The sequence below is a fragment of the Nyctereutes procyonoides genome, unplaced genomic scaffold (genome assembly GCF_905146905.1).
Source record: "Nyctereutes procyonoides isolate TBG_1078 unplaced genomic scaffold, NYPRO_anot_genome, whole genome shotgun sequence".
Classification (NCBI taxonomy): Eukaryota; Metazoa; Chordata; class Mammalia; order Carnivora; family Canidae; genus Nyctereutes; species Nyctereutes procyonoides.
Window position 1 is genome coordinate 102514 of NW_026575048.1, and position 141541 is coordinate 244054.

At 52.6% G+C, this 141541-nt stretch overlaps 2 protein-coding genes, 1 long non-coding RNA gene and 1 pseudogene across 5 annotated transcripts; 2 read left to right on the forward strand and 2 right to left on the reverse strand.

Moving 5' to 3' along the window:
- Positions 1-15807: 15807 nt before the first annotated feature.
- On the forward strand, positions 15808-16599 carry LOC129511151 (transcription initiation factor TFIID subunit 9-like; annotated as a pseudogene).
- A 43962-nt stretch (positions 16600-60561) lies between these two features.
- On the reverse strand, positions 60562-98992 carry SH3YL1 (SH3 and SYLF domain containing 1). The gene is made up of 10 exons (XM_055327469.1): positions 98940-98992; positions 85139-85249; positions 81478-81591; positions 78115-78179; positions 74787-74899; positions 73809-73937; positions 71931-72099; positions 71352-71430; positions 67528-67584; positions 60562-61998 (listed from the first exon to the last, which is right to left on the reverse strand). Coding segments are annotated over exons 1-10 (1029 nt in total). The 5' UTR covers positions 98941-98992; the 3' UTR covers positions 60562-61807.
- Positions 98993-99580: 588 nt separating this feature from the next.
- Positions 99581-112271, forward strand: ACP1 (acid phosphatase 1). Of its 2 annotated transcripts, none has more exons than XM_055327477.1 (6): positions 99581-99690; positions 104561-104634; positions 104722-104835; positions 110369-110430; positions 111960-112065; positions 112140-112271. In XM_055327477.1, exons 1-6 carry the CDS (start codon positions 99648-99650, stop codon positions 112215-112217), a joined length of 477 nt encoding a protein of 158 aa, XP_055183452.1. In that variant the 5' UTR covers positions 99581-99647; the 3' UTR covers positions 112218-112271. The 2 variants fall into 2 exon arrangements, with proteins under 2 accessions (XP_055183452.1, XP_055183453.1); XM_055327478.1 differs by lacking the exon at positions 104722-104835 and adding an exon at positions 104883-104996.
- A 2606-nt stretch (positions 112272-114877) lies between these two features.
- Positions 114878-120126, reverse strand: LOC129511083 (uncharacterized). 2 transcript variants are annotated; one of them, XR_008664749.1, is made up of 5 exons: positions 119991-120126; positions 118603-118656; positions 118445-118525; positions 116048-116113; positions 114878-115323 (listed from the first exon to the last, which is right to left on the reverse strand). It is a non-coding gene; the product is annotated as an uncharacterized LOC129511083 (long non-coding RNA). The 2 variants fall into 2 exon arrangements; XR_008664748.1 differs by lacking the exon at positions 119991-120126 and having other exon boundaries at positions 118603-118771.
- Between the last annotated feature and the right edge of the window lie 21415 nt (positions 120127-141541).

Consider the following 141541-nt stretch of genomic DNA (forward strand, 5'->3'; position numbering starts at 1 on the left):
ATTTGCTTTTCTTTTTTGGTTTATGCTGATTCCATCATAACTAAATATGTTTATTTAAAAATTTATTTTTAAATAAAATTTAAAAATAAAAAGTTCACTAAAATTTGAAAAAACAACAACAAAATACCTTTTCCTGACACACTTGTCTACTTTTAATCTTGTAGCTACTTTCCTCCGTATTTCACACACACACACCCCTGGGACCACGACTCTAGGGCTCTACTGTTCCATCATCCACACACTCGTGGAATTGGTGAAACCAAGACAACCAAGAAAATGGCCTCTGAGTATGAAGTAATGGTTTTCTTGCAAAGAAGCTACTTTATGCTCATGTTCCTCCTCTCGTTGGGGAGTCCTCGGCTACGTCCTCAAGGGGCTGGCACGGAATTCTCCCCCCAGGCTAACGGCCTCACTGTTCCTAGACTGAAGGAAAGAATATGATACCTGAGCAATTGCTGGAGTGGCTCAGAAGTTTCCAAACTTCTGAAATCCCAAGCTTGTGTTCACTACACCTTCCCTAAAATGTTGATTCATACGGTTGTTTAGGTGTAAGTTTTCATGGTTCACATAACCAGGAGGGAGCCCTACTGGCAACGAGGCCTGCATCTTCTCACCCATACTTTCTACCATCTTTAAAAAGAGGAAAGGAGAAAAAATGAGTGGAAATATCAGAAAGGGAGACAGAACATGAAAGACTCCTAACTCTGGGAAACGAACAAGGGGTGGTGGAAGGGGAGGAGGGTGGGGGGTGAGGGTGAATGGGTGACGGGCACGGAGGGGGGCACTTGACGGGATGAGCACTGGGTGTTATTCTGTATGTTGGCAAATTGAACACCAATAAAAAATAAATTTATATATATATATATGTAAAATAAATTTACAGAAAATATTAAAAAAATAAATAAACCCAAACATAAAAAAGAAAATAAATAAATATTTAATGCAATGCCTATCAAAAAGTATAATAAAAATAAAAATAAAATTCTGCTGTGAAATTAATTCACAACTGAGACGTGGCTTCAAGTTCTGAAGCATCTGGAGGAAGTCGGGCTGCTGGGAACAATTTCTACTCACTTCAAAGTAAATTGAGAATTGGGAAGAATATCTATTTCTGCCTCAGATACATTGATATTTTCTCTATTATTTACTCGTCCTGTTTGGAATTACAACATTCAGACTTGAATCAGAACTCTGATACTGTCTAGTTCATCATTCTCGAGTAGGCTGATGATGAATTAGCAATGAGTCCGTTTTTTGAAAAACAAATTCTTGATCTGGTTTTCTGATTGAGCATGTTGTCGAAAACACCCCTAAGAGATTCAAGTAAGCACCCGGGTTTGAGAGTTACCGACACAGGACAATCCTGCCCCTGGAGTCGGGAGACTGAGTCTTACAGTCGGTCAGCTCTGAAATCCAGAGGGGATGCACGGGCGGACGTACTGCGTGCTCGGCTGGTATTTAGGGCCAGCGTCTCCTGCCACTGTTCACTGGCCACCCTGTATCTCTCCTTATGGTTAGTGCCCATGGTTGATAAAAATCTCAAATACGTTTACATTTTGCAGCTAAGAAGTGGGAGAGTTGAATGAGCACCAAGATCTTCCAGCCATGACTGCAGTGCTGAGTGTCTCCTATACTTTGCTGACACCACTTTGCATACAAAGTTTTGTTTGCTTGCTACCTGATGCCTAGAACAAATCTTATCTGTACGTATCGAATATCTAAGTAATGTCTTTGCAAAGATGAACATTCTCTCACCTTTATCATTCCTAATAATTAAGTTTGTTTGTCCTGATTGGTGTGTCCTATAAAATGGAAGGTTAATGAGAAGAGGAAAAAAATACAACCACTGAAATGTAGTTCATTTGAGGAGAAATCAGTCGGGCATTATGGAGGCATGACTTATCACCAGAACAGAGAGCTGGCAGCTAAAGGTAAGATGAGCATACCAGCTGGTTTGCCCAGAAAGTCCTCTTTTGTATCTGTTGTCTAAGTGTAATTACCCGTATGGCCCCTTTCGCTCTCCAAAGTCTGCATGTTTGAACAATAAATTATTTGGACACATTTGTCGTAAGATATTTTGCATATTTCAAAATATTCAAGCATCATTGACAGGACTGGATGTAAAAGCTCTCCCAGCAGTCTGAGGGACAGGTGAGCCAGGCTGCCAGAGCTTCACCCCACTGATGCCAAGGCTCATTTGTTTTATTTTATTTTATTTTATTTTATTTTATTTTTTTAAAGATTTTATTTATTTATTCATGAGAACACGCAGAGAGGATTGAGAGAGAGAGGCAGAGACACAGGCAGAGGGAGAAGCAGGCTCCACGCAGGGAGCCAACGTGGGACTTGATCCCGGGTCCCCAGGATCACGCCCTGGGCCGAAGGCGGCGCTAAACCGCTGAGCCACTCAGGCTGGCCAAGGCTCATTTGGATAACAAGACTGAATAGTCAGGGGCTTCTCTGGGCTTCTTGCTCTATGTAAATTCCTCTAGAATCATGTGCTTGGTTGGAAAAGACCTTTCTCTGAAGCATGGAGGACTACTTTTCAGTAGAAAATTGGTGCAGTTCACTAAAGCTCTAGTCCCCAGCTGGAATCCCCAAAGAGTTCTTAAGTTGCATTCTTCCAAGATAGTAGCCTTATTTTGGCTTCTTGTGAGTACTCCACACGCATGGCTTCATTAACCCCGACGGTGACGCTTATGACTTAGGTACTCTTACTATCCTCATCTCATAAATGAGAAAATGAGAGTCAGAGAAGCAACTTGCCTGAAGTCACAGATCCGGTAAATGATAAATGCAGGATTTGAAGGGGAGGGGACGGAGAGAGAGAGGGAGAGAGAGGTGGGGTGAGGCAGGAAGAGAGACCGGAGGGAAAATCCGTAGGTCAGAGAAATTAGAGTTGAACACGCAAGCTTCAGGAAGAATAGCAATCGGGGCACAGATGGTGCAATCAACATACGTGCAATAATCATGTATTTGGTTTTCACTACACTTCATGAGCTCTCCTAGGTTCTCAGGCCGTGTCTGCTAAAGAAGACACAGTGTCCGCAGTCAAGGACAGTCAGCCAGGGAGGCAAGCACAGCCTAACTCAGGGAGTTAGGCGAAGGGTTAGTGCCAAGGAAGGGGCACTTACAAAACCGAGGTGGCAGTTGCAGAAGGGTTCCTAGGGGAGCCCCCAGCCCAGCAGGAGACAGAAGGAAGCACATTCAAGAAAGTAGGATCACCAGACTCCGGAGATGTGCCAAGGGCAGGCCCCTTAGGGAGCTGCAGGTGGGAAGGTGTGCAGAATCGAGGGTGGCGAGAGCAGCTTGGGTCCGGTGGGGGATGCCCGCCTCATGCCCATGTGTGGAATGTCCACGCTGAGGACACTGTTTGGCACGGAACACGGGAAATTTTGAGAAACGAATAGCTGAATGAATAAGTGGATACATGATGAGACCTGGTGTTCTAGTGTTGAGACATAATCTTCCAAAGGCAAAAGCATATAAACAGGTTAAAAAAAAATGGTCAGGGAAAGCCAAGGCCAATCTGAAGAATCCACATGGTCAGCGCCTGTGGGAGTGAGGCCGCATTTCTTTTTATTACTCCTCCATACCTCTGCCAGTTTTATCAAAACTCCTCTAAAATACCTGATAATAGAGAACGGGTTGGTGCTCTGCGGCATGTCCGTCCCCCACATGCGTGGACCTGGGCAGGTGCCCAAGCTCCTCTTCGCTCTCACAGGCGAGGTGAGAGGTCGGATTGTTCCGATGGAATGAGGGGTGCACTGAAAACTGCTCAGCCTAGTGCTTGCCACATAGTAGGGTATTTTTTAGTTTTAGCTGTGGATGGACATACTCTGCTTTCACCCAGTTACCATTATTTCAGTGAATAAGCTCAGAGAAAGCGCTCCAACCAAACGACGAGGAGTGTGTGTATTAGCCTCTCTCTACCCCCAGGCAATTGCTGCGTGCAGTTTCTGTGCGTTTATCTAGATTGTTGGTTATTTTGAAAAGCAGATATTTGCATGTGTTTGTTTTATTTTCTCTTTTAGTGCCCCCACTCGCTTCAAACTCAGTGGTAGTTGGAGAAGGAACATTTTGGAGACGTGTGACCACAACCTTGACCCCAGGACTTAATTCTAATACATTCAAAAACAAATCTAATTATTTAATGAATCTAAATGTTGAAAATATAAATGACACAGTGCCTCAGGATGGTCAGGGGTATTTTTAAACAGACCCATCACATCCTTGAAACTTCAGACGACCAGATAATCCCATCTCTTTTCTCAGGGAGGGGCATTGTCACGTCAACAATCCCTACTAACTAAATGGAAGCTCAAACAATTTTAGCTTATTTTTAGTAATTCAGATCCTGTGGATTGAGTCTGGGAAATCCAGTAACTTTTGGCCTGCGAGCTTCATAGGACTCTTTCCCCACCTCATTCGTGTGTAGAAATGCCATAATATGGGGAAAAGGAAACAGGTCATTCTCGATAATGAGTACTCCCCACCCTAGAACCTATAATGATCAAAATTAGAATTTTTATAGACATAACTGCAGAAAATGCATTCAAATTAAACAAATTTGCCATCTGGGTGGCAAATTAAATACTCATATGAAGTCAAACCAAAAATATTTACCACATAGCACCAGATGCAAAATTATGAGGCCTGAAGCCATCAGACTCAATGGTGTATTTTGAGGATATAATTAAAAATTATAAGTGAATCTATTAAGTTTTTACACCCTCTCAAGTGTCAACCACAATGTGTTTTTAATTCCATAAAGGAAGGGACGCCCGGGTGGCTCAGCGGTTTCGCGCCTGCCTTCGGCCCAGGGCGTGACCCCGGGGTCTCGGGATCGAGTCCCTTGTCGGGTTCCCGGCATGGAGCCTGCTTCTCCCTCTGCCTGGGTCTCTGCCTCTCTCTCTCTCTCTCTCTCTCTCTGTGTGTCTCTCATGAATAAGTAAATAAAATCTTAAAAAAAAATCCCACGAAGGAAGACAAAGATGAATAAAATGCACAAACTATTAATTTAATCGAGCGCGGGAAGGACGTGTTAGTCCAAGCGGTGAGCGGGCTGAGAAGAGCTAAATCCGGAGAAGCTGTCGCCCCTCCCTGACTGCTCCTGCTGCCAGTCGTTCGTGGTGGGAAGTGCCCGCCGTGTGCCCGTCGTCTGGGCAGTAGCCGCACACAAGGTCTTATTACCTTTACCACTTCTGAGAAGTAAATTCAAAAGCAACAGCTGCGGGGAAAGTACCCTGTTCTGCGTTCGGCTTCACGGCTGCAAGTCGGTAGACGGACACCGCGCTGCCTGAGGACACGGGCCCAGGTCGCCGGGCCAACTGGGTCAACCCGGGCACTCGGGGCTTGGGGTCGTCGGGCCTGCGTCGGGGGCTGAGCGAGAGCCGCGTGACAGTCTGAGCAGGCCCGACGGAGTGTGGAGACAGGTGCCTAGTGCAGCAAGGAAGAAAAAAATCTGAGCGACACGTGTTTGGAGAATAGGCAATTTCAGCACGAAATGGAGTGCATCGGAGCAGCAACGGAAAGGTGCGTGGAGGGCGCTGCCCCGCCACCAGCCCTACCGGGACCGCGCTGCGCAGCTGGGCACGGCCTTCAATGCCCCGCGCGGCCGGGCCTGCCCCACAGGCACCAGGAGCCGGGTGGGGCGCTCAGGGGCGGGCGGCCAGCAGGAGGCGCCGGCGAGGGTGCTGAGCTCAGGGTGGCCGCCCGGATCCGGGCCTGCAGGCGAGGCGGGACCCCGCGGGAGGGAGCCCAGGGCTGGGGGCATCGTCTCGGGCACCCGGGCACCAGCCCGCCGGCCTCCCCCGCCTCCTGCGCAGCCCTCGGGCCACGGTGGTCACGCTGTCCAGGCTGCGGCCGTGGATCCCAGCTCTGCCCGTCTTCCCTGCTGAGGACTTTGGGCCTCAGTTTCCCGTCTGCAGGGTGGGGATGATGGGAGCCCCGAGGCCAGGGGAAGTGAGGATGGAGGGGGGTCGGCGGAGCCTGCGCCGGGACACTGTGGGGCCGGCCCCAGAGCAGCCTCTGGCCTCCCCTGCATGGTGACAGCGACCGGCAGTGACATCGCGTTGCCTCACATCGGTGATGTCTTGCTGAGCACGCTGGACCCCCCTGCGGCCGGGCCACGCCGTATGTACAGTCACACCCTGAGAGCGAGCCCAGAGTCACACACGGGGGACACGGCAAGCTGTGCCCTGGCCTGTCGGGTATCGAGGCCCATCCTACGGGATGAAGGGAAGACAAGAAGCACTTCTGGGGGGGTCTCCACTGGGGGGTCCCTAGAGCTGTGACATACCAGACGGCCGCAGGCTGCCGTGACTTGCCGGGTACAGAGGAAGTTCTCGACTGAAATTAGATGGTGCCACGACTCCAGGGACAGGCGGTCAGCAAGAGGTGAGACTGTTCACCGGAGCATCGATGGGGAAGTCTCCCCACGGCCCCCGGTTAGCTGCTAGGCCTAGCGCGGGGGCAGGCCTCTGCGGAGAGCCCGGGAGGGCTGCGCCGCCCTGGGAACGACCGAGCGAGCCCGACACGCCTGGATCGCGGCCGGGCTTTGTGGCTCCCAATCAGGGGATTTGGAAAGGTCCCTGGCGCCCCTCCACTAGAGGAGAGGCGGATCACATTTTCCTCACGACGTTCTCTGCCCTGAAACGTCTACAGTTATTTGACGGGCGGGCCCCGAAGGCGCGTGCGAAGGTGGCCTCGAGGGCTCTGAGGACAAAGGCTCCAGGGTCGGAAGTCGGGGGAGCCGAGCGGGGCCTCTGCGCTCCCGCAAGCGTGGGCCCTGGTGGGTGTGGAGCGAGAGCAGTTTGCTCTGTTTGTGGTTCTGTGGTTCTCTAACCGCCCCAGATGTGAGCCGGCGGATCATCCACGTTAGTCACTGGGGTTCTGTCTAGTTCATCAGGCTCCTTATGTCCTCTGTTTTGCTAAAAATAAGTCTAAGCGCAAGGGCTCTTTCTTAAAGACGAATGTCGCGGTGCGTGCCTTCGGCGGCCGCTCCTCGGGGCCCACGCGTGACGGGTTCCCTGCAGCACGGCCTCCTGCCGGTGCGCGGTGAGCACGGCCACGCAGGAGGGAAGCACGCAAAATCCTGCAATCTCTGACGTCCGTGCTCCGGCTCCTTCCAGAACAAGAACTCCCTGACAGCTTGGTTACATCGCGTTTGGATGGGCGGGGACGGAGGGTGGGTGGGTTCCCACATTTAATACGATATTTTACAACAGAATAATAGTTTTTACAATCCTGATACTGGCATCAGTGATATCATATTTCCGGGGTGACTGGAAACGGCCCTCGCAACCTCGACCCACTGTGCTCGCTGCCCCCGGCTGCCGTCCAGTTGCTCGGCTCTGACAAGAGCCCCTACTTGCTCAAATCTCCTACGTGCTCGATGGGGTGCTCGGTGCTTACCCCTTTGTTTCTTCACAGCGACCCCACGTCATGGTGTTGTGATCCCCAGTCTGCTACCGAGGACACTGGGGTTTCGGTGAGCAGCGAGTTTTTCTCCAGGCCGGGTAGGCCGCGTTGGGATGCCTTCCTAGGTAGTGTGACTCCGAACCTTTGCACTTCCCCATGCGGTGCTCTAGGATTTAGGATTACCTGTTCAGGTCAGGGACACAAACAGCACGTGACAAAGTGTTCTCCTACGTAACACCTCGAATACTTTGGGAGCCAAAAAATATACATGCTTGAAATGTGAGATAAACAGAGGATGATAATGTATAAATAAGAACAGAAAAAAGTTAATTCTGAGGGGGTCGACATGCTGGGAGCTACAGCGGTCCATGAGGACCCCACAGACAAGAAACTCCTTGACGTCAGGTAGGATCCAGACCAGAAAGCGGACCAGCAGGTTCCTTGGGAGTGAAGAGGAGGAGGTGGGATCCGCCAGGGTGCCAAGCAAACACATTTGCCTCGATTCAGAAAGTTTGTGTTGAAAAGTGGGGCAAATTTGAATAATATTGGTCAAGAGTCACGAACTAGCCGCCTAAAGGCTGATTAGGACTCCTAGATGTTGTCACGGCCAACACGATATATATATACACGCGACTTTTAAATTCTGAATCTCTTTGAGCAGGATGGGCACCTTCCCCTGTGCCAGCGGCCCTTCTCTCCCTACGTCTGGGCAACTGATCCGTTTACCCGTCTGTACACCAGGCCAACCTTACCTGCCTTGGTGCTCGGGACATTTAATTTTGTGACATCTCACAGACAATCACAGCACATCCATTCAGCAGACTTGGATGCCAATGACACCAGTGTGAAAAGGTCATTTTGGGGGCAGCCCGGGTGGCTCAGCGCTGCCTTCAGCCCAGGGCCTGATCCTGGGGTCCCGGGATCGAGTCCCGCGTCGGGCTCCCTGCATGGAGCCTGCTTCTCCCTCTGCCTGGGTCTCTGCCTCTCTCTTTCTCTCTCTCTCTCTTTCTCTCTCTCTGTGTCTCTCACAAATAAATAAATAAAATCTTTTTTTAAAAAAAAAAGGTCATTTGGTCTAACTTCCAGGACACCTAAGAGCTGTAAAAATAACAAAAACAATAATCCCTTATATTTGCTTAATATTTACTATACATGAAATATTTTCACTTATTTTTTTTTAAATTTACAACATAAAAATTAAACCTTTCTTCTGGATACTTTTAAGTAATAGGAAGTTAGACTTAATGTGCATCTTTTTTCCTCTATACTTTGTTCTCTCTTTCTCTCTCTCTCTCTCTATAGACACACGCATATATGTTATATGTAACTAAGATCAAGAAAGTGAAAAAAAATCACATTCAGAGTAGATGACCCAATTCCAGATTGTTTTAAAAGATTTTATTTATTTATTCACGATAGACATAGAGAGAGGCAGAGACACAGGCAGAGGGAGAAGCAGGCTCCATGCCGGGAACCCGATGTGGGACTCGATCCCGGGACTCCAGGATCATGCCCTGGGCCAAAGGCAGGCGCTAAACCACTGAGCCTCCCAGGGATCCCCCAATTCCAGATTTTTGCTAAACACTCAATAAACATTTCTTGACTGATTGAATAAACGAGCACACAGGTAAATGAACAAATGGATGGATGGTCAGAAAGATGGTAGGGTTTTCGTCAGACTTTAAAGAAAGGACCTTTTTCCTGGAGAAGAAGATGAAATTCCAGGTTCAGAGGCAGCGTAAGCAAAGGCCTCAAGCCAGGAACCAAAAGCCTGTGAATATGCTCCGTGACCGACGTGAGGTTTACGGGCAGAGACTGCTGGTGAGCAGCGCAGAGTGACCGCTGGACGGACCGGAGACATCTAGGCACAAGCCTGGTGGACTGGGCCCTGGAGCATCAGCCTCGGGCCGGGATGGGGGTGACCCTAATGGTGTGGACACGATGGACAGGAAAAATACAGTGAAGGGAGGACGCCGAGAAGCACGGGACCAGCCCGGGCACAGGCGCAGGGGCGGTGACGAGGAAAGGAAAAGGCTTGACAGCTGTTTAAAGGAAATACGTAATAATACGTATTCCTCAGCCATTAGAAACGACAAATACCCACCATTTGCTTCTACGTGGATGGAACTGGAGGGTATTATGCTGAGTGAAGTAAGTCAATCGGAGAAGGACAAACAGTGTATGTTCTCATTCAGTTGGGGAATATGAATAATAGTGAAAGGGAATATAAGGGAAGGGAGAAGAAATGTGTGGGAAATATCAGAAAGGGAGACAGAACATAAAGACTCCTAACTCTGGGAAACGAACTAGGGGTGGTGGAAGGGGAGGAGGGCGGGGGGTGGGGGTGAATGGGTGACGGGCACGGAGGGGGGCACTTGACGGGATGAGCACGGGGTGTTATTCTATATGTTGACAAACTGAACACCAATGAAAAATAAACTTATTTAAAAAAAGAAATCAAAGGGAGGCATAGTTGCAATTTAGGGTTGAGATATGGAAGGGTTTCTGCGTGGTCTAGGCAATCCCATTATCTTTTTATTTATTTTTATTTTATTTTTATTTTATTTTTTATTTTTTTCCATTATCTTTTTAGCAGAGTGATTAATAAATGATATTGAACTATTCAGATAGTCGGCTATATGATGCTTAGATTTCAGCATGGCAGGGCAAAACTTTGCTGAAGATCGTTCGGAGATTCACCTAAACAGGTAAGTCTAATTCTGAAATCTATATTACTGCAATTTTCAGCGTTGGGTTTTGTATAAGTAGTGGTTTGCCATGGGGATTTAAAAAAATATACTAATGCTCAGGTCTTACCCTAAAATAACTGTATCAGAGTATCCGAGGAAGGGATCTGGCATTATTTTTTTTTTAAGTCTCCGGGATAATCCTAAATTGCAGCTGGTTTGAGAGCCATTGGTCTATACGTCACCCAAATTACTTTTCAAAGCAGTGAGAAGTAACCAGTCAAAATGTGATGTTCTGGCACAAATCTACTCCTTGCATTTTCTGTTTCTCTTCTTATTCTTGGGTTAGAAGAGCCTGGATGACTCTGTCGGTGCAGCGTCTGCCTTCCACTCAAGTCGTGGTCCCGGGGTCCTGGGATCAAGCCCCACTTGGGGCTCCCTGCTCAGCAAGGAGTCTGCTCCTCCACCTGCTCGTGCTCTCTCCCAATCTCTCTCTCTCTGTAATAAATAAATACAATATTTTTTAAAAAAGAATTAAATGTACTAAAATTTTATTAATCAGATTCTTAACATGTACTAGAGGATGACAAGAAGGACATAAATTATGAAACTTAATTTCTTTCCTACTATAGAGTTGCAAAGAAAGGGACATAGAAAGTGAAGCTACGTGTTCCACATTCATCGACACGTATAAGTAAGAATCTCTTATGAACCTTTTCAGAGAGTATGGGATAAGGGGAATAGGTTTATTTTTGAAATGAAATAAAGTAAAATCATGACATCTGCAGAGAACAAAAGAGTGGTGGAGACTTTCTTCTGGGGAAACTTTAAACCCATTTGAAAACTAACCCTAAGCATAAATCCCGAGCCAAGCAGAAGGAATATCATGGTAGCTCCTCATTTTGGTTGAAATCCAAAGCGGTTTGGCTCTGACCTTAAAAGGCAGACTTAGCTGGACTGTTCTTGACTCCTCCCACCACCCAGTCCTTGAAATTACAGAACAGATACAATAGAATGGGAATAAACTTGTGACACAATGACAAAGAGTGAACATTTAGAGAAATTTGGGAAAGACAGAAAGCAGATGGGATTTAATATTAAAAGAAATACAGTGTGAGCCAAGAACAACGAGCAAAATGGCCAGAGGCTGCTGCTTTCCTGGCAGGCTTACTCCTGGACTCAGGCAAAGGAGCGGGGAGCACAGGTGGTGGCGGGAACGGCCTCACAAACCCAATTCTGGTGAATTATGGAGAATGATAAAGATGACCAAACAAACTTAAGGTTACCCAGCTGGAATTATTCACAAAGAGGATCAACCCTTCTCTGGGGCCAGCGACAGACAAGGGCCGCCCCACAGTGGGAAGCCAGGGTGGGAAGAGGTCAGGACGAGGAAGGCCAGGCGAGGCTGAGGAGAGCCCGGGCTCCTCTGGCACCTGTTTCCCTCCGTCCTACACCTCTCGCCGAAGGGTCAGACTTCATCTTTGAAGTTACCTAGAGAGCCTTTCAATATTTATGGCAATGGGTCCTCACACCCGCCTGCTCTAATTTTTAGGCATTTACAAGAGAAACAAAATAATTTTCTTCACCTTGAGGGTCCGTTCTAATTCGCCATGAGGATAATTTACGGATAGCTGCTAGCGCTGCACGCTTGTAAAAGAGACACCTTAACTTACTAAAACCTTTACCTGTGGATACCTTGCAATGGAGCGAGCACGAGGCCAGGAATTCGGGACATTTGTTGTCCGCTGGCAGGTGGAGACTCGCTCAATCCTAAAGTCAGCCTGTTTTACAAAAGAAGCAACCTTCCACAAAACTAAAACAACTACACAAAACCCTGTCAACTTGGAGGGTAGGAGTTGGTTTTCCTTAAAAGCTAAGCTTTTCTCTGAAATGTTATGTGATAAATCAGAAGACCTTTCATTGTGGCCAAAATAAGCAGAGGCTTAGCAATGGCTCCCACCGGGGCTGGGAAGGCCAGACTCTGGCAGGCGTGTCTCCTGCCGCCTGACAAGAGGGCCCTGTGCCCCACCCCGGCTGCAGGTGGGTGCTCACCGGCCACAGGTTCACCAGCCTGGCTCAACCGGGTGCTGCCCGTTGAGCCCGGCGCACCAGGCCAGGTCCCGCTCATGCCCTGCCACCCTCGGCCCCCCCCCCGCCCCCCGGTGCTGCCCGGAGAGCGCTAGGGCGGGTCCTGCATGGATCCCTGGGGCCTTGGGGCTCCCGCACCCCACCCCGGAGGTCAGTGCGGCCAACCTGCGGGCTGTCCCGGGGCCCCTTGGCTTGGGGTGCAGACCCACCCGGCGGTTCACGTGTTGCCACGACGCTCGAGGGCCAGATCTGCAAGAACAGAGGCTTCCTAACGTGATGGGAACCAAAAGGCTGCTTACAGAGCAATGTTGTCAGCAGCCTAATGACGAACCACACTCTGGTTCCATTGCCCTGAAAGACAGAGCAGCGATAAAAATGTGGCCTTGTAAGAAGTTTATATTCTCTGGCTCACTAATTCCACTTCATAACATCCATCCAAATTGAATGATCCGGCTTGCTTGCACATACTTACGCGGAGATGTATACATAGCCCAAGGAGAGCAAAGAAGACATAAAGTCATCTTGAAGGCCCCAAAATCCAGCAGCGGCTTAAATAAATTATGCTCTTACTAAATGAGGTATGACTTAGCCAATAGATGGTGTTGGTATTTCTGATGTGTAGGAAGTGTTTATACGACGATGTGAAACGAGAGAGCGGGAGACTAGAGGAGCCTGGAAGACACCCTGCCAAGTGCTGCAGTAGTTCCCGTCCAGCTCTGCCTTGGGGATCAGTGCCGAAGAGGGGTCCCCGCCCCGGCCCATCTGGGTGGTCGCGGCAAAGGGGCTGACTCCTCCCCCTCCTTCGCTCTCCTCGGGGCCTCCGCAGATGGGATGATGCCCACTCCAGGCCTTTCCACGTAGTTCGCAGATCCAGTGCTGTCTCCTCACGGACACACCCAGGAGCGATGTTTAATCAGGCACTTCTTGGCCTCGTCAGCTTGATGTAAAATTAACCATCAGGTGTTATTAGTTATAGAAGCATTATCCAGATGTCCTATAAGAACAAATATGGAAATCAAACAATGGAAGTTCAATTTAAATCAGGAAAATTTGTAGAAATTAACCTAACACCCACTAAAAGACTCAGTGTTTTATTCCACGGTTGGGAATTATTTCAGTTGTGTGAAATGAGGAAGAAATAGGCCATGACAGTTAATTAGCCATAGAAAACACAAACTATAATCTATAGTAAATCCAGAAGTTGGGCAACTGTTTAGCTATTTTTTTCTATTGGCTCTTACACAAGAATGAGATTTTAACCGAGTATAACAACCAGAGTGAGACACAGAAGCAAGGCTGGCGCTGCAATGGAGTCAAGGCCGTGAGTCCCAGAGTAAGGATAAGAGACAGAAAGACCCCACACAGGCAAACACAGGACTCCAGTATATGCTGGTCCTGGTTGAAGAAGAAAAGTGCCACCTGCTTTTTACTTCCAGATCAATTTTTTTTTAATTTTTATTTACTTAGGATAGTCACAAAGAGAGAGAGAGAGAGGCAGAGACACAGGCAGAGGGAGAAGCAGGCTCCATGCACCGGGAGCCCGATGTGGGATTCGATCCCGGGTCTCCAGGATCGCGCCCTGGGCCAAAGGCAGGCGCCAAACCGCTGCGCCACCCAGGGATCCCCAGATCAATTTTTTTAAAGACTTTATTTATTTGAAAGAGAGAGAGCCCCGATGCAGGACTCGATCCCAGGACCCCGGGGAACAAGCCTCCAGGTGCCCTCTCTTCTAGATCAATTTTTAGTTGACTTTTCTGTCTTGAAAACTTTTTCCCTGGTGAATATACAATGGTGACCTTTTTGCTTATTATTATTATTATTATTATTATTATTATTCATGAGAGACAGAGAGAGAGAGAGAGAGGCAGAGACCCAGGCAGAGGGAGAAGCAGGCTCCATGCAGGGAGCCCGACACGGGACTCGATCCCAGGTGTCCAGGATCACGGCCTGGGCTGAAGGCAGCGCTAAACCACTGAGCCACCCGGGCTGCCCAAGCTTTTTGCTTTAATTTTGTTTCCTGGTTTTAATAAACCAACCTAATGGGAATCATACTAAGTTCTAGGGACACCAGTTTAAAAGGCAATCTGTCCTCGTCCCTATGCTGCGCCCATTACCATGTACACACAGAAATTTTATCGATTTAATTTGAGATGATCTTTGTCCCACCATGTGAAGCATAAAAAAAAAAAAAAGCAAGACTGTGGCTCTATCTTATCCAAGTGCAAATTCCATTCAAGCAATTTCAGACTGAACTCCGCACAGACATCGTGTCCCCGGACGGTGTGAGCGCAGGTGAGCAGACGGCCGCGTGTGCGTCAGGGCAGCGGCGGCTCTGGCACCCAGCTCTAGGTCTTACTGACGATGGGAGTTGACATGTCTTTAACTCCAGCGTCCCCAGTTTCCTTGATCCAGGGCGTGTGACACGTGTGGAGCTGCTGCACACGGTGAATGCTCTGCCGCGATCACACCTCCGTCGAGCCTGTGCCTCAGAGCCCTGGGTTTGAAAGATGACAACTGGCCTGGAGCACATGGAGCAGAAGTTCAAGTCAGGTCTTAGTTTACTTAAAACAAGCTAAAGTGGGTTTCAATTCCAGCTCCATTGCTCCAAACTAAGTTGCTTTCAAAAGCGTAAGCCCGCCCTCGTCTGTTAAAGAGGAGTAACAGGTAAACGGGTTACGATGAAGACAAAATGAGGTAATATTTGCCAGGAATGAAAAACAGGCCGGCATCTAGCATGCGCTGGCTTAGCTAGGGAACCCAACCCAGATGCTACCCTGGTTGCTGCATCGTGTAACTATTATCTACGAAGAGTGTGGGAAGAAATAGTTGTTTCTTGGCTACTGAACTTCACATTTTAAAGTAATAACATAAATATTTTAGACCTGGATAAAAAAAATGAGAATTTCTGTAAGCCCAGCAGCTTAAAAAAGCAGACACTTAAACAAATGGAATATCAACATCAATCTTATTCCTGAATTTAATCTTCACAGGAACTTTAAATGAATGCCAACGGGAGTAATGTCATACTGTGTTCCTAACATTTTAGTTCCTAAACCTCTCGCATACCGTTCTTTCAGAGAACCAACATAGGCGGCAAATCTCTCCCCTCCCCATTTTATGAATACGGACCCCAGAGCCTGCAGGTGTTCCCCTGCGTTCCCCCTGTGTCTCACCACGGCCATTAATCGATTTCCAGCCTCCTCTTTCACTGCATCATATCTCCAAAGTGCAAAACATGGATTCATACTTTTTTAGGCTTTCTGCCTTATGCAGTGATATTTGACATATTTGCTGCTTTCATTTGGAAGGTGCCATGCCTCCAAATGAGATGAATAAAATGGTGGTTATATTCAGCGCAGGTGCTCTATTTCAGTGTCTAGTTTCCAAAATAAATCTAGGTCTACCTGAATGTATGGTTTACAATTCATGAGGAATTAAAAATACTTATGAATAACCTAATGTTGTTTCCGAATATCCTGCTCACCAGTGCACCAGGGATTGGAAAAACCAGTCTAGACAAAGAACTTGCATCAGGATCAGGACTGAAATACATTCATGTGGGTGATTTAGCTCAAGAAGTCTGATCAACAGATATCATGGAGTCTGCAAGATGGCTTCTCCCGAGGACATGCCGAAAGATGCAAAGATGATGGCACAAATCCCGAAGGATGTGGGGATGACAAAATATGAGCCAAGAGTTATAAATCAGATGTTGGAGTTTGCCTTCCAATACGTGACCACAATTCTAGATGATGCAAAAATTTATTCAAGCCTTGCTAAGAAAGCTGCTGGTGATGCATATGATGTGTGGTTGGCCATTCAGTGTCGTGTTGATAAAAAAGACTTTTTACCTCTCCTCCCCCAAGAGATTTTTTTTATTAGATATTGCAAGGCAAAGGAATCAAACTCCTTTGCCATTAATCAAGCCATATTCAGGCCCCAGGTTGCCTCCTGATAGATATTGTTTGACGGCTCCAAACTATAGATTTAAGTCTTTGCAAAAAACGGCATCCACTTCTGCGGGAAGAATAACCGTTCCACGGTTAAGTGTTGGTTCAGTTACTAGCAGACCAAGTACTCCCACACTTGGTACACCAACCCCACAAACCACGTCTGTGTCAACTACAGTAGGGACTCCAATGTCCCTCACGGGGCAGAGATTTACGGTACAGATGCCTATTCACAGTCCCCAACTGTAAAAGCATCAATTCCTGCAACATCCACAGTTCAGAATGTTCTGATTAACTTGCAATTAATTGGCTCCAAAAACATTCTTATTACCATTAACATAGTGTCATCAGAAAATACTTCCAACAAATCATCAAATGCATTGAAAAGAAAACGAGAAGAAGAAGAAGGAGAAGAAGAAGACGACGACGATGTTGACTATGATAATCCGTAATCTAGTCTTGATGCTTCCAACATGTATACTTGGTCTTAAATCCATTGTACTGAGAGTAAACATGAATTTCCAAGCTGTGTTGTTAGAAAACCTAAATGGTCCTTAATGAGTAAATACGGTTATCCTTCCCTATTGAGATGTTAGCTTTTCTTTAATAGGACTAGTAATGGTTATTCATTAGCCTTTAAGTGTAAGAAATAAAATTGTCAGAAAAAATATTAATAACCAATATAAACACTCGTGTTTTATTTACTCATTTTTCTGCAAATGTTGGGAGTTTGATTTATTTCAGTGTAGTAAAAAATAGGATCCATGACCACTATCCCAACTATTTAGTGTTCTTCAGGCAGAAATAAGTTTTAAAGATAGTTTTCTTTAAGTTAAGAGATCCAGAGGGTCCCAATATACTAACTGTATCAAAAGCCAGTTACACATGTTTGTTCATTTGATATCGCAAACATAGCAGTCTTTGAGATTTACTTTCTCATTTTTTTTTCAATTTTTAAAACTGTGGTAAAATACACAAAACATAAAATTTACCATCTTGACCATTTTTAAGTGCTCGGGTCAGCAGCATGAAGCACATCCATGTCGTTGTGCATCCCTCACTGTCGTGTCTCCAGAACTCATCTTACAAAACCAAACTCCGTCCACATTAGCAGTGACTCACTGTGCCTCCCTCGCTCAGCCCCTGCCAACCCCATTATACTTTCTACCTCTATGGATTGAATTACTCTGTGTACCTCATATGTGTAAAATCATACATATTTGTCTTCTTGTGACTGGCTTATTTCACTGAGCATAGCATCCTCAAGGTTCATCAAGTTGTAGCAGGCATCAAGTTTTCTTCCTTCCTTTTAAAAAGATTTTATTTATTTATTCATGAGAATACACAGAGAGGAGAGAGAGAGAGGCAGAGACACAGGCAGAGGGAGAAGCAGGCTCCGTGCAGGGAGCCCGACGTGGGTCTCCATCCCGGGTCTCCAGGATCAGGCCCTGGGCTGAAGGTGGCGCTAAACCACTGAGCCACCCGGGCTGCCCTTAGGAGGCATCTTGTATTTAGATCTTTGATTTATTGAGTTAATTTCTGTAAATGGTGTTTCCTCACTGATTTTTTTTTTAATTTTTATTTATTTATGATAGTCACACACACACACACACACACAGAGAGAGAGAGAGAGAGAGAGAGAGAGAGAGAGAGAGGCAGAGACATAGGCAGAGGGAGAAGCAGGCTCCATGCACCAGGAGCCCGATGTGGGATTCGATCCTGGGTCTCCAGGATCGCGCCCTGGGCCAAAGGCAGGCGCCAAACCGCTGCGCCACCCAGGGATCCCTCCTCACTGATTTTTAAAGATTATTTGTGAGTCTGCAGTTGGGTGTGACTAGTGTGCACCTTATTGTATTTTTAACTCCAAATATTAAAAAAAGATTAATATTTTGAGCCAAATGAAGATTATAGTTTTGAATTCCTTTATCTAACTTTTAAAAGCACACTACACTCACCACAGACAATCCTTCCAAAGGAAAAGATATTTTTCAATCAAAATATTACATACCCACAGTGAAAAATCAAGGTTTATTGTGATGTGTAAGAGTCCTTGGCACCATCTTGGCATCATACCCACCGCCAGTTCCGGAGGCAACCACTTTCATCATTCTTAATAGTATACTCTGGTGTTCTTCTACTTCTTTTTACTCTTCTTGATTCATCAATATTACACATCACCTGTCGTTTTTTGCAGAGAGATGTACATGCATCCTGTTCTCCTTAAGTCTTCTCCATATTGTTGTTACGATTCTGTGGTGCCAATAATCCATGTTCATGTTACTACGACTGTTAATTTGTTCATTGTTGAACTACTCGGGGACTGCTGAGCCAGATGTAGTGTGATTGCATTTCCTTTCTCATAACACCAGTTGTTTTCCTTAATTAGTTTCTTAATTTTCATTACCATACATTTCTATTAAACTACGGTTTCTTTCACAAATGTTCCAACTGATCTATTTGCCCATCAAAGCATTTCTCAATGTTCAAAACCAGTTCTTAAGGTGTGTAAGTCCATTTTCTGCCTTCGAAGCCAACCAACTGTAGCCATCAAGTACCCGTAACAATTTTGCCTTTTGCTCCCGAAGGCTGATGGTACCTGGGACCTCCTTCCCCCCTTCTGGCATTGGACACTTGCGTGCTGAACCTCTTGTCTTGCTCTGTTGTGGCTCACTTCAACGTTTCCTGACATAAAACCTTCAATATCTTTCTATTAGAGCCTGGACGTTTAGAACTGGTTTTATTCTTTCTTCTCACTTGAAGTTTGTTATGGTGTGGATAATTAATCTAGGTAGAACATGATTTTTTATGCCATTTGGATGATTCTCCTATAAATTTATGTGGGCTTTTCCCCTCTTTCCTTTTTTTTCCTGTCTTTAAACTTTTAGGGTGATCTTATTTTGCCAGATATTCTTATAGTTAATGATAACATACCTTGGTGTTGCTTTCTTTTCTTTCATTACATCAGATAGTAAGACATGCCAATTTTGAAACTGCTGATTCTGGGAAATCGTATTTCTTTATTTATATTCCCTTTTCTGAATTCTAGTTGCCATTGCTGGATATTCTGGGTTAATTATCTAATTTCCTTATCTTTATGTTCACATTGTCCATTTCTTGGTGTCTGGGTTCTAACTTTTTAAAAAATTTATCATGTTTATTCTTTTAAGTTTTTATTTAAATCCCAGTTAATTAACATACAGTAGGGAGGGCACTTGCTATGATGAGCACTGGGTGCTGTATGGAAATGCTGAATCACTAGATTGTACACCAGAATCTAATACTACACTCTCATGTTTATTTCTTAGTCTATTTAGAAAATCAACTATGGTATTGAAATTTCCATGTGCCTGTTTTCTCCTTGTTTCTTTTAAAAAAAATTCTATTATTGTTTCACTGAGGGAATATACATTCTAATCTATCTGAAAAATTACAGAAATTTTTCCTTTCAATTTTTTCTTCTAATTTTTGTGCTTTTATTGTTATTTCTATGCTTGCTCCTTTGTTTTTATTTGGCTTTGTCTTCCAAGGTGAAGGCTTTCCTTAAAGCTGATACTTGGCATCCATTCTTATTTAATTGCATGGCTCTGACGACCTGATTGGAAACCCTGGCTGAAAATAAGAAGTCTGTTGATTAGTTTCATTCTAGTTGTGAAAAGGTAAATTATCTAAGGCAATCAGTAAAGGATTGATAGAGAATACAGTGCTTGAGCTGAAACCTAAGAGATGAATAGATAGTTTGCCAGGAGGCCAAGGTAATGAACAAAGGCAAAGCCATGTATCTCCAGAACTTAGCACGGTGCCTGGGCCCTAAGAAGCCTTCAATGACTATTTAATGAATGAATAAATATTATGGTGGCATGAAAGATCATGGTTTACTTAGGGAATTCTAAGAAATCTCCATTTTATTGTAATTCACATTGGTTGACAATAAATTCTCTTAGTGCTGTTTTCAAATTTTATTTTTAATTCTTCATTCTCAAGGATATTTTCATTGAATATAGTATTATAGGTTGACATTTTTCCTTTTAGAACCTTAAAGATGCTATCCCATGGTCTTCTAACCTACATAGTTTCTGATGAGCAGACTGTAGTTCTTTTGAATCATTGGTATGTTTATGTAATATGTTATTTGTTTCTGGTAGTTTTCAAGATTTCATCTTTATCTTTGATTTTCAGCAATTTACTATGATGTGCCTTGTCATGGCTCTCTTAGTATTTACCTCATCTGTGGTTTGCTGAGATTCTTGAATCTATGGATTTATCTTTCACCAAATTTGAGAAGCTTTCAGTTATTCATTCAAATATTATTGTTCATTCTATCTTCTGTCATTCTGGAACTTCAAACATGAATTTTAAGTTTTTTATTGCTCCACAGTGTATTCACAATTTTTTGCTTTTCTTCCCTTTATTTCTTCTTTAGATTGGATAATCTCTATTCATGTGTCTTCAAATTATCTGACTCTAATCCATCATTTCTATTCTGCTACTTAAGCATATCCATCCAGTGAATTTTTGTTTCATGTATTGTATATTTTAATTACAAAATTTCCATTTGGTTCTTGTTCATATTTTCTCCTTCTCCACTGAGATTTCCTATTTTTTATTCATATTGAGCTAAATTCCCTTTCCTGAGTATAGTCACAGTAGCTATTACAATCCCTATCATTCCAGCACCTTCATCACCTTGAGATTGACCTTTTCTTGGTTATCTTTTTCCTTAAGAATGGGTTCCTGGGGTGCCTGGGTGGCTCAGTGGTTGAGCATCTGCCTTTGGCTTAGGTCATGATCCCAGGGTCCTGGGATTGAGTTCCACATCAGGTTCTCCTGCTTTTCCCTCTACCTATGTCTCTGCCTCTCCCTCTGTGTCTCTTATGAATAAATAAATAAAATCTTAAAAAAAAAAGAATGGGTTCATTTTCCTAGTTATTCTTATATCGAGTAATTTTGGAGTGCATGCTGGGCATCATTATTACTATGCTCTGGAAATTAGATTCTGTTATAATCCAAACAGTGTTATGTTTATTTGTTTGTTTAATTTAGCAGGTTAACAATCTGATTTGACTCAAACAACAAACTCATCCCTAACTGCAGTGGGTGGTGACTCAGTTTCTTAGACTCACTGGCAAACCACATGGAACTGTCCTGCCCACACACACATTGTAGGCAAGCCAGAGCCTCAGGAGGAGTTTACAGTAGAACTAGGGCTTCTGTCTCTAACTCTTCTGGGTTCATCTTCACTTCCCAGTGGCTGTTGCCTAAGCCCTGTCTCAACTCAGAAAGTATTGAAAATGGTATCTGAAACTAATGGTATACTCTATATTGGCAAATTGAATGTAAATTTAAAAAAAGGAAAAGAAAGAAAGACAATGAGATTCTTTTTTTTTTTTATTGGAGTTCAATTTGCCAACATATAGTATAACACCCAGTGCTCATCCTGTCAAGTGCTCTCCTCAGTGCCTGTCACCCGACAATGAGATTCTTAATGAAGCTTTAGCCACTCTGCACCATACTATGTCCACATTTTGCATATAATCGTGAAAGTTCAAACAATTCCAATCAAATACAAAGAAAGAAAAGATCACCTAAAATCTCACCATTCAAAGGCATCCCCGTTAGTTTGGTGAACACTTTTACAGACATCTCTTGGCCTGTGTGTGTATATATGACACTTTACCCTAGAGCATTTATACTGAAAATATAGTTGAATATGCTTGAATATACTTTTTGCATTCAATAATACTTTACAAAAACTTTGTACATTAAGAAGTATATAATTTCTGAATATTGTTTTACATGGTTTCATTTTCTCTTTTTTAAGTACAGGGAAGAATGAAAAGGCAAAAACCATAAAAATGTACTCTCACTATACTTGATCTCTCATTCTTTTACTTATTTCACAAATACTCGTCAAGGACCCACTGTTTCCTGTTCATTGTTATGGTCACAAGGAATAGAGAAGGAGTCCTAAAGGGGAACTTCAGAGTAAAAACAACCAAATAAATAAATAATAATTTAATACAGTTGTCAGTGGTATGTAGAATGGCTACAAAATCCTCTTACATGATATTGCATTTTAGTGGCAGTTAAAGACCTTGTCAAGCTAATGAAGGTGTATCTGGGGCTTTATGGAAAAGCCACCACCCGAGAGCAGCAGCTCGTGTGCAAGTGTGCAGCCCACGGGGAGCAACAGTGAGATCTAGGAAGGACCCCAGCTCCCCAAGCTTCAGGATTAAGACAGCAGTGGCCCTCACAGATGTTGCTGCCTTGGAGTCCTCCCTCCAATGGAGTATTCAGAAAGGATAGTGAAAATTTTCCTTTCTACTTTTTCATCAATTTCAAAACAGTGATTCACCATTTTTAATATAATAGTTCTCCAAAATATGACTGGAGGTTTTGTACATTGTACTTAAAATTTGCAAGCAACTACACATCAACAGACTAAACTCTAAGTTCCAAAGTTTAAATCTGATTTTAACACATTTCCACATGGAACGGATGCTTAATAATCCAGTTGAATATCTGACTTTCCAGGAGCATAACCAATGACATTTTTCCTGCAGGAGCACATAGTCCCTCAAAGACTGAATGTGCAGCTATGTGGAAAAGTCACGTGGATGTGCTATAGATGCACGGATGCCTGTCAGAGGGAGCCCAGCTTCAATGCCACACAAGGAGAATTTCCCAGCAGTTAGACTCAACAGAGGCCATGAACTGCCTTCTCAGGCAGTGTGTTTCCTCCCCCTGGAATTGCCTTAGGAAACCCTGAGACGTGTGCGGTAAATGAGAAGCTCGCCATGGTGACCTAAACGAGTGCTGCACTGAGCTCCTTACATCTCACTGACCTTTGTTTCGAGGTGAAAGAAGAATCCATGTGACACTCGTGTTAGCACCTGATACACTGATGTTGATGGCACATCTCCCACTCTATGAAGATGCCCAAATGAAATTTCTTAGAGTTCTTGGTAAGTAAATGGAAAATATGTAATTCTGAATAAAAATCCACACATTTTAGAATGAACATTCAGGCTTTATAGTTCAGAGTTCTAATACTGGAATCTTCTCCAAAGTTTATGATTTACTTAAGCATAAAAATAAAATTAAAAACTTCTATTAAGAAAATGAAAAGACAAGCCATGGAATGGGAGAAAATATTTCCAAAACATATGTAAGAAAGGAAATATACCTAAAATATACAAAGAAGTATTAAAACAACAATAAGAAAACAGACAACTCAATTAAAACTGGGTAGACACCTAAACAGATGCTTTCAAGTTATGCAAAGGCCTGCAAATGAAAAATAAGCGCATGAAAAGCTACTCAACATCAGCTCTCACCAGGGGAATGCACATTAAAACAGCAATGAGAGAGCACCACACACTGTTTGAAGAGCCGAAATCCAGGATATGGACAACGCAGGTGCTGGCAGGGACGTGGGGCAGAGGAACCCTCCGTCATCGCTGCCGGGACTGAGGATGTGCAGCCACTGTGCAAGACAGCGTGGCCGTTTCTCACAACACTAAGATAGCTTCATCGTATGATCTAGCAATGGTGTTCATATTTAATCAATTGAGTGAAAAAGTTATGACCATGCAAAACTTTCAGACAAATATTTACAGGAGCTTTATTCATAATTTCTAAAAAAGTAGAAGCAAGGAAGGTGTCCATCAATAGGTGAATGGATAAACGAAGTGTGGTTCAGCCATACAGAGGGTGTCAGCTCACAACGTACGGCACTACGAGAAATAAGACAATCTGAGGAAGCCACATGCTCTATGACCCCAGCTATACTGCATCCTGGGAAAGCCAATACTCTGGAAACAGTGAAATGATTGGCGGTTGCCAAGGGCTTGTGGTCAAAACAAAAATTGCCTGCAATTCCTATTCAGCAGCAAACATGCACCTAGAGACGGCGGGGAAATTTATTCCATGGCCCACAGAAATACAGGAATTTAGTTCGATTATTTCATTGATGCTATTCTAAAACACACTCTACTGGCACAAGTTTTAAATCTGTTATTACAACTTTAAGTGCCCAGTGTTACAGATTAAATTATTGGAGAAGTTACCAATTCATAACTTTTGTGTGTGTGTGTGCTTTGCACATACCAGGAAAGAATAAAGCATCCTCTTTCCCATTCTCCAACCCATTTCCCAAAAGCCGAGATACATTTATGTAGATTAGGGCGTTGTGTTATACACACACACACACACAGGGATTTGGGGTTTATTATTTATTTATTTATTTATTTATTAAAATATTTTATTTATTTATTCATGATAGAGAGAGAGAGAGAGGCAGAGACACAGGCAGAGGGAGATGCAGGCTCCATGCCGGAAGCCCGACGTGAGACTCGATCCCGGGACCCCAGGGTCACGCCCTGGGCCAAAGGCAGGTGCCAAACCACTGAGCCACCAGGGATCCCCTGGGATTTGGGGTTTAAATGGGAAAAGAAAGAGCCTGTATGGCTCTGGCCAAGGTCCTTCCCGGGGAGATCTGGAATGAGCTCAGGCCTTGGTTTGGACTGTCTAACGGGGAGCAACCTGAAGGTCCTGGAGGGGTTTCCAGGAGAGTGCACGGCAGGGCTCCAGTGGGCCAAGGCCTTGTCAGACTCCGGGTTCCCCGGGTGACTCACCTGCCCCGGGAGCCTGACCTGACTGCGGGGTCCTGCCTCCACCTCGCGCTGTCCCTGTGCGGCTAGGCCCCGCCACCGCAGGGCGGCCTGCAACCGCGGGGCAGCCTGGGACATCGCAGTCCAGTGCCCCCAGCCTGGACCCTGCTCCCCGGACCCTCCCGAAGCCCCGGCACGGCAGCGATGCCCCACAGGCCTGCACGGGCCCGGGGCCCTCGGGGAGCAGCACCACTGTCCTTCACTCACAAACTGCAAGAAAACCAGGAAAGAGAGAATTCCCAAATCATGTTCTTCAAGACACAGTATCTTCACTTATATGGAGCAGAGGAGCCAATTTTGTCTCAAAGAAAGGCTCGGCGACACCTTAAGTACGACATTGAAGAGCAGTCGTGCTTCCTGCAGAGAAACCCTTTTATCGCAATTGGACCCGCACTTTCTGAGTGTGAGTAATGTCCCCCAAACCTGCACAGGATCTTCATAACAAAGCGGGGGTGAAATAATTCAGTATTCCCTTATCATCACTCTCAGGAAATTCAGGAAGCTAGTGCCTTAAGATGCTCATAATGTCGCAAACATTTGAGTTACTGAACATTTTTAAAGTTTTGCTACTAGAAGAAAAAAACCTTCCAGTTGATGAGAGACCAAGGGGCGCCGGGTGGTGCAGTCGGTGGAGCGTCCGACTCTGGGTTTCAGCCCAGGTGGTGGTGTCAGGGTCGTGGGATGGAGCCCCATGTTGGGCTGGGGGCTCTGCGGGGGATGGGGGTCTGTTGGGGGATCTGCTGGGGGGGATCTGCTGGGGACTGTCTCTGCCTCTGTCCCTCCCCCCTCTCACATTCTTACACACTCTCTCTCTCTGTCTAATAAATAAATCCAATTTTTAAAAAGTAAAGTAACGATAGATCAAATGCTCAAATTCCTCCCGTTGCAGGAAGCGTCTCTACCTCAGCGCGGCAGGACCGAGGAAGGAGGCCAGGGCCCTGGAGCGGCAGAGGAGACGAGGCCCGAATGCCGGGCGTGGGACGGCAGGACACCTGCCTACTTGGGAACAAAGACAACGACCTGAAGCCAGAGGGGCCAGGTAAAACCTGGACTGCAAACGGCGCCCCTGTGACCCCAGCGGGGCCCTGTGCCCTGGTGGGGGGAACACCTGCGAGCAAGCACCTGCCTTCCCGGGAGTCGGGAGGGGTTTCTCCCAGAGAAATGACGCAGGCCGTGGACTGCGCAGGACCTCGCTGTCCGGGAAGTCTCCAGCATGGCCAGCGACTCCCCATCAGATCACCCCAAAGAAAACCCCTGAACAATCCTTACTAATGATAACACACTCTGCTCTCCTTTTGAATGGGACTGTTAAATGTGAGCAGAAAATAAGGGATCAGCAGACATTTAAGGAAACTATCTCCTGGTGAAGAGGACGTGACCATAGGCCAGCAAATGGGATTTCTCTGGAGAAACGCAGCCCCCAGCAGAACAATCCAGTCCGCATGGGCGGGTCCCCTCACCCAGGCCTTCAGTCGCACGACTGCATCGCTGTCTAGATTTTTAGTTGGTAGGGAAAACCATATGGAATTGCCACTCTTATAGGAAAAAATAGTGTAATATTACCAATTTCACATGTTCAAAGTAACAACTTAAAAAAAATAGGTTGGAATTAACTCACTATCTAGAGCAGCAAGCAAGGAAGAAACAAGGAATGGAGGATTTTAAAATCATAAAATAGCAGGATCGGAGCTTTAAAGTCCACAAAACAGGCTGATATACAGGGTCTTATTTCACCCTTAAGCAACTCCGTAATTATAATTATCATTAATATACGTAAAAATTGAACTATTGAGAAATCCAAGTCCAAATAAATGCAGCTACTTGCTGGACCACAGCTTTCACTTGACAAGGGATCAGCGGCGGCAGGACCAGAGCTCCAGCTCACTGACCACGCCCTTGACCCTTGACTTCCACCCCCCGAAGGTAATCGGCCGAGAGGGATCCTAGGGTCCGAGACGCCGTAGGGACATTGTGGCATCAGGTGCAAGAGGAAAGCCTGTGACACGGGGGCTCGTGGTCAGGGAGCCAGAACCCGCACGAATCCACGTAACCAGAGGGCATCGTGTCGGCCGCAGACTCCCGACCTGACCCGGGGGAAACACTCAGGCGCTGATTCCAGGAAGGATAAACTTGAGATTTTCCAGACGCGAAGCAATTACGCCCTCACTTGGAAGGAAGGACCCAGGGAACTGCAAAGCGTGCGAGCTGAGGAACGAGAACGTATATGCCCACGTAGAAGTGCAGGAAAGTAAAGACTCTCGCCAGCTTTCTGGGGACTAGAGCAGCAACGTGCCACACCTACAGGTGCACACACCATGCACGTGGACACACGCCCAGCGCCAGCACGCATACGCGCACAGCCGCGTGAATACACGCACGCACACACGTGCACGTGCCCTCAGTGAGCCGTACAAGCAGGGTCGAAGAGGCGCCTGGGCAGCGGGGGGCACGCCCCGGGCAGGAGGGTGGCTGCCTCCCTGCCCTCCTGGCCTTGTGCACAGGGGAACCCACGACACCTAAGGCTGTGCTCCCCGAATCCGGCTCCGCTCCCTTTGGAGCCAGAGGACGTGCGGGGACGCCCAGGAGGGACTGTACCTTCACCTTCGAGGGCGGCCTCGGGGGCAGACAGAGAAGGCAAATGCAGGCAGTGGTGGGTGGGGTCGGCACCCCGAGGGCCCCGCAGCAGCCCTGCCGCACAGCCACCCCGAGCAGCCGAGGGCCAGGACGCCCCAGGCCTGCTGATGACCCAGAGCTGCGGCGCCGCCTGGAACGCCCCGGCCCACCGGGGAAGGGCAGGGACTCTGGGCCGGGCCTGGCAGCCAGCGCCCGCCTGGTCTCCCTGGAGCAGGTGGCTGGGCCCGACGCCCCGTCCTCGTCCCGGCGCCACCAGGGTGCTCGCCCTCCTGGGGCAGCGGAGCCACAGCCCGCGGGCAGGCCGGTCGGGCCCTCTGGGGTCGTGGGGCAGCCTCTGTCCCTCGGGCTGTGAGGCTACACGCGGGAGGGCCACGGAGGCTGGGTCCGACCCCACTGCGCCCAACCGCGCAGCGCTCATCCCGAGGGAATACAGATCTCTCTGCTCTTTCAAATGATCTCCTCGAAAACGTGCGAAAACAAGCAAGTTCAAACTCTGTGACTCCCCCCAAAAAACCATCCAATACTTGGATGTGACCTGGGGCCTGTGGGGTGACCGACGCCGGTGACGGCCAACGCGAGGCTCTCGTGCCCTCGACACCCCCCGAAGAGCAGCAGGGCAGGCTCCTGTCTGTTCTCTCCTAAGGCCCCGGGCATCGGCAGGTCGCCCCAGTCTGCTTGTTTCTTCTTTTGGAAAAAAGGAGGAGCCGTTCGCCGGATTCTAGATCCCGGGAAGATGGAGGGAAGCCAAGGGCAGAGGCCGCTAACCCAAGCGAGTCCTGGGGATTAGCGCGCATTATTTTTAGACACCACGACCTTGGCCCTACTGGCACCTTACACGAAGCCGAGCCTACCTGCCGACAGGCGCGGGGAGCACTGCCGGCCGAGTCCCCAGGGGCCGTTGCGGGGGAAGGCGGCGCCGGCGCCCCGGACGCCGCAGCGTGTAAGTTCACGGGGCACCGGTCTTTCCCTTAGAAATGTGTTTGGATTTTAAAGATTTTTGCTAGATTTTGTTCTGTAAGCTTTATGTGCTGCAAGGTCTTAATGAAAGATTTTTAAATGTTGAGTAAAACGCTCACCAGGCTAGTTTGTGATACATATAATAAACCTGTCATGGAATTTATTTTTTTTAAAAACAAGCTTCTTATACACATCGAGCATGAAACTTTTATTTAGAATTTAAGGTCATCTGGGGCTTAAGGTAATGTAAACAAAATTCTCCAAAATGCTAGGGCCCTTTTTTGGGGTGTTGCATTCCTACGAACCGTAATCAAGCCAGGTTTTGTCAGCTCTTGGAAACACCAATCCTTCTTGGCCTGGGAGCTCCAACGCCTCAGGCTACGCCACCTGCAGTTTCCATTACGAGGCATAAATTCCCAGATGCAGGGTTTTCTGGAAAAACAGACACACCTTCAACATCAACATTTTGATCTGACAAAGGCCTCAAATATTTTTCTTGCAGTAAAAGTTACAAAAAGATGGTCTTGAGTCAGAGGAGATACTTGTGGAGGATCTGGGTGCTCTGTGGCCTCGACGCCCGGAGAGCGGCCGGAGCAGGCCCGTCGTGAAGCAGCTGGACACCAGCGGGGGGGTTGGTTCCACCTGTGCTGGGCCCCGGGACGTGGGCCTGGGACTTAATATAGTGTTTCAGCAGCAGGTGCTGAGGGCAAAGGGCAGCGGCAGAAGGTTCTAGAAGCTCAGGCCACGTGCAATTCCCAACAGCAGCGCCACGGGTGGGTGAAGGGAGGCGCGATGTGGGAGCAGCAGGAACGGGATCCAGAGGGGCCGGCGTCGCTGAGCGTCGCTGCACACCTGCACCTGGCCCCATGCAGGGGCCAGGCCACGTTCCTGTTGCCTTCATGGACCCAAGAGCAGCCTCGACGCAGACAGAACCTAAGTCCTTCAGCCGGCCGGGCCTCATTCAAGAATTCCCTAAATGCTTTTAGAGTAAGGGGATACGTGGGAGGATTAGTAGGCGCAACCCCTGCAGAGACATCGGGCTGTGGGGCGGGGGCCCAAGTGGCCATCGCAGGGCAGCGCGCTCCGAGGGGGACGCCACCAGCCCGCATGTCCCAAGGCCGGGCCTGCTGGGCTCACACAGCAGGCTTGTCGTTACAGGTCAAGCTCAGGTCAACGACCCAGTAATGTAACCGAGGACGAGGCAACGAGGCAACGAGGGACCCTACGTGGTTTAGTTCTAGGAAGCTCCCATGGCTTGGGAACAGGAAAACAAGCAGAATGACACATCTCTCAAAGAAAATGCGCAAATTTACTGTTTCCAAATAGTCGCCATCCTTTCTCGGGGAAGAGAAGCTGCTCTGAGTGTGCTGCGTCTTGCAATTCTGCTGGCGCCCGATGCAGACTGTTCCAACGCAGATTAGGACTCCAGGTAAATTATTAATCAGTAAAAACGTGCCTCTAGTATAAATATCTGAAAGTGTTATTTGTTTTCATTTTGCTGCTTTTGGTAACATAAAGCGCAGATGATCAAGCTGACCTGGGATGGGTGGTGGCTCTGAGCTCCCCGAAAATTATTGGGTTTTATTAGAAGCTCGCGGGAGTTGGGGGGTCAGAACCACTGAGCTGAGGAGCCTGGGAGGCTCAGCTGCTGAAGCATCTGCCTTCCCGTGATCTCAGGGTCCTGGGGTCAAGTCCCGCATCAGGCCGGCTGCTCGGTGGGGAGTCTGCTTCTCCCTTCCCCCACCTCCCCACTTGCGCTCTATCTCTCTCAAATTAAAAAATAAAATACGTTTTTTTTTTTTTAAAAAAGAACTTCTTGAATGTTTCCTGTGGTAGCAGCAGCCTCGGGGACGGCCCCACAGGATGCTGCCTCCTGGGGCTCACGCCTTCCCTCAACGCCTCTCATTGCCTCTCATTACGTTGGGCTGAACCTAGTGACCTACTGCGATAAACAGAATGTGGCAAAGGTGAGGGCGAGCTCCTACCACGGAGGCTGCAGGAAGGCTCCGGCTCCTTCCTACGAGCTCCAGTTCTCTCGCCGGCTTGCTCTGATGGAGGCCAGTGCCAAGGCGTGAGCCGCCCGCTGGAGGGGCCTGTGTGGCAAGAAAAGGGGGGGACCTTGGGGGGGGGTTCTGCTGCTGAGCGCCTGCCTTCAGCCCAGGGCGTGACCCTGGGGGTCCTGGGATTGAGTCCCGCGTCGGGCTCCCTGCATGGAGCCTGCTTCTCCCTCTGCCTGGGTCTCTCTCTCTCTCTCTCTCTCTCTGTCTCTCATGAATCAACTTTCTTTAAAATAAAAAAAAAAAAGAAAGGTAAGAAGATTTTTAAAACTTACCATTTAAAGCTTACCATTGCCTGGTCCACAGTAGCAATAGTGATTAAGAAAAAAAAAAACCTGACTTGCATAAATAAAGAAAAATTGTACAAAAGTATCAGGCAGTGTTATTTTATAAATCGATTATTAGTTTTAGTTCGGAAAATCTAAAAGGTCTCTGGGAAACACAGGGATATTAACTATTCCAACTACTTCTTTGTTTCCTGGAGCCTTTTTTCTGAGCAAAAATATATTCACATTTATACCCATCCCCATATCAGCTGTACGCCTCTATGATTTTTTTTTGAAAACATATCCTACTGGGAATACATAATCTACTGACGTTAAACACATTTGTACAACTTTGTTCAACAGTTTGTTAATATATACCAGAAGTTTTAAAACATAACCTTTGGCTTAGTATTTTAGCAGTTTCTCTGCCCAAGCGTGGAGCTACAAGAAAATCCCAAACACAAAGTTGTACGTGACGGTGCTAAATAGAACAGCAAAAGCCTGGAAACAATCTATACGTATAACTACAAGAAATTATTTAAAAGTGGGTAAAACAGGGCAGCCCGGGGGGCTCAGCGGTTTGGTGCTGCCTTCAGCCCAGGGGGTGACCCTGGGTCCTGGGATCGAGTCCCGCGTGGGGCTCCCTGTGTGGAGCCTGCTTCTCCCTCTGCCTCTCTCTCTCCGTGTCTCTCTTTCTCTCTCCGTCTTTAATAAATAAATAAATAAATAAATAAATCTTTAAAAAAAGGTGGAAAAAACATGGGGAAATACTAAAATCTAAGAAGCAATGTATAAAATAGGAATGCCCACTGTAATGTCACATAAAGACTCGGAAGCAACACTATTTCCTTCTTAACGCTCTCACGCATTTCCACATCCACCTGTGAAGGGAACAGTCACGCGTCTACACGTGTGGGACCCAAGGAATCTAACAGAAATCCCCGACCCCTGGACAAGCAGAGCAGGACTAACCCCAATTTGTGCTGCACCCGCCCTCCCCTGTGTGACCCCCAAATGGCCCGCTGAGTGCTTAGGGCGCTCCCCCACCCTAGTCAAGCCGCCGAGCACACCCTTCCCGGAAACCGGCTCATACGGGAATGGGGACCCCTAACCGCCAGGGCTCCTCGGTGGTTTCTCGGACCCGCAATCTTGGGCGCAGCACACCCTGTACCGGGGGCATGTGCCGTCGAACCAGAGGAGTACGCAGCGCTCCGCCATCCTGCGGGAGAGCCGGCGATGTTTTCGATCTGATGTTTTCTTTAATAATTAAGACAATTAAGAAGACCTGCCATGTGTGTCAAAGAATTTTTGGAAACTGAAGACTTAATCAGCTAAGGGGGACACCAGGGAAAACTTAAAAAGAGTTTTTGTTGTCGTTTTTAAAGAATATGGTGTGTGTGTGCCAAAATTCAACAGCAATCACAGAGTTTATTTTCCTAAGAATATTTATAAGTGGTCTGGAGAGATGTTTTATTTTTATATTCCTAGGGTATAGTACTGATGTCAAATAGAATCGAAGTAATGCGAAGCCAGTTGTTTTACAGACAAGTCGTATCTCCCTGTTGGCTTCAAACCACTTGCTGATGAGATTTTTTTTAGGAAAGAACAAAGTTTGAGTTCCCCCACAATATCAGAATGCTCCCTCGGAGGCATTACTATCCTGTAGTGTAAGCAGTGGGGAGTCTTCAAAATGAGGACGGTCGGCTGTGTTTCTGCGTCCGTCTGTCTGTGTGTCTGTCTCCCCCTCGCAGGAAGCACAGCAGACCCCCGCTCCGGGGCGCAGCGTTGCCGGCTGAGAAGGGGAGCAGGACCCTCAGCGGCCTGGGCGCCATCCAGGGACACGGCGTCAGCACGAGGACCGCTGCCCCCAGCCGGGGTGTCCCGCTCCCCCCGCACCCCCAGAATACAGGCACGAGGCCGCGGGCAGCCCCGGGCCCTAGAAGGCTTCCGGTCAGAGTGTCAGCAGGGCTGAGCCCCAGAAGCCCTGAATTAAATGAAACCTCAAAACGAGGGGGATCCCTGGGGGGCTCCGCGGTTGAGCATCTGCCTTCAGCCCAGGGTGTCACCCCAGAGTCCTGGGATCGAGTCCCCCGTCCGGCTCCCTGCATGGAGCCTGCTCTTCCCTCTGCCTGGGTCTCTGCCCCCCACTCTGTGTCTATCATGAATAAATAAATAAAATTTTTATTTTATTTTTTTTTATAAATAAAAATTTTAAAAAAGAACGACACAATGAAAGATCAGCTCACACTCGTTAGGATGACGATCAGAAGATCAGACTAGAAAATACCAGGCGTCGTCAAGGCTGCAGAAATTAGAAGCATCTGCGCGGCCGGTGGGACTCTAAGTCGCCACAGCCACGGCGCAGGACGGAGGTTCCCGGGTCACGACAGAGAGAATCACCGTACGACCCCTCTCCCACCGCTGGTGTAGACACCAAGAATTGAAAGCAGGATCCCGGGACCCATCCGACTCCCACGTTCCCACTGCAACATTAGCCACAGTAGCCAAGAGGTGGAAACAACCCCAAGGTTCACTGGCAGGTGATAAAGAAGACGTAGTCTGAACACACAATGGAATACTGTTCAGCTTCAAAAAAAAAAAAAAGGCTATTGTGACACTTGTGACACACGTCACAACATAGATGGGCCTCAAGGGTCTTGGGGTGAGTGCAATGAGCCTGTCACAACAGGACACAGGCAGGTGATCCCACTCATGAGGTCCCTACAGCATCACCCACTAGAGACCCTGGCGGTCCGGCCGAGGGGCTCTCAGCTGCGGGGCCCCGGGATGCAGGCGGCCCCTCGCTCCTCGCTCCCGAAGCGCTTCCCTGGTAACCCCAAGGCTCTGCAACTGCTGCAAATAAACACCCCGGGCTTTTAGAAGTGCCCGCGCTCACCCAGCCCCGAGGCTCAGACCCAGAGCGCAGGTCCTGTGGGATTCAGGGCAAGGCCACGGCGGGACTGAGGATCCGCGGACACTTGCCCACGCGGCCCAGAGAGCTGCTGTCCCCGCCAGGTCCCCAGACTTCAGGTGTGCCGTGCTTGCGACTGCTGTCTATTGGCCTCCCCCAACCCCATCCCAGGCCCACTCGCCTTCCAGGTCTTAACCTGCTGTGCCAACGGAAGGAACACCTGCAGCTCGTACCGGAGAGCGGCCCGGTCAGCAAGGATCCCCGGAAGCAGGATCGCAGGGCGGGGAGCCCTGGGGCAGGATAGGGGTAGGGACAGAGGGAGGCCCTGGATGGAGGGGGTTAGGGACGGTGAGCTGGAGGGGAAGGGGGCCTCGGATGGAGGGGGTTAGGGATGCTGAGCTGGAGGGGAAGGGGGCCCCGGGTGGAGGGGGTTAGGGATGCTGAGCTGGAGGGGAAGGGGGCCCCGGGTGGAGGGGGTTAGGGATGCTGAGCTGGAGGGGAAGGGGGCCCCAGATGGAGGGGGTTAGGGATGCTGAGCTGGAGGGAGTGGGGCCCCGGATGGAGGATGGAGGACTTGTGGGGGAGGCTAGGGACAGTGAGCTGAGAGGAGGGAACGCTGCGGTGATTATTGGGGAATAAACCTGGGACAGTCACTGTTTTGTCAGCAGGAGGAGTAGGTGGGAAGCAGGAGCAGGTGCCTGCCCTCGTTTCCGTGGTGTTTGCGCCCGTCTCAGAACCTGTGGGGACCTGGTGGCCTGCCCGTCGGGGTGGGCTGAGCCCGGCATCCCTGGGTCCCCCTGTGCCCCCCCAGCGAGGCCTGTAGCAAGTCGAACCCCCTCAGCTGCTTCTCCCTTTCCACCCCACTCTAACAGCCCTATTCCCGCCGACGGGGCGGGGTGGGGCTGCTGGTAGCGCTGCCCAGGAGGCCCCTCGACGGCTGTTCCGCAGCAACCTCCAGGAGGCCAAGGCCCCTCCAAGCCGCCGTCCCGGAGCCTCTCCCATTCCGCGGCCTCCGGCAGCTCCTTCCGGGGCACCTGCCTCCCCTATAAATAGGCCGCGGGGCTCAGCTCTGGGCCTCGGAAGTGTAAACAGTCCTCCCTGGGACGTTATTTCCCTTCAGAAAACATCTGACTCCTAAAATTTTCTAGCTCTGGGGGAGGCGGTGGGGGGGCTATTTTAGAAATTATTTTTAACCTTGTGCTGTTACACCGGCTGCCGGGGCCCGTGGACGCTTTCCCATAAGCAGGGACGTGCCGTGAGCCTGAGGACCAGGCGGCCTGAGAGTGATCCCCGAGGCTCCAGAGTAGCTTCCCCTCATAGCCCACGAGCCGTGGTCACTGAGCCACCAAGTCGATACCCCGTGGATCTCAACGGGCCCCTCGGGGTGTTTCGCGCGGCTCTGGGCCGGCGGGTGGGCAGCCGGGTAGGCGCAGCCCCGACTCTCTCTGCAGGTGCTGGACCGGAGGGGGCCCGAAGTGCCCCAGGATCGGGAGGTCCCCGCTGTTAGTGCTCAAGGGGGGAAGCCGGGGCAGCGCACACACACACCCGGCCGTGCCCATGTCGACGTGCCACCCTGCGAGTCCACGAGGGAGCGCGCGTACAGCTCCGGAGAGCGTCTCGTGCAGAAACAACAGCGTACGAAAAAAAAAACCCTCAAAATTCCATTTTTTTTTTCCGACACTGTCTCTACCCAAACCGTGCATTGGCGTTTCCGTGCGGCCTCAGTCCTTGTTCATGTGCAGAGGTTGTGCTGACCCCGTTTTAGCCCTGGCCTGGGGAGAACACCCTGACGTGGCGTCCCCTTCCCTGAACACTGTCACCCTCACGTGGGGATCCCTGCACGATGCTCGGTGACTTCGCGTGAGCCTCAGGCACTGCACTGCCACCGCCGCACGCCGGGGTCACTCCCTGGGAATCCACGTGCCAGTGGGTACCTCTGAGCGTCACCGCCTTCTGCCATCCGCTTGTTCTCTTGGGACGTGTGTCCCCCAGTTTCCACGTCATACCAGAGACCGCCGTCCGCGCTTACAGACGGATGCAGACCGAGGGCTGGAAATACCAGGACTAGAACCTCCTCCCCCTTGCGCGAGGCGCCCAGGCCTCCCGGCCTCCCGGCCTCCCCGGCACCCGGAGCCTGGCCGTCTGCAGCCCCACAGCTGGGCCTCCCGTGCTCCCATGCTCGCCCCTTCCCCTAGGCCACCCTGAGCAGCGCTGGCCCCGCAGGGAGGTTCCCCGGATCCTAAGTAGCCGCGCTCTGAACCGCGTCGGGCAACGCAAATCCTCTGCCCGCCCTGCTGCGCCACAGCAACCTCCCGGGAGCTCCGGCCAGCGCACTCGGGCGCCCCTCGTTGCACGGACCGCTGGCCACCCTGCACCTGCAGCTGCCCCGGGCCTCACCCCGGGCCCCCCCACCGGGTCCTCCCAGGTCCCCCACCAGTGTGCCCCCCGGTCTCCCACTGGGCCCCTCCTCTGGGCACCCCCAGGTCCCCCTGGGCCTCCCCCCCAGGCCTCCCCGGCAGCCTTGTCAGGACTCAGCCCCAGACGGTCGCTGGCAGCTGCCCCCCAGTCCCTGTACCTGCCTCCCGGTCCCCAGGGCGCCGACCCCTCTCCGTCTTCACCCCAGGTCTCTGCAGACTGTGCTCCTCCGACAGGACAGCCCTGGATTCCGGGATCCCACCTGCCAGTCTTCAGCACCTGGACTCAGGGGCTCCTCTTGCCTCCCGAGGCAGCAGGTGGCCTGTGTAGACAAGCCGCCCGCACCCCCGGGCTCCATCCTGCCAGTGCGCCCCCAGCGGTGTGGATCCCCCAGAAGGGTCTCTGCTTCCTCGCCCAGGGCTCCCGCCCTCCATTGGCCACCTCGTCCCGCCGCCGGCATCTGTGACACCCCATCCTGCATGAGGCGGAGGGGTCGGCTTCCTTCCCAGGTGCTGCAGCTGCCCCTTCAGAGGACCCCCGTCTCCAAGAACCATGGCCACTTCCCACCTGTACCCCGAAACCCTGCCTCCAGCCGCCCAGGGTGGATGTTGTCCGGCCGCCAGGCCTCCCCCGCGTTGCCCACGGAGCCCACACAAGGCTCGCCGCTGTTGGTTTGCTGTCCCTGCCTGTGCACCTGTGTGCTCTGCGCTGCGGGGGTGGGGGGGTGCAGACGTGACCCGCCCCGAGAGCCCTCTGCCCCTCGTGCGTCGCTCACGGTCACGGAGGACTGTGCACGATCCTCAGTGGAGTCACACACAGTGCAAAACTAATACAGTCGAGCCATCTACTTGGTCCATCTGCCCCAGAGTAGGTGACGGGAGGCTTCGTTTGAAAAGCTCTTTCGGGATCCCTGGGTGGCGCAGCGGTTTGGCGCCTGCCTTTGGCCCAGGGCGCGATCCTGGAGACACGGGATCGAATCCCACGTCGGGCTCCCGGTGCATGGAGCCTGCTTCTCCCTCTGCCTGTGTCTCTGCCTCTCTCTCTCTCTCTCACTGTGTGCCTATCATAAATAAAAACAAACAAACAAAAAAAACTTCACCCCACAGCAAAAAAAGATACCCTCATACAAGTGCCCCTACCAGCTTTCTTAGACCTAGAGTTCCCATAAAATGACATCTATATTTAAAAAAAAAAAAAAAGAAAAGAAAAAAAAAGAAAAGCTCTTTCACAAGAAGGGGCTTTGTAGCGCCAGGGAGGGCTCGGGGCCAGGCACCGGGGCTCCTCCCGCGTGGGGGCCCGAGCTGAGTGGCTGGGGCATGAGTCTGCCGGCAAGAGCCAGCCCAGGGCCGCGGGCCTTGTACCTCTGCCAGCGCGCCAGCAATGGCCCGGGCCTCCTCGGGGGGACCTTGGCCAGCGTTGGGTCAGCAAGCGGTGTCCTGTGGATCCCTGGAGACAAAGCAGTAGACAGGCCGAGGGATGGGGCCGTGGAGGGGGTGCTCCCGGCCTTGTCGCTGGTGGGGGCTGTGCGGGCTCACCCAGGAGCGTGGGGGGATCCCGGCAGGCAGCCCTCCGCTGGACCACGAGGGGGCCTCTCCTCCTGGCCCGGGGCTGGGGTCAAGGGCAACAGTGTCAGCAGCTTCGGAAGTGACCTGGGAAGTCCCCGGGGTCCAGGGTGCATCGTGCGGCGGCCCGTCCGGCCCCTGCGTCACCAGCCTCAGAAGAGTGGGCGTCGCCGGGGCGGGTGCACAGTCTGCTGGGCCCTGACCTCGGAGTCACCTTGAGCACAGAGCGTCCCTGCCGGATGGGACACGGCCTCTGGGACGTCACTCAGCAGAGCCCGGGGGCCTGAGGACCCTGCAACCCCGAGAAGCAGGCCTAAGGGTTTTAAGCCTTTGTTGCCAGGTTGCGTGGCGTGTGCCCACGGCGTGGATCACAGCCTCAGCCTTCCTCAACTGAGCGAGTCACGGTTCTTTAAAGTCCTGTACGGAAGGGACCCTCCAAATACGGTGGTAACCTGAGCCTCGCCACGGGGGCGCCCTGCGGCCGCAGCCACCTGCCCAGCCCCCCCCCCATGGCAGGTGCTGCTCGCTTCGGGGGACGGTCGCCAAGGTTCCCCCGCCTCCCGCCTCCAGCCACCCGAGGCGCGCAGCCACCCCGGATGCTCTCTGGTGCTTCCCCTACATAAGAGACAATTGCCCTTAATCATTTAGGGTAAAAGGTCAGCAGGGCGCCCGGGGGCTCCGTTGGTGAAGCGTCTGCCTTGGGCTCAGGTCATGATCCGGGGGCCGGGGCTCGAGTCCCGCGCCGGGCTCCCTGCTCAGCGGCGAGTCTGCTTCTCTCTCCCCCATGTTCCTGCTCTCTCGGTCTCTCTGTTTCTCAAATAAATAAAATAAAATAAACTTCTCTCTGTCCCGAGCTCCCGGAAAATCAGTCTCCGGGCATGTGCACGGATGTGGATGCTTTACCAGGTAACTTTGTTCTAGAACTTCCATAGCATTAACCCATCCACGTTGTAACGCTCGGACCTTGTTTCTAAGGAGTCTCCGATGCGATTTCACTGGAAGGTCTCTTTTTGGGGATTCACATCATAATTACAATCTCCTCGGAGGTGCAGGGAGCGACGTTCCAGCCGGTTGGGCGGAGGCAGGCCAGAACCAGGCAAGAACAGGACATATCGTGGTTACGTTTATTTTTATCCTTCAGAAAAAAGCGAGTTTCCACATGAATTCTTATTGTAGCTGTTACCATCGCTAAGAAAATAAGAGATTACATAAAAGGTTGGACCAAAAAAAGTCTCAATGCAGAACCTCAACACCCCAACACACGGAACATTTCCAGCTTCGTTTTCCTTCCAGTTTCTGAACGCGCACGTGGTCCACGCGGCCGCGGCGGTGATGCTTACTGCAGGGCCTCAGTCTCCTCTGAACAATGCATCCCAAGCCCTTGTCTGTGGTCGTGATCACGATTTTAATATCTGAGTAATATTTCAGTTCCTCAATACTGGTAGATAAAATGTTAGTGTGGTTGTGAACAAAACATTGAGAAATGCGACCCGAAGCTTTAGGCATTTGGAAAGCCAGGTGTATGACCTGCACGGCCGCAGTAACTGGTTTTTTCCCGTCTGCTCATATAATGTAAAATTCATTAAATATATTAGAATGAAATCAGTGTATCTCACGGCTCATCCCCAATTTTGAGTCAGCGACATGACCTCCCCTCGCCTGGGTCTCGCCGGGTCAGTACATTAAAACAGAGACACTAAACAGAGGTTTTAAACTCATTCTCGTCATTCTCAGGGTCCTCCACATTCCCACAGTTTAAAGTTAATTTTAAACTTTATCCTTTCCCACATTCTTTTTTTTTTCTCTAGATAACGTGCATGTAATCAGGAAAATAAATTCAGATGGAAGCTGCTTGTGCAAAACAGCCACAGCCCGTCGAGGGAGCTGTTCTCTGTGCTTGTTCTGTGGGAATAAAGCAATAGCGTCATTTCAGAAGAGTCAGGGAAGTAAAAACCCGAAACACTGAGGAAAAATGAGCCCCAGAAGCCTGTGGGGTGTCTTGAGCAGCTCAAACCTACCCCCACATGCCTTTCCCTCACTCAGCCTGAGTCTGGTTTTGCCCAGACGCCCCCAGGCTACGAGGCTGGCTGCAGGCCAGCTGAGCTGTTGCTGACCTGACAGGTGCGCCGAGCAGAGAAGGGAGGCGCCGCCCCGCCATGGAGTGCGGTCCCAGGGGAGGCGGACGGGAGGCACTGCGGGTGCCCAGGGCGGAAGGGATGCTCCTCCCCGGAGACCAAGACCCACGTCAGACCAGGTGCGCCTCACCGTCATCTCACAGCGTGGCATCCCCAAGACTTAGTTCCAACAAACGTTGCTTCCAGTGCATAATGCTAGTTTTCTAGGCCCCAGAGGGTGACAGGGACACAAGCACCAAATACAGAACCCCTGTGGATTCCTCAGTAACCCTCACACCTCCACGCCCGGCAGGGATGCTTGGTGCTTCGACCTGCCTGGAGCACAGTAGATACTCAAGAAACACGTGATTGAACGAGTGGATGCCTGGATTGGCGTGTCGTGTCGTAGGCCCCTGTTCTTAGAGGAAATGCTCTTACTGAACGATGGAAGCATGAGGCCTTTGCATGGGACCCACGAGCGTAACCAGCACCCAGGGGTCCCTGCTCGTCAGCTAGCGTGTGGAGCTCAGAGGGCACAAGGACGCAGCCTCTGTTTCCCGGGGAGCAACCCTGCCTGGTGGGGGGACAGGAGACAGCATGTGAGCCGAAGGCCAGCTCCTTAGCTCCGTTAGAGCGAGAGCCTCCAAGGACCAAGTTCCCGGCCTACCCTCACCACACGTGTGACATGAACTGCAGTTAGAATCCCAGGTACAGGGATTCCTGAGCTAACAACCCCGCGTGGCGCTTGGGCCCCCACAGTTTGTTCTGGGACCACCGTGCTGGCCGGGGGCCGAGGCTAAGTACACACGGGGTCCCCGCTGGCGGCTGGGATCTGAATGCCCTGCTGTGGCTAAGCCAGAGGTGCCCGGGGTGGTTGCGGTGGAAAGCCCATGTGGCAACAGTCATAGCAACACTACTTCCCAATGCTGAGTATTTCCTGTGCGTCCAGGGCTCGGGGAGATGACCCGTACTCCTTATCATGTGTGGTGCCCACTTTGCAGATGAGAAGCCGACCAGGCACAGAAAACAAAGAAATCACCCCAGACTGGCCTCTTTCTTTCAGATTTATGTCCAAGTCTGGGTAGCTTTCCCAGAAATATTGTTTTAATATTTGACGAGCCAACAGCCTAAGGGCTGCAGACGAGCTCCAGGTGGACCCCGCGCAACCCAGTGAGGAGGGCCCTCAGCCCCACCAGGTCCCCGCCGTCTGCACCTTCACCCTCTGCTGATCCGGCCTACGGGAACTTGTGTCTGAAGAGAGAGCTTTGTTTTCAGTGAGATGATAATAAAAACACAATTACGAAATACTGTCACTGTGCATGTAAAACACGTGGAGAAGCCAAACACAACAGGGACCCAGCCAAGTGCAGCCGCCTGGCCGTGACCCCTAAGAATGCCAAAGACAGACTCAGGCCTCAACAGCATGTTCAAGCAGCACGGAAAAACATGCAAACTTTTCTTTAAAAGCTCTGCAAAAAATTCAAATGCAATTCTGCATTTTTTTATTTTGAAATCATTTGATACTTACAGGAAATGTGCAAACTAATACCTAGATTCCCCCATATGCATCTTCCTCTCGTGCTAATATCTTACGTGACCACCGTACAATCACCTAAGCCATTACCTTTGTCACAGATTTTAGTTGGCTGTTGTGTCTTTCCTCTGTGGTCCTCAGTGTCCCAGCGTCCAGGCGCGGGCCTCCCTGGGGTCTCCCTGTGTGAGCTGATCGCCTCTCCCCGGCTCTCGAGAGAAGCGGGTTCTGGCACAGACTGTCCCTCTTCCCTTACCTCTGTGACCAAGCGTGTTGACTGACCCACTACACACGCGTTCCTGCGTTTTGGGGTCCGCAAGCGTCTTGAGAACCATGAGCTCATACCGATTCCCCTGACCCTGCTCCCACCCTGCTCCCACCCTGCTCCCATCCTGGCTCTCCCTCTGGAGATGTGGGCTCCCCTGCGCTCCTGCCCTTGGGCTCACATCACCACTTACCCGGAAGACAGTGGGTGCCCTGTGTGCATTTCCTCCCATTTTCTGTCACTTTCATGCTCTTTGATTCTGTTTAAAGTGGTGTTTTATTTACATGTTGGCTTTCCAAGGACCTCTGGGGAGCTGGGTGGAAACAGCTCCGAGCAGGTGCCCTGGCATCGCCCCCTCCCGGCGGATCGGCCCCGGGCTGACCCTGGGCTCCAGGCAGGACCCAGCCTGACCCCAGGCCCTCCCAAGTCGGACACGTGTCACCTGCTGGCACCCCAGGCATGAAGACGCTTGTGTCTGTGGGTCCGTCTCTGGCCGGGGTCAAGGGCGGCTCTGAGCCCGGCCGAGGCTGCAAGGCCCCGTCCGGTGCCTGGGGAAGGTGGGCCCATGTGGCCTCCAGACCCACGGGAGCAGGGGGGCCGCGGAGCTCTCTGGGCCACGTCCCCTGGGCATGGGGGAGGCGGGCTGCGGCCGCACCCCTGGAAAGCACTCAAACCCTCTGTTTTTACCGAGGGTCAGAGGTTTTCCATGAATAAATGCTTCTCAGCTTGTTTTATGCTTATGGCTAATTTTTGGAGTTCAGAAAGGGTTGTTTTTGACAATTTTATCAAGCTTTTTCATTGCTTTTTTGGAGAGAGAATCATGTGAAGCTTCTTACTCTGCCTTTTTGCTAGTCCTCGGCCAACACAAAGATGTTTTCTTTCCTTTGCCTAAAATAGATATTTTGCTGAAGATTGACTGTGAGTGAGGGGCACGGACATTCTTAAACCCCCACGTTTGCTTTTTTAACCGACTCCTTTGCTACTCTAATTTAGTCCGTTCGGCTGTGGGGAGGGGAGAAAATGCTGACTTATTTATACCCTGGTTGAATTATATCCTAGGAGGCTTGGCCTGTGCTCTAGCTTATAAAGATACTTGGAGACTGAAGTATCACTTTTCGTTGTGATCCCTGCCAAATTTGCTTAATCTAAGAACATGATAATCAAGACTTTTACAGTGAGACCCAACATGCTAATGAGGTTCTGAGTCACAATAGGCCTGGGAAGGCCAATTATTACTCTGACTCCCAGGGTTTGGATCACAGGGCAGCGTCTCATTCCTCAGGTTATGGTCCTGCTATAAGCCTCCCAAATTCAAATTGAGTGGAATTAAATCAGCAATCTGTTGCCTCGACTATACATTGCGTTGTTTGAGTTGTGGCTGGGACAGGATCAAACCCGGGCCCTGACCCGCAGACTGACCTACGCAGTCTGTCTGTGTGTAATCTGCTGCCCTGGCGGCCTCTGTCTCCGTGACGCTCGCTGTAAGGCTCACCTGAATCATGGGCATTTGCCGTTTTTCCCTAAAGGTGGGTGTTGATGTGGCCTGCCTATTATTTCCCAAACATCGATCATTTTATAAGAGAATTCTACTTTTTGGATGTTAAGCCATTCTCCAAATTCAACTCACATGACCAAAACTTCACAATTATTTTGCCTCTTCCCATTATTAAAGTCTCATTAGTTTATAATCAAAATCAAGAACGTGTTTTAAAAAATCCTTCTGTTTCCAAAAACCTCCCAAAAGCTCTGTTTCCAAGAACAATGGAGCGTTCCTTTGCTGAACTACGTCATTTCATAATGTCTAGAAACAGCAGAGAAGGACTATTCACTCACTACTGCCGCCTGGATTGAGAAAATATTTATCACATATTGAAAATATGTCAATTTGAAATATTTTATGTGACTTCCTACGTAATTGAGAATGTACACTCTGCTCTTAACGTGCCCGACAAGCTCCCCGTCATGTTCAATCTTCGCCTGCTTCCCACGGCGGGGACGTTTCCGTGCGCCCAACAGCCCATGGGTTGTTATTGTTGTGAAACAACATCCATGATGGAAACTATCCACGTGCAGGGTTCATCCTACACACGACGATGCACATATCAGGGCGTGAGTGGAAACGAAGCCTAGAAAATAGCTTTTCTTTGGTTTTATCCATATTACCAAAATTCAGACTATAACAAGCAGATGATTTTGTTACTGAAGTCCTTGAATATTTATCTATACTTCGTAGCTCATGCCTATGTTTTGCATAATCTATACAATGTAGATTTTTATTAAAAGACTACCTTTTTTGTCTTACCCTAACTAATACCATTTCTGAGACAATGTGTTTGGTGTGACGTTTCTATATTCTAAACACTGACACCGTAACCCTTGAACGTGTTGATCCAGACCTCCAGATGCAAGGTCACTGAATCGGTGAGCACCCCCTTTCCCCTCTGGGAAATCACTGGGAAGCCACAGGGCAGGGGCTCGGGCAGCTTTCATAACCGAGGAAACCCCATTGTCAACATAACAGGCAGCAGGTGGGATCTGCAGACACCCGATGGATTCTGGGCAATGTCCAACAGAACCGGCATCAGGCCGCCGTGCGGGGTGAAGCCGGGGCAAGTGTGGGGGAGCCACGGCCCACTTGCTGGCAGCGAGGCCTGCGGTAGCAGCTATCCTCACACGGTGGGGACATGGGTGTGCACGGGGCTCAGGAAGCCCCCGCGCAGAAAGCAGGAGTCGTGCACACCATGTGAGCAACAGCACAGCTCCTCCTGCCTCACGGAAGCCCTGGAGAGGCCCGGCAACCCCCCATTCAACGATTGGGAGCTCAGAGGAGAAGGGAAACTCCTAATAAAGGCAGCAGGAGGCAGGGACACGTGGAAGGAACCACAAAGTGAAGTAGCATCGAAAATTCTTTCCAGGGGCGGCCCAGGGGGCTCAGCAGTCTAGCGCCACCTTCAGCCCAGGGCCTGATCCTGGAGACCCGGGGTCGAGTCCCGTGTCGGGCTCCCTGCATGGGGCCTGCTTCTCCCTCTGCCTGTGTCTCTGCCTCTCTCTGTGTCTCTGTTTCTCATGAATAAATAAATACAATCTTTAAAAATAGATAAATAAAATAAAATTCTTTCCAATAGATTGGTATCACGACTAACATTTCATCAACTATAAAAGTCAATACAACAGTTGCTATAGTAAAAAAAAAGATCATAAAGCATAAAAGAAAACTCTTTTTTTTTTTTTTTTAGTTTAAACAACTGACCTTTATTCTCTCACAGTTCTGATGGCTAGAAGTCTGAAATTAAGGTGTTGACAAGGTTGGTTCCTTCTGGAGACTTGAAGGGACAATGCATGGTTCCATCCCCTTTTCTAGTTTCTGGCAAATATTTTTTTTTGGTATATTTTTATTGGAGTTTGATTTGCCAACATATAGCATAACACCCAGTGCCCCCCTCAGTGCCTGTCACCCAGTCACCCCCACCCCCACCCTCCTCCCCTTCCACCACCCCTAGTTCGTTTCCCAGAGTTAGGAGTCTCTCATGTTCTGTCTCCCTTTCTGATATTTCACACTCCTTTTCTCTCCTTTCCCCTTTATTCCCTTTCACTATTTTTTTTATCTTTCCCAAATGGATGAGACCATATAATGTTTGTCCTTCTCCGACTGACTTACTTCACTCAGCATCATACCCTCCAGGTCCCTCCACGTCGAAGCATATGGTGGGTACCCATCCTTTCTGATGGCTGAGGAATATCCCACTGTATACATGGACCACAGCTTCTCTATCCATTGTCTGTCAATGGACACCGAGGCTCCTTCCACAGTCTGGCTGCTGTGGACATTGCTGCTGTAAACATCGGGGTGCAGGTGTCTCGGTTAGAAAAGCAAACTCTTAAGGAAGAGATGCTGTGGTAGCAGAGAAGGTGAAGCACGAGTGCACAGAAATCAGAAAAGTAGCTTCCCCTCCAACAGGGCAGCAAACGCAGAAGCAGCATCAGCATGACGATGCCTCTCAGGAAACTCAGTAGAAAGAAGAAAATTTAGAGACAGTGAGTCAGGCTTCAAATTCTTCGTGATCATGTGGATCAGAAATGGAGACCCAGGAGGGCCTCAGAAGCAACACTGACCTGGCCCAGAGAAGGGGCCCAAGGGGCCGACAGGGCCGGGGTTCTGGTGGGTGGGCCTCGCCTGAGCGCCCGACCCGCACTGGACTCCAGGGGAAGCCGTGAGCCGCATGTCAACAGAGGACAGACAGCTGGCCGTGGCGCCCAGGCTGGCGGGAGACCCCCAGTCACTTGAACCTGCAAACAGTTACATGTTGCCTCAAGAATAAGTGAGAAGAGCTCTGCGCTCAGAAGGAAACAGAGGGGCCTCGCTCATGTGGACGGGCTTGGGGTCCAGGCTCACACCACCCACGTGTGCCATGAGGCCTTTGGGTGGAAAGGACTTCTGGACTCAGAGCCCCCAGGCTGTCTGCGGGAACAGATACTCCCTGGGGCTCTGTGACCTGAAGCCAAGGCACAAACCCTTGCCGGGAAATTGATCTGTCTGCTATCAAACACCCCAAAACCAGCACAGGAACAAGGCATTGATTTTAAGAAACAGCAAAGAACTGAACAAAGCGAGGGACTCACAAAGGGCCTCAGTACTGGAGTTGCCAGACAGGAGGTATGAAATCACATGGTCACACACATGCAGCAGAGCTGGAACATCCAAGCTAGGACAACAGACGATAAAGAAGGGAGGCCCGTTTGAAAATTCAGCTAGTAAGACATCAATAAATAAAAGTGTTAAGAATTGAAATTTGGGGGGATTCCTGGGTGGCTCAGCAGTTGAGCATCTGCCTTCAGCCCAGGGTGTGATCCTGGAGACCCAGGATCGAGTCCTGCATCGGGCTCCCTGCATGGAGCCTGCTTCTCCCTCTGCCTGTGTCTCTGCCTCTCTCTCTCTCTGTGTGTGTGTCTCTCATGAATAAATAAATAAAATCTTAAAAAAGAAAAAGAACTGAAATTTAAAACTTGATGGTGGTGCCTTAAGCAGCAGATTGGCCACAATTGAAGATGAATAGGAAACAAAAGGAAATGTCTGAATACGTTACCCAAACTACAGTCTGATGAGCCCAAGAGATGGAAAGACGCCGGAGTCTGCGAAGCGTGGCCACAGGGAGGAGGCTGGCCTCACTGGGAGCTCAAGGGGAAGGGATGGAAGGGAGACCACGGCAAAACTTTAAGGACGATTGCTCAGGGTTTTTTCAGGATTGCTGAAAGGGCCGTCCTTGGGTCCGGGGAGCCCAGTGTGTTCCTATTATCATAGAAGGAAAGAATCAACACTGAAAATAAACAACCACAAGAATTTCGCTCCATCCATTCTCACCATATATAAAAATGATTGCAAATGGATCACAGACCTAACTGTAAAACCGCAACCTGTAGCGCTTCAGGAAAACACTGGAGAAACTCTCCGAGGCTGAGGGTTTGGAAAAGGCCTCTCAGATTCGCCAAAGAAAACTTGATGACGTGGACTTCATAAAATCAAGAGAGCTGCCCTCTGAAACACACGGTGGAGAAAGAAAACACAAGCCACAGACGAAGAGAAAGTACTTGTAAATCGTAGATCGGATTGTATCCAAAACACATAAAGAAATTGCAGAGCTCAATAACGAGAAACAAACCAAAAGTGGGGAAAACACGGACCTGGAGAACTTACGGAGGAAGCTGCATGAAGAGCCGAGGAGCACACGCAAGACGTGCGAGCAGGCATGGAAGCAAGGGCCCGGAGCTGCACACCCCTCAGAGTGGCAGCTGCCCCCGCAGCCCTGCCTCGTGGGAGCAGAGCCCTGAGCGTCCCACGTGGAACCACGTGCGGAGAGGCTGTAGCACCCTCGGTCTTGTCCCGTCACAGCCAATAGGCAGAGAGGGTGTCTGTGGCCCAGGGTGGAAAGCGCGCGGCCTGGGGCAGGACCTGCGGGGGGAGAAACCTGGAGTCACGCTGACCCGGTGTGGTCAGACCCCAGAGTGCTCGTCACGGAGCGCAGCTGGGCAGTTGCCTGGGGAGGAGGGGTCAGAGAGGGCAGCAGGAGGGGTGCTGGAAGCTTGGGGACCCCCCTGGGCCCCGGCCTCGCATCTGCTGCACCCCCGCCCCGGCTGCACCCCCGCCCCGGCTGCACCTGCCCAGGAGCTCTCTGCACACCCCTTCCCCCCCTGGCACGGTCCTCCACAGCCCCCGCCCGAGGTCCACTTGCTCCTATTCCTTAATCGTGTCAATGCTGCATACTTATTCTAGATATATTTTTATTTTTATTATTTATGTTTTAATTTTTTTGAAGATTTTATTTATTTACTCATGAGAGAGGCAGAGACCCAGGCAGAGGGAGAAGCAGCCTCCCTGCAGGGAGCCCAATGCGGGACTCAATCCCAGGACCCTGGGGTCACACCCTGGGCTGAAGGCAGCCGCTCAACCCCTGAGCCACCCGGGCGCCCCTATATATATTTTTATTTATTTATATTATAAACATTTTAAACATCTTTTAAAAATATCTCTGTTTATTTTATCTACTGTGCGCCTTTCCCGAGAGGAACGAAGCTTCACGAAGACATTTCTTGGCGCATTGTCCCCAGGGCCCCCAACAGGGCTGGACGCACGGTCGGCACAACTGGATGCGGCCCAAGAGATGGAAAACTGCGTCAGCACAGGGGCCGCACGCGGTCCGTCCGGAAGGCCCCGGCCAGGGCGAGGGAGGGCACTGGGGGCGCCTGAGCCCCTTGGAGCCCTGCCTGCCCGCGCCTTCTGCCAATCCACGAGGAGAAGCTCTGATGCATTTAATCCCGCATTTCCGTGTCTCTTACTCTTTGCTGCTACCTGCAGTGGCCGAATTATTCAAGCACAATTTTTCACCATTTCCGAAGGTGTAGCTCTGCGAGAGTGTGCAGGGCGCTGTGCAACGACACGAGTGCCACAGGGCGGGCCGAGCGTGGTCAGAAACCGCACAGGGGCAGAGAAAACCTGCCCAAGACGGGCTGAGGCAGGAGAAGATGCCAGAAGGGCAGCAGGAGCTGGGTCCTGAGACTAAGAGCGCCTCTCCCCAGATCCCTGGTGTGGGAGGCGGCCTCTGCCACAGGACCCCGCGGGTGTCCGGGCGCTGGGTCCCCCCATCCGGCCTCGGAGGCCCGGGTGCAAACTCGGAGCAGTGTCCCAGGTGTGAGGCCTTGGGCCTGAGGCCCTGGACTGTTTCCCTTGAACCCCGGGGGCCCCCCACCTGCACCCACCACCGCAGACCTGCCCCGCGGTGCGCCCTGGCCTGCGGGCCGCTGCGTGGACAGGTGGACAGGTGCCCACGGGAGCAGGAGGGCCGGGCTGGAGGGACGCATGACCCCCGTGCGCCCTCGAAGAGACAGTCCGGGACCCTGAGCTGCCCTCGTCCCCACGGGGCTGGTCGCGATGGGGATGGGCCTCGAGTTCTGCTCTGCGGCCCTTGACCGAGGCCTGCGGGTTTTCCAAGGGAGCCCACCTGGGCTGTGAGTGCGTGGGGGCCTCGGCCTCCCCGGCTCAGGGATTCGAGCCCACGGTGGCTTCTGCTCCGAGACCCTCCTGCACACCTGCGGGCGCCGCCCTCCCGTCCTTCTCCATTTGTCCCCGCAGTGTCCTCGCCCCGGGAGGCCACAGTGTCCTGCCCCCCACCCCCCACGCAGTGTTATTTTCTTTATCTAACGTCATTGTAGCCGTTGCTGTTTTAGCTCTTGGAATTGCACCTCCTCACTGGGGCAGCCCCGGTCACTGCAGCATCCCCAGGACGCAGGATGCCCAGCAAGTGAGGTGCCCAGAAAAGTTTCCCCGCTAACACAGTGAGTCCTCCTTGGAATCTGTTTCCATTTGACTTGTTGATGAGGAAAAACTGCCCAAGAGCAAAGAAAAAGCACCCAGGCCCTTACCCCACAAGTCCTCAGCCCCTGGCAGCCGTAATCAGCCGAGGGTTCCGGCTGGGGCTGCCCAGACCAGGTGGGCAGAGGAGCTCCCTCCAGGAGCTGTGGGCCCGGCCGGGGTGGGGCCGTTCGGGCCGAGGCCTCAGTCCTCCTCCGGCGGCACCATCAGATAGAGGAAGGAACCCACAGGAAAGAATCCCGGGAAGGCCTGGGGCCCGCAGACGCGTCTTCCAAGGAGGTTGTGGGGCCGGATGGAGAGGAAGCAGCCTGTGGGCATCCGCACGCGCTGGGCCACCTGCTACGGCCACACACTTAGGAGTAGAACCCCACTGCTCCTTCCTTTTCAATACATCTCGTCCAAATATCCGTGTAAGCGAACAGGTGGAGACGCTGGTGAAGCCAGTGCATCGGGATCTTCTGGTGGCAGAGACTGGTAGCTGCTCACAGTTGAGCTCCCGCTCGAGAGCTCTCCCTTACTGAAGCCACATGAAGGACAGACACGTGGCCTCTGCTCACCCACTCCTCCTCACAGTCCTGCAAAGCAGGTATTTTCGGGGGGCAGAGTGGATTTCTAAGCCATTGTAGCGAGTACTTTGCGAAGCACGGGGTGCGGTGGGCTAACCCCCCAGAGTCCACCGTCTGCCCACAGAACCATGTCGAAGGAAGTGAGGCACCTGGCCTCCGGCCCGTTCTCCCATTTCAAGGTTCTGGAAAAGGACAGTCACATGATAAGTTTCACGAGAGCCAGATTTTAGGTTGGCCTCGGTTTCAGGGGGAGTGATCTGACTTCGGGGGGAAGACACAGCGCCGTCCCACGCCCTCGGCTCGGCCGTTCTCACCTCCGGGAGCAGAAGGGGGCTCCGCTGGCTGCTCGTTTGAACCTGCCTGTTGTCTCCCTCACCTGACTTGCTGGAGTTAGTTATTTTGTTGGAGGTGTTTTCAGGAAGTTCTGTGGCCTCATTTTAACTTTCCTGGAAGCAGTTAAGGTAAAACCATATTTAAATAAAATTAAGATGGTTCTGCAAAAAAGAAGGAGCCTGGTGATATTGGAAACATTTAGGAGCATGTATTACACTCTTTGTGGACGTCTGCAGCTCTGACAGCGCATGATGCTGCATGGAAGCCTCCCCACCCGAGTGGGAACTTGGGCAATCTTGGTCAGCAAATAAGTAGGAAACTGAGAACGCTGAAACTTAGGACAGCAACGGGAAATGCATACTTTATACCATAGATGGCGAAGGAAAATTCTCAAAGTGTTTAGCGCCTCCAGGTTGTGTGTGTGTGTGTGTGTGTGTTTTTTTATGAGTATGTTTAATTCTAATTCAAACCTTGGATAAAGTTTCCAAATTGTAGGTAATATCGAAGAAATGCTCGTGAGGATGTTGGATGAGAAAAATGTGAATCTTTTAACAAAAGTTGACCTTTACTGAAGTCTAAAATGAAAACATCAGGGGCACCTGGGTGACTTAGTTGGTGAAGCATCTGCCTTTGGCTCAGGTCATGATCTCAGGATCCTGAGATCAAGTCCCACGTCAGCTTCCCTGCTCAGCGGGGCGTCTGCTTGTTCCTCTGCCCCTCCCCGTGCTCGTGCTCTCTCTCTCTCTCTCTCAAATATATAAAATCTTTTTAAAAAGAAGAAGAATCAAGAATGGCTCCTTGGGAACTCTGTGGCCTCGGGAAATGGATGAATGGAATCTCCATTGACTAAGCAGGAATGTTGAGGGAGGTCAGGCCTAGTAAAGGGGAAGCAAGAGTCCAGTTTTGAACAAATTAGGTTGGAGATACTATTACCTGCCCAAACAGAGCTGTCAAGTGTATGGTTGGAGGTGAATCTGGAGTTTAAGGAAGAAGTTAGAGGGACCAGGATGGTAACACAGGTGCCCGGAGCATATAACTCCTCCTAGAGGAGTCCCTCTGAGAGAAATCCAGAAACGAGCCCGGTGGTCTTCCATTTTGGGTAACTAGGAAACACCCACATCGAAACAGGAAGGAAAGGCAGAGACACATTCTGACCACAAACCCTGCCCCCTGCCCAGCACCACGCAATCAAGGGGCAACGCCCACCTCCCGGCTTCTCCCTGAAGAGCGGAGGTTTCGGACAGAACCCCGAGTGCCCCAACTTTAAGGCTGCCATCCAAGGGATGAGCTCCCAAGTCACTGCGCTCTGAAAGCCAATGCGGCTCACGTTCACAAGTCCCAGGGGACTGTCGCAACCCAAGAAGCAGTTCTTAATGGGGGCACGAACACTCAGGGCATCTATGCCCCAGGGCTCAGTCGGCAAACACCATGCCCCACGGTCCCCCTTCCTGGAAGGGGCTGGACTGCACACTGTACAAGCTGCTCCCTGAGGGTCCAGCCTCTAATCAGCAGGCCCCGAGGTGCTGCCTGTGATGCCCCTGAGCCGTGAGAAGCCAGTGCACACTTATCCTGCTTTCTTCCTCTGGCTTGTTACAATAATGAAACCAGGCATCTCCCTGGAAGACTGTTCACGCATCAGCCACCCCAGTTCTAAAGCTGCCATTCACGGGACGGACCCCCAGAGCACCTACCTCTGAGAGCCAGCAGGGCTGGCATCCACGAGTCCCACAGGACTGTAGCGAACAAAGGAGTAATTTTTAAATGGGCACAGGAGCCCCGCCCACCCCGCAGGAAGCCTCCAGGCCCAGTGCGAAGGCGGCAGGTAGAAAGGCTTATCGCCCAGTTTCTCCACAGAAAGAGATTAACTACACGCTTTCTCAGTGCTGCTGAGGGTCTAGCTGGCAACCAGCCTGCGTCTAGGTGCTGACCGGAGGGTCTAGGGATCCTCCCGTTTGGAACACTCTGGTTGCGGCAAGCCTTTAACTACCGGCAGCCACGAAGAGCAAAGTAGGTAGTTTGGACAACCACAAAGTTTTGAGGGCCCACCTGTAGCTCAGGTCACAAGGTTCAACTCCTACCAAGAGCATCAAGACTGGCAGAGGGGACTGTATTACCTAATGTCCAGAAAGCAACACAGAGACCAGGAAAATGAAGGGTCAGGGGAATAAATTACAAAGAAAAGAACAAGATGGGGACAACTGGGTGGCTCAGCAGTAGAGCCTCTGCCCTGGGCTCTGGGGTCATGCTCAACCGCTGAGCCCCCCGGGGCCCCTGATTACACACTTTTAAGTTGGTGGCTAGAGACAAAGGAAGTTTCTAAAGGATTTTCATATGTCGAAGAGGACTTGGAGGTGCCGGAGTTGGGGCTCCTGTCAAGGATAGGGTGCTTTCTGCCTCCAGCGAAGCATCAGCAGGAGGACACTTGGGAGTTCTTTGAGGACCGTCACGCTCTGCCTGCCGCAGGTGTTTGCCAATGGGCTGCAAGCTGTAAGGAAATTTAATTTTATCTACGTTTCTTTTGCCTTTGTTTTTCCCGTCATTCCTCCCTGAACAATTTTGACCCTTCAATCTTTAAGGTCACTGAGGGTGGCAGGTGACTTGTGTAACTTCTTCCTGCTGAAAAGAGGCATAGAAACGTCCTCACCTGTGGGTCAGCATCGGTCTGGTTGGGGAGCTTCTATGTAGGATTGACCAATGGCCGAGGCAGCCAATCCCAGGTAGACAACATAGACGAGCCTCCCTGAGTAGAAAGGCTTGGAGTCATAGCAGCGAAGGAGACTTGGCACCAGGTCGGGAGCCGCCAGAAAAGACAACAAAATAAGCTTAATATTATTATAAGAAAGAGAAGCTCAATAAAAAAAAGGCCTTTTTTGTTGTTTTTCCACAATTCATTTACTGAACTGGGACTAAAAAAGGCCTTTGACAGTTGACCTAAATTTCCCTTCAGTCCAGGAGTTTAACCAATGAATAGAGGAAAGAGAGAGGCCATTTAAAACCAATTTAGGTGTCCATGTCTTAGTAACCCTGTCACATTTTGTGGTGATCTGGAGTCTATGCACAACGATCTGTTTTATTAAAAATAAAACCGTGAGCTGCAGTCAGGATCTCCAGAGCCCTCTGGCTTCAGAGGGTCACCTTTTGAATTTCTGGGTGACTGCATGTCCTTTTTAGTTAAAGGGGCTGTTTTACGCTTGGCTAAAGCCTCTATTTGCAGTTTCACATCAATAAAGGTGGCTCCTCGCACAACACGGCTAAGGGAGAAAATCATCCACAAGCCCTGCTTGTTCGATGCCTCGCCTTACCAGTATCCTAATTACGAGGAATCAGGCAAATGGGATAAGATTTGTGTGGGAACCTAGGCATCCCCGGGTGGAACATGCGGTCCGATCATGAGGAAAGTGGGGCCACCTGTGGTCTCCACGATGCCAGTCGACTCCATGGAGTGGGCTATGCTCTGGGTTCTAAGGAGTAATTTTTTTCCTCTCAGCCACACAGAATTGGTCAAGCTGAGAGCTGAGCTATACAATTACTGGGGAGTCCTATTTCCCAGCTGTTGAAATGATCCATTTGAAATGCCCATGGTTGCTAATATGGCAATTTCTCTGAAGTTTACCTCTAGTTGTCTAACTTAGGTAAACAGTATTCATGCAAAGACAATCAAAACCAGGATTTAACATCCACAACATTGTGCTATTGAAGTATAATTTTTCTCTCTAAAATCACCCTTATTTCCAGAGATAGCCAAATCAAATCTAATTTGTTTGAAAAACAAGTCCAATTTTAACAAATGTGGCCTAATTATTTACGTGTGCCCAGAGAGAATAGTGATTGATCGTAGAGATCCTTTAAAATCTGCTTTGCTAGAACATTTTCTAAGGAATCTGGATTGAACTTTTTATCAGCCTCTCCGGGTCCGAAGCCAAACCAAATATTTGTCGCCAGACTTGCCTGCACCACCTGTCGATTTGTGTGAATTCCTGTTCTCAAGTCCCCAAAATACCCCGAGGTTCCTGCACCTGCCAGGATGTGACATTCTTTACTCACCTGGTGAGGCCGCTGGGAACCGTAGCCAGGTATGGCCAACATCTCCAAGGGCTCCATGGCTCCAGGCTTCATCGAGTCCACCTCAGTTCCTCCAAGCCGTCTGGTCATGGCCAAGCCTAGGAATGTCTCTCAAATAGGACGTCTCTATCAAGGCCTTGGCAAAATAACCAGTGTTCCCAAAGGAGTCCTGTTAGGAGGAGAACAGGTTGTTGCTGAGCTTATGCAAATGACTGTAATTGCCCTGAAAGAGAGAATCCTCACTGAGACATTTTGAATTTCAGGGGTTTCAGGCAGAGGGAAAAGTTAAGCACTTCCATGTACTCACAAAGGGATGTTTCTTCGTGGTTCTGTATATCATGGATGGTTGAAGAGGAAGTTTCCTTAATCTGGACAAGCAGACATTCGAGAACCAGCTGTGTTCCAAACAAGAGCCACAAAAACGACAATCATCTTCCTCAGTTCGTTTAGTTCCGTGTGACTAATTCTTACTCAGTGTGAATACAGCTTTTTTTAGCTAGTTGTGGAAATTCTTACTCAGTTCAGTCATTTATGATCTTGAAGCCATCAAAAACCTGTATTTGTCAAAAGCCCTTTTTATGAATCTCCTTGAAGATGATTCACATTTTGCAAGAGGATAAGAACAATAATTCTAAATGATGACTCAAAAGTGGACCTGGTTCAAGATCTGCCTCGAAGACTTCATTAAATGCAGTCAACAAGGAAATTCCGTTATTTCTGTGCCACATAATGATCAGAATATCGAGCGATGGCCCTATACCAAAAGCTACGAGAACTTTAGGAATTGCATGTCATCTCTGGACCAGTTACAGCATTTACCCAAACAACACAGCCGAAGGTCTAGCGTTATTTTTAATTTTTTTATTTTTGTTTTTTTTGTTAATAATACATTTATTTTTATTGGTGTTCAATTTGCCAACATACAGAATAACACGCAGTGCTCATCTATCATTTAAGGGTAGTAACTTTAACATGCCAAACCAAAGGCCTAAGTAGTCAAAAAAGACTTCATTTACATTTCAATTCCCAGAGAAGTTTGTTTAAAAACCTCAGATATTTATAAAATACAAGCCTAAATAGGATTACAGATCATTACAAAACTTAAAACTTGATTATTTATTTAACGAAAGTGGCAATAAGAGATTCCAAAGGCAAATACATAGGGTTATAGAGTACCTAGCCCTACAACCCAGCAATTGCACTGTTAGGGATTTGCCTCAAAGATGCAGATGCAATGAAACGCCAGGACACCTGCACCCCGATGTTTATAGCAGCCATGTCCACAGTAGCCAAACTGTGGAAGGAGCCTCGGTGTCCATCGAAAGATGACTGGATAGAGAAGATGTGGTCTGTGTATACAATGGAATATTACTCAGCCATCAGAAACGACAAATACCCACCATTTGCTTCAACGTGGATGGAACTGGAGGGTATTATGCTGAGTGAAGTAAGTCAATCGGAGAAGGACAAACAGTGCATGTTCTCACTCATTTGGGGAATATAAATAATAGTGAAAGGGAATATAAGGGAAGGGAGAATAAATGTGTGGGAAATATCAGAAAGGGAGACAGAACATAAAGACTCCTAACTCTGGGAAACGAACTAGGGGTGGTGGAAGGGGAGGAGGTGGGGGGTGGGGGTGACTGGGTGATGGGCACTGAGGGCCGCACTCGACAGGATGAGCACTGGGTGTTATTCTGTATGTTGACAAATTGAACACCAATAAGAAATAAACTTATTATTTTAAAAAATGATAAAAAAACAAAAAAAAACATAGCTTCCTTAATATTGAGAAGTTTTGTTTTTGTTTTGTTTTGTTTTGTTTAATATTGGGAAGTTTTAACTTTAAGTCATCAAAGGCCTGATAAAGACAAAACTAAGTTTTGGTTTTCTGGACAGACAAAAGGAAAAAAAAAAACCACCTTTGCTTACATTTTCTTATCAAGAGCAGGCCACCCCTCCGAGAAAACTTTGTTTTAACGGAGAGAAAAGCAGAATTTTAATCTTATACCAGTGAACCTGTAAAATCCACTCATTTCAACCTTACTTCTGACCACATAGGAAATCCCTCCCCAGAGATCCTCCTTCGTAAACCTACAACATTTTCATTCGGATTTTGATGTCAGCTCTTGCTCTCCAGAGGCCCAGTCTCATCTGAGGACAAACTCACTTTCTTTATCCCCACACCATGTACCCCCGTTGCTTAGATCCTCCTCACGCGCCTTCCGCTCCCTTCCATCAGCCTTTAAACGTCTCAAGTCCTTGTCGGGAGGCCGTGCAGTGCTACGGAAGATCAGTCCTCTCTGACTGGGTTTCTGCATTTAGCAGAATTTTAACTCTTAGGAATCATAGTGTCCAGTGAGCACTAGAGAGTAATCAATTGTGAACTGTTACACCAACATTCTTAGCAAATTTATGAATATATTTCATAATTTTTAGGAACATGCGTTTTCCATAGTACGACTTTTCAGTAAGTCATAAAGCTTGTTTTCCAAGACTCGAATATCCTCAGCTTCTCTGCAGTAAGAAGTCAAAAGTACAAACCTGTGTGTAGTGATGATGGCTTTAGTGTTTTTATCTCGTTCGGAAAAGACTTAGGTGGCCAATGAGACCCAACGTAACATGCAAGCAGGACTTTAAAGTTCCAGGGATCCCTGGGTGGCGCAGCGGTTTGGCGCCTGCCTTTGGCCCAGGGCGCGATCCTGGAGACCCGGGATCGAGTCCCATGTCGGGCTCCCAGTGCATGGAGCCTGCTTCTCCCTCTGCCTGTGTCTCTGCCTCTCTCTCTCTCTCTCTGTGTGTGACTATCATAAATAAATTAAAATTAAAAAAAAAAAAGTTCCAGGCTACTAAAGACTTTGAAAGCTTTCTTACAAATTACCCGTGAAAACCTTGAGGTGGACAAAATTAACCATCATTTCAAGTCGTCGTTTCGCTGACAACAGAGCCCAGGGACCTATTCAACCTTTAGTAATCTTGGTAGAATAAAAGTCTTGTATTTAATGCTGAGGACGGACGCATCCGTCTTGAACCAACAAATTCACCCATTAGATTCAATACCAGGTATGTGCCACCTGGGTCCCCTTAAAGGTCAATTTGTTCCCCTTTGTCAATTTTTACCTGGGGCACCAGTGGGAAAATCTCTAGTGGGTGGTGTAAGTCCCGGGGGTGCTCCTCACTCCTCGGAGGAGCAGGAGGCCTGGGGCTGCAGGTGGAGGCTCCTCTGGGGTCCAGCCATGCAGGCCACGCCCACAGTGCGGGGACAGGAGGAGGGGACGGCAAGGAGGGAGGCGCTGCCAGCGAGGCGGGAGGTGGGGAAAAGCCCAAAGGGCCGAGAAGGGGGCTCCGGGTTCCACAGCTCATCAGCTCAGATGAGCAGACACATGGCTTTTACACCGATGGGTGCATATAGGGCATCCACGTCAGGCCCGGGGAGACGGGGAACTTCGCCGAAACTCCTTCAGTTTTGTGGGAATACTCCTCGGGGTCCCGTCCCCAGATACGCTCCCCCGAGAGTGGGCTCCAGCTGGCATGCCGTTAACCCAAGAAACGAATGAGGGAGAAGCCCCCACGAGCAACGAGAGTTCCCTGGGTCTGGGATCTGTCACAGGGAGGAGCAGAGGCAGGCAGCATCCCCTTTATAGGGACGACCGTGTTTCCTCCACCCCCCTGGGTTTATTAGGAGGACAAGGCCTGTTTAGACAATCAACCACTCCATCCGGAGGGGTTTAGTAGCCTGCTTAGCAGCCAGACACATTCTGCAAGGGGCCCTCCGGTTGGGGTCCTGATTTAGGGCCTGATTTAGGGCCGTGAGTGCCTGCACACAGCGCATCCCAGTCCATTTGCCCGGTTTCCTGTCAAATACATCTGATAGATTGGATTGAAGTTTAATGTCTCATTAATGGGCCATTTTCCCTCGTTTCCTAAGGGGTGCCAGCCGTGTAGTGTTACAGAAGGGCAGGCGCCCCTTAAGCCTTGCCTTATGAGTTGCTCCCAGTGGGTTAAATCTCATCCCAGGGAGAGTCTTAGGGAACCGGAGAAGAAACCCAGAAGGTCCGAGCCCGCGCACATCCACGCCACCCGGCCCCAGGCCCGGATTCCCAGGTGGTGACCCCGCAGGGTAGGTCAAGGGGTCCTGGTGTCCCAGCAGCTGGAGGCATTCGGGGGGGGGGAGTGGCTGTGATCCCCACCCTCCCCGGCCCCCGCAGGATGTGACGTGGGGCAGCCCCCGCTTCCCTTCTCACCCCAGGGTACAAATGGTACCGGGAGGGGATCAAAATACCGTGCCGGGAAGAACTTGCCATTTTTAACCCATGGAAAACCCTAGAAAAGTCTTACAGAGGGAAATCACTCAATTTTGTGACTTAATTAGCAGAGGACATTGACGGAAAACAGTGCAGATAAACCCATCACGGGCTCAGCGACTTCCATCGCAGGTGGCCCCGCGGCCCACCCGCCTCCCTGGGACGTCCCGTTGGGCACCAGCGTCAGCAGCTCCGGGTGGGTCTGTGGCCAGAGCGGCTACACCAGGGACGGGGAGGGGCCGTCGGACCCAGGAGGGAACCTCCCGCCGAGTCTTCGATTGGCAGCTGGCCTGCTGGGGGTTGCCTCAGGCCCACCACAGACAACTTTATGTAAGAAAAGGAGTATGGGGGGCATCAGGTTTCTGGGGTTTAATAATAACTAGGTGCCAGCCCAGGGCAGGCTTCTGCTCCTCCTGCAGGGGGCCACCGCGGACTGCAGCCGGAGCCACTGGCAGGAAAGCGTCCCCAGAAGGCCGCAATCCCCAAGAGCCCCCGAAATGAAAACAGAGGAAGAGAGAGGTTTGCACCGAGGCCTGGGGGCTGGACGAGAGGACTCAGGCTCCGTGTTGAGGCCCCAAGATGATGCGACGTGGGGCCCAGGACTGAATGGTCAACAAAGCATTCTTGAGACATTTTCAGGGCAGAGAGGGGTTTTTAGTATCACACGGGGACAGGACCCATCACTGGGATCGTGAGGGGCCACTGGTTACACATTTTTTTTTAAAGATTTTATTTATTTATTCATGAGAGACACAGAGAGAGGCAGAGACCCAGGTAGAGGGAGAAGCAGGCTCCATGCGGGGAGCCCGACGCGGGACTCGATTCCGGGACCCCGGGGTCACGCCCTGGGCCGAAGGCAGGCGCTCCACCACTGAGCTCCCGGGACCCCGGTTACACATTTTTAAGTTGGTGGCTAGAGACAAAGGAAGTTTCTAAAAGGATTTTCATATGTTGAAGAGGACTCGGAGGTGCTGGAGTTGGGGCTCCTGTCAAGGTTAGGGTGCTTTCTGCCTCCAGCGAAGCATTAGCAGGAAGGCCCTTGGGGGTTCTTTGAGGACCATCACCCTCTGCACGTCAATGGGCTGCAAGCTGTAAGGAAATTTAATTTTATCCACGTCTCTTTTGCCTTTGCTCTCCTCATCCAAGAATGCGCTCGCGAAACTGAGGAGCTCCGCGACCGGTTCAGTCCAGAGCACAGACGCGGGAGGAAGAGTCGGCACGTCGGGGGCGGGGGGCAGTGGGGTCCCTCCCAGCCCAGAGGAGACAGGTGGGGAGTGACGGGTCCCACCCAGTGGGCAGTGGATGGATCCCTGTGGATCCCAGGAGAGAGAGGGAAGCGCGGGATGCAAATGCCCCTCTCCCGGGGGACACAGACCTGCAGATGGGTGAGGGACGGGTGGGGCTGGGTAAGGAGAGAAGATGGGGGGCCGCGTGGGGGCCACGCGGTCGGGCTTCCAAACATCCCGAAGATGCCCGGCGTAAGTAAACCAGAGCAGGGGAGCAAACCGGACCACCCTGCCCTGGCTGTGGGCGCGGGCGGGGAGGTGTCCTTTCGTGACAAAGGGTAACCAGACCCCAGAAAGAAGGAAGCCACGCAAGACGCTGTCACCAGTCCTCACTCACTCAAACCGAGACAGCGCCAGAATCTCAAGGCCGCAAGTTTCCCAGTTGGTTCTCGACGGAAGTCCCCGAAAGGCCCTGAGGGGCAGCCAGCGGGACCCCGTGACTCCTGAGGGCTGTGGGTACCCCGCTGGCTGTCGGGTGTCCGCGGGAGTCACGCTGACATCTCAGCGTTGGGGGATTCGTGGCCCCGACCTACCTCACCTACCAGCCCCCGCCTGTCCCTCCTCAAGACTTTACGATCAAATTGCCGGGAATGAAAGACAAGGACTGAACCTTAAAAGTAGCAGGAGAAAAGCAACTTGTTGTGTGGAAGGGAAACCCTGCAGGATGGTCAGCGACGTTCGAGCAGACGGGCGTTGTCGGCGCTCTGGCCGGGGTGCCCACGGGGAAGCGAAACACAGCCTGAGGCCAGAAGGCACCTGCTGAGACGAGCGAGGACGTCCGGGGAGTGCGAAGTCGTGGATCCGGAGGGCGCGATCCGAGTGACATACGTCAGTAAAACACAAATACTGTCGGCTCTCACGTCCGTGGGGATGCGAACGAGCCAGACTCCGCCAGACTAGTGTGGTTACCCGGGCGCGGAGTCGGGGTCAAAGGCCGCAGCCCGCCAGGCGTGCGAGGGACAAGGTGCAGGGATCCCGGGCGTGGCATGGGGACGGCCCCAACTGGTGCACCGTGTGCCTGAGATCCGCTAAGTGCTCTGTGTCCTCAGGACGCGTGACCCAAGCTGGTGGGAGCCGCTTGATCCTAGTTGCATCTGTCAAGTGTGCACGTCCACAGCCACAAAGAAACCGAGTTAGACAGCCAGTCGCAGCGGAGGTCTTAGCTTCGGGCCGACCACGGGGCCTCCGGACGCTAGAAAGTCGGGGAAAACCAAGACAATAGCTCACCATTTAAAAAGCATTTATTTGGGGACAGGAGCCCAGGCCGCCGTATGCTGACTCTCCTACTAGAAATGAGCGCACAACCTCACGCAGACGAGAAGTTCGCGGCGTCTTGTTTAACGCCGAGGGGCCGAGTTCCTCACCGAGTCTCTGCTATCGCTCTACGTGCACGTGACGTTTGCAGAAATAAAGATCATTTTTAAGGATCCCTGTTCCGGTTTACCTACAACTAGAGGGATTACTTAATACCTTCGTTAAGCTGATTCCTCCTCCTAAGAGATGCACGAATCCACGTACCCACGCCCCCGCCCTCAGGCTCTCAAAGTAAAACATGCCGTCACCGCATCCACAGCCAGTCACGCGTTTGGCGATGCCCGAAAATGAGCCGAAAGGACTGTGACCATAGGAATTGGAGAATGTTGACTATTACATGGCACATGTGATAAAATTAGTACAGAGCATTTAAAGACGTGTAAGTTAACCATCCACAGAGAGGAAAAAAATCCTTTACAGGTTGGATAAAGGTTTATAGGGCAAAGAGCAGCATTTTAAAACCTATTAAACATTGCTTAACTGGATAGTAAACCCTGTCAGTGGAGAAATTAGTGTTCTATGATTCTCAAAGAAGAAAATAATATGAACTTTAATCCATGGTAACGTAGTTGGCTGGAAAAATGCCAGTTTGACCCCGCAGCTTCCCTTCCCACCAATCAAAGTGTGAATCCGTTTTTGATAGGACTGTGATTCTGTCTCCAGCTTGAAAATTCAAATCCCCCGGCTGTTGTCCTTCAAAAGAGTATAGTGCCGTCACTTCTATGGGCTGACTCAAATTGCCTAAAAAAAAAAAAAGTATTTAAATTATTTGCATTTTTAATGGGAAAACCTGGGAAAGGTGTGAAGGTAAGAAAAAAATGGAATAATCCAGAAGATAACACTACAAGTAAACCCTTGACAACACAAGTGTGAGGTGCACTTATATATGGATTTTTTTTATGAACAGTATGATACTGTAAATGTATCTTCTCTTTATTTTCTTAATAACCCTTGCTTTTATCTGGCATAGTGTATTGTAAGAATACAGCATATAGTACATGTAACATAAGTAGGTGTTTATTTACTGTTTATGGTTTTGGTGAGGTTTCTGGTCTATGGCAGGCCATCGGCACTTAAGTTTTGGGGGAGTCAAAAGTCATATGTGGATTTTCAACTGCACGGGGTTTGGTGGCCCTACGCCCCCCGCCCCACGCCACTCGGAGGTCAGCCGTATTCACATCTTCCCCCATTTAATAGAAGGGTCATTATGGCTCCACGAACAGTAGCTGTTGGAGAAACACGCATTTATATTCATGATTATATCATAAAAGACTTAATTGAAAAACCACGCTCCAGGATAGGGCTAGAGAGCGCCGTGCTCGGTAAAATCAGTCGGTCAGAGGAAAACAAATACCGTATGATCTCACTCATATGTGGAATTTAAGAAACAAAATGAATGACCAAAGGAAGAAAAAAGAAAAAAAAAGAGAGAGAGAGGGAGAGAGACAAACCAAGAAACAGACTGAGACTCCGAACTCCAGGGAGCCCACCGACGGTCACCGGGGGGCGGGCGGCGGGACGGGAATTAGTGCACCTGTCACGACGGAAAATAAAATGACATAAAATGTAAAAAAAAAAAACAAAAAACCCCACACACAAAAAAAACCCCAGAAGCCATGCTCTGTAGCTTTGAGGGTCCAGCTCAGATGCACTTTGCTGGCTCATCACCAGACAGGTTTCCCACGGGCGTCGTGGCTGTTTTCATTTCTGCACTTGCTTTAGATTTTCTTTCAAAATAGAGATCAAACTCAAGTCAGCACAAGCACCACGTCTGCGTCTGCGTAACAAGCGCTTCAACACGATGCGTAGAACGTTCTGTATTGTACTGGGAAAAAAAATCCCTGGAGAATTAAGGAGTTACTATGAGTAAAGCACAGTATTATAAACTGTGTAATATAAGAAATATAAGGACACGCACTCCCGTGTTCTCAGCCACGTGGAGTTCTGTGTTTCTGTTCCACATATTTTGTGCATGTATCAGGCAGCGAGATGCTTTTTAAGCGCATCTTACTGCGGATACACTGAAAATATAAATAACCTGATTCTAAAAAAAAAAAAAAATTACTTATCTGAATCCTGGCCTGTCAGTAAGACATAAAAAGTCAGGAGTCTACACGCGGGACCGCGACGCTGACCGCAGCTCACACAAGATGCTGCCCCGGCGCTTCAGGTGCCGTGTGGCTTTTTTTTTTTTTTTTTTTGGCTCTTTGAATCTACAGCAACAGCCCCCAAAACAGCCGACGCAATTGTGCCACAGGTATTACCGGCACAACTATTTTTTTCTATCATGCAGACGTGTTCTGCATATTTTTATATATTTTATGCTCTATTTACTTTCAGTCTATCGATTGTAAGAAAGAAGGTTAAACGTATATTGCAGAAGAGCACGGTTGGGTATCGAGTGGAGCCCCTCGAGCCGGGGGGCGACCGCCGACACACACGAGCACTCGGACGATCATCCTCAGGGCTCCGTGTCGTCAGCTCAGAGGAACGTAAGGTGATGTCACAGAAGAAGTCATCCTGGACGTCATTTTCTCATCAATAATTGCATTGATCACCTCCACTCACGAAGCTCAACCTCCATGAACCAGACTTAATTCACGAGAGCCCTCGAGCGGCTGCTCCTCTCACCTGGGCCCTGGATGCACCGGAAAATAAGAAGAAGCAAGCAAAGAAGGTGAACACGGGCATGGCCTGGAGTCACGGCCGTCTCCGCGGCACCTGTGTGCCTCGGCTGCACAGAGGATGGCGACAGTGGCGACAGGTGGCGGCGCTCAGTGCAGCGACAGCAGCCGTGGCCACGGGGACAGGCACGCACTCGCCTGTCCTCCCGCGGCTGGGGCGTGCGTGGGGAGCGGAGGTCTGAACGGCGGAGGCCTGCCCGACCCGGGCCCACGGCCTGCAGCGAACACATGAGCCCCACGTTGCTGCCACCGGCTGCACGGGAGGCCTGGGCGCTTTGCATGTCAGGCAGCGTCTCAGGAGAAGCGGCTGTGTCCCTGCGTCGCCGGGGTCCCCAGACTCCGCAGATGGCGAGACCCGGGGGCCTGGGCCATCACCGCCGGCGGAGCCAGTTCTTGCCGTCGGGGATACAGTCGGCGATGAACAGCTAGAGGCAGGATACCACGCACTGAATGAGAGACGGAGGGGCTCCCAGGCGGGCCCAGTGCTCCCCGCTGGGGGCTGCCCGGCGCCCCGGGAGTCGCAGTTCCAGGCACCAGGGGTGCGGAGCAGCGGGGCCATCGATCGGGGTGCTGCCAGGGAGGAGGCTGGCATTCGGCGTCCCAACCGAGCAGAGGCGGGGCGGGGTGGGGGTCCTCGCAGGAGGGGAGACGGTGGAGAGAGGGCCACGTGGGCGCCGGGTCGGGAGAACAAGAGGCCGGGGCCAGCAGGTGCTTGGGGCACAGCCGCTCCACGCCGCCTACGGTCAGTGTTTGCTTCCATCAAGAAGGCTTGAGGTTCTTCTCCACTAGCAGTATTAGGGATGCTTCCCGTAAGGAAAAGGTTAACGCCCACAAAATAGCTTATTAGAAAAGACAAGGTGAGCCCTTTTTCTCCCCGGGAAGGCAGTCCGTCCTTCCAGAAAGGGGGCACCCCGGGGCGCAGAGAGAGCTGCCGGGACTCCAATGCCTGCCATCAAGACGCCTCCTTCCTCGGCCGGGTATGCCCGCGAGTTCTTGGGTTTAAACCCACGAGGCTCTTTGAAGCCATTAGCCGTCCTCCTCGTCACGGTCTCGGAATTCAAACGCACGTGCTCGGTCTCCCCCAGATCTGGACCCCGATGAGAAGGAGCCGCAGCGACTGGCGGCCACCCAGGGGCTCCTCGTCGGTGATGCGGGGTCCCCAGGATGTCACCGCGGCGCGCCCCGTGTGGCAGACGCGGTTCAGGGAAGGGTCTTCGCCTTCGCCAGGTCAGGTTCAAGGCAAGTGGAAGCACGAGACCACGCCTTCGGTTTCCTTACATGCTTAATGCAGGCGTGAGCTGCACGGCTGACTTAGCTCTGACCCCTGCCCCCCCGGGCCAGGGTGGCCTGTCACCACCAGGGGCCCTGCAGGAGGGTGGGGGCTGCTGGTGAGGGAGGCACACGAGGCCGCTAGGTGAGGCCAGCAGACAAGCGGCCCTGAGAGGTGATGTCTGGCAGCTGGGGCGGGTGCCCCCGACACCGGGGCACGGAGTCCGAGCGTCCACGCAGCACAGGCTGGCCCCTGCCGTGGATGTGCCCAGGCTGCCGCCGAGAAGTACGGGGTGGATAGGAGGCGGTGGTGGGGACGGACATAGGAGGGCACAGGCTGTTACAGAAACGTCCAGTTAACCAGGCTGTGCACTTGCAAGGCTGTCTTGCTAAGAGGCCCAAGTTCCACGGAGCTGGAGCTTCCAAAGGCGGCCGAACCAAAGCACACGCAGTCTGGGGAATCGCTGCTTTGCCACCAGCCCGTGCAGAAGCGCAGCCAGTCACGGGTGTGGGACAAGCCGAGAGCAAGCCCACGGGGCCCGGCCGTCCCCGCGAGGTGCGTGTGAGCTGGGGCTCAGGCCTGTCGCAGCCAGGGCGACAGAGAGGCCCTGGGGAGACCTCACCCCGTTTCACAGCTGCTTTTTAAAAGTCTGATAGTGCAAAGTCAGTTTTATTTTAAAAATAGGCTTTAAATTTTCCTTTTCAGTTTTTTCTTCCGAATGCCTTATATTTGGAGAAAGGACTAAAATAAATAAGTATCGTAGTACCCACACGTTGTGCTACTTAGCTCATCCTACCCTCAAACGTTAAAACTGATAGGCCGGCCGGCCGCGGGCAGGTAACGCTGTCGCGGGTCACAGGCTGGTGGCCGCAGTCCTGAGTGCAGGCCCCAGCCCGCTCCCGAGCCCACCCGGGGGTGGCTTCCCGTGGCTTCACACTGTCCCCGCGCCTCTCGGGGGTGTCGTCATGCTCACGGGGCTGCAGGCCGCGGGCACGCTGCGGAGGACCCGAGGGACATGGTCACAGTCCCTGCGGTCGCCTCACCACAGCCCCAGCGTCCCGGCCCCCAGGGTCCCCCCAAGCGACACTGCTCCGTTCCCCTGAAATTTAAGGTCCCGGTTAACGGCAGGCCGCCGGAGCCGTCGCCTCATTCCAGCCGAGTCCTTAGAAGCCCGCCGCGTGACATCGCGGGCCGCACACACGCCTTCACCGGCCCTGCCTCTGCGGGATGCGCTTCCAAGGGTCAAATTTTGACAGCGTCCGAATCTGGCTGTAAATCACGTCTACAGGGGCAGGTTTGTCCCCAGACACCCGAGTCTTCTCACTGCCCCAGGGGCCACAGGGCCCCCCGCCCTGCAGGCCACACCTGGGCGGGCACAGGCCCGTGCACCTGCCGGGGAGCACGGCCAGGAGAGGGGCCCAACGGGGAAGCCCGGCTGCGAGCGGAGGAAGCCAGTGCCCTGGGCCACCAGGAAACGTTGACTTCTGCTTAAGGACCTCGGCTTGAGAGACATTTTTGAAGCACTTTATAAGTTTTAAGAAGAAGCAGATACTTTGTTAAAACTTGACATTGTGTTTCCGTGAAACGGGTAATTCCGCTGCAGGTTCTGTGGCCCCGGCGACAAGAGACGATGGGAAAACATAAATGGGCTATTTACAGCGGGTTAACCTTCGCCCTCATTTTGTGTCCTGTTTACATTTCTAAATAATTGCTTAATTCTTCTTAGGAACATTTTAATTCTAAAGAATTTTAATTCTTCTTAGGAACATTTTCTAAGGAATATTGAAGTAAGATAGGTCGGGGGACTATTTTCATCACAACAAACCCTAATACGTTTTATGAAGCAGTTCCCAATTAATGGCAAAATATCTGAACATGAAAAATAAAAAATTCCTTAAAAAAATATTCATGGGACTAAAAGCCAGAAAAAAATATGATGATGACGACGTTGCAATCCACAACGAGCAGAACAAGTCATTCTATCGTGACAAGATCTTAAAAGATCGCGCGGTTGGGTCCTCAGACGAGGCCCCGGGGTCAGCGGCGCCCGTCCCAGGCTGGGGGCTCCTCAGCAGGAGCTGTGCCTCTTGAGCTCCCCATCACTCTCCTTGTCTCAGATTAAAAGCAAGTAAGAGAGCAAAGCATAGATAGCATTTTTTTAAATGAAGCTACTTCTCAGAACAATGTGCATCTCCTACAAATCAAAGCGGGTCTGGACACCTTCCCAGAGGGTTTGACAACCTGCCTTCCTGATCAGAAAGTTCGTGACTGTAAGATGGATGTGAATCATTTTTGACATGTAGATGTTTTACCTACCGACTCTCTCCTGATAGCTGGAAAGTTCAGGGTAGAGCTTGTATTTGTTTCTGTCACCTGCAAAATAGAAAAAAAAGGGAAGGGGGGGCATTTAGAAGACTTATTAGCGTATATAGTATATAAAATAGCCAAGAATGCCGAATCTTGCCCTTGTGAAGATTTTTTGAATCACTAAGACTGACAGAAATATCAGTATTTTATCACACTTCAAATCAAGAGGAATGCCTGAATAAACCCAGAGAGAACACCGACCACAAAGCAGCGGGCAAATACCTGATAGTGATGGATCAGAAACCACAAGTCGCTGCCTTGGAATTATACGTTCTCGGATAACACACATACATCTTTTTCTGGAAGTGATCATAAAATGCCTGAATTTTTATAAAATGTGTAGCCCCCAAGACAGTGATTTTCAAACATCTTTGCTTAACCCCTAAAATAATTTTTAAACAGCATGTATTCACTTGTATATTTTCGATTTAACACCTAAAATTGTTCAATATAATGCTAAAAGTTGTAAAGGGCCTACTTTGCAGCATATTTCAATTTCAATTATTTAAAAAATTATCTCTCTCTTTGGGGTAACGGTATCTAAATGTCATAGTATAAAAATGAATCATTATTTTTTTAGGAGATTTTATTTATTTATTCATGAGAGACACACAGAGAGAGAGAGGCAGAGACACAGGCAGAGGGAGAAGCAGGCTCCCTGCGGGACCCCCGATGCGGGACTCGATCCCGGGACTCTGGGGTCACGCCCTGGGCTGAAGGCAAATGCTCAACCGCGGAGCCACCCAGGAGCCTCTGTAGTGTTCATTTTAATCTTCAGGTCATATTTCCATTCCATTTGTCCCAAAGATTTTATACTAAGGTATAAATACATTTTTATGTAACAGTTTCTACAACAAAAATTTGTACATGAATTTATTTTTATGTTATTTGAAGTAAGCACAAGGCTCTATTAAATAATTTCTTATAGATCGATGATAGTAATCATTATTGGTACACAGCTCACCAAAATCTTAAATATACTATGAATTTTTTTATTTACTAAACATGAAAGCAAATTTATATTTGAAAGGCATCTTCATAGACGGGTCTTTTAGTTCACATACACAAGATGACTATTTCTTATTTCTAGAATGACAAAGTTTCAATATCAAATTGTATCTTAGTATTATTTATTTTTATTTTTATTTTTTTTAGTATTCTTTTTTAAAGATATAGGTGGTAGAAACGCTGGTTTTATAAAAGCTAGAGAGGGTTAAATGGATATGTTTCACAGCAACGGAACAGGATTATTTTATATTCCTTCCAAGATGAAGGTAAAAAAAATGACTTAACTATAATTAAAACAATTTTATAAATTTATATTTTATAAATAAAATATTACTTTTATAACTTTTTGTTTTGGTGATAGTTAGCTGTGTTATTTTTTTTTAAGATTTTATTTATTTATTCATGAGAGAGAGAGAGAGAGAGGCAGAGACACAGGAGGAGGGAGAAGCAGGCTCCATGCTGAGAGCCCGACGTGGGACTCGATCCCGGGACTCCAGGATCGCGCCCTGGGCCAAAGTCAGGCGCCAAACCACTGAGCCCCCCAGGGATCCCCTAGCTGCGTGATTTTTAAAGTAAGTCATATACAATGACAATATTAACGACGACTGTTAGGACGTGACAGTTCCGTTGTCCCCCTTCAGTTCTGTTGGGCAAAGAAACCGAAATCCGGGACCTCTGAAGCCGGCGGCCTCTGCTCGGGGGGTCGGGGGGCTCACTAGTGGCCGCCGTCTGGATCAGGCTGGGCCTGTTCTTGCGTTCACGGCCGGACTCGGGACCATTGGGGTCTCCTGCCCAGACGTGAGAGAAGGCGGGGGGGGGGCCGGGGCCCGCGGGGCGGCGGAGCAGGAGCTCGGCAGTGCCCCGGGACAGAGGCCCACCCGCCAGACGGCTGCTGCCAGAAGCTGAGGGCGCGGGGACGGAGAGAGCAAAGTGGCAGGATGGGGAGGACGGTATCACTATGCCGAAAGAATGCTTTTTTTTTTTTTTAATTTATTTATTTATGATAGTCACAGAGAGAGAGAGAGAGAGGCAGAGACATAGGCAGAGGGAGAAGCAGGCTCCATGCACCGGGAACCCGATATGGGATTCGATCCCGGGTCTCCAGGATCGCGCCCTGAGCCAAAGGCAGGCGCCAAACAGCTGCGCCACCCAGGGATCCCAAGAATGCTTTTTTTTAAAAAACTGACTAGAAATAAGAGATTTGGGGTCGTGGTCAGATCTAGGACAAAAGACATGCCGAGCAGGATTTTCGCAACGTAAAGATAAGCAGTCTGCAATAGAGACGGGAGGAACCTCCCGTTCACCTGCGCAAACCGAAATTATAAGGTACGTGGGAATACGCGCAACAAAGCAGGCACAGACACTCTGAACCCCCGCAAGTGGAAAGCATAAAATGGACAGATCACCACAGAAATGCCGAATTAGCGGCTGTATGTGTGCAACGTTGTTGTAAGAAATATCCCAAATCAGAGGCAGGTAAGCACGTGACAGCAGGTGGTGGGTGACAGCAGGTGGCAGCAGGTGGCGGGTGGCAGCAGGTGGCAGGTGGCAGCAGACGGCAGGTGGCGGGTAAGAGCAGGTTGCGGGTGACAACAGGTGGCGGGTGACAGCAGGTGGCAGCAGGTGGCGGGTGACAGCAGGTGGCAGCAGGTGGCGGATGACAGCAGGTGGCAGGTGACAGCAGGAGGCAGGTGGCAGCAGGTGGCAGGTGATAGCAGGTGATGGGTGGCAGCAGGTGGCAGGTGAGAGCAGGTAGCAGCAGACAGTAGGTGGTGGGTGGCAGCAGGTGGCGGGGCACAGGCCACAGCCGCTCCCCGCAGCTCGCTCTCGGCCCGTTCCTGTGGCCGCCGCGGCCCAAGCTGCCGGTCCTGTCACCCGTCAGCCTGACGCCCCGTGCCCGCTGCGGCCCTCGCCACCTCCGGCTCCCCACGCAGGCGTCTCCTGTCACATCATGACAAGAAGGTGAGGAAGCACAGGAAGAGATCTCAGGAGACAGAGTGACCAGGTTCACGCTGCGCGTGCTGCGGGGCCGTCAGGGCCGTTCGCTCTATGACGTGCTGTCGTCCGTGTGTGAGCCCCTCTTGTAGGTGAGACCTTATCTCAGGTAAGTGGGTGTCGGGGAGCACGAGTAACGCGGCTCAGTCCACCCAGTGGGACGAGGGAGGGCCCGTGCGTGGCAGCCACGGCCCACGGGCACGTGACACGTGCAGGGCAGAGGTCAGTCCCTCCCCACCTGCTCGTGCTCTCTCTCCCTCCCTGCGTTTGGCGTGACCCCGGGGTCTCAGGATCGAGTCCCCCAGGGAGCCCGTGTCTCTGCGTCTCTCTCTGTGTCTCTCGTGAATAAATGCAATCCTTTTAAAAAATAAATAAAACCACCTTATGAAATCCTGAGCGCCCAAGAATATGTAGTAAATAGTAACATCCAGAATATAAGTCTGTGGGTACACAAGAGAGAGGCTTATTTTGTTCCCCGTTTCAAATCCGCAGGATAACAGCCTTTGGGACAAATGACAAATAGAAGAAACCAAGAGACTTTAAAGATAAAATCTCTCTAATTGGAGAAAGCGTCTCCTGAATGAGAACAGAAGCTTTTCCCAACTACAGCAGTGAGGATTTGGAAGGGGCTGAGCGCTTCTTTGTCTCTCCCACACCCGTCAGTGCTTCTATTTGACGCTAAAGCTTAACGACGTAGCTTGATTTCTTAATAGCAATATTTAATAATTGCTTAATTATAATTGTATTTGAATTGCAACAAAAGCAATTACCTTGGGAGCCAGAGTTCGGCGGGACTTGCGCAGGTGACGGCTGTGGTCTCGACAGCGGTTTCGGGGGTAACTCTTTAGCCTGAGAGGGACACAAAAATGCACATAATTTTAACATACTTCTTTGCCGGGGAGCACATAAGGCTTTGTTCTTCCGACGGGCGTACCTGGCGCATTTGGTCCCATGCACCTGCTAACGAAACACCCCAACGAGCACCTGCCCTGTGCGCGCCGCACTGGGTGCGAACCGAGGCACCTGCAGGGGCGGCCACCGCCCAGCTCGGCGTGCGGGGCTCCATGTTGTACCGGGGGTCCCCCGACTCTGAAGGGGGTCACGGGCCCGGCGCACGGCGCCCGGTGCTCCCAGGCCCCTTAGGGACCTGAGCCGTGGGCAACGGGCCGTGTTCCTCCCCGAGGTCGGTACACACGACGCGTCCCGGTTACAGGACGCGTTCACAAGACCTGCAGGTAAACGGAACCGTGAGGGGCCCTGGCCGGTTGTCAGGAGCCCGATTCCGAGGCAGGATATGGCACAGAAAGCAGCGGCCTGTGCCCCGAGGGAACGTGGAGAGCCGTGCGTACAGCCGCCTTCCTCTGCTCCCTGGCCGCTCTCCTTGCGTTGATTCGTTGTCCCTCGTTCTCATACTTCTCGGTAAAGGAATCGAGAATTTCATAAAGATCTTCGGCTTGAGCGGGCCGCGGTACTTCTCCGAATAAAATGTCGTAAGCCCGGATATCTTGACAATAAAATCTAGTAAGAAACACCAGATTAGGAGCATTCATAGACGCGAATCTTTTCTAGAGTTAAAAGTAGGACACACACCTGTACGTAGGCATTTACGCGCATCTGGTACCTCATATTTACTATTTTTTCAAACATTAACTACAAGCCCTAACCTGGATTAAACCCTAAATTCACTCCCAAGCTCATCTCTAGAGTCAATCACCAAAAAATAGTTTGATACGCAGATCCTTCCTCAGATAATATAAAAAGCAAACGCACACACACACACACACATAAGCACATAATGCGAATATACCGAGAAGTGCATATATTCGTACAGGTTTTTGTTTTTTAAAAATGGTGCTTTGTAATATCTAATAACAAATACGGCTTTGTAGTTTCTTTGAGATGTTTGTTTTACAAATACATATAATCACATATTATATGCATTACTGACTTACCGTAATACCGAATTACATACAAAGATTGGCCTTGCATACCTCGAAGCCCTGCTCTGCGTTAGGAAGTATATTTGTTTCAGTTTATCCGGGATTCAGGGGAACGGCCGTGAGAAAGTCTCCCAAAGGCCCAGAATCAGAAGTTTTTAAGAGAATTCTTCATTTAAGTTTCTCATACTAATAAAAGCAGAAGTAAAAGCCTCTCTCCTGGCTTTAGGAGCCCAGAGCCGCAAACCTGCTCGCAGCCCGCCCAGGCCTCCTGCGCTCTCCTTCTGGGGCTGACCTAGAAGTTCCCCCTCCCTCCTTCCCCGTCACAGGACGCCTGAGTCCCCTCGGGGAGAATCATCGAGATCTGTCTCTGTTTTAGGGACGAAAGACAAAGGCCGAGTGCAGTGACAGGCCGCCTCTCACAATAGGAACAGTCTGACCTGCAAGGGTTTTACAGATGTTTGAAAAATACACTTCACATGACACGGCCAACTAATGGAATATTATAGCCATTAACTTACACTGAAGATTCTTTTTATTTTTTTACTATTTTTTTTTCTAAATATTTTATTTATTCACGAGAGACACACAGAGAGAGGCAGAGACACAGGCCGAGGGAGAAGCAGGCTCCATGCAGGGAGCCCGATGCAGGACTCGATCCCGGGACCCCAGGGTCACGCCCCGAGCCGGAGGCAGACGCTCAACCCCTGAACCCCCAGAGGCCCCTACACTGAAGATTCCTATAATGCCAAGTGGAAAAAAGGGTTTACAATGGGATCCAGTACAATTACAGTCACATGTGGCAAAACAAGGGGAATTACGTTTAGGAAAACACTGTAAGGCGATAAAGCAAAATGTGAACCGTGTTCATCTTAAAGGGGTAGAATGGTTTTTTTTCTTGTAGTTTTTTGTGTTTTCCGGATTTTCTCTAAGTACATATTACTTTATATTGAATCTTTAAGAAATATATGGTTAGAGTCAAATGCTGTGTTTAAAAAAGAATATACAGGCAGCCCGGGTGGCTCAGCGGTTGAGCGCCGCCTTCAGCTCAGGGTGTGACCCTGGGGTCCCGGGATCGAGTCCTGCATCGGGCTCCCTGCATGGAGCCTGCTTCTCCCTCTGCCTCTCTCTCTCTCTCTCTGAATAAATAAATAAAATCTTCCAAAAAATAAATAAAAAGAATATATAAATTTACTCTGCAAACTGTGAACAACTATATGGGTCTATGAAGTATTATTTTCCTCATCACACGTTCCTGAAATCAATTAAAACTATTTGGCTTGCACTTACTTTCGATTAGTTTCTTTCCTTTCAATCAAGCAGCTGCCTTCTAAAGATATGCCAGCAAACAGTCCTCTGGACTTGCAGTATGTGAAGACGGCAGCAGGGCTCCTTAGGGCCACATTTCCTTCTAAATTCCTGCAAAACACACGGTCTTGCATCACAGGACCACCAGGGGATGGACGCCAAAGGCGGTATCTGCGCGGCCCCGCGCTTCTCACTCAGAGAGGGGCTTGCTCTGTACTTAGTTCACTGGGTTTGCGCCTGACGTCCTGCTGGCCTGAGCCATCGTGTTCCAGGAGGTCCAGGGCAGGGCAGGGCACGGGGACGGACACATTATTTAAGACCTTTGTAACAGCGCGTGGTAATACAGGGGACCGCGCTGCCCAGGATACACGAAAGCTGAGGTTTTCCATCTTTGTCCTCCTTTCTTAAGACAGGAGCACACCTTCCACACTGAGGATTGTCATGGAATTTAGAAACCTTTTTAGATGACCATATGCTCTGGGTTTTCCGCACGTCTACGTGGCTCAAACGACCCGAAAATAGTCGTTCCTTAACAGAGAGCTAAAAGGCACGCTACGTACGGCAACCATCGCTCCAGTGAAACCCTTCTACTTAGGTTTTTCACAATTTAGTCTGAAGAAGATCTTTTTTCTTTCTCAGTCAATGCTGCCGTTTTTTTTATCAGTTATTTAAATTTGACTTGGCTCCTTCAGAGCGTAAAGGTCAATTTTATGTTCGATTCCAGTAGATACGATGGCCTGCATTTCTGAAATGTTTAGTTTCTTTTCGTGTGTTCTAGTTTCAGATTTTCTCACTTTATCACACCGGCTTTCTGATTTCCAAACAACCTCAGGCCCTCAGCTTATATAAATCCTTAATCGGTTTCATTGCAACTCAAGCTTCCTCCCCATGCAAAGCTGTGTACACTTTTTAAACCATTACTATCCAACAGCTGTTCGGAAAGTACCGCACGGTGCTCACCTTCCCAGGGGCCCAACTGCCACAGTAAAGTTCCCTCCAAGCGTCAGGTTACCGCCTTTTGCGAAAGCTTCAACTGCTCTGTCGTAATTCAGAATTATTACCAAATCTGATACCTGAAAATGAAGAGAACCATTTACTTACAATTAATTACGTGTCAATGTCCTTTAAAGCACATGCTGATTAAAACTCAAATATATACGATACGACGTAGCAAGAGTTTCAGTGTAGACAGTGAGAGAAGATGAAGGAAGAATCATTTGTATTTTGAGCTGAGGATGCAAGTAACGGCGATTTCCACAGGGCAGCACAGCAGACCCGGCCGAGCACTCACCAAGGACCACGCGTACCCCGTGGGGCTCTGTGCAAACCCTGTGGGGCCCTGTGCATACCCTGTGGGGCTCCGTGCATACCCTGTGGGGCCCCGTACAAACCCCGTGGGACTCTGTGCAAACCCCATAGGGCTCTGTGCAAACCCCGTAGGGCCCTGTGCATACCCCATGGGGCCCCCTGCATACCCCGTGGGGCCCCGTGAATACCCCATGGGGCCCCCTGCGTACCCTGTGGAGCTCCGTGCATACCCTAAACCCTGTGGGGCTCCGTGCATACCCCGTGGGGCTCTGTGTAAACCCCGTGGTGCTCTGCATACCCTGTGGGGCTCCATGCATACCCCAAACCCCATGGGGCTCCATGCAAACCCCGTGGGGCTCCATGCAAATCCCCAGTCTTCTCGACATGGTGGTGACGGGGGCCTGGTGAGCTTTGGGGGACTGTCCCAAGGACAGCTAGAGCAGGTCCAGTGTACCTAGGTCAGAAAGAGTAAAAGTACTCCCCTCAACCACACTCGGCGAGAGAGAGAGCCCAGCCCGAGACCTCCCCGCTGAGAGCCAGGGCGCAGGACCCGGGGTCTTCAGTGGCATCTCCACACTGATCGCCGGCAGGGCTGAGCTCCTACCATGACTAAAGTGCATGCAGTCCTTTTTCTTTCGGGCTGAAGTGCAAAATATTGGAAGAAAGCTAGCTAATCATCAGTTAATGCCTTCTACTGAGTTAATTCTCTATGTGAAAGCAAAGTGGGGACGCGGTGACGATGCTCAAGACGCACCCGCACGGACAGGTGTGCTCGAGAGCCCAGAAGCACGGACCGCCCTCGGGGACGGAGGGACGGGCCCGAGCTTCAGGGCAGCTGCGCCTGAGAGCTGGTGACCTGGGCTCCTCCGCCGGCTTCCCCACCTGCCGCCCTTCCCCACGCGACAGCTGCAGGCCCGGCCCCTCTCGGCCCTGTTGAGGATGGAGACCCGCAGACCCAGAAAAGGAAAGGTGTGCGGATCGATGCTAAGAATCTGGGCTGAGAATCGAACTCTCTGGGTGTGAATCCCACTTCTGCCTCCTGCAGGTTGTGTGAGCTCGGACACACGGCCTCATGGGGGGCGGGAGGGGACCCTGCTCGCAAGTCCCAAACTCCGCATGCGTGTGGACACGGGCACAGACCTTCACGTAAGCTGGTTTAAGACATTAATTGAAATCATTTGTAAATGATTTTATTTTGGCATTTTTTAAAAGACTTTATTTATTTATTCATGAGAGACGCAGAGAGAGAGGCAGAGACACAGGCAGAGGGAGAAGCAGGCTCCCTGCAGGGAGCCCGACGCGGGACTCGATCCCGGGACCCCGGGGTCACCGCCTGGGCCGAAGGCAGACGCTCCACTGTGGAGCCCCCGGGGCGTCCCTCCATTTTATATATGGGCAATTTCTGAGGATCGTGGTGTCAAATGATACAGAATTACTTAGCATTTTATGACAAGTAATTTTGCCAATGATTGTGTGAACTGTCTTTATATACAGTGTTAGGTAATGTGTATAAGATCGCTCTGCATAATGCTTGGTAGAGACACAGGCGGAAAGTGCAGATCTCCAGCCATGACCATGGGGATGCCTCGCCGAGTGTCCCCTTCTCCTTGGTACATCTTAGGACAGTTAAGGAAGACAAAATGTCAAGTAAGAGTCAATTAAAGAAAAAAGTAATGCTTTAATTTTATGTCTCCTCTCAATTCAATTCTCTCTGAAATAAGAGTAAGATAATCCTGTTCTTTGGTGACATCACTACAGAGAACCAGGTCAAAGCCCACAGAGAATCCGAGGAGCAGGACGGGCCAGCGGCTCTACATTTGCTCCCACAGCTTAGGGGAAAAGCAAAACAGATTCTCTGAAAGAAAACTGGAGCAATAGAGTAAATAAACGGTAGAAGACATCTCAAAATTCGATGCGGCTTCTTAAGACGTTTGCAATAAGGGGCGCCTGGGCGGCTCTGTCGGTGGAGCCTGCCTTTGGCTCGGGCCCTGACCCCGGGGACCTGGGGTGGACCCCCGCCCCCGTCCGTCCTCATGTCGGGCTCCCCGCTTCTCCCTGCCCCTGCCAGCTGCTCCGCTTGCCTCTTCTCTCTGGGTCTCTCTCTCTCTGTGTCAAATAAATAAATAACATCTTAAAAAAAAAAGTTTGCAATAAGATGTAAGTACAAATAAGATGCCGGTTGTGCATTTAAACTTCATTGTTACACGAAGGAATGAGGGAAACCCAACTAGCCTGTGTGGGAAAAGCTGGGGCAGTAACGTTGACCCCGGAGCAGAGGGGCCAAGGTCGTTGGGAGCAAAGTTACAAACCAAACAATGCAAAGTCAGTCTTTGCTTAAAGAATTTGAATTATTTGAAAATAAGAGTTCAAAGATAACGAATTCAATAATTCTCTGGGCTGTAACACGACTGGGTGTTTCCACCCGAGGACACGAGGACACGCTGGGCTAGTCAGGTGGGCCCGGCTCTGAGCTCCAGCTGGGGAGCGGCTGGCAATCCGGAGCCGCGGGGCCGCAGGGTCCATCCGTTGAGACACCTGTTCCTCAGACGTGCTAGAGGCGGAGACGGAGCAAAGGGGGACGAGCAACGTCCACCGTCAAGGAGAGGACGCTGGCAAACCTAGACAGTTGTAGGCGGAGGGCCGCCCGGGGGGCTCAGCGGTTGAGCATCTGCCTTTGGCTCGGATTGTGACCCCGGGGTCCTGGGATCGAGTCCTGCTTCAGGGTCGCCCCGCAGGGAACCTGCTTCTCCCTCTGCCTGGGTCTCTGCCTCTCTCTGTGGGTCTCTCATGAATAAATAAGTAAAATCTTAAAAAAAAAAAAAGAAAATTGTAGGTGGGGATCCATCTAGAAAATGAAATACATGCAATAACGCATATTTTGTTGGTGGTGAAATAAGAACAGCAAGTAATCTCTCAGGTTCTCTGCAGTAAGTTTCAGCTGCTTTTGGAGAAAATGGTAATTGTAGGTTTACACACTTACCTCGATTCCTATCTCAAATCCTCCACCAAGCCCAGCTATCCCAATGGCGGAGGGCGCAGACCATTCTAATAAAAACAAAGAAAAAAGCGTCACTCTAATATTAAAACCCCTTAAGTACACACCAAAACCACCATGAGATCCCACCTCACCCCAGTGAGAATGGGGACAATTAACAAGGCAGGAAACCATAAATGTTGGAGAGGATGTGGGGAAAGGGGAGCCCTCCTGCACTGTTGGTGGGAATGTGACCTGGGGCAGCCACTCTGGAAACTGTGTGGAGGTTCCTCAAAGAGTTAAAATTAGACCTGCCCTACGACCCAGCAATTGCACTGTTAGGGATTTACCCCAAAGATTCAGATGCAATGAAACGCCGGGGCACCTGCACCCCGATGTTTCTAGCAGCCATGTCCACAATAGCCAAACTGTGGAAGGAGCCTCGGTGTCCATCGACAGATGATGGATAGAGAAGCTGTGGTCTGTGGACACAGTGGGATATTCCTCAGCCACTAGAAACGACAAATACCCACCATGTGCTTCGACGTGGAGGGACCTGGAGGCTATGATGCTGAGGGAAGTCAGTCGGAGAAGGACAATCATATGGTTTCACTTATATGCAGAATATAAGACATGGTCAAAGGGATTATAAGGGGAAGGGAGGGAAAACTGAATGGAAGTCATCAGAGGGGAAGGCGAACCCAAGAGACTCTTAGCTCTGGGAAACACCCTGGGGGCACCGGGGGTGGGCGGGACTGGGGGTGCTGGGTGATGGGCGCGTGGTGGGTGAGCACTGGGTGTGATACACAACTGATGACTTATTGAACTCTACATCTGAAACTAAGGATGTACTATATGTAGGCTCATTGAATTTAAATGAAAAAAAAAAAAACAACAACAACAACATTAAAACCCCTTTGGTACCCAAATATGGGAAGGAAAAATGCTACAATGTGAAAGAATAGTGCTCTTTTAGAAATACTAAGACTTTTGTATTTCCCCCTCTGTTTTTAAATATTCTTTAATGAGCATATATAATGTTTAAGTTAAAAATATTTGAAAGGGGGCAGCCCCGGTGGCTCAGCGGTTTAGCGCCTCCTTCTGCCCAGGGCGTGACCCTGGAGACCCGGGATCGAGTCCCACGTCGGGCTCCCTGCACGGAGCCTGCTTCTCCCTCTGCCTGGGTCTCTGCCTCTCTCTCTCTCTGTGTCTCTCATGAATTAATAAATTTTTTAAAAAAATCTAAAAAAAATATTTGAAAGGTATCAGATATTGAGTCTCATGGACTCACAAATCCATGCCCCCTCATCTTTCTCTATAAACGTGCACACGACCAAACTAGCCAGCCCGTACCTGCTAACACACATGGTACTTGATAATCACAACTATTGATGCTTGGATGTTTCACAAAATAATTGAGCTGCAATTCTAGTTTTTGGTTAGAATTTTTTAAGAGATATAAGAGAGCAAATGACTTTAAAAAATTTTAATATTATCACTTCTAAGGGCAACACAATAATAAACTGTTTCTATTGTAAAACTCTGGGGGCAAAAACTGGCCTTTTTGTGCCTTGTAGAAGCACAAGAACTAGGTTATAAATTCAAGATTATTAAGATTTTAAGATGATAAATTTCCTTACATTTGAAAACTAAGTACAATAATTCCATTTGAATTAGGAAATAAATTAATTTGATGGGCGGAGGGTGGGACAGTATAGATAAAGTACTTTTCTGAAAATGCTTATTACCTTCCTAAACCTAATTTTGTGTTCTAGGTAACAGGATATTGCTTGAATATATTCAGAACTAATCTAGCCCGGCTTAGTGGGGTTTCGATTACAGAAATGAGTGTCATATAATCCCAAAGTTCTTCTCATTTCCTATGTTAGGAACCGACCTGTCTGAGGACAGCCCATCTGGCCAGGATCTGGGGAATTTGCTGCTTCCTTTGGGCGGCTTTTATCTTATCCTGTGCAGACGGAGCAGCTGGCGCTCGGGAGGGGGAGAGAAACGAGGCTACTGGGCCCCGGAGCAGGTCCACCTGAGGCTCTGAGACCCAGGGCGGTCGGGCCCCACCTCGGCAGAGAGCCGCCTGGTCAACCCGCACGGCGACCTTCTCATGGCCCTGAGCCCACGGGCAGTGCAGCGGCTCTGCAGAGGCCTAGGTCTGTGGGGTCACATCAGGGGACACAGGGAGCCTGACCCCGGGGACCAGGGCCCACACCCCACAGACCCAGGGGATCTACTGTACTTTAAGGTCACATCAGGGGACAGAGCCTGACCTCGGGGACCAGGGCCCATGCCCCACCGACACTCAGGGGATCTACTGCACTGTGGGGTCACATCAGGGGCCACAGCCTGACCCCGGGGACCAGGGTCCACACCCCACAGACCCCCAGGGGATCTACTGTACTGTGGGGTCACATCAGGTGACAAAGGGAGCCTAACCCTGGGGACCAGGGCCCATGCCCACCGACCCCCAGGGGTATCTACTGAACTGTGGGGTCATATCAGGGACACAGGCTGAACCAGGGACCAGGGCTCACGCCCCACAGACCCCCAGGAGATCTACTGCATGTGGGGTCACATCAGGGGACACAGCCTGACCTCGGGGACCAGGGCCCATGCCCCATAGATCCCCAGGGGATCTACTGCACGGTGGGGTCATATCAGGGGACACAGCCTGACCTTGGGGACCAGGGTCCTTGCCCACTGACCCCCAGAGGATCTACCGTACTTTAGGGTCACATCAGGGGCCAAACCTGATCCGGGGACCAGGGCCCACGTCCACCGACCCCCAGGGGATCTACTGTCATTGTCTCGTGCTCTTTTCCAGAGCAACATGAAATGATCTACACTAAAAAACATGTATTAAGAGAGAAATACGTTCAATTATGTGAGCGTACAGAGAATGTTAAATCGGCATAAACAGCTCTTTAGTTGGCTTTGACACACCTGCATGGTTTTAAATTATTACGCTAAATGTCGGCTAAACCTGGAATCGGGGGAAGTGCACTTTGATTTCATCTCTGAAAATCAAGGATTAGACTTCACCCCAGAAAGTAACACCAACGTGTCCGATCCCGATGGGCTCCCACCCTCACCCTGGGTACAGGCTTTAAAGAAAAATTCCGGTTTTTGTGGTTTCCCACGGGAACAGTAGAGCGATCAGAGATGGCTGAGATGGCCGGATCACCTTCCACAGGGCAAGTTACCCCTCGGGGTTGAGGGGATTCCTTCCGCCCCGAGACGCTCACCAGCCCGCCGGGTGTCTGCGCCGAGGGTGGCCCAGGGCAGCTGGGTGGGTGGAGGCCGGGTGGGGGGTTCAGGGGCGCGGGTGCCCATGCCGGGGCCGGACTGGGGACTCACCTCCGTGGGGCCTGCGCGCCAGCACCACGCCGCTGCCCCCTCTTGCCGTCACGAGGAAGCCGGCCCGGACCACGGACAGAAGCGCAAGGCCTTTGGCTCTAGCAATCACGTGGGCTGCAAGGTAGGAAGCGGCAGGTGAGCAGGTAGGACGGAGGGCGGCGTGGAGGACTCAGGACACAGCTCTGTGCAGCCGGGCCGGGGGGGGGGGGCGCCCATGGTAGGGAGTGGGTGCAGCTCAGGGCACCCAGGCCTTGGCCGCCACCTCCCGTCGGGGTGCTGCCTCCACCGGGGCGCCCAGCGTAGTGCTGCTCCCAGGTCCTGCACCTGCTGTCTGAAGGAGGCATGCGGGTGACCTTTCCTTACGGGCATCTGCTAGCAGGACAAGTAATTTGGAAACTTCAAATAATTGAGAATACAACTCATAAAAAAACAAGCTACTTGATTACAGGGAACACACAGGGCGGCTGGAGGAGGTGGGGTGGGGGACGGGGTCCCCGGGGGACGGGCACCAAGGAGGGCACGTGATGTGATGAGCACTGGGTGTCATATAAGAGGATGAATCACCGACTCTACCCCTGAAACCAATAATACATTATATGTCAATTAATTGAATTTAAATAAAATCTTAACAAATACAAAAAGAAAAAAAAAAACCCAAGTTACTGTTTTCAAAGGAATTAAGATCCACACGGAACTGAGTACTAAGGAGAAACCTCACAAGACGGGTGTGCCGCCAGCAGCAGAACTTGGATCTTAAAGCCATATATTTAGTTCACGTTTCATGAATATGAAAATTAGACATAAACACAGAAAACCCAAGTGATTTTGCCACTTTAAAAGACATTTAACTTTATAAAATGATCCAATCAAGTATTCAAGTGACTCATAACTGCTAGCGGACTAAGAATACCATTTAATTTATACCATATTCACATTTCAGGGAAGTCCATTACGTAAGATGGATTAATATACGTGCCCCTCAAACAGGGCACCTCCCTTTTCTGTGGATTTATTCACACAACAGGACATCTTCAAGCAACAAGGGAAGGGGCGCCCGGGTGGCCCAGGGGCGGAGCGTCTGCCTTCGGCCCAGGTGGTGACCCCAGGTCCCGGGATCGAGTCCTGCCTCGGGCTCCCTGCACGGAGCCTGCTTCCCCCTCTGCCTGTGTCTCTGCCTCTCTCTCTCCTTGTTTCTCATGAGTAAATAAATAAAATCTTTTTTTAAAAAAAAATTGACACAGGAAGCCTAAGCATCAGAAGTTACTCTTGCCTCTGACATCACTTTCCAGGTGTTTTGATTTCTCATTTTTAGTCAAATACTCCATCAAGAAAGTCAAATCAGACCCTCTACTCAAATACGCAGAAATGGTTTTATACGAGTCCTTAGAAAAACACTGAATTTCTAAATTTAGTTTCAAACCGCTTCAAAACTTTAGCAGGAGGGATCCCTGGGTGGCACAGCGGTTTGGCGCCTGCCTTTGGCCCAGAGCACGATCCTGGAGACCCGGGATCGAATCCCACGTCGGGCTCCCGGTGCATGGAGCCTGCTTCTCCCTCTGCCTGGGTCTCTGCCTCTCTCTCTTTCTCTCTCTGTGACTATCATAAATAAATTTAAAAAATTAAAAAAAAAACTTTAGCAGGAGACTCTGAGAGAACAGATCAAGGGCGTGAAGGCGCAAAGGCACGTGGGGAGGACAGGGCTGGGCTGCGACTGCAGCCTGCTGAGCGTGCCTTTGCTCTGCGTGGAAGGTCGTATGAATGTTGTGATGAGGTCGAAGCTGTGCTGTGTATCACACGGGTGTGTTTTTACAACCACATTTTGGCAGAGCATCTTCCTCCGCTCTCAGTGCGTGTACGGTCAGGACTGCCTCCGTTTACGAGGAACAAAAGCAGAGGAACGTATTTTATTTATTTATTTATTTAGTTATTTAGTTAGTTAATTTTATTTATTTTATTATTTTATTTATTTTATTTTTTATTTATTTTATTTTATTTTTTATTTTATTTTATTGCATTTATTTATTTTATTTTATTTTACTTTATTTTATTATTTTTATTATTTTATTTTATTTTATTATTTTATTTTATTTATCTTATTTATTTATTTTATTTATTTTTATTTTATTTTTTTGATGAACATATTTTAAATGTCATGTTTGTATTTATGGATTTTCTACCCAGATTTGGAAGACACTAAAATACCACTAATGCCTGAATAATTTGCCAATTGGCTTTTTATTTACAGTATTGATGCGCTGGTTACAGATCACTGATGGAATTCCACTGCACAGAATCCAGGAGGGATAATCCAAACCCAGATGTTTCTGTGTCAGGAAATACAATTTATTCATGAATTGGGCTAGCAGGCTGTGTATGCAGATGCTCACATATATCAAGACGTGTCTTCTATCTCCTGCTTCAGAATACTGTTACTGAAAATTCGTTTTTTCTGGCTGAATTTTCTTCAAGTCCTAAAGCAGCATTTATCGGACTGGTATGTGCATACAGATCACTGAGATCTCGTGAAAAATGCAGATTCTGACTCCTTAGGCTTCAGAAGAGCCTTGAGATCCTGCATTTCTAACAAGCCCCCAGTTGGTCGAGTCCACACCTTGAGGAGCGAGGCTCCAGGAAGCACTGTGTCCTCCATGGGAGCAGTGACTGCGCCAAAATAACAATCGTTAATATTGTTATTATTATTATAACAACAATAAATTAATCTTTTTTTTAAAGATTTTATGTATTCATGAGAGACACAGAGAAAGATGCAGAGACACGGGAAGAGGGAGAAGCAGGCTCCCTGCGGGGAGCCCGACGTGGGACTCGATCCCAGGACCCCGGGGTCACGCCCTGGGTGGAAGGCAGACGCCCAACCACTGAGCTACCGATGTGTCCCTACATTAATCTTTTTAAACATTTAACATTCTGCTAAATAACTTAAAAATCTGGCTTAAGAAATTAATCTAGTTTTTTTTTTTTTTTAAGTTAAATTAGTTTTCGTTCCTGCAGGATTGGCGTCCTCCTGCGTGGCAACTGGTCAAAAGGGAAGGCAGAGGCAGTCTGCGCAGTGCCCAAGCCGGTTCGCACACAAGTCTTCTTGGCCTCTTGGAGTTCACCTTAACCACCCAGTAGGAGCCACTGGTCGTGGCCAAGGACAGACAGTGGTTCCCAAAAGCACCCCCGGGCCTAGGTCTTCTGTGCTCCGCCTCCATTAGATCAACGAGAGTGGTTGGGGCGGCCCTGCGCCCCGTCTGACTCAGCAGCCCTGGCGGGAGGTCAGGCTCTGCATTTTCAAGGCCCAAGGAGTTACTGAGCCGCGTCTTCTTCAAGCAGGATAAAAGGCAAATATCTTATCTCAAGAGAGAAACCCCCAAATCAAAATGTATGTATCAGATTAGCCAGTGATTCTGCAAGATAAGGTTGTGAAGGCCTGAGAAACTGCGGGCGAGGACAGGTGAATTTAGGGAGAGCCCAGGTGCGCCAGGAAGAGGAGGCAGGGAAGGGCAAGGGGGTGGGGGTGTGGGGGCCCCAGGAGACTCGCTGGCAGACCAGCCAGGAGGATAAGGTGCTCTTAGGGGTCCCCGGCCTGAGGCCAAAGACCACACCAAGCAGCTCAGGCAACAAAACAAATTGAGAAATGAGAGGTACATAGTTTACTTACCAGGAATGATCTTATCAGGTCCATTTCTGGAAGTTATTTCCGTGAATTCTCTTAGGATTTTAGCAGCCTTTTTTGCTTCTGATTTCAAATTGGAAGGTATAGGATTGTTCACTGAAAGATTAAAAAAAAAAGAGAGAGAGATTTTAATGAAAAAATCCAGTAAGTAGGAGTTAGGAATCTATTATAATTTCATTTCTACTCATGCACAATTGAGCATTAACAAATAGCATCCTTCTAGCAAAATAAATGAACTAGAAATGCTCAAATTATTGTCTCATCTCTATTCTCCTGATGAATTCACTCTGAGGTTGGGAAACCCTAAACCCTCAAAATCCCAGAAATTATAAAATCCTGGGATAAAATCCACGTCAAAATGTGGAGCTATCCTATGGATTATCCTTGTCAGTGACGGTGGGAGTGACTCCGGAGCCGCCGATGAGTCCCCCCTGCACGTCCTGGGGGAGTCGGGCCACCACCCGGCGCAGCCCCCTCGGGCCCTGAAGCCCCAGAAGGACCGGCCCTTTGTCACAGGAGGAGGAAGCGCAAGGCCACAGAGCAAGAGGCCTCAGGGCCAGGGGAGCCGTTCAGGCCATCGAATGCATTTTTCACTTCCACCTGACACTTTCAGCTCTGAAAGTTCCATTTGTTCTGGTTTTTCCATTTCTGTCCTCAGTATGTTGTTCTTTCAATACTTGGGCATATTTTAAAAGATGCTTCTTTGTCCTCGTCAGACAATGGCGTCCTCTTTGGCCTTTTGGGATGTGGGCCACCCGTTTCTGAGGTTGAGGGGTGGCTGGCAGGTGCGCCCCCCACCCCAGGTGGTCCCCGATGCCTGCAGCAGCCCAGGCGGGGCACCTCACGGGGTCCTGACCCTCCCGAGCAGGGGGGCCGCTCAGGCTCCGCCTCGGTGCCCCATCCAGGGGCTCCCCACGGGCCTCTCCAGTGGAAGCCGGCGCCTGGCAGGGTGGGCTGGTCCCCGGGGCTTCGCCGCCCTCTGCAGAGCCTGCCTCACAGATCCAGAGTCCTGGGCTCCCCAGGCCCGGGGTGTCTCTCCTGCAGCCGGAGACAGGCACGGGTGACCCCCCCCCCCGGAGCTCGCAGGTGCCTCCAGGTTGGAGCCCGGGCGGTCCTGGGGGTCGCCCCCACCCCACTGCCCTGGATCTCCCCCCTGCAGGAGCACATCTCGGAGCCCAGGCCTTCCCGGGGTCACCCCCCCATCTCCCCCCTGCAGGAGCACATCCCTGGCACATCTGCCGGTTTCTGGGGGTCACAGTAAGTGGCGGGGGGGTTTTCAGTGTCTGAACGTCTTCCTGGGCTTTCACTTGTTGAGTGACGTCAAGTAACTTTCCATCCCCTCCAATCCCTCGTGCTGTCCCACCAGGGCAGTATTTCTTGTTTGTTACTCATTTATAAAGTAAGGGAATTAAGGTTTTTCTAGAACATGAGTTACAAATTTTGATTTGCAGCTTGTCATTTGTCTTTTCAATGTTCCTATGATGGTTTTTTGACTTTTTGTCTTAACGACGTCAAGTTCGTCTCTTGTAAATTTTACAAGTATCCTGACCAACAAAATGATTCACAAGTTCATATGGAAAAATAAACAAGCGAGAAAATATGGGGGAAAAGTATATAACAGAAGAATAACGGAGAGGTGAATCTCTGCCAGAAGTTGCAACGTATGATAAAGCCTCCATAATTTGCAGTAGATGCAAGTATAGGTAGAAGAGTCAATTTTACGAAGTAGAAAATTCAGAAATTGGCCCAAATGTATAAAAATAATTTAATATATAATAAAATAAAATAAAGCACCTTAAGTCAATGTAGAAAAGCTAAGTTACACAATAAATAGTGATCTTTTTGGGGAAAAAAAATCATCCACCGCTTCATGTTACTTATGGACAAACTCCAAATTCATCAATGATTTGAAATGCCAAAAATCAAACCATAAAAGAACCAGAAATTAAGTGAGAATTAGTTTTCAAATTCATAGTGCGAAAGGCCCAAGTATGACAAAAACATTCTGTATTTTTAAATGATCGGAAAATATGGCAGAAGCATATTGTAAAGGAAAAAGAAAACATACACGTACGCAAATATCGAGGAAAAAGCCACCCCCACTATCAGTATCCACCGACACTACTGTCTGCACTTTCGTGCCTCAATTGACTCCTATTGCCAAATATGTAGATTATTTCCATTTTCTGCTTTACAGATACTGCTGTTGGCTGACGATCATCTTAGGATAGAGTCTCAAGGGTTGGCATCGATGAATCCAAAAAAAAAGAAGTTTGTTAGCTTTTCATTGCATTATCAAATTGCCTCCTACAGGGCAGCCTGGGTGGCTCGGTGGTTTAGCGCCACCTTGGGCCCAGGGCGTGACCCCGGGGTCCTGGAATCGAGTCCCGCGTTGGGCTCCCTGCATGGAGCCTGCTTCTCCCTCTGCCTGTGTCTTTGCCTCCTTCTCTCTCTCTCTCTCTCTCTCTCTCTCTCTCTCTCTCTCTCTCTGTGTCTCTCACTAATAAATAAATAATAAATAAATCTTTAAAAAAAAAACCAAAAAGCAAATTTGCCTCCTACAGATACTACCCAGATTTCACTGATGGAGCCACCCAGGCGCCCAAAACATTCCCCAAGTTCAGAACCACTGGGTATTACCATAAAATTCCCACGGTTACAGGCGACACTGGTAACGGCGAAGTCCATACATCAGAAAACAGCATAACAAATTTTATTTGGATTTATCTGAATACTAGTGAATTTTTCTTTTGTTTGTTTACATTTCCTGTTTTGCTTATTTTCTGTTCACATTCTTTGACTGTTTTTCTGGTGCCATACTCCTTTTGTCTATAATTTTAATCAGGTTGTAAATCTATGTCTCTGCAGCTTTTCTAAAAAAAAAAATTATAGTTTTTCAGCATATGTTTTTACTTACATGGCAACATTTCTCTAGCCTTTCTACTGTTTTCATCTTTCTAATACTGTGACTAAAGGCCTTAAAACAAAACAAAACTATATGGTCATTATGCTATAGCCTCTTCCAGAGCTTATATTTTACATTAACTATTTGGTGCATCTCAGACTTACATTGGTGTAGGATATGAAGTAGGAACCTAATATTTTTTACATATACAGCACAACTTACTGAATAATCTATAGCACTTAAGGTGGAAGGGGAGGTGGGCGGGGGGTGGGGGTGACCGGGTGACGGGCACTGAGGGGGGCACTTGACGGGATGAGCACTGGGTGTTATTCTATATGTTGGCAAATTGAACTCCAATAAAAAATAAATTTATAAAAAAATGCTACCTTTCTAACAAAAGAAAAAATATTCAGATGTGTATTCACATATTTAAAAATATATGACAGAGATGACGTGGTACTTGAATACATTATTCTGGGACAGATGGTCGTTCAAATAAAAACAAAATTAGAATATCACATCATACACAATTTCAATAATTGATCGCCTTAATACTAAATGCAAAATTTAGTACTTTTAGAATGAAAGTAATAGGGACGACTGGATGGCTCAGTGGTTGAGCGTCTGCCTCCGGCTCAGGGCGTGATCCTGGAGTCCCGGGATCGAGTCCCGCATCAGGCTCCCTGCGTGGAGCCTGCTTCTCCCTCTGCCTGTGTCTCTGCCTCTCTCTCCATGACTCTCATGAATGAATGAATGAATGAATGAATGAATAAATACAATCTTAAAAAAAAAAGAACAAAAGTAATAGAAAATATCTTGACTATTTGGGCAATGGAGGAATGCCCTAAATAATCCACAATAAGAAGGGGAAACTACAGATATATTCAGTTACATTAAAGTCAAGAAAAGGTTGTATCAACATACATCTGAAAAATAAAAATTCAACTGAAATGCTGGACGGTATCTGTCATACATATAAATGTCAGAGATCTGGGGTCCAGAATACACAGAGACCTTGCAAAAAATCAATAAAAATACAAGTAGCACAACAGAAAACCAGGCAAAGTGTCCGGTTAGTTGATTCACAGAAGAGGAAAACTCTGTGGCTGGTGCGGACGTGCCGCGTGGGGCGTGTGGGTCGGGACAGAAGGGCAGTGTCGTGTCCTGTCGGGGTAGAAGTCGGTGCCAGCACCGTGGGGGCCGCGGTCAGGACACGCACCTCTTGCGGGAGTGGGCGAAGGCCGTGGGTGTGCGGGGGCCTCGGCAGGTGCGGGGAGGGGGCACGGGGTGAGAGCACCGCAGCCGCCTCCCACGATGGGTAAGAGTCACGAGGGGCTCGGAGAGACGCCAGGGAGCGGCCCAGAGCCTCGGCGCCAGCGTGGCCCTGCCCCACGTCGGCAGATCTCCGTGGGGGGCCCGGGGCACGGCCGCAGGGTTCCTGACAGCAAACTGACAACAACACAGAAACGCATCCAAAGAAGGAAACTAATTTTCCCCAAGAAGAGGATGGATGACTTTGGTCTGGTGTGGCCTGAAAGCCGCGTTCAACTAGACACACGCGTGTCTCCGTGGGAAAGTAGGGATAACAGAGGAAGAACAAGCTGCATGAAGACACGCGGGGGACCACACACGGACACAGACGGGAGCAAGCACATACATTTATTTTTTTTATATATATATTTTTTAAATTGCATTTATTTATTAATAAGAGACACACAGAGAGAGAAAGAGGCAGAGACACAGGAGAGGGAGAAGCAGGCTCCATCCCGGGAGCCCGACGTGGGACTCGATCCCGGGACCCCAGGATCACGACCCACGCTGAAGTCGGCGCTAAACCGCTGAGTCCCCCGGGCTGCCCAAGCATCTACATTTATACAACACGTAAGCATAAATGATAAAATCTACCTGTAACAAAATATATACAATATTTATGTGTAAAATTCATCTATAAGATATAAATATACATAACAGAAGCCCAGGGATCCCTGGGTGGCGCAGCGGTTTAGCGCCTGCCTTTGGCCCAGGGCGCGATCCTGGAGACCCGGGATCGAATCCCACATCGGGCTCCGGTGCATGGAGCCTGCTTCTCCCTCTGCTTGTGTCTCTGCCTCTCTCTATCTGTGTGACTGTCATAAATAAATAAAAATTAAAAAAAAAAAAAACATAACAGAAGCCCAGTGGTATTTGACTGGGGGCTGGGGTGGTCCTGGGGAAGGCCTCCCAGGCGCTGCCTGCAGGTTAGTGCTCCCTTCGGCTCTAGAGGAGGCCGCGGGTGCGAATCACGTCCCCTCACTAGTCCCTCGTGTGTCCGAGACATTCCATAGCAGAGTGTTCAGCATACGCCGAATATCACGTAATTAGATATTTCGCACGTTGGGGCACCTTGTGAGCCCTGCCGCGAGAGCTCTGTCACGGATCGGTGCCCTGCACGTTGTCTGTCCCCTTGCTCCTGCCGCGCAGGGCGGTCACCGCCCGGTCCTGGATTTTTAGGACCTGAAGTTACTCATCGTGCAGCCATGTGCTTGCTTAGGGCGAAGCTGTCCCGCCCGACGGAAGCCTCGTGCTCTTGGGGCTCCGTTGCTTTTGGAGGCAGTCGTTAGTTTTTGTTTTTTTTTTTTAATAATTTTTTTAAAAGATTTTATTTATTCACAAGAGATACAGAGAGAGGCAGAGACACAGGCAGAGGGAGAAGCAGGCTCCATGCAGGGAGCCTGACGCGGGACTTGATCCCGGGACTCCAGGATCACACCCTGGGCCAAAGGCAGGTGCTCAACCGCTGAGCCACCCGGGCTGCCCAGTTGTTAGTTTTAAGCACAGAGATGACCGCAGAAAGATTTTTGGAAGCACGTAAAATGTTTATAGGAAGGAATCTCGAGAAAGCCATTGAAAATTATGTCCATTTACTAGCGACCTTCAGTCTGCCCTTTACTACTGCTTTGATTACCCCGTTTGCATTTAGAGGGTCTTAGAAAAAATACACACTAGAGCAGCTCCAATTCCCATAAATGTACTTGGGCCCCTAGCGTCTCCCCTGGAGGCGGCTCCCCAAGGACGTGCGCTCTGTCCTGGGTGCCCAGCGCCCGGGGTGGGACGCACATGGCGGGGGGCGTTTGCGGGACACGGTGGCACAAAGCTGCAACCGGTGAGCTCGTCCTGAGGAAGGGGCGGCGTCCGCCGTCCGGCTGCTATGGGACAGGATCTGGGGCAGCACACCGGGCACGGGGACGGCTGCCTCGTTAGGCACATGCACCATCACCAGGTGAGCTACCCGGTTCCTACTTCCCGCTGGGGCCTGACGGGACGCGGTGACCGCAACTGTCCCAGCACCCATGAACCGTGCGGAGGCTCCACTCCGTGCTGGGGCCGGGACAGCCAGCTGCCACCCCGTGTACGCTTCCGTGTTACAGTGGCCGCAGTCCCCAGGGCGAGGGCGACGTGTCACCTCCGTGCCAGGACGCCTGAGAAGTACGGGCCTCTCCAGCCTCCTTCCTGTCGCTGTCACAGCTCGGGGGGGTGGACACGAGACCCCTGATGGCCCCAGGGGAGAGCCGCCCGCAGCTGGGTTACTACCCCGGGGACGCGTGACCCTTAATGTGGTGAGTGCCTGACTGGATGCTTTTTATTGCGGCTGATATTACCCTAATTACTGCATTTTAAAAATTATTTCTCATCTTTCTCATCTTTGAAGGAAGACGGCGGAGGAGTCTTTGCAATTTTCATTTTCCGACGTAAGAGCAGATTTGGCTTGTTTTCCATCTAATCAATCAGTTTGGAGAGGCGGACACAGGGACAGAGACGCCGCGGGCGATCAGGCTACAGGGTCCCATTCTTGTCTCCCGGATTACGTGGTGCTCGTAACTCACCATTTCAAGTCCTTCTGGAAACGCAAAGCACTGGCTTTGCCTTTCTATGAGGTGCTGAAGGGTTTACGGGGATGTCCCTTGTCTCCATTAGGTGGACACCTTAGAAGGCTTTGGTGCACTGGGGTCCTGTCCTGTGCCCCTCCTGGTGCCCGCGGCCCGTCTAGGGGCTCCGGCCCGGGGGGTGGCTGCAGAGGCTGCGAGGGAGGCCCGCGGCAGGTGTTTGTCCCGGGTGCACCCGGGCCGAGAGCCCTGGCAAGGGCGAGTCGGGGAGGGCCGGGCTCCCACAGGCCGACCGCGCAGGGCTGCCGGGCCCCCGGGCTGCGGCTGGAGCTGCGAGCTCAGGCTCCCTGTCCCGGGCCTGCGGCCAGCGTCCCCGCCACGGGCTGACCCCGCCTGTCCCTCCTGCAGCCTTCCTCCCACCCCGCCCCGAGGAAGCTCTTCATCGTGCTCCCAGAAAGGAGCAACACCTTAAGGAGCCCTCCTGCTGGTCCCAGAGCCCACGCTGGGAGGTTGGGGGTGGTGAATTGACAGGGGACCCTGCTCACCTAGCGCCTGGGATGTAAGAACAGTTTTTACATTTTTAATGGTTGAACATATTAAATCGAATGAAATAATATTTTGTGTAAAAAAAATGCATTTTCAGAGGTGTCATCAGTAAAACCACACCACGGACCGGCGTTAACAGCTGAACACATGGGACTTATCTTGAGGCTAAGGAACAGTAATTTTGAGAACCTCAAGTAGCAAAATGTGTTCTCGTCTAGGGACTCACACGGCCTCATCCCGAGACGAGCATCACCAGAGCACGGGCCGGTCAGCATACTTCGGTTCTCAGCAACCGAGAAAATTGTGGTTGGTTGTTCGGTCTTGCTGGGTAAGGGCCTACGTCTATCCTCAAGTTTCTTTCCCTGGCCCTTTAAGGAAACCACTGCCAGCCTCCGACCTCTTGAAATACAACTCATTTTTCAAGGCCAATTGTACATGCTGCTTCAGAGTGGCCCTTGGGGCCATGGAGCCAGGGCGGACCTCCCGGCGGTGGGCTCTGGGCCCGCAGCGGGGCCTCCCTGCTCCGCGCCTCAGAGACTGTCCCTCCCTCCGCCGTGGCTCGCACCAGCCAGTCCGTGACCCGGGAGCTCAGGAGCAAACCTGCCCCAGGTGTGGCTTCAGGGCGGCCACCAAGGCTGCAGGAAAGGAGAGGCCAGCCTGCCCCCCGGCCTCCTGCCAGGGCCCTCCCGTCCCCCGGGCCCCGCTCTTTCCCATTACACGCAACTCTCAGGCCCGCGACTGTAAGCACAACTTAGCTCTGACAATTCTCCAAGTTTTATCTACTCTTGAACCTTCCCCTAAATTGCAGGCTCTCGGTCTCAGTGACTTTCTCAATCAAGTCAGCATCTCAAATTATACCGGCCCGCTCGTGAGCCCGCCAGGGCCCCACCTGCGCCCCAGCTTCCTCTCTCTCCAGGTGGCCTTTCTCCACCTGGGAGCTCACGCCCAGAACCTGGGCCAACTGCAGCTTCTCTATCGTTGCTCTCACGGCCACAGCCGTCCATCGGCGCACCACGCCAGGACAGAAGCCTTCAACATTTACTCAAGATCTGATCACACCCCACCTCCTTCCGGCCACCAGCCTGGCCCAAGATGACGAGCTCTTGTGGTGTCTGTTCTAAGCCTCCTGACTGGTTTCTCTGTTCCTAGTCTTGAACCCCTATGGTCATTTCTCCAAAGAGATGTTCCATTTACGTAATAGCTAAGGTAACAGTACCCAATGCTTACATCCCTCAAAGGTTTCCCATATTTAGTCTGCACCACAGCTTATATCCTTACTCTGCCAACCATACATATACATGTCTGCATCTCTAACACATCTGTCAATTATATCTGTCTGTATCTGCCTTATCTATCCATCTGTCATATCTATCCATCCACCATGTCTCTCCATCCATCTCTCCATCCATATCTCTCCATCTGTCTTGTCTCTCCATCTGTCATATCTCTTCATCCATCATGCCTATCCATCCATGTCTATCCATCCATCATATCTCTCCATCTGTCATGTCTCTCCATCCATATCTCTCCATCTGTCCTGTCTGTCATGTCTCTCCATCCATATATCTCCATATGTCATGTCTCTCCGTCATGTCTCTCCATCCATATCTCTCCATCCACATATCTCCATCATGTCTCTCCATCCATCATATCTCTCCATCCATATCTCTCCATCTGTCCTGTCATGTCTCTCCATCCATATATCTCCATATGTCATGTCTCTCCGTCATGTCTCTCCATCCATATCTCTCCATCTGTCTTGTCTCTCCATCTGTCATGTCTTCACCCATCATGCCTATCCATCCATCATGTCTATCCATCATGTCTATTTATCCATCCATATCTATTTATCCATCCATCATATCTCTCCATCTGTCATGTCTCTCCATCTATCATCTCTCCATCTGTCCTGTCTATCCATCATGTCTCTCCACCCATCATATCTCTTCATCCATCATGTCTATCCATCCAACATATCTCTCCATCCATCATATCTCTTCATCCCTCATGTCTCTCCATCCGTCATGTCTGTCCATCTGCCATATCTATTTATCCATCCATCATATCTCTCCATCTGTCAGATCTCTCCATCCGCCATATCTATCATGGTCCTTCGTGCTCATCTCCTTCACAGCAATATAAGCTCCATGGGGGTAAGCACGTGGACTATTTTGTTTTCTTCACCGTAATATCTCCAGCACATGCCATAATGACACAGAGTTAGGTGCCCAGCACACGTGTTAGATGAAAAAGCTATTGTGTGCCTTTGGGGAATTAAAGGTCAAATCCCTGTGAGGACTAGCAGAGTCCATTTATATATGAAATCCAGTGGGTTTAGGAGGAAATGTGCTGAGTAATAGCAAAATTTCTCTGGCTCTTGGACTCTGTAATATTTCCCAGGTCTTACGAGAGAGGAGGGCCAGAGGGAAGCCAGGGACAAGCTGACAAGTAGCGCCCAGTGGAGTCCTTTCCAGGTCCTCTAAAGAAAGAGAGATTGAAAAAGAGAAGGAAACCCAAGGAGGTCTGGTTGCCAGGAGCCCGGTGCTCCAGCCTCACGCAAGCCCAGTGCCAATGAGGCTCACCCCACAAGGCTCCTGTCAGCCCAGGGGCGCAGCAGGCCCAGCAGCTCTGCTTGCAGGCGGGACTTGCTGCTGCACTATGGGGTGGACTGCCAGGGCCTTGTGAGTGCAGCAAGGGGCAGCAGGGCAGCAGCGACAGGACTAGTAGTAACGGAGACCAAAGCAAGTCCAAGCGGGCGGCGCTAGCCCAGACCTGGCGTCAGCCTGAGACATGACGGCCTCCGGGGAGGACGAAGAGAGCCCAACTTGGTAGAAAATAAGCGCTCGTGATACGTCTTCATATCTTCAGCACTTGAGTTTGTGATTTGAGGCTCACCCCCACCCAACTGTCTTTTCTTCCGACTTCCTTTGTGTTCCCAATGCTGTTTGTCCACCAGTGAACTACAACCCTTAAGGCCAGAAGCAGCACCTCTCACCCATCTCTGCAGTGCCCTTTCGTGCGTGTGGATGCTCAGAACAACTTACTGAATTGGATTAGAAAACTGTAGCAGCAATGTGCTCCTTCTGCTGCTGCATATCTGTGGCTTATTTCAGAACCAGCACAGTCTGCCTGTTGCAGTGATGCCGCCCCTGCAAGGGAGCGGGCGACCCAAGTGGGCGAGTCAGGGCAGATCTTGGGCCACAGCAGAACTCCAGCCAAAGCCGACCTACCAGCACCTCATCAACGCTTGTGCGATGCTGCCAGAAGTCCTCCTCCCCAGGCGCTTCCGTTTGGACTTGCTACACGACTTTGTCACCGCAGGAGGAGAGCCTGAGAGCAAAGCCACGCAGAAGGGCATTTGACAAGACTTGCAGAGACAATGTGGGCTCTGCAGGCCCTGCTGGAGCGCAGGATGTGGCAACAGCTGAAGCCCCAGCAGCTCCGGGACTGTTCACACTTGGACCAGCATGTTTTCCTTTTCTGCTAAAGCCAATTTGGATCAGATTTTCTGACACATGCAACTAAAACTTAGTAAATAGTACATAAATCTTAGCCCCGAAGACTTTCTGCTGTGAACCCTATCAAGCAAGCAGAACTGAACCAGTCAAATAAGCAAATTCCACAGTTGAGAGCTGCTATTGCAAACATCCTGCTGTGGGGAAAGGTCGCAGCCCTTTCTGTAAACACGGGAAGGGGGCTATTGGGCTTGGGAATTCAGATGCAGCCCACAGCGCCTGCACACCACAGGGCCGTGTCTAAACCCTGTCACTGCACCTGGGTTCACGAGCCTGGTCGCGGTCAGGATGCCTCCGCGCTCGGCCGAACTGTACAAGGCGCTAGATAATTTGTTTTAATACCACATATTTTTAAAAAATTTCTGATAAAATCATATTGCCTGGTCATAGTTATATATGGTGAATTTCTCCGTCAGAGCCAACGAATAATAATAACAATTTAGATATTAGCCTCAGCTCCTGTCCTCAGCATCGAATCACAGCTCACGCGCCGTCCTCTGCTGTGCCGCAGGGGGTGTGGAGGGCACAGTCTGGCCAGAACGCCGGCATCGTCGTGTGACTGAAGCTGTGAAGATGCAGGTCATCACTAAAGAAGCTTTTCAACCTTAAGTCACGATCAGCATCGCAACATTCATAAAAGCCTTGAGTCTCTTGAATCCCAAGGCAAAGCAAATTCTCTAAGAATATTTGAGTTTCCGCCTGAGAGTCCACGCCTGCCAAATCTCAAGCTAAGAAACTTAGCTTAAAATTTTCTTTAAAAAGTGATTAAAGGGGAAAGGAGGGAAAATGGGTGGGAAATATCAGAAAGGGAGACAGAACATAAAGACTCCTAACTCTGGGTGGTGGAAGGGGAGGTGGGTGGGGGGGGTGACTGGGTGATGGGCACCGAGGGGGGCGCTGGACGGGATGAGCACTGGGGGTTGTACTGTATGTTGGCAAACCGAACTCCAATAAAAAAATATACAAAAAAAAGTGATTAAAACATTTGAAAATGTCTATACTAAAACTTTTTTTTTTTAATTAAGACTTTCTAAAATACAGGGAAGAAAATTTTTACTTTGGAAACCTCAAAAGCTTGAAAGGAGCTTAAGTTGTGGAAATAATTTACATACTGATCACGGGCAATAACCTAGGGTTTGGCAGAGAAACTGACCCCGTCAAGCCTCCCCCATCACTCAGCGCCGGGGCTTCCCAGACTTTCCCTCGTATCAACAAGCGTCCATTATACGCTTCCTCAGTGGATGCCTGACTACGAGAGAGGTACCTACAGGAAAAGCCTAGAAATTTAGAAACCGTTTTCTAAATGCACGTTAATTAGATATTAACCAAGTTACTAAGCCTCAGAACTTACATGAAATAAAAGCTAGTTCACTGAATTGATGAAACTCCAACCAAAATCAAAAGAACTAGACATTGCTAAGGAAATACATAGAATAAACAGATTAAATCTTAGTGAAGATAAAAGAAACTTTGGCCATCTGTGTAATTTTTTAGATTTTGACATACTGCCCTTAGCTCAGAAGCTTTTTAGAACATTCCTGTCTTGAGCACCACTGCCTGACAACTATGGACATTGTTTCTTTCTTTCTTTTTTTTAAGATTTTATTCATTTATTCATGAGAGACACAGAGAGAGAGGCAGAGAGGCAGAGACCCAGGCAGAGGGAGAAGCAGGCTCCATGCAGGGAGCCCAACGCGGGACTTGATCCTGGGACGCCAGGATCAGGCCCTGGACTGAAGGCGACACCAAACCGCCGAGCCACCCGGGCTGCCCCGGACATTGTTTGTTAAGTGGATTCTTATCTTTCTGTGGCCATGGTGTAACCACTTCCTTTGACTCAAGGGGACCAAGCTTGTCAGTTCCAGAAATCAAAACCGGTCTCTCTGGTCATATTAGCAGCCTTCAGAGTCCAAACCTGAAACCAGACTGGCCATTGGAGCCCCAAATTAGCACGTCCTGTGCCACTCGTCTCCTCCCCCTGACCCGGGGCTGCAGATGTGGGACAGGGAGGAGGGAGTGGTGAGCACTTAAGTGTCAGCATAAGAAGAACCTTGATTTACGCTCACTTTATCTTTTCCCAAACTAGAGAGTGACCCTGGCTCGGCGCGGGGCTACACCTGCCCCTCCAGCCTGGTCATCTGCTGTGGAGCATGGACTCTTCCCAGAGAAAACAGAAAGGTCACTGTGCTTAGGGTTTCAGTTGCGTAGGGTCACGTGTCACCATGACACACCTGCAAACAAGGAGACAGGCAGAAGGACTTCTGGGCAGGGCGGCCGCCCCGCTTCCTTCCCTCCGGCCCGCACCAGCCTTGCTTTTGAAGCACCACATCCTACTCCCGAATAGCGAGAGCTCTCCTGAGAGTCGGCACTAAGTGGAATAAAGGCTTCCAGTCACTGGATGAGCAGAGATGTCTGGTTTTAATCTGACAGACGACGAGGTTCCTATTTTCTCGTTTTATGGAAACTTTAATAGGGCGATCGCAAAACAAACAGCCAGTCCTCCTGACTTTAAACAGGGCGAGCAGGATGGAGATCGGAGCTTATCTGGATCGTTCTAACCTCCAGCATGGTAGTGTGCAAACAGCTGGGCAGCCGCGCTGCACCTGCGGTTCCCGGTTCCCGGCTGCGGGTCCCACTAGGGACATTCCCGAGAACAGGAACCGGGGCCTGCACGCTCCCCGGCGGGGGAAACCCCTCCTCCGAGAACTTTCTGGGTCCCAGGGATTCCGACTCCCGGGGCAGGGGCAGGGGCCCGGGCGGGGCCTTTGCCGAAGCCGAGGAGGACACTGCAGCCCGGGCCCAGCCGCCCACGGCCCGCCCCGTCCGCGCCCAGGCCTCCCCGCCCAGGAGGCTCCCCGGGGCCCGGCCGCCCGGCGACCTCGGGGGCACCCCCCGCCCCCCGCCCCCCGCGCCCCGCGCCCCCGCCCTGCGGCCCGGCCGCCCGCACCCCTACTCACTCGCGCCCCCGCCGCCGCCGACACCTGCCCGGGAACAGGAAGGGCGCTCCCGCGGCCCCGCCTCCCCGGGCAGGCGCACACCTGCGGCAGGTGAGGGGCAGGTGAGGGGCAGGTGAGGGGCAGGTGAGGGGCAGGTGAGGGGCAGGTGCCGCCCGCCCCCGCGTCCTCGGGACCCAGCCGGCCCCGGCGACCCCGAAGGCCCCCCCGCCCCGCGCTGCCCCGGGGCCTCCAAGGCTCCCGACTTCGGGACCCGGGCAGGCCCGGACGGGCGGGGGGCGGGGGCTCGGGTCCCCGGGGGTGCCGCCCTCCGTGGGGCTCCGCTCACCCCCGAACCCCCGGGCCCAGCGCCCCGACCCCGGGCACCCGTTCACCACCCCGCCCCCCGGGGTCGCTCACTGGCCCCCCGCCCGCCTGCAGACTCCTCGCCCCGCCCCCGGCTCCTCGCCCCGCCCCCCGCTCCTCGCCCCGCCCCCCGGCTCCTCGCCCCGCCCCCCAGCTCCTCGCCCCGCCCCCGCGGCGCCCCTTCCGTCCTCCGGACGACTACGACCCCGTCTCAGTACTGCGCAGGCGCAAGGCCGAAGCGCTCGCCCCCGGGGCGGCTGAGGGCGTCCTGCGCAGGCGCGCGGGGCGGGGCCCTCGAGGTGCGCATGCGTCGCGCAGGAAACGTCCCGACGCGCTCCGTGGGCGCCCGGCTGTGCGCGCGGGAAGATGGCTGAGCAGGTGTCCAAGTCCGTGCTGTTCGTGTGTCTCGGTGAGGCGGCGCGCCCCGGCCCCGGGCGGGCTCTCCCGGGGGGGGGGGGTCCGGGCTGTGCTGCTGCGCCCGACCGGGGACGGCGGGGGGGGGGGCGGACGGTGCGACGGACCCCGCAGGCTCCCCTCCGCGCGGCGCACCTGCTGCCCGCGCCCCAGGCCGCGTCCCCGCTCACCTGCCCGCGTCCCCGCTCACCTGCCCGCGTCCCCGCTCACCTGCCCGCTGTCCACTCGGGGTCCCCTCTCACCTGCCAGGCCCTCCCTGTGCGACGGGCCCCCTCTGACCTGCGGGCTCTGCAGGCCGGGTCCCCTCTCCCCTGCTGGCCTCCCTGTGCCCCGGGTCCCCCTTACCCGCTCAGTCCTGTCCACGCCGGGCTACCTCTCCCCTGCTCAGCCTGCTGACGAGGGGAAAGCAGAAGGGCCACCTCGTCTCACCTTGGGGGCGGCCATCCCTTGGTTTTGGAGCTCTCGGATGAAGGCTGGCGCCCGCAACCCGCGGTGATTAAAGGGCAGCGGGTTCCCGTTGGGGTCTGGCAGGCCTGGTGTCGCCGGTTCTGCGGGCATCGCCCCCGCGGTGCTCGTTCTCGGGCGACGTGTGGCGCGTGTGTTGGTGTTGGGCGCAGTGATCCGTGTCAGCACGAGCTGTAGTACCAGGCCGCCTTCTCGGTGCCAGGGCGACGGAGCAACGCAAAGTGGCTGCCTCCACAGCGCTCGGGTTCACACCCGAGCCCTTGGTGACCTCACAAGTTGATACTGTGTCAAGGACTGTAGGGCAGGGAAGCGGGTGGGCGCGGAATGCAGCGCTCTTAGGTGGGACGGTCGGGGTGGCCTTACCTGCAGGGTGACGCTGGGGCAAAGACTTGAGGCACAGAAAGCAAGCCCTGGGTCTCCGGAAGAGCATCCCGGGCCCCGAAGAAAGTGGGTGACCGGCCTTGAAACAGCAGTGCCGGTCCTGTTCATGCTGGAGGGAGACCACTGGCCTGGCCTCGAGACCCAGTAGCCGTTCCCAGCCACACCTTCCTCTGTACCTGGAGACTCCAGGGTGGTCTCAGTGCCTGCTTTCTCAACGCCACCGCGAATGCATGACAAGCTATCCCGGATGCGCGGGGAAGCTATTCCTTACAAGAAACGAGTGCTCCGGGGCAGGACGCTGAACTCCTTATGTAAAGAACCAGAAAGTAAATATTTGGTGCTTTGCAAAAGCAGACCCAGACAACACATAAACAGCAATGCTGGGCCGTGTCCCAGTATGACTTTATTTATGGGCGCTGCAGTTTGGATTCCATGTGAGTTTCTCATGCTGCCAGATCTTATTCTACTTCTGAGTTTTTCCAGTTTTATTTAAAAGGTAAAAATTATTCCTGGTTCTGTGGACTGTACACGGAGGGAGCCACGGGTCATAGTTGTCAGATGCCGTTTTAGGGTCTACAGAGACCTGTCTGGTGAGGCCACGTGAGGGCCCGGGCTCACCCTGGAGGAGGTAATCCGCTGGAGGATGAAGCCATTGAGCGGAGCTGGGACATTTAGAGAGAGGTGTTCAGCTGCTGTTTTGAGATTAGACTGGGCGGGGGTGAGGCCAGGGGTGCAGAGGAGTGTGTGCTGGATCCGAGAGCATCGCGGGTGGGGGGCTGAGGGGTCAGATTCTGGGCAGGTGCCAGGAGTCGACGAATGCCTTTTCGCACGAACGCCCGACACAGAGCGCTAAGAATGGTGTATCTTTGTTTTTTTTTTTTTTTTTAATTTTTTTATTTATTTATGATAGTCACACAGATAGAGAGAGAGAGGCAGAGACACAGGCAGAGGGAGAAGCAGGCTCCATGCACCGGGAGCCCGATGTGGGATTCGATCCCGGGTCTCCAGGACCGCGCCCTGGGCCAAAGGCAGGCGCCAAACCGCTGCGCCACCCAGGGATCCCCAAGAATGGTGTATCTTTGAAATGTGAAAACTACATTCCTTCAGAGCATTTATTTGGGTCCTTTTCAGACCGGAGTGTCCGATGTTTTCTGTTGGTAAGGCTGGTGGCGGGAAAGAACCGCGCTCCTTATTTTGGCAGGATTATTGAGGGTTTTGTGTTTTCGTGCCCAAGAGATACACTCAACTGTTGAAGGCCCCGGTGCTTCCAGCGTGGTTGGAAGAGATAATGGATTAGTGAGGTCAGATGACCTCTTTCTTACAACTGATTTGTTGATACTTCCTCTGTGCTGCCCATTGTGAGGGGTGCTGCCCAACGTAGGAGACACTGTCCCTACCCTTGGAGAATGTCATTTTTTCCTTTTGTGCGTCTCAGCCCTTGGAGTACAGGTGTTGGGTAAGGATGTAATATGCTGCCTAATTTGGAAAAAAGCAAGCAGGAGACTTCACAGATTGAGCTTTTTTTCTAAAGAAGTCTGCAGATGACACTTTAAGTTCTTACAGCTTTCCACAGGTAAACCTGAAGCACCGTGGTTTGCTTTTTTTTTTTTTTTTTTTAAGATTTTATTTATTTATTTATGAGAGGGGGGCGGGCAGAGAGGCAGAGACGCAGGCAGAGGGAGGAGCAGGCTCCATGCAGGGAGCCCGACGCGGGACTCGATCCCAGGTCTCCAGGGTCAGGCCCTGGGCTGGAGGTGGCACTAAACCGCTGAGCCACCCGGCCACCCGGGCTGCCCTGTGTTTTACTTATGAGCTCCATTTTTAATAATGCCTTAATTTAGTGATAGCAGCTTTTGAAATCCAGAGAGCAAGTTATGGAGAAGCAGGATTCCGCTAATTTTGTCAGTAGTATGACTTGACTTCTAATTTTTGCAGTAGTGAATTTTTTCCCGTCTATATTTACACATACATCTTGCGGTAAATACAACTATCTGGGAAAAAAGTCAGTGTGGATGAATATGGCTTGACTTTAAGGCAGTAAATAATCCTAGTTTTTGTCTTGTGGGGAATCTGAGCTGTTATTTTGTAGTTAATTATTTGTAAAGAGATGAGACTAGTCTTTTTATTATGTCTTTTTTTTTAAGATTTTATTTATTTATTCATGAGAGACAGAGAGAGAGAGAGAGAGAGAGGCAGAGACACAGGCAGAGGGAGAAGCAGGCTCCATGCAGGGAGCCCGATGTGGGACTCGATCCCAGGACTCCAGGATCACGGCCTGAGCTGAAGGCGGCGCTAAACCGCTGAGCCACCCGGGCTGCCCTTATTATGTCTTTAGATGTGAGATTGTAAGCATCTATTCTGAAGTTTCAGAATAATAACAGTGGTCTTAAAGTGAAGAGAGTGGTGGCAGATAAAGTATTCCCAGGGTGTACGGGGACAGATAAAGCAATTATACGTCGTCAGGACCTTTTCAGTGATTCACATAGTAGGGATGATAATACTTATTTTAAAAACCAAACAAGAATCCAGAATGTCTTAAGGAGAAATGTTACAACACAAACTAGCTCATAGAGGACATCGAGGACTCATTCCCGTGTTCCCTGTCGCAGTTGAGTGGTTGATAAGCTTCACTGCTGTGGAAACCGCAACCTCTGTGGTTTATAAATATATTATAAGGCCTAAGACTAAAGTGCGAACTGAAGAATACTGTGGTAAAGCCGGTGTTGGGCTCACCTACCAGGGCATCAGTTGTGTTCACACCTCAGAAGATCCGGTGCCCCGTGCCTATCACAAACCCGAAGATTCCAGATGAGTAGAGGTGACCGTGTCTGCCTAACGCGGCTCCCTCGACGCCCTGGGTGCTCTGCGTTGCCCCCATAGCGAGTCTCCCCTTTCGTTCCAGGCTCTCTAGGCCTGTAGCCGTTTGTGGGAAGTGTCCTGGCTCCTGTGTCTTAGAACATCCCCCTCCCGCTGGGAAGTTAGGGCTGCGCCCACCAGACCCACCAGCACACGTTGATTGTTCTCTTAGTGATACAGCCGCCCAGTAAGTCCTCTTCCTAAGAGGTCAACTCCTCTTCCTTTTTTTCTGGTGAGGAGTTTTCTCATCTTGTTCATGCTTTTAGCCTAGTCCTTAGGATGACAGTGGTTTGTTGTTCCAAGGGGTCCTCACGTAGTCCATGCCTGGAGGGTGAGCCACACATTGGGGCTGGGGCGGCTGCAGTCAGTTCGGCATAATCCCATATCCACGCCTGCGTGATGGAACTCCCCTGGCTCCGGAGCCCCGGGGAGCATCCTGGGTCGGCAGTTCCCTGAGTATTTTGTCCCACGTGGATGACGAGAGGGTCACACGTGTCATAGGACCAGAAAGCTTCAGGTTGGAGACTTCCAGAATCTCGCCGTGCTTTCTGACTTTGGCTGATTCTGCTTTGAATCTTTTTGGTTATGATAAAACTATAATCCCGAGCCTTGCATTTTCTTCATTTTTTTCTCTTCTAGAGAGTTGTTGAACCTCTAGCAGAGAGGGTGGTCCTGGGGAGTCCCGGAACTCGCAGCCCATGTGGGAAGCTCTGGGTGACCTGCAGGGCAGCACCCTAATTCAGCAGGCGGACTCCAGCAGATTGCGCCCTGAAAGTCTGTGTTGAGCTACTGTTGGTGGGATGCGTTCGTGTACTTTATGAAACAGTGTTCATCCTTACGTGCAATATACTTAAAAATACGTATTTCTAACCCTGTTTTACTTTGTTTTAAAATAGGCGTGTTGCAGCCCGCTTCGTCGATTACATGAGTTACCTCGGGTCACCGATAGCAACCCTGAAAAACGATGATTTGGGTTGTTTTGTTTTTCTTATGTCTTAGTTACTTGTTGTTGGAGTCCTTGGGCAGCTGGTGCCAGGTCTTGGAGCGCGGGTCGGGCCAGCATCCCCAGGTGTGCATGCTGACACCTCACGTTGCTGACACCGGTGAAGTGGCCGCGGAGCATTAAACCTGACACCCCCTCTCTGCTTTCCCCTTTTTTTAAGGTAACATCTGTCGGTCACCCATTGCAGAAGCCGTTTTCAGAAAACTCGTCACTGATCAAAAGCTTTCAGATAACGTAAGTACGGTTCTGTGTGTTGAAGAGGCCAGCCTGGCTGCCTCGGGGCAGGAAATGGCGAAAAAAAATTCTTTTTTTCTCCTACAGTGGAGGATAGACAGTGCAGCGACATCCACGTATGAAATAGGAAACCCTCCTGATTATCGAGGGCAGAGTTGCATGAAGAAGCATGGTATCCCCATGAATCACATTGCCCGGCAGGTACTGTACTGGAACTTGAAAGTGCACACGTGTGTTCTCTGTTGCAGTGGGTCATTGACAGCGGCGCTGTTTCTGACTGGAACGTGGGCCGGTCGCCAGATCCGAGAGCTCTGTGCTGCCTCAGAAATCATGGCATTAACACAGCCCATAAAGCACGACAGGTAGAAGAGATCTCATTTAATTTCCAATACTGGAGCCCCTAACTTGAGAAGCGGTGAGCTCAGCCACACTGACGTGCTCATGCGTGCCTGTCCCGGGTCCGTTTTCATGGCCACCGGCTGCCCGTTCTGTTTCACTGCTGGTTCCACAGTTGAGAAGACAGGCACCACCTTGGAATTTGCTGATTAGAATGTTATAATCACATGCGGGTACTGGTGAGAGCCCTGCCTACGAGCTGGAGACCTGGGTTATAATCTCCTTTTTCATTTGTCCCTGCGTGATTGAAACGTGTGAGCCCTGGGGGCGAGTCTGCTCACGTTACAAGTCTGTTGGTAGAATGAAGTTCTGTAACATGTTCAAAACTGTATTTTCACTTGTGAAGGGTCTTGGAGGGTCGCGCTGATACTCTGGGTGCACAGCCTGCTCCCAGCAAGTGGACCTGGGGTCTGGATTCTGGAGTGCTGCACGGGACATTCTGGGGTAGGAAGGTGCGCTGCGTCCGCTCTGTTCCGTGAGAAGCCAGTGGGCCGTTGGACGTTTGAAATACGGCAGAGGAGCCGGGTTTACGTTTTAACTTACGTACGAGGCCGCCTGGAACTGGTAAGCATGTTAGTGCCTGCGCAGCTCTGAGATCCTGCAGAAGCACCGAGAGCGCCAAGGCGGTGGCGCCTCCCGTAGCCCCGGGCTGCCCCTAAGGCTGCGTCATTTCTGTGCATATCTGTGCAGAATGCTTCAGATATTGTTCTGCGAGGGGAGTTCCTTCATCATCAGTATCCTTATTTTATGGAACTTGGTTGGATGGTTTTAAAAATCTGGTTGGGGCTGTGGGTGGCTCCCTTGGTTCAGCATCTGAGTCTTGATTTTGGTTCCGGTCATGGTGCTCACGATCTCAGGGTCCTGGGAGTGAGCCCTGCGTTGGGCACCCTGCTCGGCGGGAGTCTGCTGCTCGCCCTCTCTCTCCCTCTGCCCCTTCTCTTGCTCACTTTCTTTCTTTTTCTTTTTTTTTTTTCTCACTTTCTTTCTAATATAAATAAGTCTTTAAAAAAAAATTAAAAAAGAAACCTGGCTAAATCTCGTAACTTCTTTTGTATCCAGCCTAACACGGCGTACAGGCTCCGTAGGCCTTGCAGGGCTGTGGACTGGCCTCGGAAACCACAGGCCGTGTCCAGTGAGGAGCTTTTGGGGCCTCTGAAGTGAGAAGCTGCCGAGTGCTTTTAAGATCAGTTGTCAGGTGTATTACGTACGTAGAAGCGCGGCTGGCAGCGTGGGAACCGCGACTGAGTGTTAGAGGAGACCTTTGCGTCAGACTGGACGGAGACCGATCACCGTTACCTTAAAGCAGCTCTCTGCTGAAGGTTTCCCAACTGCTTTGCCGCGCGGCACTCTATTTTTATTTTTGATCCTATCACTTTTTGTCCTCTCCTTTACCTTGTTAGGGAAGGGGGGGTAGTGGGTAAACGTGTTTTGATCGGGGAGAAACAGTTCTGGAGAGAAAATACACGGCCCATCACAGGTCACCCGGCCTCCAGGTGGGGGAACCGGGCTTTGACCATTGGCTTGTTTGTTGTGATAAAGGCACGTACGGGTGTGAGCCGGAACGTTCACGGAAGTGCCACAGAAACACTTCTGCTGCGCTAACGACGTCTCAGCAGCTACTAATGCGCACGTCATTTTGGCTTAGATAAATTTACTCTGGAACCTGTGAACTTCCCATTTCTGGCTGTCAGCTGACTGTCGGCTAACTACCCGTGTAAGTGAACTCCCCGGAGGCCTGACTTTCCCTTACGTGATTCTCATTGGGCGGAATAGGACACGGTCGAGATCACGGCCCCAGTCTCCAGGGTTTGCACACCTCGCCCAGTTCTACTTCCAGCGGTTTAGAGGACGTGGATTTATTCTGAGTAGTAGTTTGTGATTTCAAGCTGTCAGGCTTTCAGGTTTTGTATTTTTGAGATTGGATTATTTTTTTGTACACAGGCATATAACTTGAGTACAATTGAGTTATTTTAAATACACAGGTCTTAAAAAAAGTATAATTTCAGATCTTTGTTATGTTTTGGCATCTTTACAGGCTTTCTCCTTAGCGGTTGTCACAGTGTGTATGAGAACTGTTCTGTTGTATTTCTTAAAATTTTGGTTTTCCTGATACTTTAAACCTGGGTTAACAAGTAAAATATCTTTAGGGTGCTTCGTTCTGGGCTTGGGTGTGTGACTGCACGTCAGTCAGGTCCGTGGAGATGTTTCCTTTGTTGATAGGTTGGTTCTTCTGTGTGACGCCTGACGGGCGGTCAGCGGGTTCTTGGGCGAGGACCGCTGCCTCCACCCCGAGGTCACCACCCGGATTCTTTCTGCCTTTGTACCTTTGCGGAATCCTGTAGAGTGTGCCCTTTGGGTCAGCTCTCCCTTGGTGACACTCCGCTGTGCCCGTGACGGCTGCTTCCAGGATCTGCTTCTGGTCCCGCTAGCTGCTTCCTCCACCCTGGGCGTCAGAGGCTGCCGCTTCCCGCTGGGTGCGTGTAAGCACCGTGCCGCGTGTGGGGAGCGCCTGTGGGCAGTCCTGTCGGGCTCACACCCAGGGCACACACTTGGGATGAACACCTGTGTCGGGGGGATGCACACCCAGGGTAACACAGGTGTCGGGGATACACACTCGGGGTCACACACATGTCGGGGGGGATACACATGTCAGGGGGATACACACCCAGGGGCACACACATGTCAGGGGGATATACACCCAGGGTCGCACAGGTGTCAGGGATACACACCTAGGGTCACATAGATGTCAGGGGGGATTTACACACGTGTCAGGGGGATACACACCCAGGGTCACACACCTGTCGGGGATACGCACCTGGGGTCACACATCTGTTGGGGGGATACACATCCGGGGTCACACAGGTGTCAGGGGAGATACACACCCGGGGTCACACACCTGTCAGGGGGATACACACCAGGGGCCACACACGCGGGGCATACACACACGTCACGGTTCTGTGGCCTCATAAAACCAGTCAGGTAAAATTGTTAAGTTTGTTGATTATCGCTAGTGTTTCTGCTTTCAGAATTTGGCCGGATTCATCGATTCCATTGTCTCCGTTCCTGAAATTGCTCTCACTTTCTCTGCAGCCTTTAGGTTTCTCTTTTGGATTTTTTCCAGCAGTCCTGTATGGTAGGCCAAGCGTGCTTCCTGAATATGCACCTTGACGGTTTCCATCAGTTCTGGAAAGTTCTCCGTTTTCCGTCTCCCCTGCGGGCCATGGCTCTGAGGCTTGGCCTGTCGGCCTGGGCTCCGTCCTAGCACAGCCTGCCCGGAGCCCCTCTGAGGGCCTGTGGCGTGGCCCGGCCGGCGTCCTCTTCAGCAGCTGCTCCCCCCTGGGTGCCCTGAGCGGGTGAGGCAGGGGCAGATGCTTTGACAGGAGGCTGGTGTGTGCCAGACCCCGCTCCCGTGGCCGGTCCCTGCAGCCTGTGAGGTTGCGGGTGGGCCTTTGGAGCTTCTCTGCTCCAGCAGCAGCACCTTGCCCGGGCTTCCCCGCGTCCGGAGCACGGTCTCCGCCCGGGCGCTGCTGACCGTGCGTGGGGCGGCCCTGGGCACCGTGGGGTCTGGCCGCGTCTCTGGTCTCTGCACATGCTGGTGGGAGCACCCCGCTCCTCTCCACCGTGACGTTGCTGGTGGGCCCCCTCTTGGAGAGTTCCCACCTCGGATCCCCCCGTGTCTGTGACGTGAGGACGGGATCCCTTCAGTGTCAGGCGACCGGTGGACTTGGACAGAGTAATTAAGGTTCGCTGTTGTCTTTCCTCTTCTGAGTTGCCAGGAACCTTCGATGTTAAGGTACATGTTGCCCGTGGGGGCTCCCGCTGGGGTTCTGGCCCCCCAGGCCGTGCCCTCCCGGCGGCACACTCACGGCTTCACACGCGCTCGGCTCCGAGGCGGCGAGCTCTCCTCTCCGGCGCGGAGCTGGCTTGCCCCAGCAAGTCGTGGCTTGTTCGGCGTGGGGCCTTCCCTCGGCCCTCTCGTAGGGCCTGGTCATAGCTGCTCTTACTGTGATCTAAACATCACATGCGCTTCTCACATGCTCTCAGTTCTAAGACCGTCTTACGGTCCATAATTGTAGTAATTCTAAGACCGTAAAAACATTGTTAATAGTTGATCCTGGGATGTCTCTCATAAGCTGTTTTGGGGAAATAGCTCATGGCCTGGCTCTAATAGATGTTGAATGAGCTAGCACCTCGGGAGTGCTAAAGGATACGGTCCTCGGCACCTGATGAACGTGCTGCATTAAGAACTCACGCACGTACATTTGAAGAGCACAAGTTACGTTTTTAACAGAATGATGAGTGTATTTATCATTTGTTTGCTACACTGATTATTATAAAGACTTGTTTTTGTATTAGAGAGAGAGAGCGAGTGAGAGCCGATGCACGAGCAGGGGGAGGGGTGGTGGGAGGAGCAGACTCTCCCCCCCCCCCCAGCAGGGAGCCCGACACAGGGGACCCAGGCCCCAGGGTCATGACCTGAGCCTGAGGCAGCCGCTCAGCCGCTGAGCCCCCCAGACGCCCCGACGCTGACGTCATGAACAGCGTCCTCACTCTGGTTAGCCAGGGTTTCCGCATCCTTCCTAGTTTCCTGGTGCTCTTATATTTTAAATTATTTCTTAGTGACGGAGATCATTATTGAAAACTTACATTGTGCGAAATTATTTCCACCTTCGCTATGTGGCCTCTCCTTATTTATAATAGCCAGGAATCATAAAATAATGCTCCCCCTTACGTTTTAGTGGGTTTATGTTGCTAAGTCATGATGTCGGAGACCTGGTAAGTTCTCAGGTTAGAATCAGTAAAAATACCGAGTGGCCTCCTGCGTCGTGTTCACATGGCGTGTCCTCGGGGAGACGGCCACGCGTCCAGGTCCTCGGCGGCCGTTCCGTGAGCACCTGCCTCCCACCCCGGCTCCCCCGACGCCCCTGCACCTGGCTCGGCCTGGTGTCCACGGCCGCGGGTGCAAAGCTGTCCTGCCCGGGAGGGAGCGTGTGTCACCAGGGACGACGGACGAGGAAGGCGGAGACGAAGGGGGTTAAGCATGACATTTGATACGTTCGGTGAATTATACTCGTTACCGAGAATTATGGGTGAAGTCAGACTTTGTGCTTACGTGTTAGGCTGTTGGGGTTATTCCAGGGAACTTGATAATAGAACATTTCTTTACAGTATGATATGACAAAATAGGTCAACTCTATTTTAAGTTTAAAATACCCTAAATCATTTAACTTAAGTAAGAAATTCAAATATAGCAAATTTTCATGTGTGTGCTGCTTTGGAGCCTCTAGGCCATTGTTACAAACATAAACACTGTTTTTGACTTCTTGTTTAATTTTAGGTTACCAAGGAAGACTTTGCCACATTTGATTATATACTGTGTATGGATGAAAGCAATCTGAGGTAATCCCATTTTTTAGAGGATATTTCTGTTCAGCTGTCAGTTCCGTAATAGGCCAGTTGTCTGTGGTCGAAAGTGATTTTTTTATTGTCTTAAAGTTCTAAGGTAGTGATGGTCACAGTGTGTGGGACAGTCTGTCCTGAGTGGTTGTGAGCGGCGTCTCCCCGTGTGTGTACGGAGGGGCGCGCCCGCAGGCCACGGGGAGCTCCTGAGTGGGCACAGCCTGGAGCCTGGGCATGCGGGGCGTGTGGCCCGGGAAGCGAAGGTGAGGACAGGGAGACCTAGCGCCCTAGCGGACTTAGCCACAGAAGCAGGCAGACGGGCTGGGGTACGCCGTGGTGGCATCTGCACCCTAAGCCCCAGACCCTTGCTCTGCATCTTACGGAGGAGGCGCAAGGGCTGCGGCACGTGCCCTGCTTCACGGGTGGAGCGGGTCGGTGTGCGGGCTGTGGCCGGGGCTTTGTGCAGCAGAGTGCCTGCCACTGCCCAGTGGCCTGCGTGGGGTCGGACCCCGGGGGACACGGTGTGGGCAGTTAGGAGCTTTGTGTGCAGGGAGAGGAGCCGCACAGACCGCGGGCGGCCGTGCCAGGATGTGAACACGACATGTCACGCAGGTGTCACGGCTGCGGGGGGTCAGGTGACCCAAGAGACTGTACGAGGTCATTCCCGTGCTGAGATGAGGGCACTGTGCCCCTCAGTCACCACGACTGGGGTTTACCCGGCGTCCAGAGAGCCGGGAGCACCAGGAGCACCCAGCTCTGGCCAGGCCCTTAGCGGGACGTCTCACGTTGCATTCGCTTCTCCGGGTGGTCGGCAGGCGGCCGGTGGGTGCTGCTCGGTCACGAGCAGGGTCCCTTCCCTCGGTGTTCAGTGCGGGTGTCTGGGAGCAGATGGAGCCCACACGTGTGCCCGGGTTGCTGTGGGGACACGCCGTGTTGCTCGGAGGCCTGGCCCGCTGTGTCCCGGGGCACAGGGTGACATCCTGGGTGCTCCGTGGAGGTCGCTAACCATGTGGGGGAGGATGCAGATGCTGAGGAGCTGCCTCTGCACCGCACCACCAGTGCTGAGTGGGGGCGGGCGGGGGCGGTGGGACTGTTGTTCAGCTGGGGGGCAGTGGGGGTGGGCGCAGACGGGAGGTGGGTGCGAGGGAGGGTGGGGAGTGGTGGGCGCAGACGGGCTTCGGTGGGGTGGGGCCTGAGTGGGGGCGGTGGGGGTGGGCACAGACGGGGCAGGGCCGAGGTGGGGCGGGGGCAGGCACCCTGGGACTGGGCTCCACAGCCTCCCCGCTGCGGCGGCGTCTGGGTCACTGCTTTCCCGTGTCATCGTCCCCGCGGCATGTCCCCGCAGGACGCGGTCACTGACTCCGGTTGCGCAGGCTGCAGTGGCTCAGCCCGGCGCTGGGGTCACGCCGCTCCGCCCCCAGCCTGGTTCCTCCTAAGCCAGGTGGCTCGCCGGGTGTCGAGGGGCTGGTCCCTGAAGCTCCGCCTGACGCCGCGGATCAGGAAACTAAGTTCGTGTTTCAATTTTACAGAGACTTGACTAGAAAGAGTAATCAGGTTAGAAACTGCAGAGCTAAAATCGAACTCCTTGGGAGCTACGACCCGCAGAACCAGCTCATCATCGAGGACCCGTACTACGTAAGTACACCTGCCGCTCCCCTGGCGCGCGCTGGCGACCGTGGGCCCGCGTGGTGACCCGCCTGTGCTTCCAGGGCAGCGAGTCGGACTTCGAGGCCGTGTACCAGCAGTGCGCCAGGTGCTGCCGGGCCTTCCTGGAGAAGGTGCGCTGACGCCGCGGGCCTGCGCTTCCTGGGGCCCCACACGCAATAAAGGGGTTTCCTCCACGCGGTGTCTGCGGTGCCAAGTGTTGTTGTCGCGCCAGGCCGCCCTCCCGCCGCCCCCAGCCACAGGCCGCCGAGCACACGGCCCTGTTCCCACGGGGACGCCCGCCCCTTGGCATAGCCTCTCCTGCCAGGGCCTCACCCGCACCCTGCCCACCCCGGGTCACCCCCGCCCACCCCGGGTCACCCCCGCCCACACCCCGGGTCACCCCCCCAATCTCCCCCACCAGCTGTGCAGGCTGCCCACACCCCTGCCCACCCCAGGTACCCCCACCCACCCCCGCTCTCCCCCACCCACCCCTGCTCTCCCCCGCTGGCTGTGTAGGCCACCCACATCCCTGCCCACCCCAGCCAACCGCCACAGCCCCCGCCCGCACCTCCACCCACCCCAGCCCACCCCCCTGCATCCCTGCTCACCCCAGCTCACTCCCCCTCTCCCCTGCCCACCCCTACCCACACCCTTGCTCACCCCCACACCCCCGCTCACCCCAGCCCACCCCCACTCACCCCTCTCACCCCCGCTCACACCTGCCCACCCGCACCCCTGCTCACCCCTGCTCATGCCCACCCACCCCTGCTGGCGCCCCTACTCACCCCCACTCACCCCAGCCCACCTCCTGCTCACTCCAGTTCACCCCCGCCTACCCCCTGCTCACCCCCCACTCACCCCAGCCCACCCCTACCCACCCCCGCTCACCCCTGCTCACCCCCCCGCTCACCCCTGCTCACCGGGTGCACTGCACCCTCAGAGGCTCTGACACCTGCTGCTGTATTTCATGAGGGAGTCGCTTGGTTCCTTTCAAACCACTTCACTTCACGTCTGGAAATGTAATTACAGCCGGAAAGCAGGACGCGGTGCTGGCTGCTCTCACCGACTCCCGCCGGGACCCAGATGTCAAGTACAAGTTAGCTTAGGTGGGAAAAAGAGTTACAAATTTGCAGAAAGTTCTTTCATGTTGGAATACTTAAGTATTGATACATTAAGTATCCTTTGATGGGTGATTAATCTATAGACAAAACGGGTCATTTCTGTGCACTTTGTGACAACTAAAATTCACACAGGGCCCCTGAGCCCGCTGGGGGGCTCAGCGATCGAGCATCTCCCTTCGGCTCAGGGCGTGACCCCGGGGTCCCTGGATCGAGTCCCGCATCGGGCTCCCCACAGGGAGCCTGCTTCTCCCTTTGCCTGTGTCTCCGCCTCTCTCTGAGTCTCATGAATAAATAAAATCATTAAAAAAAAATTCATACGGGTATATGGCAGAAAAATGATTTTCAAATAAACTGGGGAAATTAATAAGAATGCAGCCAAGAAGTATGTGTCCACCTGCTTTTTTATTGGTAAGTGAAGAGTCAGAAGATAATGCCTTCCACCCTCCTCTCAGACGACCTGCGATGTTGTACGTGCACGTTAGGAAATAAAGCGATAAAACCAGCACGTTGCTTCCGCTTCTTTGTGCAGGAAGTTTGGGCCCCGCAGCCTCACGTGTCCCGGCCGGTCCCCCGCCTGTGGCCCTGGCCGTGTCTCCGGGCGCGGCTCCCGGTCTCCACCCGGGGCACAGCTGGGGCTGGAACCCTGGAGAACCCCCGGCGCGGGTCCCTCTTCATCCAGAGCCCGCGCGGACCCTTGCTCAGGGGGCGGGACGGGAGAGTAGAGGAGCAGCAGCGGCGCCCCTGGTGTCTGGGTGGGCGGGGCGGGAGCCCAGGGGCAGGAGCAGGGTGGCCTTGCCCCCTCCCCGCCGGCCGTGTGTCCCCGGGCATTTCCTCACGAGTCTTCCTCGGGCACCTAGGGGCCTTGTGGCTCCGCGGGCCAGGCCCCGGGGGTGGCTCCGAAGAGAACGGCGGTGGGAGAGGCAGCCTTGGAAGTAGGACTGCGCGCACTTCAGGGTCATGCTCCGTCGTCCTCACGCGGCCGTCGCTTGCGGACCCCAGGGTGGCGTCATGCTGTCCTTCAGGTCCTGAGTCCGTCCCCGTCACCTGTACCCCGCGGTCTGCACCCGCAGCTCAGGGACGGACCCAGGCTCCTCCTGGAGTCCCGTGACCCCCCCCCCCCATCGTCCTCACGGCCGCATCCGGGCTGCAGCTCCTGCGGGCAGAACTCCGGGCCACGCGCGGTCGGATGTTCCGGGCACACGGCCTCTGAGCGTCAGGGCTGCTCCGCAGTGCTACGTCCCGGCCTTCGCGGGACCTCGGACCCGGGGAAACACGGACGCGGCCTCGTTTAAATATTTGCCGCCGTTTCAGGCTCTGCCTTGGGACAGGCCACCGTTCCAGCCTAGCGGCCCCTTTAAAAAAAGCCCATTTAATTGTCCTTTCCAAGAATTCACGGCCTTCCCCTTTTCCGTGTTTATGCCTCTCCATTCCGGGACGCTCTGGCAGCGTGAGGACGTCCGCGTCGTTCACTGGTGAGCTCGTGGGAAGTGAAGAGTCGCTTTCGAGACGTCATTATAACAAACATTTATTACTTGTATGTACAGCATTTACATATTGCACAGCATCCGGATGCTATCTTACACTTATCATACAAGGGACGAGCCACGTCAGCCCGGGTACGCTCACAGACTCACACTCCACTGCCTCCAAAGCATGACAAGGTGGTTATTTTGTGGGTGTTTTTTGTTGTTGTTGTTGTTTATTCATGCAGTTCCAAATAATACTCTGGGAATTTAATTGTAAAAGTAACAAAAATATTAAATCATACCATATGCTATATGAAAATATAGTTTCAGACTCTATGTTTCTAAAGAAATACTCTTTGAGATTTCACCTAATCAGGAAAATGAAGTAGCTTTGTCATTTTCCAGCGCACTACGCCTCAAGTGTGGAGCGTCTGCTTCTTCCCCCAAAATCACGCCCGGCAGGCGTCGCCCTCCGATGTGCTCACGGACTGTGCCGACAGGGTCAGCAGCCACAAAACTCAGGGTAAAGGAGAGTCTGTCTGCAAAAATAAATCTCTTGTGGAGGCGACGTGTGCACGCAGGCGGCAGGCTCCGTTCCCGTTGGTCCTCAAGGCACTTCTCGTGGGTCGTGGGCTCGGGGTCCTGTGCTCCGCTCACCGCTGAAAAACACACACGTGGTTTGTGAGTCCGCGCTCTCTCAGCAATTCTCGAAGAGAATCGAACGTCAGATTATGTGGCCTCCCGGGTCAGAGCCCAGGGTCGCAGGGGCCTGTGTCGCGTGGGGCTCTGCGCGGGGACGCCCGGCCGGGCTGCCACCTGCCGTCGGGACACGCCCCCCCAGGTGCACGTGGGTCCTCCATCGGGTCCACGGCCCTCGCAACCCCGGCGACCCCGACAACCCGCCCCCCGGCCTTTCTCCCTCTGTCGCGCGTGGGCGGGACCCACAGCCGAGAACAGCCTGCGTTCTCCGAGCGGGGCGCCCAGACCGTGGGAAGGGTCACCCCGGGGCCTGGGCGCCTGCCCTCATGCGTGTGGGCAGGGCTGCGTTGGGTGGACAGGGTGGGTGCTCCGGGGCCACGGGGAGCCAGGTGAGCGTGGGCGGGCCCGTGGGAGCCGCTGCCGCTCTGGCCCCCGTCGCCCGCCCCGGCGTGGCCTTCGAGCCCAGCTCGGGATGCACAGCCCCAGGGCCGCGGGGACTCCCGGACGTGTGGCCCCGGGCCGCAGGCCTGCACCTGGGCACCGGGCGAGCATGGGACGGGGCGCTCCCGTGGGTGCCCGTGGGTGCTGGGGGTGTCAGCCTTCCGCAGAGCAGGCCCCGGGAGCCAGAGACTGAGTGTGTCCAGAGGCCCGCGGGCCGCGGTGTCCCGACCGTGCCCGACTTACCTCATCCGTCCACGCACGCGGGGCTGACGGCCAGCCGGGTCAGGAGCCGGGCGCATCGCTTGTAGTCTGCGGTGGAACAGCGGGGCCTCAGCGCGGCGGCCACCCCAGGCTGCCCCCCAAGGAGCCGCCTGCGCCCTCCCTCTTCAGGTGCCCCGAACCCCGGGAGCCCTGCGGAGCCTGGCCGGGCACGGGGGCCCATGATCTGCCGACCCGCGGTTCTCCAGGGGCCAGGGCGCCGCGCGACTGCAGGCCGTGTGGGGAGGCTGCACGCAGGGCCCCCCCCGCCCGGGTCGGCCCCACACAGACCCCCCAGGTCTAAGGAAACGGGTCAGCAATCGAGTCAGAGCAGAAAGACCTGGTTGGGGGGCACCTGCGGGGCTCAGGGCGGGACCCTGGGGACCTGGGATCGAGTTCCGCGTCGGGGTCCCCGCAGGGAGCCTGCTCCTCCCTCGGCCTGGGTCTCTGCCTCTCTGTCTGTGTCTCATGAATAAATAAATACAGTCTTCAAAAAAAAAAAAAAAAGAACCTGGGTGGATGGCGCAAGGCAGCAGGTAATTCCTCAGTCCGGATGGACTTTCCTCGCCATCTCACCCAGTTTCCTATTAAAGAATTCCACGCTGGCTACCTCAGGGCAACCCAGTGAGGCCTGGTGCTCGTGGCCACGAGGAGCCTCCGCGGCGAGTCCCGTGGAAAGCTACTGCAGCGCGTGAGTCGCTACGGTCTGCTGCTCAAGAGCCTCCGAGTCCTACGTAGGAGGCCGTGCCCTCGACTGAAATTCCGAATGAGCGAGCAGACTGACGACGGCGGGTTCGCCGGCACGTTAGACAAGCCGCTAATCCTGCTCCTGCGAACAGCGCCCCTAAATATTTAGGGGACGTAATGGTTTGTGTGCAAAGGGGGAGAAAGAGCTCCAAGAGCCGGAGGCCGGGTCACCTGGATTCCTGACGGTTCCTCTGTCCCCCCGGTGGCCCCACTACTTCGGGAGGCGGCTCCCCTAGACTGTCCATGGCACACCCGGGTGCAGGGGGGCAGGGTAAGTGCTGCTGTTTGCAGGAGTCCACGGGACCACGTGTTCCCCACCCCTAACCTGGTCCGGGGAGTCTGGGGAGACGTCAGACTCCTGCTCTCGCACGGCCCCCTGGGGACCACACCGCGGGGGGGGGGGGGGGGCTGGGCGCCTTTCAGTGCTGACGCCCCAGGTTCTAGCAGTTTGCCACGGAGACCCGGAATCGAGCCCCGTGTCAGGCCCCCTGCATGGAGCCTGCTTCTCCCTCTGCCTGTGTCTCTGCCCCCCCCTCTCTCTCATGAGTAATAAATAAAGTCTTTAAAAATATATATATATCTGTGCACATTGAAACAATAAACATGAGAAGGGGCTCTGGCCCCTGGGATGATGATTAACTCTCAGACAGAAGCGGGAAACAGCCACGTGCCAGGTGCACTGGGCATGGACGACCGGGTGGGCTACAGCGGAGCTCACAAAATAAAATTAGCTCCGTGGGACGTGTGTGCGGCGGCCTCCCAGGGCTGAGCCGCGCGGCGAGGGCCCCCAGGTGGGCACCCAGCTCCGTGTCCCCGGCCACCTTCACCACACGCCTGGACGAGGAGCCGCACACACGGCAGCGGCGGCGATTTGGGGGCGACTCTGCTGCCTCAGCAGAAAAACTTGCACTTCATATAAAGTGGCTGATTTTTTTCTTTTTTCTTTTTTTTTTTTTTGAAATCGGGGCAGGGCAGCCTGGTGTGGACGGTCCCCGAAGGCAGCTGGCAGGATGCTAGCGTCCCTCCTGTGGGCCTCCCGTGAGATAAAAGTCACACAAAAATGGGTTTGGGGCTCTAACCACTGTCACTCCAGCTAGCGTGTCACCTGCCAGCACTACACGTTTTATGAAGAGCACAGCAGCCGCTAAGCTGCGGGAAATAAAATACATTCTGCACAGGGAAACCATCAGAACGCTGCGCTGAGGCTGGACCGAGGGGAAGTGTGCATTTCCGGGTCGGCGGTGAGGCCGAGCGGGGGAGCCGCGTCCAGGGCGGCTGGGGGGCCCCGGCCCGCAGACTCGGTCCACCCCGGACCATTCCAGTGCGCGGTAGTCATCCTAGCAACTCATTCTTGACGCTTGTTTGTCACATTGAGCAGATACAAATATAGACGACATCAGGCCAGAATTCATAAACAGAACAAGAATGTGAATGGAGGAGCTCGGCCCACTCCAAGACATGATTAATTCCAGCGAATGTAAATAATTTTCCATTTGGCACTAGCTGCTGCAGAACGCGGCCGCCTTCTGCTGCGGTCTGGTCACCCCGACCCTCGCTGCGTCGTTAGGAGGGAGCGCGTATGGGCAGGCGGGAGCCAGGGGGACGAGCGGGAGGCCGCGGGGACGGCGCACTTACATGCGGGGACGGTGCAGTCCCTGGTGTTGTGGTACAGCCTGTGGAAGTGTTTGCTGCACTTGGGACTGAAATAAAGGGGGCCTGCAACGAAGGAAGCCGATGGTGAGCGCTCGCACGACGCGGGACCCGGACGCAGGTAACGGGATGAGGACACTCACCTGTAAGGTGCTTTAGAAACTTGTCCTTCATCCTCAGATCTCGAGGAACAATTTCTGTTTGAAGGGAAAGAGGTTAATTCTCGCACGGCTTGCTAGAAGCATTTTTTTTTCCCCATGAGATCGGAGGGAATGTCAAAGAAAGGCGTTGCAGACCCTGCATTAGCCACGCGGCAACGCACTAAATACAACAGGCTGGAGCCCCCGCGACCGTTGTATGGGACATAATGTGAAGATTCGTCATCGGGAGCACATTTTTATTCAGACAGAATATTAGCTCTTCCCAGAGCTTCAGTATTACTTGTCTCTGCCACTGGCACGAAGACAGCGACCGTGAAGTCACGTAAGGGTGAAGGGCTGTGTGTGTGCGTGTGCGTGTGCGTGTGCGTGTGCGCGTGTGGACAGACATTTGCATTTTGGGCAGCTTGGTAGGCAGATCCCACAAGCTCTCAAAGTCCTAGAATGAAAACAAACCCGATGCTTCAAACAAACCAAAAATCGTTATAAAACTGCTTTTTTTCTAGGTCTATATTTAGAAAACGGATTAAATGCCTTCACAACCACCTGTTATGAAGGCTGGTGTGCATGCAGGCAAATAGACAATCACCTGGTTTTAAAGTGAGATTCCCGAAAGACAGTTGTGTTTCTACTTGGGAACTAGCAGGGCTCCCACAGACCTCCTCTGATTCCAGGCTTTGTGCTTGCTTTTTTCTCTTTTTTTTCTCTTTCTTTCTTTTTCTTTTTTTCTTTTCTTTTCTTTCTTTCTTTTTTTTTTTTTTTTTTTGCAGTCACCTGTAACCATTTTCCGCTCGCTCGTTCTGGATGCTCACTTTGCTGGGGCTGCGTGTGCACGCGCCTTCCCTGGCCACAAAGGCTCCTCGTCTCAGGAGGGCCTGTCTCCTGTGAACCTCACTCTCCTGAGTGTCAGTCTGTATAAAACTGACCTTATCACATTTGACCTAATTGTGTCAGGAAAGCATTAAAAGCTCTCCTGCTTTCCCTGGACGTTTCCCAGGAGGCACCCACTCTGGGAAGGCTCTGCCAGGGGCGGGGGAGTGGGGGCGAGGGGGGCGGCCCCGAAACGTTTCTGTCTCAGTTGAAAGTGCTTTGCTGAAAATATTTCCATTTCCAAAATAACAGCTGACAGCTCTGTGCCAAAGCGCCCGACCCAGGTGACCGCTCGGAGGCCCCGGCGGTGCGGACCGCGCTAGGCCGGGCCTCCCCATTCACCCACCTCCCATTTTCTTCCTTCTTTAAAACAAAAATCGCCTCTTTTTTTTTTTCCTTTTTTGCAAACAGTCGGCATGGTTCTAGGTTGCCAAGACAGGCGCGTGTCCCCCGGCAGCGCGAGTCCCAGGCCCGGTCCCCGCGGGCGCCTCGGCGGGACTCACCGACCCTCTGCTCCTCGGGGAGGGGGCGCCCCGCGCCGTCCGACTCCGACAGCTCCCGGCGGCCCAGGCCCGGGCCGTGCAGCCGCTTGGCCTCGCCCGCGTGCGCCTTCCTGAGCTCCTGCAGGATCTCCACGACCAGCCGCAGCAGCGAGCGCCCCGCGGCCGCCTGCCCGGGCTCCGTGCCCCCGGGCCGCGCCGCCCCCAGCACCAGCAGCAGCGCCAGCAGCAGCCCCAGCGGCGGCCCCAGCGGCGGGAGCCCCAGCGGCGGGAGCCCCGGGCCGCGCATCCTGCGCTCCTCGCGGCGGGCGGCGCGGCCTGCGGGGACCGGGACGGGGACGGGCGCGGGTCGGGGCGGGCGGGCGGGCGGGGGCGCCGAGGACACCGGCCCTCGCCCCGCGCCCCTCCCCGCGCCCCTCCGACCCCCGCCCGGCCCAGGTCCCCCCCGCCCGGTCCCCGCCACCCGCCGCCCCGCGCGCCCCGACCCCGCGCCCCACCCCCGCGCCCCCTGCGCCCCTCCCCGCGCCCCGGCCCCGCCACTGGGCCCCCGACCCCCGCCCGGCCCAGGTCCCCCCCGCCCGGTCCCCGCCACCCGCCGCCCCGCGCGCCTCGACCCCGCGCCCCGACCCCGCGCCCCCTGCGCCCCTCCCCGCGCCCCGGCCCCGCCACTGGGTCCCCGACCCCCGCCCGGCCCCGCGCCCCTCCCCGCGCCTCCTGCGCCCCCCGCGCCCCTCCTCGCCACCCAGTCCCCGCGCCCCCCGGCCGGTCCCCGCCACCCGGTCCAGGCCCCCCGCGCCCCCGCGCCCCCGGCCCCGCCGACCTTTCCAAGTTTCGGGGAGACGCGGCACTTGGCTGCGCGCCGCCTCGGCTCAACTTTCTTCACCTTCCGAGCCGCGCGGCGAGCGGGGGCCCCGGCGGGAGGGGACGGGAGGGGAGGGGAGGGGAGGGACGGGGGCGCCCCGCGGGGTCCTGCCCGCGCCCGACCTGCCCCTGCCCCTGCCCCGGCCCCGGCCCCGACCCCGACCCCGGCCCCGGCCCCGCGCTCCCCGTGGGTGGGTGGGGGCCGCGCCCCGCCGGGCGGCTGCGCTCAAGTTTCCAGCCGCCTTTGTGCGCCGGACGCCCCCGCCCCGGACCCGCACCCCGCGCCCCGGACCCCGCGCCCCTGCGCCCCCCGCGCCCCCGCCCCCCCAGACCCTTGGCGCCCGCGGCGGGGCAGCGGCTCACACCTGCGCGGGGCACCTGCGCGTCGGGCCGGCGGGGAGCGCGGCGTCCTGGCCCCGCTAGTCCATGGCCCGCGCCGGCCGGAGCGCAGCGCCGCAGCGGGGACCGCACGGGGCCGGGGCCGGGGCCGGGGCCGGGGCCGGGGACCGGGACGGGGACGGGGACGGGCCGGGCCGGGCGCCGCCGCCTCTTATCCCCGCGCCCGCCGACGTCAGGCCGGTCCCCGAGGGCTCCGCGGGCTTTAATTAGCGGCCGCTCGGGTGTTCGAGGCCCGCGCGGATCCCCGCCCGCCCCCCCGCCCCGCCGCCCCCTCCCCCTGCCGCCCGCCCGCCCCCGCCCCCTCCCTCCCTCCCTCCCTCCCTCCCCGCCTCCTGCTCCGTCATCCCGCCTCCCCTCCCCTCCCCCTCCCCCCTCCCCCTCCCCTCCCTCGTTCTGTTTCCCTCCGTTCCTGTCACTTGTGACAAGATGAGAAGAAACGCCTTTACCAGGAACTCAGATCTGTTTTTGTCTAAATGTAGATCTTGGGCTATTAAAAAAGGAGCCGCCTGATTGCCTCGGCATTTAATAAGTCGATCGGAGGCGGGTTCGGGGAGCCCCGCGCCGCCCAGGACGGCCCCCGGCCCGCGGCCCCCTCGTCGCCGCCCCCCTGCCCCGGGCACCCCCCTGCCCCTGCCCCTGCCCGTGCCCCTGCCCCGGGGACCCCCGCCCCGGGCACCGCCCCCGAGGCCGCATTCCCCCAAGTGTCGGGGCCCTGCCCGGGATTCGGGGATTCGGGCAGCGCATTTGCGAGGCTGCCACAGCCTATCATCTCCTTTGCCATTTTTTTTTCTTGTAAAATGTATTATCAATCAATGGCGCGCTTTCCCATTTCATTGGCGCTTTCTGGGCAACAGCTGGCCGCCCTCCAAGTCGGGGATGTGATTGGGAAAGGTGCTCCCGGCCCCGCTCCAGAAGGCAGGGCTGCGGGGCTGCGGGGCTGCGAGGGCTTCCGGGACCAGGCCTGGGCGGCAGGGGCAGCCGGAGACCTCGCCTGCGTGTCCTGCTGTCCAGTCTGTCTCTGTCTCTGTCCTGTCTCACTTTCTGTCTCTGCTGTTTCTGTCTTTCTGTCTCTGTTCAGTGTCTCCACTCTGTGTGTGTATCTCTCTGTCTCTTAGTCTCTCTGCTGTGTCTCTCTCTGCTCTGTCTCTGCTATGTCTCCATGTCTCTGTCTCTGTGCTCTGCTCTCTATCTCTCTGCTCTGTGTCTCTGTGTCTCTCTGGTCTGTGTCTCTCTGTCTCTGTCTTTCTGCTCTGTCTCTGTGTCTCTATGTCTCTCTGCTCTGTGTATCTCTCTGTCTCTGTCTGTGTCTCTCTGTGCTCTGTGTCTCTGTCTCTCTGTTCTGTCAGTGTCTCTCTGTCTCTGTCTCTGTGTCTCTCTGCTCTATGTCTCTCTGTCCTTCTGTCCCTCTGCTGTCTCTCTGACTGTGTCTCTGTGTCTCTCTGCTCTGTGTATCTCTGTGCTCTGTGTCTCTGTGTGTCTCTCTGTCTCTGTCTGTCTCTGTCTCTGTGTCTCTGCTCTGTGTTTCTCTGTCTCTGCTGTCTCTCTGACTCTGTGTCTCTGTCTCTGTGTCTCTGCTCTGTGTTTCTCTGTCTCTGCTGTCTCTCTGACTCTGTGTCTCTGTCTCTGTGTCTCTGCTCTGTGTTTCTCTGTCTCTGCTGTCTCTCTGACTCTGTGTCTCTGTCTCTCTGCTTTGTGTCTCTCTGTCTCTCTGCTCTGTGTATCTCTCTGTTTCTGTGTCTCTCTTTGCTCTGTGTCTCTGTGTTTCTCTGCTCTGTGTCTCTCTCTGCTCTGTCTCTCTATGTCTCTATGTCTCTCTGCTCTGTGTATCTCTGTCTCTGTCTCTGTGTCTCTCTGTGCTCTGTGTGTCTCTCTCTGTCTCTGCTCTGAATGTGTCTCTCTGTCTCTCTGCTGTGTCTCTCTGTCTTTCTGTCCCTCTGCTATCTCTCTGACTCTGTGTCTCTGTGTCTCTCTGCTCTGTGTATCTCTCTCTGTCTCTGTGTCCTCTCTCTGTGTCTCTGTGTCTCTGTGTCTGTGTCTCTCTCTGTCTCTGTCTCTCTGTCTCTGTTTCTGTCTCTGTCGCTGCATCTCTCTGCTCTGTGTTTCTCTGTCTGGCTCTCTGCTGTCTCTCTGACTCTGTGTCTCTGTGTCTCTCTGCTTTGTGTCTCCCTCTGTCTCTCTGCTCTGTGTATCTCTCTGTCTCTGTCTCTGTGTCTCTGCTCTGTGTTTCTGTCTCTGCTGTCTCTCTGACTCTGTGTCTCTCTCTGTCTCTCTGTGTCTCTGGTCTCTGTCTCTGTCTCTGTCTCTGTCTCCCTAGCTGTTTCTTCAGGAACACGAAGTGCAGAGATAGCAGATACTATGATGGGACCCCCCCCCCCGTCCTCCCCCCCACACACACACCTTTTGGGGCCCGTGTTTACACTGTGCTCTCTTTAAAACGATCCGGTGGCTTTCCGTGAGCGCCTCGTCCCGGCAGGAGGGCCACCACGCAGGGGCAGTTCTCCCCGCAGCCCCAGGCAGTTGGAGTGGGGTTTGCTCCCTTCCCCTCCCCGAGGCGGGTGAGCTCCAGCGGAGGCGCCACCTAGTGACAAGTGTCCCGTCCCCGTGGGCGCCCAGCAGTGGCCCCGGGGCAGGGGCAGGGGCAGGGGCCCCTCCCGCCCAACAGGACTACGGGGAACTTCCGTTGCAAAACATCCTGGAAAAACTACTTTCGCAAAAACAATACTGATCCAGTAAAAAAGGAAAACAAGAAGGTCGCCTAATTCTTCCCTTGGAATTACTCTTTTCCAGAACCAGGGGGACGCGCCGAGGAGGGTGAGGGGTACAGGGTCCCACCGACAGGCAGCAGCTACCGCGCAGGAGCGCGTCAACCGCCCGCGTGCTCTGAGCGGGACACACGCGGCCACGCTGTCGGCGAGCGTTTCCAGTCCGGGTCACGTGAGATCAGTGTGTTGCACCCCGGACACTAGTATCATATGTCAACTGTACTTCAATTACAAATAAAAACTTAATTTTAACAACTTAGATTTGTCTGAAAGACGCCGGTTAGAACTATAGCCCCTCCCCAAGTTCCCCCGACCAAGGAAGCCTTGCTAGTGAAAATATTGTCCTTTTTCCTCTTGTGGTCCTTTTTCCTTTTTAAGGGGAAAGACCAAAGGATCTCTTAACTGGCCGACCACGCGGGCTCCCCCGAGTCGGGCGGTCTCCTGGGCGCGCCCCCTCCCGCCACCGACGGCTCGCCCGGTCCTCACGGGCGTGGAGGGCGGCGCGCACCTGCCACTGCTGGCCGGAGCTGGGCTTCAGGAGGCCGCACCTCTACGGGCCCACGGTCACGCTCTCGTCCGCCCCTTTCTGCAAAGCTCTGCGCTGAAGTGAGTCCGGGAGCCACCCCTTCTGAATAAACCATCTTCACAGACTTTGCCCACTTGGTGAGCAGTGCACCGAGCCCGCTCTCCAGGCGCCGGCCGCGTGCGGTTCTGTGGGCCCGGCGGCCCCTCCCGCGGCGCGTTCTCACCGGCTCCAGCGATCCACGCAGGTGAAGGCGAAGCCGCGCGTAGGCAGACTGGCTTACCTGGAAATCCCAAGGTGTGCCTGACGGGCCTTCGGCTCCCCACTCCCTTCCTGTGGAACCAGGCAGTTGAACTGGAGGGTTCCAGTGTACGATTCCGATCGCTACCAAATAAGTCAAAAAACAGAAAATGCGGTATTCCCACGGAGAGCTGAAGGTAACTCACGAAAACAGTCACTGGGAGTTTCACATCTGTCTTCATGCAAGAAGAGACGATATATTCATCCTAAATAATTTAATTCCCTACTTTAGTAAACGAACAACTTTCTATTTCTACGAAGGATCCAAAAGAGGTAAGATAGCAACACTATATTCTGAGCATTATTGGCAAAAGTGACTTCTGCTAGATTTGATTTAGTTTTGTTTCCTTTTTGAGAAAACTATGTTACATCCTAGAAGGAAAACAAACAAGAGAGGGCAAAGTTGTGTTTAACCCACCTTTAACGTAGATTCATGTTGTGAGATGGGCAAGTTATTTTTTTTCCAACGTATAAACGGTATAAAGTGCCAGTGTTTCAATTATTATGCATTCTCTTTCTTCCTGCAAAGGTATGCATTTTATTTGAGATGATTATTAACTACCTCCCACGACTTCTAAAATAGATATTAACTACATGTTTTTACGTGAATTGTTATATTAGTTCAACCGTTACGTTGATCATTTACCAATCTAAGATCTCATTAGAGAGAAAAACTACTACCTTCCATAAAGGATGACTTTATGTCCTATAAAGAAATGTTACTGAATATCTAGCTTTCATCAGTTCTGTTATTGCTGCTATTTGACACATTATTAGCTCACGGGAAATTGCACTAGCAGGTGTCGGGAGCATTTAGGAAGAGAGATGTCGGGCAGGACCTCGCTGCGGAGGAGGTCCCCGAGGACCGTCGCTGTGCCTACCCTCTGTTTATCCTATAGGTGGATGAAATAAGGCTTCTACCAAATCCTTTCTCGCACACGCAGAGGAGCCTCCCTGCCGTAAGGATGGGGAGGCCGGCCACCTCCTTTTCATTTTCTGACACTCGCTTTTGCATCTGCAGAACCACACTGCAGTGCGGGGCCCGGAGACGTAGGGGCCCCGGGGTGCGCGGAGGCTCGGGACGCTCTGTGGCCTGACTGGCGCGCTCCCACCCCGCGGCCAGGAGGAAGCGGCCTGTTGGCCGAAGGCTTAACGGGAGCATAGACTTGCTTTTGTTCCCTAGAAGTGGTTCACTTATGAGACCAGATGGAGAAGAGGCCTTAAAGCTTAGTGGCACTTCCCTGCCCCTTGGGGCTCCAGTATCACACTTTTTCTTTTTTTGGATTTTTAAAATGATTTATTTATTTGAGAGAGAGAGAGAGAAAGAGAGAGAGAGAGCGTGCTACAGGGCAAGGGGGTAGGAAGAGCAGAGGGGGAGGGAGAAGCAGATACCCCGCTGGGCAGGGACCCCAGCCGGGATCACATGAGCTGACGCCTGAGGGACGGAGCCAACAGGTGCCCCCAATATCACACCCTCTGATGGCAACACCTGTACACACTCTGTATCGACATGTGAAAAAAAAAAGACTCTCCGATTTGGTAAAAAGTCCACCTCAAATTCATGAACAAATTGGCCCATGGGAATATATGGACAGAACACAGCCATACGTGGAGAGGAACAACACCTATCTATAGGACCATATAGCAGCCCCAACCTATATATTATTTCTCTGTGGAAGATCTAATATCCTGATCAAAAGTGACAGGATGAGGGTCACGTAGCGATTCCCAAGGAACCATAAAAGCGCTGTATTCCAAAGATATTCTCAAACCAACTGGTAGTTTTCTGTGGATAAGATAACCCGTCTGTCAGCCAATTCATACATTTTAGTGACTTAATGAAATAAAACTTAATTTCCCTCACATTAGTCTCTTGTGGTGGGGAGTGGTCTATTTGTGCTGTCACTCAGGCCCTGCGCTTTCTTTCTTTTCTTTTCTTTCTTTTCTTTCTTTTCTTTTCTTTCTTTTCTTTTCTTTCTTTTTAATTTATTTATTTGGGAGAGAGTGTAAGTAACCATGTGTGAGCAGGGGGAGGGGCAGAGGGAGAGGGAGAGAGGATCTCAAGCAGACTGACTCCCCACTGAGCACGGAGCCGACTTGGGGCCTCATCTCCTGACCCTGAGATCATGACCTCAGCTGAAAGCACGAGCGGGTCGTTTAACCAACTGAGCTCCCCACGCGCCCCAACTCTGCCCTTTCCAAGAACCGGGAGGTCCACACTGGGTCCTCTGACCCCGGCTGTGTCTGCTCCGCCTCTGCTCCGCTAGCCAGCCCTCAGCCGAGTGCCCCCCAGCAAGCGTGTCCTATCACAATAGGTTCAAATCAGTGCGAGTAAGAGAAATAGGCTTTCTTCAGAAAACTAATACTTGTTACAATATTTGCTTTTCCATTAAGCAATTGAGGAAGAAACCATCCCTAACCCTTGGCCAGGGGTCGGGGACACTGGCCCATCCCCTGGATAATTAGACCAGGAGAAGCGTGGACGGGAGATAAGCCTCACGTAGGGGCGGCTGTAGGCCAGGTGCTGTACCCGGCCTCTCTGAAGCCCACCCCGTCTCCAGATCTGGCTCCAGCCTCAGGGGGTAAGATAAGATGACCTTTATCTAACTGCTCCTTTTGTCTGGGGCAACTTCCCTTCCTCCTACCCCTTGCTTTCATGGAGCAGCTCATCCGGTTTCACCAAACCGTAGACACCAGGCCTTCTGGGCCTCCTCCCAGATCTCCCTAATCCCGTATCTCTGCTTCTCCTGTCACGTCACGGCACCAACCTCACTTAACTCTGTTTGCTTTCTGAATGTTTCCCGGGTTACTTTTCTGCATCCTCCATTGGCCACCGTGTTTTTGCAGACAGGAGCTGCCTCTTTATCATTCTGCCACCAGCGCTTAGTATCATGCAGGGAACATCGTCTTCACACAAAGTAAATGATTCAGAAAAAAAAAATGAATAAGCATGCTATTTTTGTGTATTTTTACTGAAAGATGCTCACAAAAGCATTTCAATAAGTATTTTTTATTGAGTGCTTCCTTTTGGATAACTAATGTTTGTAGAATTACAAAGATGACCGGAGCGTGGATCATCCCTTTAGGAAGCATATGATCATACAGTAAAGACACGACCGGAATATTGTTAATAATAAAAGATGCTACCCAGTCGGGGCTGTCTCAGAAGAGAACTGGGAGTGGCGTAGACTCTGCCGCAGAAGTGCTACTCGTAGTGATAAGGGATAGTCGTGTGGGGACGGGACGGAGCTTCCTAGACAGAGGGAAACGCAGGTGCAGCCTGTTCAGGTGGGGCCCTCGGAGCCCCAGGGAGCCTGTGCGGGGAGAACAGACTGTAGGAGGGGGGCGACACTCGCTGGAGAGACGGCTTTCCTGGCGTCCACTTTCTTTGGGAAAGCAGCGTGTAGAGTGGCCACGAACGTGGCCGCGGAGCCCTGACGTGGGCTGGCGTGGCGACTCCCACTCACCAGCCTGGGAACTTGGGCAAGACAATGCTTCTGAGCCCAGTTTCTTCATGACTCACAGGGAAAGGACTTAGGACACAATCCCTCAGGGGCTTGGTGAGTAGCAGCTACCAATGATGTATGTCGAGCCTTCAGCGCAGGGACTTAAAAAACTGAACATTTCCGACCATTACTAAGTCTCTCGTAGTGTACGCTGGCATTAACTCTTTTCTTTCTGTAGTTCATAATTTTGTATTATATTCCATAAAAAAGAGCATCATCTATATTCTCTATAGAGTTTCTGGGGCAGCATAATTCTGTAACTCATTCAAGGCTGCATAGAAAATCTATGGTTAGAAAGTGGACTAAAATATTCTAAATTATTAGGTGTCCACAGACCCAGCAATCAGAGTAGCGGCAATCAGAGACCTCAGAATACTGACTGAAGGCTCACCCGTGAGTGTGCTCACCCCAGTGAGTGTGCTCACCCCAGTGAGTGTGCTCACTCCAATGAGGGAGTGTGTTCACCCAGCGAGTGAGTGTGCTCACCCCAGCGGGGGAGGGCACTGCCAGAATGTGAGGCAACACACAAGGTGCTTGTGAGGGAAGGTGGCATGCGGGTGGTTGCACGGGGCTATGACGTCCTAGGAACGATCTGTCGTTTGCTCGTGCCCCCGTGCAGTCGGAGGAGCCTCCGACTAGGGCAGTGACGCTTCTCCGGGCATTCTTGCCACAGTTACGGTTCAGTCCAGCAGTCGGTACTGGGCACCCCTCAACTCCGGCTGCTTCCTGGTGCTGGCGGGAGTCAGAGTTTCAGCGGCCTGGAGCAGGAACGGCTCTACCCCCCAGGGAGGGGTGCCCGCGGAGCACCCCTGACTCACTGGACGCTCAGCAGCGCTGCTTGGCCTTCCCCGTGAGCAGCCCGGAGAGGGGCCTTTGTGCCTCCAGCCTCGGCCTTGCGGCCCGTGGGGGAGCCCAGGCGGAGGGGCCCCGCAAGCTGAGTGGTGGCTCAGGGACGGGGAGGGAGTGAGGACGGGAAGGGCGTCCGCATACCCCATGGACACGGGTGTCAGAGCAGGAGAGAGGAGCCGTCCTACGTTCTCAGGACATCTGGCCTCACGTGGATTGAAATCGTGGTAACCGCTGTCCTGTGGCACAGCTCGGCCCCGTTCAGGCATCGGAAGGATCGATGCCCGCCTTTCCCCTTATCTGGGGACAAACGACCGCAGCCATGTGGCGATTGCAGAGCCTGTGATGGATCCTTTCCAAATGTTTTAAAGATCTAGGGAGGTCCCGAGGCCAGGAGGGTCTCACCCCATGCTGCTGTGTCGCCTGTTCAGGGGCCGATGTGCCTTCGCCGGTGTCTGACTGCCCTTATTTCTGCGCGTTACTGAAGAGCAGGCTGATGAGCTTATGACTCTTGCTCTTACGTGTGCAATACAATGTGTTACGCCGTGGTTGCTTCACACGCACCCACTAGCACGTATTTACAGAAGCACCCGTTAAAAGATACCCGAGTCGGGATTAAAAGGGCCTCTTCTAACAGTGTTTCAGCAAAGATTTAAACAATATCTTGTACAGCAGGATTTTGGCAGATGGCGATGGGTGATTGTTTTCTCTCCGCGGAGTAGGAACATTTGAGTTTGAGAAGAGATCCCATCTTTAAAAAGGGCACTTTATTTTTGTGTCTTTAAATTGCTATGATTTACTAAGATCAAAATATATTTTAACTGCCTTCCACATTTTATTCTTTCTTTCTTTCTTTTCTAATTATTATTATTTTTTTTAAGAGAGGGAGAGAGAGAGTCTTAAGCAGACTCCATGCCCGGCTCTGAGCCTGATGCAGGGCTCGATCTCATGACCCTGAAGTCATGACCTGAGCCAAAATCAAGAGTCAAACACCCAACTGACCGAGCCATCCAGGCCCCCCTGCCTTGTTCATTTTAATAATTGATATTATATTGTATTTATGTTATAAAATAAAATCCAAATATATATATTTGGATATATATATATATATATATATATATATATATATATATATATCAGATACATATCAGATATATATACATGAAAGTAACAGCTTTCATTACCCAGAGTCTGATATCTGACTTTCTTCGGATAAGGCCCTCACTAAAATTTATCAAACATTATCAATAACTGTGATGTTAATGAAGATATAACCAATATAATGAAAGTCTGGATTGAATGAGTCATTTCTGGAATTTATTGGTGTCATTTTAAAGGCATTTCTAGTTAAAGTGTTAGCAATACACAGTTTCAAGGGTTTTGCTAAAATTAACAGATAGATGCTAACGTGGTTGGCAGTTCTTACTTCCTATGACTCTGTTATTACTCAAGTCCTGATGAACATTTCTGACAAGGAGTCTCATGCACACACCACAATACGAAGAGATTCCATTTTTATTGTCAGCACCCTGAAATCACAGAGTGATGGAATAGAGTGGATACAAATTTAAATCAATCCCAAAGCTTTCACTGGGCCCAGCTGTTTTCTAATATAATTTGTATGTACAAGGAGTAAAAGAGCTCTTTACATTTTTGACTTTTATTTGAACCCTTACATTTAGCAGGTTTGTGAAAGAATAGTCCCATATGTAGTGGGTTGGTAATTATAATTTCCTTCATCTTTTAAAATGTATTTAATTTTGAGAAATTGAGATATTCTATAGCAACATCTACCCTACAAAAGGCAAAAACATTTAGATGAAAAATGAAAAATGGAGTCAATCATTCCGGTGCTTCCAAATGTTTGGCATCTGTAGAAATTCCATCTGAATGACTGGCTCAGTTTTTTGCAAAGTATTTTTGCAGGGCTGACCCTGAGAATATGCTTGTAATTACTAAGGTATATCCCTGAGAATACGGGTGAAATTTAAGTAGAATTGAATCTTAAATATGCTAAGGATGTTTGTTATTTAAAGAATCTGTGGTTAATTTATTTTTAAAGCAAATAAGCTCTTCGTAAGGAAAATTCATTTTTCCATCATTTATTTTGGTAAATTAAAATTTATAGAGACTCCTAACTCTGGGAAACGGACGAGGGGTCGTAGAAGGGGACATGGCAGGGGGATGGGGTAACTGGGTGGCGGGCACTGAGGGGGGGCACTTGACGGGATGAGCACTGGGTCATATGCTCTATGTTGGCAAATTGAACTCCAATAAAAAAACAAAAAAACAAAATAAATGTAAAGTCTCATCAACAAATAAATTCCTAATGAGCAAAGATAAATAAATAAATTTACGTCAGTATCGAAATGGAATTTTAAAACACTTGTGAATGTTTTAGAATTATTTCTTTTCATTCTATAGTAGTTACATTAAAACTGATATTTAAGAGGATCCCTGGGTGGCGCAGCGGTTTGGCGCCTGCCTTTGGCCCGGGGCGCGATCCTGGAGACCCGGGATCGAGTCCCACGTCGGGCTCCCGGTGCATGGAGCCTGCTTCTCCCTCTGCCTGTGTCTCTGCCTCTCTCTCTCTCTCTCTATCTCTCTCTCATAAATAAATAAATAAATAAATAAATAAATAAATAAATAAATAAATAAAATTAAAAAAAAACTGATATTTAAGTTCCAATAAGCTGCCTGAGAACATTGTGATGTTTGCAGATAAACAAAGTTGCTGTGTTTCCTGCCCCGAGTCCCGCGTTCCCCAGCCTCCTCACCCGGAGCGGACCCTAGCTCACTTGGGCTGCGGCCCTGGGGAGGGAGGGCAAGCAGTTTGGGGGGAAATGTGTAGCAGCCCACTGTGATTCCTTCGTGTTGCTGGAGGAAGGTCAGGCCTCCCATCCCCACCCGTGGGGAGCGCGCGGGGGAAGTCTTCTGCGGAGGAGAGACCCCTCCCTGTCGGTGCCGCCCTCCATGCACAGGCCCACGCCGCTCCTCCCCCGAATGCGGGCTCCAATCAGGCGGGTGCACGGGGCTCCAGGAGATCTACGGGACTCGGGCTCGCCCGTGTGGCTGGTGACGCCCTCGGGGACCTGGCCTCCCCGGAGTCACGGGCCAGCTGGGCATCCTCGGCCAACCCCGCTCACCTGGAGGCTGCAAGGGCGCGTTTCACTAAGATCTCGCTCCCATTCCAGGTTAGAAGCGAACCATTGCCTAATTTTAAATACATGGGATGAGGTTAAATCAGGTCTGCAGCGGTGTGGGTTCGGTCAAGCTCCTCGCCGCCCTGCCCCCCCTCCGCCCTCGGTCCCACTGGAGCCTCCAGAGCGCGCAGCTCGGTCTTCTGTGCAGTAGACGGCGCCACCCGACCCCTCTCCCCAGACGCCTCTGTTCCTCCCGACTCTGCCTCCGGGCCTCTACCTTTTATTTGCAAGGCGGACAGCTCCTGCATTCCTTCAAACCACCAAGGAGGACTTCACGGTCGGGCTCCAGCTGACCTGAAAGTGGAGGATGACGATTTGGTGATGACTTTGGTCGCTAGTTGGAGAAGGCTCCAAAGTAGCTGGGATATGTACGCACGGAACGGCACACGCATGTGCACACATCGGCGGGCGGCCACACACACCAGAAGCTGGGGCAGGAGCCTCGGGCTCGTCAGGGGCTCGTGGACATGACCCAGCAGCTGTCATCCCTCTGGGGGTCTCATTGTGGCCACGAGTTGGTCAAGTCTTCTTCGGGAGGATCCATAGGTGGCCCTGGCGGTGTCCTCCCCGTGCCGGGGCTCACAGGCCGGAGGGCCCTCTGGTCCTTGGGAGGGTCTGGAAAGGAAGCAACGTGCACGGGAGAATGTCGTGAAGGTACTGAAGAGGCAGGAGCGTGGGGGCCGTGGGCCGCGGCCGGCCACACGACGCTGGAGGTGGCTGTTTCCTCTCCTATTTGTCAGCAGGATAGGAGGTGACGGGTTGGTCATTTAGCAGGTGGCAGGTAGGCTCTGGGGAAATCACAGACTCCCAGCCCGGACCCAGATGGTGAGGGTGAGGACGGCGAGGAGGGGAGGGTTTCTGGTGCAGACAGATCAGCTTGAGGGGCCCTCGGGGAGGGGGCGGGGGACAGCAACCCACTGGATTTGGAAGCAGGAGGGGATCGCGGATTAGGGTCAGCCCTGGGCGGCCGGTAGGGGAGAGGTCTGCAGAGCCTGTGGGGTCAGACGAGCCGCGTACGCCTACCTGTCCCCAGGTGACCCCGGCCGTGAGTGGCACGCACCTCACCCCTTAGGCTCCAGGAAGAGCAGTGGCCACTGCTTCTTCTTGCAGAACTACGTGCCCTCCGGGGGTGGCCTTCCTGCCCCGTGCATGAACCGCGCCCCGACCGGGCAGAGGCCGAGCAGGCCTGGGGCTGCGGGGCCAGGTCACAGTCCACGCTGCCCTTGCCGTCCCTCCTCGAGAGCCGTGGCCTCTCTGCTTCACAGACAAGGGGGCTTGTGCCTGACATGCCTTTGTGCGAGAATCTCCCCGCGTTGGTGTGTTTTTGAGTTACTGGGTGGACCATAGACGGTTGCGCTGGAGCCGATCCGATGGCCTGAGTGCGGCGGGAGCCCCGTGAGGCCCGGCTGCTGTGGGCCCGGCCCCGCGGACTCCGGGACAAGTTGGGCTTCCGTCTGCTTTACACGCGGCACGAACATTCACAAGCTTCCCTGCTCAGCAGAGGTTGGGAATCCCTGACCCTGCTCCCCCCTTTCTGCTTCATCCCAAGCGGCTACGTTTGAGGTCGCTCCGCTCCGTAAGCAGCAGAAGAGGCCAGGATTCAAGGCCGTTGGCGCGACCTCCTGCCTCCTCCCACGGCCTCCACAGCTTCCCGCCGAAGGTGACCGGGTCCATGAGCTTATCCGGTAAAAGGAGCAAGAAGCGGGTCCCCGGGTGGTTGACAGCGTTCCCGCTGAAGGACGGACGTGTTCACCTGTTCACCCGCACAGGTGGCAGGAGGTGAAGGTGAAGGCCGCCGCTCTGCGTGACCGCTGCCGGCCTCCCCGGGCCCCGGACGCCGAGCCTCAGGGCAAAGCTGCCCACGGCCGGTGCTTATGCGGGGTCGGCCATCAGCGACGTTCGGGGACAGGAGCGCATGGCCACCTGAGGTTGCCCGGGAAATCTCCGTGCCCACCGGTGGCCCCCAAAATCCATCTGTGTCACATGCATTTGGTACTTTATTCTCCTTTAGTTGTCAGTGTGACTTGTGAGAGATGCCTTGGTCCCGGGTGGCCCAGCCTCGCCCGACGGCGCCACACGGGGCTGGCAAGAATCCGAGCAGGAAGTCCTTGGGATAAATCTACTCAACAAGTGCACAGGCCACGGCGCTACCTGTCGCTGGGCGAGGTGGGTGCTCGGCTCCCTTCGGTTCCCTTCGTTGCTATGGCAACCACTCTGTTGATCTCTCCTCCCGGTTAAATGGAGCTTTAATTAGCATCCTGCCTCTCTCCTCCTGCTGGCCGTGGCTTCAGTCTGGGGGGACAGCCGGCCGCGCCTCTGCTGAGCATTTCGTCTCTCCTGAATCTTTTTTCTTTTTTTTTAGAGCCAGTTATCGTCCTGTGTGAGTGGCCGACCCTCACCGATAATTCATCTAAAACTACTAGTAGGATACACTATCGCTTTTCCCTTTTCACTGTAAAAGAAAAACACAATTCGTGTTTATACAGAATAAATCAGGCCCCCTTCCTGCTCCACTTGCCTCCGAGGTCGTTTGGGGGCCCCTCATAGGAGCGAGAGGCCGGCACGCGCTCCTGCTCCCCGGCTCCGGCTCCCTCTCTGTCACTCTCTCCAGGACAAGCCCCTGAACCTTTTATACATTTTAAAAATAAAGCACAGCTCCTTTATTTTGCCTCAGGGTTTGCGCTGAAAATTTCTTGCGTATCCAGAGATCGAGAGTTTTCCTCGGCAGCCGGTCACTCGGGGTCTGATCGGAAATCCACGTTGAAAGAGATGGGCCGTTCAATGGAAGAGCGTGTCTTTGATGTACAAGATTTCCCTCCTAGAAGCTGCAACATCTCCTTAAATAATCCCATAAAAACTTCAAAATAATGAAATGCAAAGTGCAGGGGTCACGCTGAGCTGACAGCCGTCCTGCCGTCCTGCCGTGACTCCCTGGATGGTCTCCAGTCGGCTCGAGGCACCGCCCCCCCCCCCCCCCCCCGCCCACCAGTTCATCTCACACTCTGTAGTGGCAGAAAGCAATTTGTTCTCAACAGAAATGTTAGCTTCCTTCCCCAACCTGGGAGATCGGCGTGTTTTTCTTAAAGCGGATCAGAAACGGCCAATGTCAGCGTAAAGAATCAACCCTTGAGGTCTGCGTGGGGGGTCGTGAAGCCGGGGCCCGACATCGTTCCCCAAACAGCGAGCTGTGCCGTGTGCTCCGGGACGACGCCCGTGGACCAGGACCTCGCGCCCCGGGGTGGCCGCCGTCCCGCGCTCACGGCCCGGTGGCCGCGCCGCCGCCTTGGGCTCTGCGTTCGCTGCTCGCAGTTACCGGGCACCAGGGTTCCCACAAGCGTGAGCGTAAACGTGCCTCTAAAAAGGCATTTTAAAGACTTCCTTACGTTCCGTCAAAGCCCTAAGCACCCCAAAGTGTCGCGCCTTGTTCCCTTCGGTCTCCTTGGTGGGAAACAGACACCTTCGCACAACGGAGCAGCAGTTTCTATAATCGGTCCGGGTGGATTTTTCCCTTAGATTTTCCCAACATGCGTGTGATGTCGGGGCTGGGGCAGCGTGGGGCAGTGTGGCCGGTGGCGGGCGTGGATGGGAGCCTGCTGGAGACTGGGTCCCCCGAGGAAGCCGGGCCGAGGCGTCCCCCCAGATGCCCTTGAGCAGCACGACTGGGCCCGGGACCTCCGAGGGGAGCGTGTTGCGGGGCGTGACCGTGCATCCTGCCGGGGGCGCCCTGGAGCCCCTCCCTCGGCACCTGGGCCCCAGCAGGACCAGTGGCCCCGGGGGCAGGACGGAGGCCGCGCTTTGCGGACCGTTGGCGCCAGGCCGTCGGCCAGGCTTGGCCCCGCACGGCCCTCCCCGGGTGGCCCGCGGGCTACGGAAGAGGGTGCGGTGCTGTTCTCGCCACGTGCGCTCCAGTGTGTTTGACCAGACAGACAGACAGACAGACAGGGGTCCACCCCCACGGGCCTATGTGTCCGTCCAGAGGAAGGAGGGGACGAGCGAGGCTTCTCTCGGGGCTGACAGTGCCTTTCAGAGGTGAAGACGCAGGACAGCCGAGCCCTTATCGAGTCTCCTCGTCGCCGTCCCAGGAAACCACAGCTCAGGGACCGACCTCCAGCCGCGGAGGGCAGCGCGTCTGCCCGGGGCCCGGGGCGTGGCGGCCGGGCTTCCCGCGTGGGCCGGGGGCCTAGGTCTCGCCAGCTTGTCCCCGGCAGGTGCGCGCCGGGCTCCCGAGCCCCGGCCTCCGTCACCCACGGGCGGCAGTGGGCGCCGTTCCTGTCGGAGACCCAGGGCTCTTCCGTCGGGGGGGCTCAGCTGCAGCCCGAGTGGGCCCCGCTTGGACACCGGAGTCACCCAGTGGGGAGGACGAGGGCTCGCGGCCGCCGCCCCAGCAGGACCCTGGGCTCCGCGGCCACAGTGGGCACGGGACATGCCCCTTGTGTGGGGGGATGAGGGCGGCGCGCAGCCAGACGGCGAGGCCGGGGGCACAGCCCCAGCGAGAGGGGCCTGGGCGGGGGACCGGGGGGCCGGCTGCGAGGGCTGACCCCACCTGGCCACGCCGAGCACTCACAGGCAACGGACGAGCTCCCGCGCTGCACAGATGCGGCCCCAGCGGTGGGCGCTGAGAGGGGGCGACCCCACGTAAGGACAATAACGCGCGGGACCCGAGATGCACAGTGGCCCCGGGGTCCCTGGCGGCTCCGAGGGGCGAGTGTCGTGATGATCCCACCAGAGGCTCGGGAGCCCGGCCCGGAGCCCCCAGGCATCCTCGGGGCGTCATGAGGCCGGCGGCACATGCGGAGCCAGGGGTGGCCTCACCGCAGGGGAAGCCTTGGGAACGCGGGTGTGCCAGGCGGCCGTCACGCAGGCTCCCGCTGCCCCCGGGGAGCCAGGCTCAAGCCGTGGGGCCCTGCAAGCCGCCGGGTCCACACCCGCGCCGCCCTCCGGCCACAGGACGACTCATCTCCTGAGCTTGTACAGCGTCTGGAATCGGAGCCAGATGGGAAAAGTCTGCTCTTCGCCACACTGACCTGTGGGCTTGGCGGCCGGGGCCTGTGCGCGGCCTGGGGGGCGGCCGGCCGGACGGGGCGTTCAGCGCCGTTGAAAACTACCTTGTGGCCTCCGCGAAGTGCAGTCCAGGGGGAGCAGAGGCTGCAACGTCCTGCTGAGCCCCCGGCCGGGCAGGAGGCGCCCGAGTGACCCCGCGACCCTGGGACCCCACGCAGGCAGGCGGGGCTCCGGCCGGGGTCGGGGGCTGCAGCCAGCCTGGAGCCCGCCTCACCCAGAGACCTGTGCTGGGCCCACGGAGCCCCGGCGCCCTGGATGTTCCCAAACCGCCCGCCTGGGGTCTGGACGGATTAGGAGCAGAGGGAGCGGCTCGTGGGTGAGGCGAGCACGTGGGGCCAGCGCTGTGGGACGCAGCCGGGGCGTGGGGGGCGGGCTCCAGGCGGGTGCAGGTGGGCACTCCAGCCCAGGTGTGCCCCCCGCGAGCCGCTCGCCCTCGTTGACCTCGGCGGCCTCTCTGGTGACACAAAGGGAAATGAGAGCGTCGCATGGACCCACCCTGCGCCTCGCCTGGGGCTCAGCGCCCACCAAGTCATGCCCTCCTGTCGTCCTCAGGCCCGTCAGGCCACCCAGGAGGGGACGGCGGCAGGGGCAGAGCTGGGCAGGGTCCCTGCACCCTGACGGCCCCTCCCTGTCTGCCTGAGAGCTGCCCCCGCGCAACCGCGACCCGAACTTGACTGTCATTTTGGCAAAACCTCTTCTTACCTTTGGGAAAGAAATTTCCGTTTGGCTCTTTCTCGCCCATCGTTCAGTTTCCCGCGGCCTTGCAGCTTCTCGGCTTCGTCCCTGGCAGCGTCCGTGCGGGGCGCGGCTGCAAGAGCCTCGTCGGACAAGAAGGCCCAGGAACCTGCGATCCCGTTGTTTCCGGCTGCTGCAGGCCGGGCCTGCTGTGGCCCTCAAGGAGGGTGGGGGCCGTGAGCAGGGAGCCCTCCCCGCCCCTCCCTGCCCGGCTCCTCCTTCCCCATCTTTCTCCCCCTCCCCTCCCCTTGCTGCCCGTCCCCACCCCGCCCTGCCCCTCCACATCCCTTTCCTCTGCCCCACCCCACCCTTCCCTTTTCTTCCTTCCCCTCCCTTTCCCTCCTCTCCCCTCCCCATCCCACCCTCCTCCCCATACGTCCCCTCCTGCCCTCCCCATCCCCCCTCCTCTCTCCATCTGTCCCCTCTCCTCCCCTTCCCTCCCCTTCCCTCCTCTCCCCTCCCCATCCCCCCTCCCCCCCTCCCCTCCTCCCCGCCCTCCCCAGTCACAGGTCGCAGCACCAGGTTCGCAGGCCCCGGCACATCCGCACATCCGTGGAGGCACGGGGCTGACTGGAAGGTGGGGGCCCGTGTCGGAGCCCCTCACACTCCGGGATCCCCCGACCCTGGTGGGACAGGCTTCGGGCCAGGAGCCCCGGGTCCTGATGGAGGCCATCGCCCCCCCATGTGCTCCCGCGGGGGCCGCGGCGCTGCAGGGCGAAGGGCCGGCCTTTCCTCGGCACCAGCCTCTGAGCACAAAGTCCTTCGCCACCAAACTCAAGATTCAAAAAGAAATTTGAGCTTTTCATCGAGAAAGATATTCTTAGCGTCCATTCATCTGGCTCCTTGGTTCTCTTTACCCGCCTGGTACCCAAATAAAGGCAAAATTCCACCGTGGGTTCCGCGGAGGGCCACTGGCCACTTCCTGGCCTCGGGCCAAGCGGCTTCTGCTCAGCGCGGCTAGAATATTTCGTCTTCCCCTTGGTGGCTTAGTAAGCGGCGGCGAAAGCCCCAGGATGTAAACAGCCGCACCGCTTGCAGCAAGGCTGGAGGACGGCCAGCAGCCCGCACCCCGGCCCCGGCCCGGCCCCGGCCCGGCCCCGGCCCGCACCGCGGCTCCGCTCACTCTGCCTTGGGACACGTGCAGCCAACACAGGACGTGCAGGTAGGAGATGGGGGTGAAGGCCTGGGATTTGGGGTCAGATCGCACCGGGGCTGTCTTCACGGGCCCCCGAGCATCTGACCGAGGGTGGGCGAGGCCACTCGTCCTGCTCAGAAGTGCGCCACGTCGCAGGAAGGAGGGATCTCGGCGTAAGGACGGGTGTGTAGGATCCGGGGGGATCCTGATTCCCATGGTCCAGGCCACGGCACAGCCCCGGGGGTGGGGGGGTGCGACTGCCGCTGGATCCCGGTGCAGGAGCCGAGGCGGGAGGACATGGGACGCGCGGGGCCGCGGAGCCGGCGGCTGTGACGGCCGCACCATCGGCATTTTTTGAAAAGTTATGATTCGTGTCTTTTTAATAGAAGAATCTACAGACTCTTGAGTACTAGGAACCCATTTTTCTATGAACGTGGGCAACTTTCTCTTCTCCCATTTGCAGAAAATATAAAAGAAAGACACAGAAGTAGCATATGATTGTTTCGATTTCCTGTTTCTCTGCCCAGACATCCTTCGCCCCTAGGACGACACGCACCTTGGACGCCGGGGACGGGAGCGACCGCGTCTCGCCCTCCCTTTGTTCACCCCTGGCTGGTTTCCTAGGTGCGGTTTCACCCTGGGACGTGTGCCTTGGCCGCCAGGAGCCCGCGGGCCTCCCCACGGGCCCCGTGTGCGGCGTGGAGGGGATGCCATCTGCGTGGGCGCAGGCTCCAACTGGTGGATGCTCATCATTCGGGGCTATTTTGGGACGCACCTTTCTCAGCAGCAAATCTGGTGTGAAATTGCCGTGCTTAAAATGTCAGAATCTGCCAGCTTTTCCTCCTTCCTTTCCACGCGGTTCCAGCAGGGCTTGACCGAGGACTGTAGTTAGATCCCCGGGACGCAGGCGAGGGGAGACCCCGTGGCGGCCGGGAGCCCCCCGCGTGGCCGGGGAGGCCGGGGCGGGCCGGGAAGCAGCGGGGCCTGGAGACCATCAACAATGGTCAAACACAGAGATGCTTCACAGAAGCGCCACTCAGTAGTAAGTGCAAATGGTGACATTTCCAGAGGATCGCGCGTCCTCCTTCGTGTGCAGGGTGTCGGGCCTTCTGCGTGGTGGCGGCACCGCGGCCTGTGGTCTGTCCAGGATCGCGGACGTGCGTGCTGGGGAGTCCTCGCGTTGCTGCCGGCGGACCACACGGGCAGCCTCTCCTCCCCCGCAGCTCTCGGCCTCACGTGTGTGAGCTGGAGACGTGTATACGCGTCCCGACCGCAGGCAAGTCGGGAGAAGGGGCAGCTGTGATGCGTGTGGTCACTTCTCTCCGTCCTCACTTCCGAGGGGCTTATGTGTCCATCGAAGAGGCCATGGGCAGGGGGGCGTGAAGTGCGTGTCCAGAGGGGACAGAGGAGTGAGGAGCGCGGACCGGGCCGGGGCGATGGCCTGGGTCCCCGCCCTGCAGGAGCCTGCTTGGCCTTGAGCAGCGGAACAGGAGTGACGCCCCGGACACACGGCCCGTGGGGAGCAGCAGCTGGCTCGTCGGGGAAACACGGTTCGCAGCGTCTGCACGAGGAGGACGGTAGTGATTTGTCCTGTTTCACCAGGACTCACAGAGCGGTGCTTCTCAGGGAGGCGACAAATTGCTTCAAAAAAGAAATTTAAAGTGCATTAAGCATCTAAAAGAGCGCTAATTTTTAGATGTTAAAATAGATTTACTTTGGATTTAAGGTAATAAGATTACAGTGAAAGGTGTCACTTATTTATTTATTTTTTAAGGTTTTATTTATTTATTCATGAGAGACACAGAGAGAGGCAGAGACACAGGCCGCGGGAGAAGCAGGCTCCATGCGGGGAGCCCGACGTGGGACTCGATCCCAGGACCCCAGGATCACAGCCTGAGCCAGAGGCAGATGCTCAACCCCTGAGCTCCCCTGGGGGCCTCCCAAAAAGTGTCCCCTAAAAGGGGGAAGCGCTTCCCTCCCGGGCCGGTCCCCCCACCGCCGGGCACCTGCTCCAGCAGAGCCCGGAGCAGCCTGGCTGAGAACTGGCCCGATCGGTCCCTGCGGAGTCGGGCGGTCCACTCTGGGTCCACTCTGGGTCCGCTCTGGGTCCGCTCTGGGTCCGCTCTGGGTCCGCTCTGGGTCCGCTCTGGGTCCGCTCTGGGTCCACTCTGGGTCCGCTCTGGGTCCTGGGCCACAGCGTCGGAGGGAAGGGGACTTTTAGGT

What these genes read in the sequence shown, in the direction of transcription:
- SH3YL1 (XM_055327469.1), bottom strand. An exon ending in GGCGCGCAGGCCCCACGGAG is followed by an intron (nt 78,180 to 81,477) that starts GTGAGTCCCCAG and finishes TGTTTTTATTAG; the next exon opens with AATGGTCTGCGCCCTCCGCC. An exon ending in GCAGTTGGGCCCCTGGGAAG is followed by an intron (nt 73,938 to 74,786) that starts GTGAGCACCGTG and finishes TGTGTTTTGCAG; the next exon opens with GAATTTAGAAGGAAATGTGG.
- ACP1 (XM_055327477.1), top strand. Translation starts at nt 99,648, where the DNA reads ATGGCTGAGCAGGTGTCCAAGTCCGTGCTGTTCGTGTGTCTCG. An exon ending in TGAATCACATTGCCCGGCAG is followed by an intron (nt 104,836 to 110,368) that starts GTACTGTACTGG and finishes GTTTAATTTTAG; the next exon opens with GTTACCAAGGAAGACTTTGC. An exon ending in ATGGATGAAAGCAATCTGAG is followed by an intron (nt 110,431 to 111,959) that starts GTAATCCCATTT and finishes TCAATTTTACAG; the next exon opens with AGACTTGACTAGAAAGAGTA.